This window comes from Mya arenaria, chromosome 9, assembly GCF_026914265.1.
Source record: "Mya arenaria isolate MELC-2E11 chromosome 9, ASM2691426v1".
Lineage (NCBI taxonomy): Eukaryota > Metazoa > Mollusca > Bivalvia > Myida > Myidae > Mya > Mya arenaria.
This window is the reverse complement of record NC_069130.1, coordinates 64,722,109-64,855,393: the sequence shown is the minus strand read 5'-3', so window position 1 is coordinate 64,855,393 and position 133,285 is coordinate 64,722,109. Positions and strand designations below refer to the sequence as shown.

The following is a 133,285-nucleotide window of genomic DNA, read 5'->3' as shown; positions in this document are numbered from 1 at the left end:
AAAGAGAGAGAGAGAGAGAGAGAGAGAGAGAGAGAGAGAGAGAGAGAGAGAGATTTATCGGTTCCTCCTTTTATTCATGTTGATGATGGTTTTCTTTATTGACTTGGATAACTTCAAAGGTAATATATTTCAATGCAATAACAAAATAAAATTTTAAGCTATCGTTAGTTTTGTTGGTTTTAGAATTTAAAATATATCAATAAATATATATAATTAGGATAACAACGGATGTTATTCTTTACTTACATTATGCATTATTGCGAATATTGCCGACGTTAATAGGACTTCATAAAACTTGAAACAATTAAACGTACTAACCTTTTGAAAGTCACACGAATTACTCATCCCCAGACACACAATAGACACTTTTTAGATCACCAATGTCCTAGATTTTGTTCCGACGGCAACATTAAGAAAATACTCATGAAGGCGTATACGTGACCGCCGAGCGTGTTGTTTTTAAATATATCAAAGTTGGAAAATATGCATCTACGATTTAACAGAGCTTCGGCCTTTTAGTTAAATTCCATTTTAAACGAAACTAACATCGACCTTACGTTGGAAATTCCGTAAAAACACATTATCAATCTGTTTCTGGTCCCCACACCAAATGACACGAAATGATAATTCTTCATCTCCTTTTGAATGGTGTGTTTAAATTGAATTTTGTTAAGCTTATTTCGTTTTACTCTAATAAGCAAGATGCTTCCCCTTAAAGATGTAATCTTTGAATCAAAATCAGATCAATCAATTATTGGCCTTATGGATTAAACATTGGAGATTCCGTTCTATTTAAATCGATTACATTACCCTTTGTAGTAAAAAAACATTTAAAGGTACAAAACTGCTCCGCTATTTTATTTGGTTTACCAATTGTTATGTTCCATTAAAAGTGTATACTCTTGTGATTTCTGTGATGTTATATGTTTAATGATTTCAAAGATTGTTTCAACTTCATTATTTCATATGAAATATATCTCAGATATATGATATTACATGTAAATTATTTATGATAGATTTCTTCCAACGACACGCAAGCATGAAATCTGAAAACTGAAATTCCGAAAAATTAAAATTGGTTGCAAATTATGTTTCTTAACATTAGTTACAGTTCAATCATAATAGCGACTAATAGGGAAAGTCGTCAACAATTTCTATATTTCAACAAGAGGTTCAAATATGATAATGATAATGAAGCCAACCGCTAGAGCAATTATGTAGCCTAATATAAAATAAAACACAAACCTTTCATTTTACACTATGGATATATTTGTATCTAACTAATTTAGTAATAGCATTAGGACTATCAGGAACCAAGCAAAAAGTGTTTGTATTGCCATGCTGAAGAGAAGTACTTGCTACCGCTGTCACTTGATTTTTTAATGCATACAGTAGCATTTTGATTGTATCAATATATGTGTATATATATGCGTGAATGTGAGCATGTGTATGTAATCAGTTGTAGTTTAGAATTATAGTTATCAAATACTTAAACTTTGCATGTTTATGTGTTTTATTGTTATTGTGGATTTTCTTCTTTGTGGCAATCTTTGTAAAATGTAATGTTAATTTTGGCCAAAAGCATTTACTTGCTGATATTACCAAATACTGAAACTGAAACTGCTTATGTCAACATCAATAGTATCATTAACTATAGCATCAATTATAAATACAAATGACGAGGAGTTGAAATATTGTATTTATTAAAACTGAAAAGCAAACGGTAAATCTAAGGATGACTTGCAAAGGCAATACACCAGGACTACCCGAGGCCTAGCCGACACGCATCTGGAGCAGATGTATCAGGCAAACATTGACGGTAATGCCAGTGCACGATCCTTCGTCCATCCCGACAGACATCTGGAGCAGATATATCAGGCAAACATTGGCGGTAAAGCCAGTGCACGAGCCTTCGTCCATTCCAACACGCATCTGAAATAGATATATCAGGCAAACATTGACGGTAACGCCAGTGCACGAGCCTTCGTCCATCCCCACAGGCATCTGGTGCAGATATATCAGGCAAACATTGACGGTAATGCCAGTGCACGAGCTTCGTCCATTCCGACACGCATCATTCGCTTGGAGTTGAAAGCTGGAACTGACCAAGAATTCTGTTAACTTAGTACCAAACAATTAAAAAATGAAAACGCACGAAATAGGCGAGAGTTCCTGGAAGAAAACAGAAAGGCAAAATATAATATGACACCAAGAACTGGTGAAAACGCCCAAAATGTTTTGTACGCTGGGATTGGTTGTTTTAAAAAAAATAAGTTTTTCTTATTCCTTGCGATTGTAAAAAAAGAGAAATATTTGGCTTAGGGTAAGAAGTAGAATAAAAATAGAATTAAGGAAGAATTTTTCATTTCAAAATAAATTTTCTAGTCAGCACTTCTAAGGAGAGTTTTCAACGCGCTTTGTGCAGTGCACGTTCTTTATACCGATTGCTATCAAACAGACAAAAAAGAAACAGAAAGGGCAAGCATTACATTGTTTATTCATAAATAAGTGAGAACAGCCATGGATCATAATCAACAATATCATTCTAAAATGAATTATGACTGTTTCAGATAAGATAATAATTTGCAGAACATGCATATTTTGACCCACATGTTTAAGGTTACGTTATATTGCCTTGTTTGTTAACAGTGTATCTTAGCTAAGCACTCAATTATGGGCTGATATATTTGCTATAATTACGTTAAATACATACATGAACAACATGTTACGAAATTTATTGAGTTTGTAATTCAAAAATCACATTATCAGATACAAGTAGAAACTAGTTATTTTAATATTTTAGCAACAAGAACGTTTCTCATTTAACAAAGGGGCTAAAGAGGCATATCTCAAACTATGTACCTAATATGCGTATGTTACATGGTACTGGTTTCTGCTATAATGGAAAACGCAGAGATGATGATGCTTACTGAATTATTTGTAACATTAATATAGTAATTCTCAAGAGCTTAAATGATTGTGGTCGAAATCTTAAAATAGTTCTCGTCTTTGTTCCCGATGTGCTCTTCTTGCTTGTGTAACTCCATTTATAGTAGGATATGCATATTCTTGCGGAATTAACTGGACAAGGTATTTTTATCTAGGTAACTGTAATAATTGGAGTTAACCAGCTATTGCGATTCATGACGTAGTTGTGAACATATGTCGGAGTGAATCTGAATGTGTTGATGGGTTTTGGATGTATATATTGACTAACAGTATATAGTTCCGCCAGAATGTTTCTAGAAAAAGCTTTGGCGGTAACTATTAAACTATTACACTGCTAAACTGCAATTTCAGAAATTCACTACACAAGTACAAAGTTATTCAAGAAATACAATCTTAGGTTACTTGCAATACAAAACATGCATTACCCAGGTAACTAACACTTTAAGAAATGTATGACCCAGTTCAAGTGCCATTAAAAAACCCATTGTCAAGGCAATCTGCAATTAAAATAATTAATTGTCTAGGTAAACTGAAGTTTAAGATATCCATTACCCAGGTCACCTTAGTTTAGAAAAATCATTACCCATGTTACGTGTAATTTGTTCAGATAAACATCAATTTAAGAAACTAAATGTCCAGGTAACCTGCAATTTAAGATATTCATAACCTAGGAAACCTGCAGTTCATGACATCATTCATAACCCAGTTTACTTGCGATTTAAGACATACATTACCCATGTGACGTGCAATTTATGTAAATTATTCCCCAGGCAAAGTGCAATATAATTAATGCATTACCAGGTAACCTGCAAATAAAGAGAGTCATTATCCAGGCACCATGCAATATAATGAATGCAATACCCAGGTAACCTGCAAACAAAGAAATTCCTTATCCAGGTGTCGTGTAATCTAAGACATTCATTATCCAGGCAACATGCAATAAAATAGGTTGATTAACCAAGTAACCTGCAAACAAAGACTTTCATTTTCCAGGTGTCGTGTACTCTAAGAAATTCATTACCCTAATGATAGGTGCTATCTTTATTAGCCTGTTTTAAAAACTAAAGCCAATGTAAGGTGCGTATGCAAACGTCAGGCGCGTTAGTCAATATAAGGTGTGTTTGGCAGTGCTAGGGCTAAATATATAACGTGTTTGCGGCTGACCATTGCTGCAAACACACAGTCTATGTCTGTACTAAGTACCTTACATTCTGCAATGGCTTTGGCTTTCAAAAGGTATTAATATACTTTTATCTTTCAATTGTTTGTTTTTTTGAAATAGTAAAACTTCATTTTTTCATATAATTTGGACAGTTTTCAAATATTATCCAATCCAATATAAATCTATTTGTGTTTTTGTTAACGGATATGGTATAAAAATACACGTGAACATTAGCTTATGTTTGAAGTTTTTCAATATTAAAACGTCCCAATCATGTTTCAACCTCTGTGTAGCGCGCATACGCAAAATAATACTCACCGTATTTATGCATTGTATCATTAATTTACTCTTATTTATATATATATAAATATAAAATAAAATATATTCAATGTGTTTACATAAAATAAGTTCGAAACGCTTATGTCCTCTCACCTTTCATATGTGATTTTTCACTGCTATAAACTTTGTAAGTTTAAAGCCGAAATAAACGTATTGTATTGTATTGTATTGATTAGTGTTTCTCGTTTTAATAACGATATGTAACGACCAATCGATAAATCGAACATACAAAACTGGTATTGTTAAAAAATGTTGTTGTTTTTTCAATTCATTCTAAATTACAGGGACAAACCCCGTAAGTTTCCGAAGATCTTTAAGATATATGATATTGACGGACATATGAGAACGTTAGAATAAGATATTCAAGTCATATCAAAATTTTGTAAGAGTAGCCGTATTTAAAGATTACTTTTTTATCAAGCATTCTGATTTATTGATCGTTTTATATCACGTTTCTTTTAAATCATCAAAAATTTCTCCTATCGATAAATTCTAATTGTATATATTTATTCCAGGGTACAAATACGGCTACGGTTACGGTGGCATGATATCCCGCAGATATATGGGTGAGATCAACGTTTCCAAAGAGATAATTTGATTCTAGCATTTCCATAGGGGTCAGAATCGGTAAGATATAATCGTAAAATACTTATATGCACGAAATGAATATTGCACGTTTCTTTTAAATAATCAAAAGTTTTTATTATGGATAAATTGAAATTGAATATACGCACCTTTCTATTCCAGGGTACAAATATGACTACGGGTACGGTGGCATGATGTCCCGCAAGTATATGGGTTAGTTTAACTTTTTTTAAAAATGCTTTGATATCATTGGATTCTGATATATAGGGGGAGGGGGCAGTGTTACTCAGATAGTGGAAAAGTAAGGCGTCCCGCATGTTAAGTAACTTTATGTAAACACTTTTAGAAGCTTTTTATAAATCTATGTAGATATTTTTAAGAATAAAAGTGGGTTTATAATATAAATTAAGTTCAAATACTTTGGTAGGCATTTGATTTGGAAGTGAATTAACCGGCATATTAAATACATATTGCTTGAAATACTGTGAAATCATTAATGTTCGCGGGGTGATTTTCGTGGGTTGGGTGATCCACGAATTCAAATGCCATGTTATGTACATACTGTAGTTTATTCGTTACAGAATACAGCGTAAACATCCGTTTCACTGTATATCTTAATATTATCGTTTTGTTAATATATTATATTTGCCTTTAAAAAATAATAAACCTAATCATTATACTGTGTTTTATGAACCAAATGACAGAAGCACGAGCTGTTCATGAAAATCTTCCAGGCTAACAAGATGTGAGTGATGATTGTCGGTTCTCGATTTTTTTAATGAAATAATTAATCAATTACATTAGAGGTTCTGAGCACCCAACGTACAAAACAACTAGTTCAGTACACGCATTTAACAAAAAAGTGTGAATAAATATTGAAATTATGATATAAAATGAGATGATATTAAAAGTGATTGAATCTGTTGTGATTGTTTTCTCAAATATACTGTACGGACCTTCTCGGTGTTTTCACAGTTTTCAAAATTCTTAATTGGCATTCAATGGCTTCGCCTATCTGCATTAATGATCCGGGGACTTCTTCTTTTATGACCTAAATTTCCAATTAAATCGATAAATGACATGGGTATATGCACTCATTGGCATGTCGTACCACTTTAGCAAGTGTCATAAACCGTAGAAGACGGAAATCACGGGTCAGCGCGTGGAGATTATGCAGACGATCTAGGTCGATCGCAGTTTCATTTTTTATTTTCAAAAAAAAAAAACCACGAATACTTGATCAAATACCCACGAAATTGTAATTTTTCGGCAAACCACGAAATTTTTAATGCCTACGAATATAAATGATTTCACAGTAATGCATTAAACTTTGTTTTACCATAAATTCTTTGGATGCTAAATTCTTAAACAACCGGTTTATGTTGGTGTATAAAAGTTCTTCAGAGAAAGTATTGGTGTGTGCCTTTTAATTCTGTTTTCCTTAAACATTTGAGGTATATTGACCAAGGAGTGATGACGGTCTTGAAAACATTGACTGTACGCCCGTGTCATCACCAAAAGCATTCAATATCATGTTCTATGTTGTGTTTCAAAGGTCATGATGGACACGGTGGCGGCGGTGTGATGGGTGGCGGCATAATGGGAGGTGGGATATATGGTGGAAATTACGGTGGTGGGGGCATGGTTGGAGGCGGTGGAATGATGGCGGAGGCATGATTGGCGGCGGAGGTATGGGCGGAGGTATGATGGGCGGCGGCCTGCTGGGCAGCGGTGGTATGGGTGGGGACATAAAGGGCGGTGGTGATCTCGGTAGAGGCCTGATGGGCGGCGGTGGTATGGGTAGAGGCCTAATGGGCGGCGGTGATATGAGTGGTGGCATGATGGGCGGCGGTGGTATGGGTGGAGGCATGATGGGCGGTGGTATTTGTGGAGGCATAATGTGCGGCAGTGATATGGGTAAAGGCCTGATGGGCGGCGGTTGTATGGGTAGATGCCTGTTTGGCAGTGGTGGTATGGATAGAGGCATGATGGGCGGCGGTGGTATGGGTTGAGACATGATGGGCTGTGGTATTGATGGAGACATGATGGGCTATGGTATGGGTGGAGGCATGATGGATAGAGACCTGATTGGCGGTGGTGATATGGATGGAGGCATGATGGGCGGCGGTGGTATGGGTTGAGACATGATTGGCTGCGGAGGTATGGGTAGAGGCATGATGGTCGGCGGTGGTATGCATTGAGGAATGATGGGCGGCGGCAGTATGGGAGGAGGCATGATTGGCGGTGGCATGATGGGCTGCGGTATGGATCGAGGCATGATCGGCGATGGCGTGATAAGAGGACGTGTTATATATGGAAGCATGATGTGCGGCGGTGATATGGATGGAGGCATGATGGGAGACGGCGGTACGGATGGAGGTATGATAGGAGTCGGTGGTATGGGTTGAGGCATGATAGGAGGCAGTGATTTGGGTGTTGGCATGATTGGCGGCGGTGGTGTGGGTAGAGGCATGATGCGCGGCGGTGGTATTGGTGGAGGCATGCTGTGCGTCGGTGATATTTGTGGAGGAACGGCGGGCGGCGTTGGTATGGGTGGAGGTATGTTAGGCGGCGGTGGTATGGGTAGAGGCATGTTCGGCGGCGATGGATGAGTGGAGGCATGATGGGCGAAAACGGTATGGGTGGAGGCATGATAGGGGGCGTTGGTATGGGTGGGGGCATGGGCGGCCGTATTATGTGTGGAGGAATTTGGGCGGCGGTGGTATGGGTGGGGGCATGATGGGCCGCGGTGGTATGGTAGGAGGCATGATGGGTGGAGGCATGATGACGACGGTGGTGTAGGTGGATGCATGATGGGTGGATGTATGATGGGCTGCGGTGGTATTGGTGGAGGTTGTATGGGTTGAGGCATGATGGGTGGCGGTGGTATGGGTGGAGACATGATAGGCTGCGATGTTATGAGTGGAGGCATGATCGGTGGCGGTGGTATGGGTGGAGGCATAATGGGCGGCGTTGATATTGGTGGAGACATCATGGACGGCGGCCTGCTGGGTAGCGGTGGTATGGGTTGTTGCATGATAAACGTCGGTGTGATGGGCGGCGGTTGTATGGTAGGAAGCATGTTGGGCATCGGTCGTATTGGGGGAGCCATGATGGACGGCAGTTGTATGGGTAGTGGTAGAATGGTGAAAGGCAAAATGTACAATGTTAACGTCGGACTTTATCAAATTGAAACTGGAATGGCAATCTGATTCATATTTTAATGGTAACAGCTCAAATAGATCAGGTACATGTATATTGTTAAAAAAGAATAATAACTTTAAAATGATAGAACATTAAGAGATCATAAAGAATCGACAACAATGTGTAAATATTCAAATAGAAGAGGGAAATATTATGTTAATAAATATATATGGCCCAAATACAGATGATCGGGAGGTTTGTAATATTTGAATACAATTTATCGCGAAAAATTATGAAAAGACACTAATTGTCGGTAGTAATTTTACTAAAGTATTAAATGAAGAATATTTTAAGCGAAACGGACAGAAAAACTCACATAAAAAAGGAAGGGACAAAAACAATAGTTTTATTCAAAACTAAAATATAGTAGATAAAGGGAGGATTAAACATCCAAATAAAAAGATTTACGTGGCACTCAAACAATTAACCCCCAATTTTCTGCAGACTTGATTACTTTCTGGTTTCGACCTATGTATCGAATTCTATATCGGAGTGTAAAATATCCACTGGCATAAGATCAGATTATTCAACCGTAACTATAAAGAAAGATCTGTCTAAACATCAACGAGGTCCTGGAAATTTCAAACTTGACAATTCTGTTTTATTAGAGGCTGAATGTGGGCAATCATTAAAGGTGCCATTAGAAATGTTACCATTCAATATTGCACATTAAGAAAGAAAGATAGAATCAAGACAGAACAAAAACTAACAGAAGATATTAACAATATAGAAATACAATTCACCAATAATCCTAGCAATAATTTAGAGAATATAATAAAGGACAAAAACAATCACTAGAAGACATAACAAAACATCAAGCTCAAGGCAATCTTATTGGGTCTTAATCAGAATTTATAGAAGGCATGGAACAAAACTCAAAATATTTGCTAATCTTGAGAAAAAGAAAAAAAAAACCAAGACTAATTGTCAACAACGTCGAAATAACTGAGCCCAACAATATACTCAACGAAACTAAACTGTTCTATAATAACCTTTATAAAATAACAACAACTAGACGAATCTAAAGATGACTTCTTTAAGCAAAATACAAATAAACTAAATAATGTACAAAAAGAAAGGGGGTGTGCTGAATGAATAATAACAAAAGCCCAGGTTCTGACGTTTTAACGACAGAGTTCTATAAATTATTTTGGATTGATATTAAGTTGTTTCTTTTAAATTCCTTAAATTATTCATATACAAATGGGAGTCTTACACAATTACAAAGGCAAGAAATAATCAATTTAATACCAAAAAAGATAAAAACTACTCCTGATTAAATAATTGGCGTCCTATATCCTTATTAAATATAGATTATAAAATTGCCACAAAATCTATTGCCAGTAGATTGAAACTGGTTATTCAAAGTGTAATTTATCACTCTCAAAAATGAAAGGCTTCTCTTCCGAAAAGAAATACGGCTAATATTTGATATTTTAGATCATTTAGATAATACTAATAACCCGGGCCTCCTACTGTTTGCAGACTTTGAAAAGCCTTCGATGGTTGAACATTGATTAGTAAAATAATAGTTCCAAAAATCGTGTTTTCAATAACGGTTCTTGAAAACCCACCAGAAGACATTATAAAACACCATTACAGTTTTTTATGGGATGAAAGCCAGAAAAGATAGCACGAAACATTATTAAGTGAGTGTATACCACGTGATAAATTACGTCATTAATTGCTTGTCGGAAGGCAACATCTTGCTTAAAATGTAGACTTAAATCAAAGATAACATTTCGTTTACAAACCATTTTAAATGAAACAAAGGACAGTCTAAAAAGCTTGAAGAGGCCCGAATTTGTTTCATTACCAAAATTTGATAAGGTCAATAGTTTCATCAAACACTTCGTCAAACCAGTTTCCAAAATAATGTTTTGACAGTGCTCCGTCAGACGGCCGAATTATGTCGAAGTGTTTTAAGAAATTAAACTCTCAATCAAACTCTGGCAAAAGAGCGAAGGCAAGGCTCCGTAAGCGACGTTGACTGCGCTATGTTTCATTTAAAATGGTGAAGAAATAGTAAAGTTATCTTTGTTCAAAGTTTTTTTTCCAATCAAAATATTGCCTCCGACGTAGCATTTATGACGCAATTTATCACCTGGTATACACACACTGTATTACAGAGGATTATAAAAATGGTGGATTAAAAATGATCGATTTTAATATGTTCATATCAACAATATAACAAGCTGGATTAAAAGAATACTTGATGATTCCAACAATGGTAGATGGAAAGTACCGTATCTAATGGGAATAAATGAACTTGGTGGTAAAATATTACTTGAGGGAAATTTTTCACCAAAATATATTCTACCTGATATACAGAATAATTTTCTAAAAGATATACTTACAAGTTGGACAAGGTTAAATTTTACTGAGGAAATAGAACATATTTCAACGCAAATAATTTGGTATAATGAATGTATTAACACATAAAAACACCTATTTTTTTGCAAAGAATGCTTTATACATGGCGTCATATACATAAATCATTTATTTAATAACACGACAAAACAATTTTACACATTTGAAGAACTTAATAAAGTATATTATACCAAACATAGATTTTCTAAAATGTCATTCACTTATTTCAAGCATATCAGATAAATGGAAACGTACGTTAAAAAGCAACCATACAAGCATGAGTCCAAAAGTCAGATTGACAAAATACCTCGAATAAAAAACACACAACAAATATGTATATGAAAATTATATGAAACAAACCATTAAAGGAATGATAAATAAACTTGGAAATGGAATAATATATTTGAAGACCTCGACTGGAAATCAATATATTTAAATCCCATTAAATGTACTATTGACACAAAACGTTTCAATATAAGTATATCAAAAGATAAGTGCCAACGAACACATATCTTTTCACTTTAGGATAGTCCAATATACCCTTTGTGATATGTGTAACGTTTGTTTGGTTAAATATAAAAGATCTAATCAGTAAAAACAATTAATTGATTATGCAACAATAACATTTGGTATACAGCCTAAAACAGATTAATACCTAACTTCATTATATTAGCAGCAAAATACTATTTCTACACTGGTATGGGTTGCGGCATGATGGGCGGCGGATACGGAAGCATTGGTATTATCGACTCAATGATGGGATCCGGGTATACTTGCTGGGGATCGCAATGCACGTGCAAGAGGTTCTGCCTACGGCCCAACCGAGACATTTGACGGTGTAGATGGTGCAAGTGATGGAACTGCAGGATGACGTGTTGCAGACACCACAAGCAGAGAATATTACCCCATTGATCTCCACTCTCCTGTTTTATATGTTCATACGCGCGTAAACAACATACTTGATTTATCTCCCCCCCCCTTATGCATTCATGTGCAGGCGCTGATAAAAACATTACGTACGTTGTTCCCGCCCCCCCCCCCCCCCTGGTTCATATCACATTGATAATCTATCTAAGGTTGAACTATATATGATGTTAATCAAATTGAGCCTCATACATTCAAACGCTCTTGTTTATTTAAGTCTCATTTGTTCAACAAGCATGCATCATTTTAATAGGTTTAACAGTACAGACAATTACATTTACTCCAACATACAATGTATTTACATAATACAACAGCATAAAAATGTAATAGCGATATCATTTTTCGGTCACATATAGAGTATAGCTGTCATTTTTATATTCAATTCATTATGACATGAAAATTTGTTTTCCAACGTTTGACATACATAATACATACTACACGCTAGAGATTGTATTAACCCATAAACGCATGAATACGATGTATGTCTATAAAAGTAGAGTGTGAAATTCGTCATCTACAGTGCATTCACAATTTGGATTCGATCGATTCTATGGTGACCCCGTCCTTTCACATAAGCGTATGACAAAGCTTTGAACATCGCAAAAATACAATTATACGACTGTACCCCGGCAGAGCTATTGAAAATGTGTCTTCATACGGTTGTATGCTGACGGTCAACGAGTAATTCTACACTTAGATGATGACCTCCTTTAGCTAAAGCTCCGATGCTAATGGCAGATCTGAAGAGAACAATGTTTGTTATAATAAAAGTCATACTAGAAGGTGTTGTACCTAATTGTATCAAACTGACTTAACACAAACCATCAGTAGTTTATGTAATACATTGTCTACCTGTCAATTGACATGAACATGCCACAGTAACTTTGCTCAACGTTTCCTTTGCTGAGTAAACCTTTATTTTGTTAAGTACTATTCAACACTTTATATTAACCTTAAAACAATTCTTGTCCCTAAGAGTGAACACCAGTTTCAAGGATTCTTTTGAACGCCTCTTGAAATACAATCAAAAGTTATGTTTGTACATAACCACATTATTGTAACTGTTGGTACATTGCAGCACATCAAAGTCTTGATATGATTTATCGATTCTTGCAAATTTATGCAGATTATCCTTTATTGAAGTGCTAGGCACGTTGATGATTTTATTCATCAAACCGAGACTGCTTTACTTTCGATGTCTGTACGGCTTCATTGCGATAGCCATACTTAAACTACAATGAAAAAAGAGCCTAGCAGAGCGAATGCCAAGGCTTATCTGCCTTTTATTCGAAAAACAGCAAAACACAATGTACCCAACAATTCTTAAATTAATACTTTTTGTTTATAGTATAAATGTATGTATTGTCTCCAGCAACATTTGTACCGAGTTACATTTGATTAAATTGACCAGTTTTTGTGCAAAAAAATAACGTTTTTGAACGTTGTGGCCACCACCGACGACAACTTCACAACGACTATAACAATCAGATACCCCTTATGTGACACTATGTATTATAGCCAAGGTATGCTATGGTGATTTATAGTTGTTGTTGCTTTTGTAGCAAGGAAAGTCATTACGAAACAGCATGCAGTAACAGACATTTATAAAACATGCAATATTATAAAATAAATCAATTATCAATCAAGCGCAATTTATGTTGAGCAAATCATGTAAAAACACTTGTTAAACCAACCTGTTGATTTCGGCTACTGTCTTTTTCAGGAGTTGCATCAGGCGTCCTGTCCATCAGTGGAATATCACTATTAAGCTCAACCCCTCCACTGTTTGTTTTTTGTCCTCTTTCTGAATGATTGAATACTTAAGCGTATAGCTTTTAAAGAGTATAGCACAGGCAAACATTATTCGATCTTAAAGATATTTTGGTTTCGCGTATCATAGTGAAAGAAGAATTATAATAAAAGACGGTTTGGAAAAAATATCGATCAAAATGTGGCAAGTACGTTAAACATAATGTGCAGTGATTAAACTAACATCAAGATCTTGGAATAAAAAAACAACATATTCAACTATACCGAGGGCAATACCGAAATAGGGATATACAAATTCAAAACACATTTGTACATAAGTAGGCGTTTGTCATCTACAAAAAGTATCACAAGTCATTATTTTTCTTAAATACTTAAATTTTCTGAAAGATGACCATGACTTTGGTCAATTTTTCTAGTAATAATTGTGTAAGAGTTTTTGTTCAACAATAATGTTAAATGTATGTTTTGTATCCAATGTCACCGCGACAATTACCTTTGAAAACAAGCATGACTGACCTCAAAATAAATAGGAGTCATCTGCCGTCCCTTGGCCATCCTGACAACAAAGGTCAAGGACCGTAGGACCAAGCATACTCTAGTTATCAATAGGAAAATTGTATTATGTCCAAGGTCTTTACGACAATAACCTTTGACCTATTGACCTCAAAATAAATGGGGTCATACTTATGACCAACCTTCCTATCAAAGTCTGAGGATCTGAAGCCTAAGCGTACTCTTCTTATTCGAATCGACATGTGCAAAGCAATATGTTCCCGCTTTCTCAAGGGGGAGGGGGGGTAGGGCACAACACTCAATGAATAACAGCGTATGAATAAATATGACGAAGTTACACTGGTCGCCATATATAGTCCAGTCCTATCGTAACAAATATTTATCATATTGAGCACTTTGGGTTGAAATCATGAAACATTGCCTGATGACAAATATGTATGTTAACGTTAAAAAAAACTCAGGACCCACCTTAATTTTGTCCTATATGGTAGCCACAATCCAATATTGCCGCCATCAACCTTTATTACAAAAGAACTGTCATAAATAGTTCTATATTATTGCAGCTGGAAGTGTCACTTTTAAGTCCATCAAGTGTTTACCATCACTATACGTTCAAACCAGATTTATTAAACACAGATTGGCTACAATTAATCCTGAAGTGCCAGCATTCACCTCAGCTCTGCTCCTTTTAAGTCAACCTTGTGTCCAATAAACCTTTCCTCACTCCGTTGTGTGTCAAACGTACGATCAACATACGATAAAGGGGCAATATAAAGCAAATCAAGTGCCCAATAACATATATTTTACTAAAATTTAGGTCATTAGAAAACTATCCAGATGGGTTGTACCCAAACCAAAATAGCTCCCTGTAAGTCAAATTAATATTGCTGCAATAAATCTTATCTGCTGTCAAAGGTACCACATGAGGGCTTTCCTATTGCCAATCTAGTTCCAATAAAACTTTGTAGCTACAATTAAGCTTATGATGTGACAAACATACACCAGAGCAGCAGAATAATGATTATTCTCAACCATAGGAAGGCATAAAATACAATCATCCTCCTTAAATACAGGTGGTTAATTACCCTTTCTTTTACTTCAGTCCTTTAATGTCATCAAACATTTTGTCTCAAATTAAGGTACATCAACTGGAACAATAATAATAAAACTAATGGTCTTATTGACACTGAGTTTGCTTTATTACAGCTGCAAATGGGTTCGTTTGGGTCTTTATGACACTGAGTAGGTTGAATGAGTGCTGCACAAGGGTTTGATTCGCTCTAAATGGGCTATATGGTTTCCAAATGTGGTCTATTTGACACTTAGTAGGCTTAATCAGAGCTACACATGTTTGGCTCTAAATAAGAATAATTGAAGTCACAATTGACTTGGTAGAGAATTTAACCGACTTAATTATAGACCTTTTGAGTTTTTACCTATTGATATGCTTGACTGTACACTGGCACTGGTATTGTTTTGGCTAATAAAGAACCTACATGGTCTTGAATATAGCAACTTTATGGATCACTTGGCACTCGATTTGCTTCAAACGGTTTATATTAGGCAGATATCAGAATGAAAAAAAAATATTGGACACATAGTGGACTTATGAATAGCCAGAGTGTGATGATGGTCAGGAAGATTGGGTTTGGTTACAACCCAAAAGCGGTTGAATGACCTATGATAGGCTTTCGTAGAGGCCGTCTGGGTTTGTTTGATAATGATTGCGCTTGACTGTAACCACATTAGGGATTATTGAGCTCTTGACGAACCACTCTGTAGAAAGGAAGGTACACAATAGGCTTATTGCACTTATTTAGAGGGCTGTGGGGACCTTTTGTGTCATGTGGATTTTTTTGGCACTTGGAAGGGCACAACATGAGCGATAATTGGGTTTCGGGAATTCAGTGGGCTTATATATAAACATTTTATGTCTTGCTTAGCACATATTATACCTAGGACGAACTGATTTTGGGTTGCTTGGATCTAGAATATCAACACATTAGGTTGGTAAAACAATGGATGAACTTGAAAAGCGAAACTTCAGGCTTGATGTGCTAAGAAGGGAGTCACAAATCATATGTCATGTAGCTTGTTTAAATAGGCTCATGAAAAGACATTTTGTGGTTGACTTGACTTCTAATATGGGAAATATATGAACTATGTTTAAAACTGCTTGGTGATTTTGGTAATGTATAGACATTTTAAAATAAAATTTAACTTAAACCTTAATAAATGAAATGATAACAAAGTCGATATTGAACACATTTGCATTTTTAACATTCAAATGAGTTTGACTTTGATTTTGAAAAGCTTAAAGATGCACTATAAATCCCAGATAAGATTTACCTCAATTAATACATTTGTTTAAATTTACCAGTAAGGATGAATACATGCCGAAAACAATGGTTCTTATGAAGGATTCCGAGTTAAATGTGAAAGAAATTTGAAAACAACACGGCATATCTACCTTATGAGACTACAGTAGATCGCTGTAAATCATTTAGCATTCACCAATCATTTAATATTGTTGGGTGTTCAGCTGTTTAATGCACTTTTAAAATCTTGTGATTAGTTATTAATATTTTCCATAAATGCATTATTAAATTTGTAGTTAAGGATTTATCACTCAAAATTTATGTTTGTTCTACATGTGTTTGCATGGATTTTGAATAAGAGTGTCACTTTAATTTTGTATTTCAATATAAAATGCATTATAAAAAAGTTAGGATCTTTTCATAAGGATAAATGTTTAAAAATGAAACAGATACAATGTACTAATAATGAAGTCTCTTGGATACAACAATTTGTGGGAACCGCCTTGGGCAACATGTACTAGGACGACTACTAGTTGTCTCCATAGCATCTTTAAAACATTTCACTTCAGAGTAACTGAACAGAGATCAAAATAGAGGAAATTATCAATTACTTTTCTGCAAACACAATTAAATTAACAAAATTTAAAACATAAAAAGACAAAAAAAACATTCTCAACTGTTTATATTTCAGTGTAATTGACATTGAACTGACCTTTGCCTTGAAGCAAGCAGATAGGTATGTTAACCTGAAGCACGGTATGAAATTGATACATGCCATGAATTAAGATATACATATTAATTAACTGTAACACCAGCACAATTTGCCATAAGATTCGTTAAGCAATAGCAATCTTGCGATCACCTTTAATTGGCACACTGTAACGGTATGATCCTTGGCGGTTGCGGTTTTGAAAGATTTAAAAAAAAACTATACCCTAAACTGTTGATTTAAATGAGGGAACATATAATTTACAACTTTGTCAACGCTTTTAGACACATACTAAACGCAAATAAAAATTAAGATGGAAAAAAGTATACAGGAAAAATCATTCTTTACGTTATTTTGAAATGGGTTTGAACTTGACATAGGAGAGGTTAGATAGATATGTCAACATAAAGCTTACCATAAAATAAATCCATGCCATGCATTTAGATAGACTTTCAGGGTAACACTAGCCCAGTTTGCTATAAGACTCCTACAGCAATAGCAATCTTGCGACCACCTTTGGCATGTTATTGTAGTATGAAACCTTGGCGTTTTCAAGAAATTTAAAATCAATATCCTAAAATACTGTTTTAAATGAAGGTACATGCAATTCACAATTCTGCCACCACTTTTTGACACACACTGATCCTAAATGAATTAAAAAAGAAGAAAAGTAAAAATCGAATTTTACGGTATTTTTTCTACTTTCACCTTGAAATGACCTTGACCTTCAAGTAGTTAAGGTTATATGTCAATTTGATGAACATTATGAGAAGAGTAATATCCATGTGATATTCTTTCTTATCTATTAAATGAAAAAAACTTAATTCGAACATACTATTTTTACTGAAATGGCAATAAATGGCGGCCGTCTTGTGCGCCATCTTGGATATTCCTTTTCGCAAGAGCCGCCAAGTGGCCAAACTCGCTTTTCAAAATTTACAGACTTTAACCTACAATTTGATATCAAAATATATTGTATAGAAGAGGGATGCAGTAAATATCCTTATTTTTTCACATTTTTCTGCCTTGGAACCCAGATTATGATGAGTGGTTATTGACTTTTTAAGTTTACCCATTTTTTTAAAATCAGATTATTTTGAAAAAGAAAAAAAAAACATGCTCCGAAACGCTTTTCCGGAGCTTTAATGATTCAGGACATTAGGTTCGTGAACCAAGATATATATATAAACGTAGCCTTCGAGTTTGAGGACAAGTTATTAAATACCCATTTAATGAGCCAAAAGGTTTGTTGTAACGGTATAAGACAAACGTTTTTTGGTATCTTGATGTTTCTTTTTTGATGCTTCCACGCGATGTTAATAAATGTTTGCGAAAATATAAGATGGATCCTGAAAGGGTCCTGGGTGTTTATAGTCATGTTCAAATAAATTGCAACAATTACAAGTTATAAAACTTTGACCCGACGTGCATAATTTTCACAATGAGACCTGACTATTACGGAATAAAATATTAGAAAGGCCAAATAAGGAAACAAAACAGTTTTCTCTTTATTTCGTGAAAAAAAAATATTTTAAAAGCGCTTATGTTAAACAAAAACCGGTCATTAACGGCACGTGAATTTATTGAATAATGCACGTTTTCTACCGATAACGCCGGGGGTTTGCGTTTTAACACACCACGATAACGGACCGAAAACATACATTTTATGCAATACTATAAATGAACCCATTTTTATACCGTTTTAAAACTTCGGTGTTTTAGATAATATGAACTAGGGCGCTGCCTCAATAGCCTTAAATTATTACTGCCGGAAACGTTATAGTTAATGATTGCTAATTACATCAAGAGAGGAATACTAGGAGTGAAGGGGAAACGATTGTCTAATTCAACTTGAAGTATTTCACTTTCTTTTAAATAACGAGCAGTTCTGCCGTTGACTATTTATTTAACATGTGCAATAATATTGCATTCATCATTATACGTTATATAAAAATGTGTATATATATATATATGGTGGTTTTATCATCCTCTAAACAGATTATTTTGTATTTTTAAACGCATGAAGAATAATGATTTAATCAGTAAATAGAGATACACAACTTATTTCATTGCAATGTATTAGTATAAAGTTCATATTTAACACTTTAAAATTCATTTATTACTCCTTTCATCATGAATAATAATATGCATTTGATATAAAACACAATTTATATTTCAGACAAGAAGATTTAAAAAAAGTGTTACTTTGTAGTGGCGGTTCCACTTTTGACCGCAGGAATATGATCTTGGTAAAGGTGGCATACCAAATTTTAAGGGTCTTGATCTTGCGGTTTAAAACGAAAAGTGTTTCAAATACTTCGCTATATAAGTGTAGCAAAAAATGCGGTGTCAGGGGCGGGGCAAATAATGACATCACGGACATAATTTGAGCTTTCTTAGTAAAGGTCCACTGCGAGAGGTAACATATCCTTTGCGCTACCATAGCTTACTAATGCAGACCATAAAATCGGATGTCTCCATTACCTTTATCGTACACCGGCGAACTACCGCAGCAGTGTAAACCGTACTCAAATTTTCGGCTTCGGTCAGAATACCGCTAATTGTTATAATTTTAAACATTTTTTGCTAAAAGCAGAGACTTAAATCTCACGATTAAGATGCGTTAACAGTGAGGTAAAACGTTTATCAATTTCAAAACAGAACAACTTTCGAATGAAATTAAAGAAATTAATTACAAACATTATATAGCACATAAAGTTATATAATATAACACCCTTATTATATCAATTTTGCATTTCACGAATTAGCGAAATATACATTTCTTTAATTCGTTAATGTTCTAGTGATCATGTACATTGTTATTTTAACTCAAAACCTTTTATAGACATGTAAATGCAATAAAATTTATTTTATCGGTGTTATTATGTAACGGCATTAAACATATTTACTTATAAATAAATATAACATATCGGCATAACAACGCTCTGGTTGACTTCGGAAAAACACAAAACTCTCAGTAATATACTTCGGATATGATAAATATTGAACAAATTAGCAAAAACCGTAGACGTGTGCTGAAGTCATTGAATTGAATACCATCATCAGTAGGTAAACGCACATGCAATACAGCGCAATAGTAATCCTGTGATATAAAGATTGTGTTTTGATTTTTATAAAACTACTAAAGGCGAGTTTTCTACATAGAAATGAGTTCTTTTTCCAATTTGTTTAATAAATTAAGGGTGATATTATTCAAATATAAACTATGATATATATATAGTTCTAGTACAGACATTTCATTTACATGTATTTCAAAATTGCCGGAGACGATTAATGTTATTATCAATCATGAAAGTATACCACGTGTGCGTACATAGATACGCTATGGCAGTTTTAACTTTTGTAGTAACTCACTATTAGTGACAGTTGTTTTCCTAATAAATACGCTACGGCTTGTATTTAATATTTTGAAAACAACAATTTTGTATAAAAAGAAAAAGTTTTCCAAAATATTTCAAACGTGCTTCAGAAGATGTTTGAAAGGCAACGTTGCGGAACGTTTTTCAATTCAAACAATTTATGAATGAGTGTGCTTGAATCGTAGTAAATTGATGCAACCCACATAAAACTCTCTGGAATGTGTGACTGAACCATGTGTGTATAAATACGCTATGTTAGCAGACATCACATAATTACAGTTTTCCAGGCACATGTCATTTCATGTAAAAGGAAGAAATAAAACAAAATTTGGGTCCTTGACTTGCACCCAAAAACAGGACTTATTTTTGAATGTTCAACTAATGGGCTTGTCCCTGTAGTTTTCATTTTATTATAATTATTTCTGTTTCTTTAATTATTTACAAATGCATAGAACGGTGTCAAAAGAATATGTTTTATATCAAATAAATAAGAAAGGAATTAAGATAAAAAATACACTATACTGATAATTTACACACATGCTCATTCATTTCCCATATAAATGTATACTTATATGAATACAATCCAAATACTGATTCACAATTCATTCATACATCAGGGTATTTATATCAGATATAAAGGGTCTGAGTCTCTTGATTTTAGAGAATAAGATTTTGTAAGTTTTTACTATATATGTATTTAAAAACTAGGACAAATTGGACACGATTTGAACAAACTTGGGAAACGGACATCAGACCTCGCCCAGAACATGTACAATTACCGGCCCGCACGCGCCATATAACTATAAGCAATGAATGACAAGCTGTTCTAGTTCTCATAAGCTGAACCAAAATCAATAATGACCATCATACCGGCAATAAAAAGAAAATATCCTTTAAACGAATAAACAGTAGAGGCACTCTACGTCCAACTCATGCTCGTATAGGGCGAACAAAAGCAACAATTTGTTTGGTGTGGTTAAGAAAGTACTTTTATATTACCTTATACTGCAGTTTTATCAACATTTTCAGTGTTGATGAGGATGAAGTCCAAATGTGTATTCTATCGAAGAAACTAAAGATGCCCTAAAGCATCGTCGGCAACCACTGTACTTGTTTTCATTTGAAGTACTTTTGTACTGTACCAGGAATATTGACTTACAAAATCTTTTCATGAACATAAATGAAGAGAAGTAGAAAACTGTTCTTCCAATGAAGTCGTATCTAACAATTTTATATTATTCTTATTCTTAGCTCGATTAACCTTGACATCATACAGGGGTTTTGTTAATAAATATTAAAAAACACATAACGTATATTTATTGGCTTACATTCCGGAAAAGTCTCCATTTTGCACCTATGCCGCCGCCTCATTAAACATTAATGCTAACGAGATCTTGAGATATTCATATATATATATTCCCTTTAATATTATTTTTCTTACTTTTAATTTCAATGTTGTTTTATCAGCACGCAGAAGAATTTTCTAACTTGTCACAGTTAATATATTATGGCTTTAGTTGCATAACATGATTAATGCTACTTGTGTAGATTTTCATTTTACGTACCTGTTTTGTTCTTCTTTCGAATCCATAAGACCATGCCTGCAATAATAAGTATTTAATAAAAGCAATATGTAAAGTAATTGAAAATTTAAGTGTAAAACTGGTGTTAAATGTATGTGTATCGAGTGGATGTAGACTAAAACCGTTTATGGCAGAACACACGAAAAGAAGATATATATCATTTTATGATTGTGCTTCAAATAAATAATCACAAAACTAAAATTAAAAAAAGTTTTGTAAAACTGACCCCCTTGTGGTTTTTTACCTTTGATTTATTTATTAACAATAAATTACGCAATTTCCAAATCACCCAAATCTACTGCTATGAAAATGTTCTTTGTAAAACAAAAAAATCAGAGCTTTTTTGGATATCATTTAGCACTGTAATAATAATTTAAATAATACTTGAAAAAGTGAACAAAATAAAAAGTATTATATACGATGTTTTGTTCGTTTCTGAAATAAAAATCTGCACCGCAGGGCACTCAGATCTGAGATCTGATAGATAGCAGAAGGCAATAAAGATTAAGACCAATACACCAAAGTTGTGTATTAAACTAGGTAGGGGGTCACTCATAAAAGGATAAACTAGGCCTTTATCTATTCTTGTTTAGTTGACAATCTTTGCATATTGGAACACTCTTTATGCAATACCAGATAGCCGAGCTTTCTCGGTAAATACATAGAGGAAGGCTCAATTACTTCCTATAACTTACTTATTCTATACAAGATAGCAGAAATTTCTCTGTCAGAGCGCAGAGACTTTAGGTTCTAACTTAATATGGCTCACAAGAAAGCTATGCTTTCTGTACAAGAACATTGAAGCAACAACTTAGCTTTGACAAAGCCCTCTCTCGGTTCTCTTTCAACTACAACCATGTCCATTCGTCAGCTATCAAAAAAGCAATGCGTCAAAGCTGGGGGGTTTCAGAGAGGTCGGCTAATATATTAGAGACGCTACTTAAAAAAACAGTTAACTAAATAGCATGTTACTACCGGTATCGAGAGTGACATTATTACCCAAAAACCTGACCATGAATACGCCGTGGAGAAGCACACACACACACACATTGTAGGACGTCTGAAGCCGTTTTTTAAGTTAAAAAGCAAGCAATTTGATTGGTAATGATCTGCAATTTGATTGGTTAAAAATAAGATACATGATTCATAATCAAAGCAGATTCTGGCTTACCAGTTTTGCTATGTATACCAATGGAATGTTACCGAATATGAAATGCATTATAAAATGGCTTAGAAACAAACTATTTAAATAAATCATTAAAATCACAATTAAAGTACTTCTGTCATTCAAATAACCCCCTCTGGTAGTATCATAAAGCGTTTACCTTTCAAAATTAGCAGATGTTTTCTGAAGATACTATAGGCAATGGTAATCAAAACAAAAAAATAAACATCTTTTCAAATGCGTAACAGCAACTGGTAATTGTCCAAAAACAGCCTCCTTTTTGGCTCAACCAACCATAACTTACATAATTTCAATTGCATATCATGCTTTGATTATTATGTAAGCAATGAAATTTAACGCATATTAATAAAAAAAAATCAAATCAAGAGGAAAATATATCTATCTCTGCAATCGTTCTATTTATAATGGCGTATGTGTTCTTACCAACAGCTATAAGGCCAATGAGCAGAAGCAGTATGCTGGAAACGATTCCAAAAACTATGAGAGATATTGAGGGTGCAGGCGTTGTTTCTGGAACTAAAATAAATAGAGTACATGGGGAAAATAGTTTAATCCCGCATGTTTCATGACCTTATAAAGGAATTTAGCGAACGAAGTTTGTTTCAAACATAAATACGAAAGAACCATTTTAAATGTATAATTTCTGTATTAAGTACTCTAAGAACTTGAGAATGTTCGGAAAACTGGCCCATTGTGTTATTTTTAAGAGGCCAATGGAATGTTCTTATTATGGGGCTTAAACAAACGATCTCTTCGGTAAAAGGTAGACACCTTCTGATTTATATACAACATCGCTCTCGACCCAATTGACATAAATAAAAAAATGAATACCTGAGGGATATATTTTCATGGCAAATATGCAGTTTTACTTGGGTAGAATTAAGTGGCCAGCATTGATACCTACCTGTAGTTGTAACTACTTGCAGACCATGGGTTGTCTCACTTTGGGTTTGAACAGTCACGTTCAGTCTTGTAGGCGTTGTTTCTGGAACTGAAATAAGAACATGGGAAAAATTAGTAAAATCCCGCATAATTAATGACCTTATAAAGGAATTTAACGAACGAAGTTTGTTTCAAATACAAAAATACGAAAGAACCGTTAATAATTGTTGTGCGTTGGAAAACAAAGACAAATCTAAAATATAAATTTAATTTGGCCGAAATAATTGGCTGCTGGATTGGAAATGAAATTGACAAAGATATCAAACTTATGTCAAAAGCAGCCATAAATCCTCCATGCGATGATACACCACATCAGAAAGCTTAATAAAGTGAACAACATAATACAATATTCAATATCCTAAAATAATAGCGGGAAGAAAAGGATTAAGCATGTAAGCAAAGATAAAATTGAGAACTTGTCCGACAAAAAGTAATAAAAGAACCGGGCGGGAGGGAGGGAGAAAACACACGTCCGAACCGGATATTAAATAAAGAACAAGTGAGAAAGGCGCCAAAATAAAGAAGGGCGGACAATTAAACATTAGGAGCGGAAAAAGAGTTCCTTCCCTTTATTATTTAATTTTAAATTTTCTCAAATGTTTTTAAATTATTGCGCTCAGGAAAAACAAAGACGAATGTAATATATAAATTCAATTTGGCCGAAATAATGGGCTGCTAGATTGGAAATGAAATAAACATAGATATAAAGCTTATGTCAAAAGCAGCCATATATCTTCCCCAAAAACGGCTAAAACCTGAACTAAAATACCAAAATCTTAGTTAGGAAGCTAAAGCGACAAGCCGTGCCGCGTCAATCATGCTAGAAAATGAAGATAGCGTAAGTAACCGTCGGATGTCCAGTTACCAAACAATCGAATAAGTTCCCCCGTCACACCACATTTAAAATAGAAGGAAGCTCCTCCGAGTCGAAAGGAGTGCATGGTGTATTCGTGAGCGTGAGCAATCGGGAGTTGCGTCATAATACGTCGAAACATACGATCAACGCTGCTCGCGTCAAGTAGGATCACACCGGAAACAGTACGAAACAACGGTTCTGTGGGTGTCAAGGGAACTAACCCACACATGTTTTGAAATGCTTTTACAGACATAAAGATGAGAGTCATTTTTACATAACGGAATAACTACATTGTTGTCCCGAATTGATTAGTTTTAGCATACTTAAGTAAAACATAAAACAAGAATGCCAAAATCTGTTACTGACACATCGTTTATACACAGGCATTCAGACTGATCAAACTTAACACTAAAATCAGTTACTATGCTTGATTTCCTGCGCATCATGTAAAATGTAAACAAAAAAAGCACCATATCGCAGCATGAAATGGAATAGCGAAATCTAGAACAGCATAAATTTGCTTCAAAATATTTGGCGTCATAGGCGGTGCCTGCTTAGGGAAATGCAATAGTAACTTTCCTAGCCCTCTGTAAGTGAGTTGCAAAGAAATATTGGACATATCTGGGAAATCTTCTCCTCGCAAGACATGGTAAATACGAGCCCCGTTAATATAGTTTTTAATACTCTGTAGAGATTTCATGCTACGACTTAACAATTGGGCATATAAACAAAGTGTTTCAATATTTACAGGACAGTCTTGCAATTAATAAAATTCACAAAATTACAAAAATGAGCGCATTTGAGTCTTTAAGTTCTTGTAGGTCCCGTGCGAATAAGCGAACGTTAGGTATGAACTAACTGTTGACGAAGAAGATTAAGCCCCATACTTTTGTTCGATCCTTCATCTGTTAAAAGAAGAAAGGCATCTTAAATGCACGCCTTATATACAAATTTTAACAAACTAAGAGGAACCAAGGACATTTTAACCATTATAAGTCCGCGGAGGTATTAAGAAATGAAGATAAAATAAATATCGAAATGATCAAAAGCTCATGAATTAAACACTATTGCGAACACTTTGTTAAATGTAGAAATACCAATATATGCATTTGAATTATTAAATGGGTTACACACAGGTAAACAAACTTTACTCAAAAACAAAACCCATGTAGAAATATACGTTGATAATAGTATATCGACCAATCAATGAATATCACCAAAGTATTACAATATGTTCACCAATCGTTTTTTGTAAGATAAACATTGAATCATTCACATATATCTCCGTATATCCATTCAGAAGCGCCTTGTGCGCAAATAGTTCTGCGTAAGAACGATGTAGATGCAAACGACTGAGTAAGTCTGCAAGTATGTTGTGGGCCGAGGACAGATGCACTGCTTGAAGCACGAACTCGCGAGAGCACGCCAAGTATGCTACCTCGCGATGGCACTTTTGTAAGATTGGATCCTTGGTTTTCCCCGAATTCAAAATAGACCAAACTGCTTGATTATCACAAAATATGGATATTTTCATCTCCTGCCATTTCACAGACCACAACTTTCAAGCGACTACAATACTGATACACTCAAACTGAGCTATATTTAAGCACGCTTCAAGCACACATTTGGGAAACGTTTTATGAAAGAATTCACCGCACTGATTGGTAGCTCCACATCCTGAAAGACAAGCATCTGATGAGAACACTAGACCATCAACAGTAGACCATTGACTAGTCTTAATCATGGACACACCATTATAGATATAAACAAAACCTATCCACCACTTGATATCTTTCCTAAATTCATTATTTTTCAAACCACGTAGCAACACTAATATACGCGATATGAACACACGGTTTGGTTTCACACATTTGCCAATAAACTGAAGTTTTCCAAGAAGCGACTGTAAATCACGCTTTGAGGCCGATCTCTTCTTCATCCATCTTGGGAGTAGAGAACAAATTTCTTCCAAGCGCTATGAATCCAGAAGGACACCGAGAAAAACATGATGAACGAGGGTTCACAGGCCTTCTTAACGTTTATTCTGCACACCAACGCGGTGAACGTATCCGACAAAGAACGGTAAGGGTGTTGCGCGCGGGAGGGTACGCTCTCGACCCTATTGACATCCAGAACAAATTTGAATACCTGAGGGAGATATTTTCATGGCAAATATGCAGATTTAATTGGGTAGAATTAAGTGGACAACAGTTACACCCACCTGTAGTTTTAACTACTTGCAGACTATGGGTTGTCCCGCTTTGGGTTTGAACAGTCACGTTCTGTCTTGTAGGCGTTGTTTCTGGAACTGAAATAAATAGAGTACATGGGGAAAATAGTTTAATCCCGCATATTTCATGACCTTATAAAGGAATTTAACGAACGAAGTTTGTGCCAAATAAATAAATACGAAAGAACCATTTTCAATCTATAATTACTGTATAAAGTACTCTAAGAACTTGAGAATGTCCGGAAAACTGGCCCATTGTGTTATTTTTGAGAGGCCAGTGGAATGTTCTCATTATGGGGCTTAAACACACGATCTCTTCGGTAAAAGGTGGACACCTTCTGATTTATATACAACATCGCTCTCGGCCCAATTGACATCCATAACAAATTTGAATACCTGAGAAAGACGTTTTCATGGCAAATATGCAGTTTTACTTGGATAGAATTAGTGGCCAGTAGTTATACTTACCTGTAGTTGTAACTATTCGCAGACTATAGCTTGTCCCGCTTTGGGTTTGAACAGTCACGTTCAGTCTTCTTGGAGGCACAAATGGAATATTAACAGAACAATTAATTATGACTACAATATCACGACATTCAATATAAAAGAAATCATCAACTTATCATCCTCATAAAAACAAGTTATTGTTCAGAACATCACATTACATGTATCAAGGTTATGCCAAATCAATTCAGCTTTAAGATAAACTACCATAGTAGTTACACCATCCCAGTTAAAAACATACCTTATAATTCGCAAGCATTGTCTTGAGGTGTTGTCAAGGTAATACCCTTGTGGACAGACCGAAACACAACTGTAGTCTGTGAATATCAATAACATTATTCATAGTTTAATTGATAACTATAACAATCTTTTTTCAAGTGTTAAGGTTATCGTATAAAACAAGTTTTATGGATAAAGCCAGATCTTACATTAACAGTGGTAGAAGATTCTTTGTGTTTTCAGTGCAACAAATTTCCAGTTTTAGGGAATAATAATATACATCATGTGTCCGGTCCGGATACAAAAATGCTACACGAAGGCCCGTGTGTTCCTGCAAACTTGGCAAGCCTTGTTAACTGTTTACGCACGTGTTCTCCGGTCGGTGTTCCTTTCATCCCGACCGGAAACACTTTATTGATATATTTTTCTTGCACACCTCAATTTATATTTTTTTAAGACAATGACATAGAAAAATGCATTTTTGTACATTCCATCAAATGGCGTGTGCGACATTGTTTAAATACGTCATAACGTGTACTAGTTTTAGTTCAATGCTTACGTCTTTTAAAAAGTAACTCCTCTAAAATCAAGATTTTAATGATTTTTTATTTTCATTTTTTTATAAATGTTTTTGAAGAAATACTTAACTGTCAATAAACTACATAGTTATTGGGTGCCAGACGAAAGTTTTCACTGATACTCCATGTCTGGTGTGCAAGAAAGACAGATCGCCTTTACAACAACTACAGTCTGCCACCATTTTATTATTTGAATCATTATAAAGACAGAATAGGGGAACATATTATTAAAAGGCAACTATGATATATTTACCCAACGGAAACACATCTTTAGAGCATCAAAATTAATTGCATTCGATAACAATTGTCGCCACTTTTATTTTAGTAAGTACACTTACTTGATACCAACTTGTGTCCTGATGGACATTCCTTTACACCACACGCTTCATTTGAGTAAAAGCACGAGGGTACATCACCACCAAATGGGGCATAGCCATGTTCATAATCACATCTACAAAATCCATCAGACTCTGTTCTATCCTCCCATGGAATTCCACAACTGAGTTTATGGTTCTCAGGAGTGCATCGATTCCATTTCACAAATTTACAGGTATGGTATGTGTTTGAAGGAGTACTTTCTTCCCTGTTGTAGGACCAACTGTCGTTACACTTGTCACACACTATGATCCCATTGTTTGATGGTAATTCCATGGTGTTTTTGAAAAAACTGATGTACGGCTGCTCTCCTATCAAAGTAACAAATTTGAGCTGTGTAGAATGTCAATGAATTCAAGAGGCATATATCAACAACCATTAAAGCTATATTCATGAGACTTGCTTTAAATGTGTTTAAATCATGAGTACCAAGTATCGTTCAAATAGTTTAAGCATAATGAAGCCGCTGTCAACGAGAACAATGTCTAGACTATGACAATATTTTTTATGAGAAACAACCAGCTATTTTGAAAACAGACAAGCTACACATGACACTGTGACAAATGATCCCGTTGGTACTTGGTATATGTAAACTTGGTATAACCATGACATTGAACTGAAATAAATGAATGACACGAATTCATGTTGTACAAGGTCTCCATGTAGTAAACAAGTTTTCGATATACTATAACATCCCTCTTAAATGTTCTTGGGCGTCTGCATAACAAACATGGGAAAATAGTAGACTGGCGAAAAGGAAATCCATAGCAAAACAAAATGTTTCTCGAGACAATCAATTTACTTTGTTCACAAGGTTTTTTCATACAAGTTTACCCATCTTATAACACTTGATACAAATACCATAGAGACAATTTACCTGCGCATGTTTCATGAAGATTTAATAACTTCGGTTTAGAATATTTTGCAAATTGTATGTTTATCCGTGATGCCGCTTCGATTTGTCCTTCATTCATACAATGAACCAAATCGGTATTGAAATCATTCACCTATTAATTCCTTGACTAACCAAGCGAACAACAGACATTCAAGGGAATTTTAACAATTTGTAAATTATGATTTCTAAATGGAGCAAGGCGGATGTGTGAACTCAGTGGAATGGAACATCACACGACATTTAAACGGTCTTACAAAAATCCATCTCACAAGATGTTTCAAAATTATGGTTTTTATTTATTCCTTATTTCCGCCGCCATATACGCAGGGCAAAACATGTAAAAGTGAAGAAAGAACATGTTGTTGTTTTTCCAGTTCGTCTAACAAACTTCTTTTTTGGGGATGAACTGCAATCAAAATATTTTAATTTTTTTTTTTTTCAAAATGGCGTACAAACCTTTTGAGCAATTTTGTACCACAGCCCAAGTTTGCCTGTACTCGGTGCGGTTATGATAGTTGAGTGCACAGTGGTATTCGGTTCCATCAGGGTAACCAACTCGGGAGGCGAGGCGCTTGTCTGCGCATTGATGGTCACAGAATTTTTGTGGACAGTATCCGTTAAACTCAATATTTCTCTGAGCCACACACATCATAGCACAGTTGTTGTCAACGTTTTTGAACACTCCTTGTGAGTTAACTCCCTGAAATTGAAAGACAAATCAAAATTGAATGGACTTATGATAGCACATACTTCTTTAGAGGAAATAAACTAAACTAGTTGTGAGAAATTTTTACATTTGAAAACATTGCAAACTTTTCCAATATCTGTTTTATAAATCAACAAGACAAAACATATTGGCAAAAAGGTCTCACGTTCATTTTTAAAGACCTCCAGGCAACTAAAAGGCTATACAAATAAATCGCATATCAGTACAGATCTGTAAAATACTCCAGCAAAAAGTTTAAGACCTTTAGCAGCCACTGGTCGTCGGAGGTAATGAGTTGATCGTTAGCTATTAGGTGCAACTAAGGTTTTCAGAAGGTGATCAGAAGCTGAATATAATATCAAACTACTTACAAGGTGAATAAGACTAAAGATGAATAAATATAACATCATTGTTTTCAGTGTAGAAAGTTTGCATCTACTGCTGTCCATACCTGTATGAGAAAAAAAATTAACATAAATCAAGATGCACATGCTCTAGCTAACTTTGGTAATCAAAAAATGATCGTATGTTTTAAAGACCAATATTATTTCAGGACAACTGTTTTTCTTGTATCAGATGTCAGACAATCTATGTTGAAAAACACTATAACTCAATTAAGTAAACTGTCTGTTGTAAGACCTTTCTAAATATCATTTCCGTTAACGCCAATTAATATTACCAAGGCGAAAACAATTTGACCTGAGTGTTACAATAAAAATGGTTCACGTGTCATAGTCAATTTCTCAATGACTACAATCATATGACGTATGAGTCATGGCAAATTGTTTACTTGCTACACTCGACATTTCTTATGAGACAAGGCACGTCGCTTAAGAGCTACAATCTACATGTCTTTTGAGTTATGGTTATTTCCTAAATAGCTACAGTCAATATTCCTCATTATTAAGGGTCAATTCCGCAGTGAGGGCATTCCAAATGGCTAATGAGTCATTGCCAATTCCTCAATGGCTACAGTCAACATGGTTTTTGTGTCATGATCAATTCCTCAATGGCTACAGTCAACATGGCTTGTGAGTCATAATCAATTCCTCAATGGCTACAGTCAACATGTCTTGTGAGTCATGATCAATTTCTCAATGGCAACAGTCAACATGTCTTGTGAGTCATGATCAATTCCTCAATGGCTACAGTCAACATGTCTTGTGAGTCATGATCAATTCCTCAATGGCTACAGTCAACATGTCTTGTGAGTCATGATCAATTCCTCAATGGCAACAGTCAACATGTCTTGTGAGTCATGATCAATTCCTCAATGGCTACAGTCAACATGGCTTGTGAGTCATGATCAATTCCTCAATGGCTACAGTCAACATGTCTTGTGAGTCATGATCAATTCCTCAATGGCTACAGTCAACATGTCTTGTGAGTCATGATCAATTCCTCAATGGCTACAGTCAACATGTCTTGTGAGTCATAATCAATTCCTCAATGGCAACAGTCAACATGTCTTGTGAGTCATGGTCAATTTCTCAATGGCAACAGTCAACATGGCTTGTGAGTCATGGTCAATTTTTCAATGGCAACAGTCAACGTGGCTTGTGAGTCATAATCAATTCCTCAATGGCAACAGTCAACATGGCTTGTGAGTCATAATCAATTCCTCAATGGCAACAGTCAACATGTCTTGTGAGTCATGATCAATTTCTCAATGGCAACAGTCAACATGGCTTGTGAGTCATGATCAATTCCTCAATGGCAACAGTCAACATGTCTTGTGAGTCATAATCAATTCCTCAATGGCTACAGTCAACATGTCTTGTGAGTCATGATCAATTCCTCAATGGCAACAGTCAACATGTCTTGTGAGTCATGATCAATTTCTCAATGGCTACAGTCAACATGGCTTGTGAGTCATAATCAATTTCTCAATGGCAACAGTCAACATGTCTTGTGAGTCATGGTCAATTTCTCAATGGCAACAGTCAACATGGCTAATGAGTCATGGTCAATTTCTCAATGGCAACAGTCAACATGTCTTGTGAGTCATGGTCAATTTTTCAATGGCAACAGTCAACATGGCTTGTGAGTCATGGTCAATTTCTCAATGGCTACAGTCAACATGGCTTGTGAGTCGTAATCAATTTCTCAATGGCAACAGTCAACATGTCTTGTGAGTCATGGTCAATTTTTCAACGGCAACAGTCAACATGTCATGTGAGTCATGGTCAATTTCTCAATGGCAACAGTCAACATGGCTTGTGAGTCATGGTCAATTTTTCAATGGCAACAGTCAACATGGCTTGTGAGTCATGGTCAATTTTTCAATGGCAACAGTCAACATGGCTTGTGAGTCATGGTCAATTTTTCAATGGCAATAGTAAACATTGCTTGTGAGTCATGGTCAATTTATCATTGGCAACAGTAAACATTGCTTGTGAGTCATGGTCAATTTCTCAATGGCAACAGTCAACATGGCTTGTGAGTCATGGTCAATTTCTCAATGGCAACAGTAAACATGGTTCATTAGACATGATCAATTTCTCAATGACTTCAATTAGTATGGCTTATGAATAAAGTCATTTCCTAAAGTCAACTGCTAAAGTCAATATGGCTCAATAAGGTCAATACCTTAATGGTTAAAGTCAACATGGCTTATGTGTCATGATCGATTCCTCGATGGCATGGCTGATGAGTCAGTGTCAATTTATCAATGGATACAGTCATTATAAGTCATGGTCATTTTTCAATGGCTGGATTATATGTGGCTTATAAGTCATATGCTTCAATTACAGAGCCATATGTTTATGTCACGGAGAATGACATGTCCCCTCTTCGTTGGTGGATGATTGATGATGTACTTCATATGGTAGTCCATGGGTCACAAATCTCGATGCAAATTATGCGTATTGGCAGATAAAGTTAAGGAAACAAAACATACAGAAGACTTACCTCACTTTAATGGGTTTGATATGGAAAGCTCTGCTTGTTTGTTTCTAGATGACATAAGGGTTTTGGGAAGGATTTTTTTTAAATCGTATGAAGTTGAACTTATATATTTTTATGTTATTGTAGCACTTGCAGTTTCTGCAGACGCTAAATAGTTCTAGTTGACAGTGAAGACACATCGCAATATTTCAAGAACTCGGAAAAGGGGTTAAAAATATCGGGGCGAGGAGTTAATATTGACTGTATTTGTCAGGAAGGAAATCTTATTTCCTATCGAGTGCTAATGCCAGCTTGACAGTTTCAAGGACTGCCATGATAGTTTGCCAAAGGTTAACAAAATTTCTGAAAGCTCGTTAATTGTAAAAATTTGACTTTGTAGTGTTTGAGGGTAAAATTGGATTAGATAATTGGAGATGCATGATCATTTGCTTCGAACACGTTGTGTTAAAATGTTATTAAACCCCAACATTCCTACTTACATAAACTTATCATATGACTTTGTTCAAGGATTAGTGTTGTTGCCTATGTATTGTATTTGGCTAATATACATATGTTAGCTGTTATACAGCTATTTACATCTCCAGTTTAACGTCCTAGGTGTGGCATTGATTCATTTGTATTACTTGCTCGACAGTACAAATAGTATTTAAATAATACTATTATTAATTGTTGAAGGTATTTGCGTGTGAAAACTGGTTGTTTTCTAGTAAGTTTTTAATTTCTGATGTTAAACTAAAAAATAAAAATCATTTTGTTTTGTTTAAAGATGTATCGCACTATAGTTTTTTAATCCTTTTTTATAATAGGAAGCTATGTTTCGCAAAACTGAGGTTTTCGCTTCACAAAGCTAAAAGAAAACTGTATGGCTTTTTATGGAAACAACACATTACATATGTGACTTAAAGGAGCATTTTTTTCTGTTACATATACTTTAATACATTTTCATAATGTCTAGGATTATTGGCCTTAAAAAGAACTTAAAAGTATCTTTAAACTATATTTCCGAAACTACGTTTACTTCGTTCTATTGTGGTGCAGACATGATGGTTTTATATGTGTAAAACATTTTCAGTTCACAATTTAAACTTACGACCTCTTAGGAGAGTGGTTGCTAAGTCAGCGCTTAGGATGCAAATGAGTTAACGATGTAGTGAGACCTTCGTTTCACCTTCATTCGCCCTTCAGAAACAACCTTAGCAACTAACGAGAGTTTTAAGTTAGTAGGCGCTACTCAAATAGTCACCAGTTACCAGATCACTGGATCAATGATCTGATGGTTCATCAGCTAGGAATATCGAATTTATAACATAAGGTATATAATACGTAACATTATACATGAATAATATGTCTACATATAACTTACCTTAAATAAAGACATTAAAATGAAAGTTTAAATCAAGATATGCTGAAATCAGAAATCAGAACTTTGTCTATCTCGTTTTCAAATTTATAAATAGAGAGCATATATTACAAATGAAAATGGGCGCCGTTGACAACGTTTATTATCAGGATCTGGCCAACTATGTTGGTATCAAATCAGGCCTTAAACTTCACTTATTTATAAGATCTGTCTGGTCAATCGTAATCTGATGGACCGTAAGTATTTCGACAAATTCGAATTTCCCATATATTTACATAATGCCATTATTCTTTAATAATAAATATTTGTATAGCTATTAGTTTTACAAAGATAGTTTTTTTTTAAATAATTTCACACGGAAATAGATCCTATTGCAGCATATACACGCCGGTGAAATGAAAAAGGTATGGCTTCCATAGAATAATGACCGGAGTAGGGTCATTTTTCTACGACCCCCGTTCGTTATTCTATATATTATAACTGGCACTTGCAATGTAAACAAATGGTTCACTACTAGTAGTAGTAGTAGTTTTTTTTTCTAAACTGGGAGTCATTATTCTACAGGGGTCATTATTTTTCATTACACCGGAAATATGGAACAGTACTGGCCCGATGAATCTGATGCCGTTCAGTGTGGACTTGGAGTGTGGCGTGTTCTTGGCAAAAACTACTGTACACTGATCCAGATACAACAATGTGTGTTATTGGATAAAGCACACGGTATGACGTTACTACATTTCTGTCGTTATATCAGTCGTGCGCTATATATTCCTATTACTGCGTTTTGCTGTTGTTTGTAAAAGATATAAAAGATATAAATAAAATATATGAATAAATATTTTCATAACATAACTTACGGCGCAGGAGTGATATAACCCCATGCAATAATTTTCATATATATCTAGTGTAATAACTATGCAAATTAGGTAACCGCTTCACAGAAAAATGTTTTCATACGCGTTGTCCAAAATTTTTTAAAAAAACAACATTAAAAACGATGTTTCAAAAGAAATCGTGTCGGTTTCAGCTCCACGATGAAACGAATGCTGAGGAAGGCTGGGCTTAATCCAAACAAACACCTCTCTGATCACAGCGCCAGAAAATACCTCGTCCAGAAATTGAATGACAACAATGTTCGTGCTAACCAGCTTACGGAAACATCGGTACAAAAGAACATTGCATGTATAAACAACTAAAGCCACACAAATCCAAATCAACACAAGGAAATGTAGTCCAGCATCCTGTACTCCTGTAAAAATACCCCGCCTAATTCCATGCAAAATGCTCATTCTAGGCTGTTGGCCAGCAATGCTCAAGTTCACACACTGTCACTGATTCTACATCAAATTTTACTTTTACTGGTGGATTTTACAACATTTATGGTGCTCCAATTCACGGAGGTAATGTCCTTCAAAATGACAAAAAAATCATGCTGTTATCGACCGGCTACAAAGCCGCAAATCGCACAATTGAAAGCGACTGTGACGTTGACTAATGTTTTTTTTTAAACTTCAACCTCCAAATGACATGTACACACTCGCGTGATTACTAAAGACGTCACACAGTTATGACATGGCTCTTATTATTGATTTGATTGATTTAAATGGATGGTTTATGTATTCTTGTTGTTTTTAAATGAGCCTTTGAATATCGGTTGATAATTCAGACATGATTTATGTTTTTATTATTAATAAAAAATATGTGTTGGGCTTTTTTCTTTCCTGTGAATATAGCCTCCTAATAACACATTAATTTAAATAATTCGCAATTGGACAAGAAAAGTGTATTGAAGAAACTTTGACCTAGATTTCGACCGTAAATGCGTTGTGTAATAAATAGAATCTCTAATGACTGTTTATTTTGTATCAATTTTATTAAACTCGTCATTAAAAAACGCTTTAAAATGAACTCGTTTAATTAATCCAATACAAAATAAAAACTCATTTGAGATCCTCTATATGTAGTTTTGCCTTTCAATATTTATCGGTTCCTACTTTTAACATGTTGTTGATGGTTTTCTTCTCTGACTTGGATAACTTAAAAGGTCATATATTGCAATGCAATAACATAATAAAATCCTAAGCGATCTTTATTTTTGTTGGTTTTAGAACTAAATATATATATATATATTAAGAATAACCAGGGATGTTTTTCATAACTTACATTATGCATTTTTGTAAATATTGCCGACCTAAACAGGACTTCGTAAAACTTGAAACAATTTAACGTACTAACCTTTCTGAAAGCGACACGAAATACTCATCCTCAGACACACAATAGACACTTTTTAGATGACCAACATGTCCTAGTTTTTGTTCCGACACCAACATTATGAAAATTCTTATGAAGGCGTATACATGACCGCCGAACAAATATTTTTTAAATTATCTAAGTTGTAAAATATGCTTTAAGAGTTACCAAAGCTTCGGGATTATCAGTAAAATTCCATTTTAAGTGGAAATAACATCGACCTAACATTGGAAATTCCGTAAAAGCACATTATTATCTGGTTCTGGTCCCCACACCAAACGACACGAAGTGATATACATACACGAGAAATATAATTCTACGTCTCCTTTTGAAAGGCGGGATTTTATCCAATTTTGTTAAGCTTATTTCGTTTTACTGTAATAAACAAGGTGCTTCCTCTTAAAGGTGTAAACTTTAAATCAAAACCAGATAAAGCAATTATCGGCCTTATGGGTTTTAAATTGGAGATTCCGTTCTATTTAAAGCGATTACATCACCCTTTGTAATATAAAACCACTGTATGGTACAAAACTGCTCCTCTATTTGATTTGGTTAATCATTTGTTATGTTCAATTAAAAGTGTATACTCATGTGTTTCTGAGATGTTATATGATTATTTTTTTAAAGGTTGTTTCAACTTCATAATTTCATATGAAATATATCTCTGATATATAATATTACATGTAAATTTATTTATTTATTTATTTATGATAGACTTCTTCCAACGACACGCAAGCATTAAATCTAAAAATTGAATTCCGAAAAAAAAAATTGGTTGCAAATTATGTTTCTTAACATTAGTTACAGTTCAATCAAATTTGCGACTAAAAGGGAGAGTCGTCAACAATTTCTATTTTTCAACAAAAAGTTCAAATATAATAATGATAATGAAGCCATCGGCGAGAGTAATTATGTAGTCTAATATAAAATATAACACAAACATATCATTTTACACTATAGATATATTTGTATCTAACTTATTTAGTAATAGCATTAGGACTATCAGGAACCAAGCGAAAAGTGTATGTATTGCCATGCCGAAGAGAGTACTTGCTACCGCTGTCACTTGATGTTTTAATGCATACAGTAGCATTTTGTTTATATCAATATATGTGCGTATATATGCGTGAATGTGAGCATGTGTATGTAATCAGTTGTAGTTTAAAATTATAGTTATCAAATACTTAAACTTTGCATGTGTGTGTGTGTTTTCTTGTTATTGTGGATTTTCTTCTTTGTGGCAATCTTTGTAAAATTTGATATTAATTTTAGCCAAAACCATTTACTTGCTGATATTACCAAAAACTGAAACTAAAACTGCTAATGTCAACACCAAAAGTATCATTAACTATAGCATCAATTATAAATAAAAATGACGAGGAGTAGAAATATTGTATTTATTAAAGTTGAAAAGCAAACGGTAAATCTAAGGATGGCTTGCAAAGGCAAAACACCAGGACTACCCGAGGCACTAGCCGACAAGCATCTGCAGCAGATGTATCAGGCAAACATTGACGGTAATGCCAGTGAAAGAGCCTTCGTCCATCCCGACAGGCATCTGTAGCAGATATATCAGGCAAACATTGACGGTTATGCCAGTAAACGAGCCTTCGTCCATCCCGACAGGCATCTGGAGCAGATATATCAGGCAAACATTGACAGTAATGCCAGTGCACGAGCCTTCGTCCATCCCGACAGGCATCTGGAGCAAATATATCAGGCAAACATTGACGGTAATGCCAGTGAACGAGCCTTCGTCCATCCCGACAGGCATCTGGAGCAGATATATCAGGCAAACATTGAGGCAAACATTGACGGTAATGCCAGTGAACGAGCCTTCGTCCATCCCGACAGACTTCTAGAGCAGATATATCAGGCAAACATTGACGGTAATGCCAGTGCACGAGCTTTCGTCCATCCCGACAGGCATCTGGAGCAGATATATCAGGCAAACATTGACGGTAATGCCAGTGCACGAGCCTTCGTCCATCCCGACAGGCATCTGGAGCAGATATATCAGGCAAACATTGACAGTCATGCCAGTGCACGATCCTTCGTCCATCCCGACAGGCATCTGGAGCAGATATATCAGGCAAACATTGACGGTAATGCCAGTGAACGAGCCTTCGTCCATCCCGACACGCATCTGGAGCTGATATATCAGGCAAACATTGACGGTAATGCCAGTGAACGAGCCTTCGTCCATCCCGACAGGCATCTGGAGCTGATATATCAGGGAAACATTGACGGTAATGCCAGTGAACGAGCCTTCGTCCATCCCGACAAGCATCTGGAGCTGATATATCAGGCAAACATTGACGGTAATGCCAGTGAACGAGCCTTCGTCCATCTCGACAGGCATCTGGAGCTGATTTATCAGGCAAACATTGACGGTTATGCCAGTGAACGAGCCTTCGTCCATCCCGACAGGCATCTGGAGCAGATATATCAGGCAAACATTGACGGTAATGCCAGTGAACGAGCCTTCGTCCATCCCGACATGCATCTGGAGCAGATATATCAGGCAAACATTGACGGTAATGCCAGTGCACGATCCTTCGTCCATCCCGACAGGCATCTGGAGCAGATACATCAGGCAAACATTGGCGGTAATGCCAGTGAACGAGCCTTCGTCCATCCCGACAGGCATCTGGAGAAGATATATCAGGCAAACATTGACGGTAATGCCAGTGAACGAGCCTTCGTCCATCCCGACAGGCATCTGGAGCTGATATATCAGGCAAACATTGACGGTAATGCCAGTGAACGAGCCTTCGTCCATCCCGACACGCATCTGGAGCAGATATATCAGGCAAACATTGACAGTAATGCCAGTAAACGAGCCTTCGTCCATCCCGACAGGCATCTGGAGCAGATATATCAGGCAAACATTGACAGTAATGCCAGTGCACGATCCTTCGTCCATCCCGACAGGCATCTGGAGCTGATATATCAGGCAAACATTGACGGTAATGCCAGGGAACGAGCCTTCGTCCATCCCGACAGGCATCTGGAGCAGATATATCAGGCAAACATTGACGGTAATGCCAGTGAACGAGCCTTCGTCCATCCCGACAGGCATCTGGAGCAGATATATCAGACAAACATTGACGGTAATGCCAGTGAACGAGCCTTCGTCCATCCCGACAGGCATCTGGAGTTGATAAATCAGGCAAACATTGACGGTAATGCCAGTGCGCGATCCATCATCCATCCCGATAGGCATCTGGAGCAGATATATCAGGCTTACATTGACGTTAATGCCAGTGCACGAGCATTTGTCCATCCCGACAGGCATCTGGAGCAGATATATCAGGCAAACATTGACCGTAATGCCAGTGCACGAGCATTCGTCCATCCCTACAGGCATCTGGAGCAGATATATCAGGCAAACATTGACGGTAATGCCAGTGCACGAGCCTTCGTCCATCCCGACAGGCATCTGGAGCAGATATATCAGGCAAACATTGACGGTTATGCCAGTGCACGAGCCTTCGTCCATCCCGACAGGCATCTGGAGCAGATATATCAGGCAAACATTGACGGTAATGCCAGTGAACGAGCCTTCGTCCATCCCGACAGGCATCTGGAGCAGATATATCGGGCAAACATTGACGGTAAATACAGTGCACGAGCCTTCGTCCATCCCGACAGACATCTGGAGCAGATATATCAGGCAAACATTGACGGTAATGCCAGTGAACGAGCCTTCGTCCATCCCGACAGGCATCTGGAGCAGATATATCAGGCAAACATTGACGGTAATGCCAGTGAACGAGCCTTCGTCCATCCCGACAGGCATCTGGAGCTGATATATAAGGCAAACATTGACGGCAATGCCAGTGCACGAGCCTTCGTCCATCCCGACAGACATCTAGAGCAGATATATCAGGCAAACATTGACGGTAATGCCAGTAAACGATCCTTCGTCCATCCCGACAGGCATCTGGAGCTGATATATCAGGCAAATATTGACCATAATGCCAGTGCACGAGCCTTCGTCCATCCCGACAGGCATCTGGAGCAGATATATCAGGCAAACATTGACGGTAATGCCAGTGCACGAGCCTTCGTCCATTCCGACACGCATCACTCGCTTGGAGATGAAAGCTGGAACTGACCAAGAATTCAGTTAGCTTAGTATTAAACAATTAAAATATGAAAACGCACGAAATAGTCGAGAGTTCCGGGAAGAAAACACAAAGACAAAAGATAATATGACACTAAGAACTGGTGAAAACGCCCAAAAATGCTTTGTACGCTGGGATTGTTTGTTATAAAAAAGCTTTTCTTATTCCTTGCCATTGTAAAAAAAGAGAAATATTTGGCTAAGGGTAAGAAGTAGAATAAAAATAGAATTAAGGAAGAATTTTTCATTTCAGAATAAATTTTCTAGTCAGCATTTCTGAGTAGAGTTCTCAACGCGCTTTGTGCAGTACACGTTCTTTATACCGTTTGCTATCAAACAGACAAAAAAAACAGAAAGGGCAAGCATTACATTGTTTTTATTCATAAATAATTGAGAACAGCCATGGATCGTAATCAACGATATCATTCTAAAATGAATTTTGACTGTTTCAAATAAGATAATAATTTGCAGAACATGCATATTTTGACCCACATGTTTAAGGTTACGTTATATTGCCTTGTTTGTTAGCAGTGTAGCTTAGCTTAGCGCTCAATTATGGGCTGATATATTTGCTGTAATTACGTTAAATACATACATGAACAACATGTTACGAAATTTATCGAGTTTGTAATTCAAAAATCACATTATAAGATACAAGTAGAAACTAGTTATTTTAATAGTTCAGTAACAAGATCACAGTAAATAAACACCAACGTTTCTCATTTAACAAAGGAGCTAAAGAGGCATATCTCAACATATGAATAATGCAGAGCTTATGTACCTAATATGCGTATGTTACATGGTACTGGTTTCTGCTATAATGTAAAACGCAGAGATGACGATGCTAACTGAATAATTTGTTACATTAATATAGTAATTCTCAAGAGCTTAAATGATTGTGGTCGAAATCTTAAAATATTTCTCGCCTCGTTCCCGGTCTGCTCTTCTTGTCTCTGTAACTGCGTTTGAAGTAGGATGTGCATATTCCTGCGGAATTAAGCTGGACAAGGTATTTTTATCTAGGTAACTGTAATGATTGAGTTGACCAGCTATTGCGATTCATGACGTTGTTATGAACATATGTCGGAGTGAATCTGAATGTGTTGATGGGTTTTGGATGTATATATTGATTAACAGTATACAGTTCCGTCAGAATGTTTGTAGAAGAAGCTTTGGCGATAACTGTTAAACTATTACACTGCTAAGCTGCAATTTAAGGAATTCACTACCCAAGTACAATGTTATTCAAGAAACACAATCTCAGGTTACTTGCAATACAAAACATGCATTACCCAGGTAACCAACACTTTAAGAAAAGTATGACCCAGTTCAAGTGCCATTAAAAACCCATTGCCAAGGCAATCTGCAATTAAAATAATTCATTGTCTAGGTAACCTTAAGTTTAAGATATCCATTACCAAGGTCACCTTAGTTTAGAAAAATCGTTACTAATGTTACGTGTAATTTGCTCAGATAAACAGCAATTTAAGAAACTAAATGTCCAGGTAACCTGCATAGATATTCATAACCTAGAAAACCTGCAGTTCATGACATCATTCATAACCCAGTTTTTTGCGATTTAAGACATACATTACCCATGTGACGTGCAATTTATGTAACTTATTCCCCAGGCAAAGTGCAATATAATTAATGCATTACCAGGTAACCTGCAAATAAAGACAGTCATTACCAAGGCAACATGCAATATAATGAATGCATTACCCAGGTAACCGGCAAACAAAGAAATTCATTATCCAGGTGTCGTGTATTCTAATACATTCATTATCCAGGCAACATGCAATAAAATATGGTCATTAACCAGGTAACTTGCGAACAAAGACATTCTTTTTCCAGGTGTTGTGTTCTCTATGAAATTCATTACCCAGGTGCTATCTTTATTAGCCTGACATAAAAACTAAAGCCAATGTAAGGTGCGTATGCGTATGCCAATACCATGCGCGTTAGTCAATATAAGGTGTGTTTGGCAGTGCTCGTATAACGTGTTTGCGGCTGACCATTGCTGCAAACAAACAGTCTATGTCTGTACTTAGTACCTTACATTCTGCAATGGGTTTTGCTTTCAAAAGGTATTCATATACTTTTATCTTTCAATTGTTTTGTTGTTTTTTTGAAAAACTTTATTTCATTATAATTTGGACAGTTTTCAAAAAATATCCAATCCAATATAAATCTATTTGGCGCATCAATGTGTTTTTGTTAACGGATATGCAATGAAAATACACGTGAACATTAGCTTATGTTTGCAGTTTTTCGATATTAAAACGTCCCTTTCGGAATACTGAAAATATACTTTAAAACAAGTTTATCTTACCATTATCATGTTTCACCATCTGTGTAGCAGAAATATACTCAACATATTTATGCATCGTATCATTAATTTAATCTTTTATAGATATATATATATAAAATATAATATAAAATATAACTTTATTTTGTCCTTCCAGGATATATTCACTGTGTTTAGTGTTCCTCGTTTTAATAACGATATGTAGCAATTAATTGGTAAATCGAACATACAAAACTGGTATTGTTCATGAATGTTGTTGTTTTTTCAATTCATTCTAAATTACAGGGACAAACCCCGTAAGTTTCCGAGGATCTTTAAGATATATGATATTGACGGACATATGAGGACGTTAGAATAAGTTATTCAGGTCATATGAAGATTACATAGAAGTAGCCGTACTTAATTATCCAGCATTCTGATTCATTGATCTTTTTGTATCACGTTTCGTTTAAATCATCGGAAATTTATATCGATAAATCCGTATAGTATATCTTTATTCCAAGGTACAAATATGGCTACGGGTATGTTGGCATGATGTCCCGAATATATGGATGAGATCAACGTTTTCAAAAATGATTTGATATCATTCTAATCTGGAAAGGGGGGAGAAGGCAGTGTCACTCACAGATAGTCGAATAATAAGGCGGACCGCATGATTTGTAACTTTATGAACAACACTATCAAAAGCTTTTTATAAATCTATGTAGACTGTATTTAATGAATGTGTATTTATAACACAAATTAAGTTCAAATATTTTGGTAGGCATTTGACTTGACAATGACTTTACCGCCTCATCAAATGCATTTTACTTGAAGGAAAATTTAATTATGTTTTATCATAAATTCTTTGGAAGCTATATGCTTAACAATCGGTTTCAGTCAATGAATATATTGGTGTATAAAAGCTCGTCGGGGAAAGTATTGGTGTGTGCCTTTTAATTCTGTTTTTCTTAAACATTTGTGGTTTATTGGGCAAGGAGTGATGACGATCTTGAAAACATTGACTGTACGCCCGTGTCATTACGAAAAAAGCATTCAATATAATGTTCTATGTTGTGTTTCAAAGGTCATGGTGGATACGGTGGCGGTAGTATGATAAGCGGGTCCATGATAGGAGGTGGGATGTAGGGTGGAAATAACGGTGGTGGAGGCATGATGGACGGCGGTGGTATGGGTGGAGGCATGGTGGGAGGCGGTGGTATTGGTGGAGGTATGATGGATGGGTGTGGTATGGGTGGTATGGATGGTATTGGTGGAGGCATGATGGACGGCGGTGGTATGGGTGGAGGCATAATGGACGGCGGTGGTATAGGTGGAGGCATGAGGGGAGACGGTGGTATGGGTGGAGGCATGAAGGACGGCAGTGGTATGGGTGGAGGCATGATGGGAGGCGGTGGTATGGATGGAGGTATGATGGGAGGCGCTTCTCACATAGGTTACCCGGTTTCGACACACGGCTAGGGCGCATGTGAGTTTTTTTTTGTGGTCACCAAGCCGGACAAGTGGGTTTTCTCCGGGTTCTCCGGTTCCCCCACATTTCTTTCAATCATCATATTTCCTGCTTAAGGTCTAATTGACATTTAAGTTAATACACCTCCTTTCTTTAAACAAGTAGACATTTAAAGTGACATTATGAAACAAGAGCGCTTCGGAGCGAACGCAGCTACTCCTCCGTCAATATAAGGGGCATGACTCACCAATTATTAAAACCAGATTTGTATTCATTGCTACACATGTACGAACATTGTCTTCTGCAAAATAATTATGTTCCATGCTTCATATGAATATCTTGTACGGAATTTGAATATTTTTGCCAGTGTGAAAGATTTTGCAGGACAATGCCCCGACGACGATGACTAAACCGACAGCAAGGCTTAATTGATATAGCTATATTGATGAATGTGTGGCATTTTGTGGTATTTGTTAATTTGTGTCTCTCGTTCAGTGTCTAATGGGCCCTTACCTTGTGCCTTTAACCAGAGCTTATACTTCAGATTCAACACTATTATCCAAATTTTGGTGTATGCCATTTTTTGTTTAAAAAACAAACTTCTGACAATCTCTATGGTAATACACTACCGACCACGCGTTTTTTGCATATTTCGCACATCGCCGCGATTCGAAGTGTTAATTAACGGTAATAAAGGTAATAGAAGTAGCTGTAAATTTTCTAAAGAATTTTTTTTTGGTCCGGTCCTATATACATCATTCTAGTCAGTTTTATCAAACTCATACAAACTCGATCTATTATCTAAAAGTCTTGGTTCGTTCTCAAAACGTAGTTTAATCCCTAAAAATTATGCTTTGCAGCTGTGAAAGTATTAACACGCTACTTTCCCCCTCCACATATTATAAGTATCTTCCATGCAAGATTCATCCCGACCCGAGCGTAGGGTGTTTTGCGGATACATAGTTTCCGAGTTACCACAAAACACCCTGCGAGAGGGATGGGATGAACCTATTACACGAGCGGCTATGGTAGATGCTTTTTATCCCATCTCAGTTAAACAAACTTAAGTTAAAATGTATTTTTTGCTGGAAGTCTTTTGTGCATAGTAAAATAAATGCGTATGTTTATTTGATAATTCGTGGTTGTCATGTATATGCGCGCAGTGATTCAGATTATGTAAAGTAGTCAAATCGGTCTTTAAATAGTTCTGAGGAGAGTGAAACATTTTTATATAAAGCGAATTTACGTCGGACCGTCCGGTTTAGTCTAATTTGACTTTAATTAAGGTCATTTGACTTTGGTGCCATTTTATTATCTTCAATTATTATGAAACAGACTTTACTTACTTATCTTTGTTATCAATGCTAAAGAAAATGTACTAAACTCTTAACATCCATTAATTAGGAACGTACTGTAGCGGATCAATATGAAGAAACAAATTATTGCAGTTCAGCTACTTTTTGCAGTATGGTTTACCGGTGCGTATGCAATGTGTATGCTGTATTATATGTATTTTACATGTTTATTGCAAACTATTATTTTAGGTGAGCTCCTATTTTGCATAGTGTAGTACAGGGTGTAGAACAGAGTACAAAATGGTCCCCAAAGTCCCCAATTTACCGGCTCACTGTTGAGGTACTCCCATAAAAATATGAACCACCAGTCAATTACGAATGGTGCATCTGAAATATTATTTTTATCGGTGCACTCATAAAATATGAATTTACCAATCAAATATTTATTGGCGTACCGTACATATCTTTATTTGTACACCAATAAAATATGAATTTACCTGTCAATGCTGCCGTGTACATTTTTAATGGGCTTCCATTTACAATATGGACGCAAGTACATCTGGGACTATTTGACTCTTTCGTACAAAAATGTGTTCGCTGTGATTGATTAATAGCTCGGTTTTATTGATGAGATCTTTCAGATATTCATTGCTACTTCAAATACAAATCAGTGGATTTCTATGACGTAAATGTTGTAAACATATACGAACTTCTGTGCTGTATACTCTATGGGAATGAAACTTCTATATTTCTTTAAATGCATAAATATGCGTTTTACGCATATAACTTACACATTACATTATTCACTTGAAACATACTATTTCTCATATGTGCAGATGGGGCCACGTTCAGGACGGCGAACTACTACCATTCCCATATGGTACTCCAGAAATCTCCTGCAAAGGCGAATATTTGGGGTTACGGTAATGCCGGCGCTGATGTGTCCGTTACCATCGATGGGAAGACGGTTTCCCATGTCACAATTGGTTCGAACACACAATGGAACGTCCTACTGCCTCCGATGGGTGCTGGAGGGCCACATGTATTGACCTTCACATCTGGTGGTGTCAATGTGACCTTGAATGACGTCATGTTCGGGGATGTCTGGGTCTGCTCCGGACAAAGCAATATGTACTTCCAAGTAAAACAGGTCCGCTTTCGTTGTTTAGCATTTTATTAGTATACTAGTAGTTTGCAATATGAACACCATATTACGTTTATAGATGTTTGTGTGTTTGTACGTGCGTGAGTGCGTGGATGTGCTACCTGCCTCCTAAAGTAATACCATGTGAATTTCGGATGCCTGCTGGTCCCATATAATATTTGATATCAATTGAAAGGGTTTAGGTGCAGAGAGTAAGATGAAATATTACATAACAAACACGATTTTGCAGCCTGATAAGATTGCTAAATATGTCATTTCAGTGTATATAACGAACAAAATTTAAAACTGCAATAAGTGTATCTATAATGCTATTATAGTCCAATATTTGACATATAAGTAATCATCAAGCAGTTACATCCCTTTCTAATGATGCCAAGTTCCATGGATCACCCAGCATCAAAAACATAATTACCAATGGTTTGATACTATAACACTCTTAAACGCAAAATAGTACACCGTAATGTCGCTACGGGCTTATACGAAATGGCGTGTTATTCTAAACAGAGTGTAATTAAATGTCTTTTAATTCCAATTTAAGGCATATAACAAAAAGAAAAACTGTTTGTTTCAGCGTAAGATAGCAATATACCTTGTGAACACCCAAAGTGAAAATTTCACTCGTGAGATATATATATATATATTGGTACTCACTCGGTAAAATTTATGACGATCTTACACTGAAACAAACGATAATCCTCTATTTAATTGATTAATAACATGCCTATTTTGTAGCTCATCAACCATACCGATGTCATGAATCGAGCCCATGCTTACTCGTCCTTGAGGATTTTCAAGCTGGACCGTGTCCAGTCGGCCACACCCTTGACTGAGCCCACCATACTTAACCAGTGGCATCGACCGGGAAACGGTGGGCCTTTAAATCAGTTTGATATCAGTTTATAAAGTTTTGATGTTATGATCATTTTTCAAATATTAATGAAACGCACTTGACCCGAATAAGTTTTATAGTAATATTTGATGTTATCGGGGAGGGGGGGAGGGGGAAATGGCGTCATGGTTTCCGACACTTGTGCCCATAGTGTAACGTATAAGAAGGATCAATGTTGCATCTAAGGTAGTTTACGCTGCTAAATATGAATAAGATATTTGATATGGCCACAAAAAGATAATTAGACAATCATAAATAAGACCCAATTTTGCATGTTGCGGTTCTGAAGATTTCATAAAATCGTTCTAGTGGAACCTTCGTCGGAGGGTTGAAACATCGCCGCCACTTTATTGATTATTGCTATACATGCCATACATTGTTTATCTCTCAAATTTCGTTACTATAAATCACATACATATCGGTATTTTGTCTTCTCTGTACCATGACACTCTTCCCAGACATACGACACCCCAGCTATGGCAAGACGTAGGCGACATTAATACTTTCAACGCGCAATTTAAACTTCGCTTAATCGACTGTATGTATAATAAAGTTGAGTTGAGTTGAGCATATGGTTTAAGGCTACTCAGTGGCAGAAACTAACCTTGTGGCTGTCCTTCTTGTTCTATCTAACAGATGCTACTACCTCTTCGTTTTCGGCTGTATGTCTTCTCTACGCTATGGAGCTCATCCCAGACCTGGGAATACCAATGGGCATGGTTGAGTCATCTTGGGGCGGAACGCCAGTTGAAACATGGTCGTCACCAGATGCTATCAATGTCTGCAATGCTCATCGTGGAAAACGGTACCTAGTAGTTTATAGAATGACAATGGGACATATAGTCATTTCGGTTTAAGCATTAGAGAAAGCATTTTGTCCGAAAAGTCCGAAATAGTTATTATAGAAGAAAATATAACACACATTTCATATTTGAAATGGGCCAAGACTCGCGCATAAGTATGAATAGCGTACCATAGTGTGAATTGTGAAAGTAGGCCATGAATTGTTTTAATCAACATGTTATAAAGTGTAAATTTATTATTTGTTTAATGCGTTGTTGTCCACGCGTTTCAATTTTACGTTAAAATTAATTTTATTTAAAGACTATTTTGAAATGTAGCACTTTAAGGGTCGGCCACAATGCAAAAGTGGGTGGGGAAGGTCAAAAACTAAAACGTTTAAAAAAATCATGTTTTATTTAGTTTTGAGGAAAGAACTTTTTGGGGAGTGAAACATATATTCTTGGTGACATGTTTTCGGGAAGTATGGAGTTAAACAAATTTTACAAAAGAAGATTTTATCAGATTTTGGATAAAAAGCATTCACATTATTTCGGAAAAGTTTGTCGACATTATTACTTTGTTTTTATGTCAAATGCCCCAGACTACCTATTCAATAATATCTTGAGAGTTCTTGGTGATATCTTGTCAAATAAGAAAGTTATTCGGAAAAATAATGAAAAATAGTGGATAAAATTTATTTTCGGGTTACAAAAATGCATATATCTTTTTTTCATAAAGCCCCAATACATTGTTGATTGGGCAGTTCCGATAAATTTGACTCATAAACATATTCTTTTTGTATTAAGACATTTGCGGGAAAACGTAAATGCTTTTTGATTGGAAATCTGATAAAATATGCTTTCGTAAAATTTGCTCAACTCCTAATTATAGCTTTTCATAATGCAATGGATATATTAATCAAGCTTGTTAAAAAATTGAACATAAAACGTAAATAGATTAATCTTTTAAACATTTTAAATTTTGGTCCTTCAATCGACTTTTGCATCGCTGCCGGCCCTTAAGGTGAAAAACCGCTCGGGTGCATGGGTGAGCAGGAATTTCTGTAATGTTTTCTTAAATGAAATTCAGTAATTTATTCCCAATAATGGAAAAAATAATGAACAATTGGTGTAAATACACACTTTATCCAGCCCAACTGCTTTCATATCCTGATACAGACATCAATCACGCAATTCATTTCTTAAATAAATTCGTATTTTAGGACAGACAACGTCAATTAGTTCACTTACATCAACGTCACAGTTTACCGCATTAAATTGCCGTTTGATCTGTCATGTTTGTACTATTAGAGGTATTCCAATATATTACGTTCATCAAAATATGAGTTCATTTGAAAGGATACACGTTCATCTAAGAATGCGCTAATGGAGTGCAAATATTAGAGAGTAAAATGAAGAATTTTAAACATAAATTTATATTACATACTCTTTAACTCGTCATATAAATAATGTCCTTATTACATGAAGAACTACATTTTATTTCCCTTCGTCAGTGGTCCCGGTACTCCGAGTGTACTATGGAATGCCATGATCCACCCGATCCTCCCTATGACCATCGCTGGAGCCATCTGGTACCAAGGTCTGATCATGTGACTTATAAATCCATAGAGGATAATTGTTTGTGTAACGGTCCGCTGTAGGCGGCGGATGTGCGTTCATAATAATATTCCGTATAAAACGGAAGTACGTTCGTAATACGTATGTTAACTTGGTAATATGCAAATTAGCAAAGCCCGGGATCTGTTGGTGTTTGTTTCATTACGCCAGAAAGCTCGGCTATCTGGCGTCGCACGTTACATTTGTTTCAGTGTAAAATTGTAATATATTTCATCGAGTGAACACCGGAAAGCTATATTTCACGAGTGACGTAGCCACTACTTAATACAGTGAAATAACATTTTAATTCCAGAGGTAAATCTCTATAAACCATCGGAAAGTATATTATGAGATAAATTAATTTTCTCGAATAAAAAAAACTCGAATGCTCGTATACCTTTATTTGGTATATTGTCTCAGAACTTCAGAGTGTGCTTTATAAGTTTTGTTTTTGTGCTAATATTGAATATAAAAGGCTATCATGGTACATACGGTCGTGTATATTGTTCTTATATAGAAAATGCTTTGCTCGAATTGGGTAAGCTTCTTTACTTTTATACACGAACAGCAAATAGCAAGTAACATAAACTTATTTGAACGCAATTGTGTAACTTCAGGCTGAAAGAAAATTAAAATTATTTTTTTAAACAGCGTTTCTTAAGTTTTTCAGAAAATAGTGCATTTTGTGACATGTTTTTTTTCAGTAATGTTTATCAACAGTGGTCTAATTTTAATTTTGGGTTTATTCGATGCCTGGCCCTATCAAACGTATATACATGTATCAACATTTGACTTTGATTATAACAGTTACTTCAATTAATACCTTAGATGCTCTTTAAGTATCATTTTCACATCAATAATCTTAAGAAAATTAGTTTTTAGTTTTCGGTATTTTATTTGGACTTGGAAACTATGTACAGTACTGCTGGTGTAGATGTTATTCATTCCCTTTAAATCCAGAATGTTTCCAGGCGAGAACAATGCGGGTCACGCGGCACAGTACAGCTGTCAGTTTTCTTCTATGATCCAAGACTGGCGGGAAAAGTTTCACCAGCAGTCAGGACAACAAACTAGCCAGTTATTTCACTTTGGCTTCGTCCAGGTGCAGTTCTATAGTTATGTATCGGTAAAAAAATATTAGTTTACCCCACCCACACCTTAAAATGTGTCAACAAACTAGCGTGGTCCTCATCATTACCTAGAAATCGACCTGTCTTCAAGCAAAACAAACTGGTCTCTGACAATAAGATGACTCAATATCCATGTATCATGGAACACACTCTAAAACAAAGAAAAATGTTCTATATTCGATGATTATCCGCAATTATTTTGCTTACACATTTGATCTTTCAAATGTTCACTCAATAAATGGCGGCGTAGTAATTTGGTTATGTATTCATGCCCTGCTGAAAATAAAAGTGTTTTCGTTATTGTTGGAACAAAGTTGCACTAATAAAACTTCATTGATTACTGTTCATAAAGCCTTTGCACTAAAAAAAGGAAACACGAGTTCACTGGAGCACGATTCTGTTTGTATGGCGATTACCTCATAATTGTCCAAACTTTTATCGATCATAACATAATTTTAAATATAAGCCTCAAAAAACTTTTTATTAAGTGCTGATAAACGAATTTCTTCTGTTATATGATAATAATAGTGCAATATTTTACATTATGTTCTCAGTTTTAAGCAATTATGGCCTGAAGTTGTTAATGTTAAAACGGCATAAACCCGTTTAACGATTACTCTATGGTATGTGTTTAAGACAGCTAGCACCAAATGCCAACAAAACAATCCACGCTGGCTTTACGGATTTACGATGGGCCCAGACAGCAAGCTACGGCTATGTCCCTAATCCCACCCTTCGCAATGTGTTCATGGCCGTGGCGATGGATCTTCCAGATTTTCACTCGCCTTATGGAACGTAAATTACCCTTCACTACCCACACGCGATATCATAGCATATAAATAATGTACATACATATTAATCAATCGTTTATCAATACATAAAGGGCCTTGAATTATGTATAAAGGTAATTTTTTAACCGGGGCTTTAACCAATTTTTGAACTCTCAACAGCAATCTAATCTTAACTATTAGATTTAAATCAAACGCAAAATCACACATCTAGCCCTTGTCAAAGACAGCGTCAATCTGAAGACAAAAAATAGATACAAACATACAAAAAAACGTTTACATTTCCAACAACTACACGCAGAGAAAACGATAAGCTCTAGGCTCAGCAATAGAACTACGTCCTCTTAGACGATCTTTCACAAAAACATATGAATATATTTCATATGATTAAATTATTTATTCTTGGCCTACCTTTGAGCAGATCATCCGAATCAGGGTAACGCGCTCAGAGCCTGGTCGGCCCCAATTCGACCGGGACTGAACCCTCTGTGTCCTCTTTTGTGAGTTGTGTAACGTTTGTATCATGTAATTCATCGTTGTTGTAACACAGCAACTTTGAAGAGTTTGTGTAAATGACTAAATTAGTCTGGCTATATACCACATTCAATGACGAGGGTAAATTTGGCCCTTTAGGCTTCTGAAATCCTTTAAAAGAGCACAGGGGATACGGTGAGAACAAGCCATTATGCAACCAACAGGCGCGGATAGATCTTTTAACTTAAATTTTTAGAATCCATCCACGCGACAAATATGACGTTGCCGAGAGACTTGCCCTAGCTGCTCGTGTTGTGGCCTACAATGAAAGCAACATTGAATATCAAGGGCCATTTCCCTCCAAGTTTACACTCAGTGGACACACTATGACCATTGAGTATGACCAAGGAAACAACCCGATTGAAGTGAGGTCCGACCGTGGATTCGAGGTGAGGGTCGTGTCTTATGTTATCATGTAATCGTTGTTAAAATAAAGAATCATCATCATCATCATCATCATCATCATCATCATCATCATCATCATCATCATCATCATCATCATCATCATCTTTAATTGTGTGTTTCTTTGACACTAGGTGTGCTGTGGTCACTCGAACAATTTCACGTGCGGTATCTACAACTTCCGTCCCGCTCCAATCACGCAACACGACCAATCAACCGTTACCATTGATACGTCAGTCTGCCATGGTACAAATCATTTTGTCACAGGCGTTCGTTATGCCTGGGAGGTGAGTCCGTGTGATGTCAAGATGTGCGCTATTTATGGCGAGGATGACGATCTACCCGCTCCGGCCTTCATCAAACACGTCCCCTTCTAATGTGTTACATTGGCATTAACCATACCTGATCTGAATGTTTGATATTGTCATGTATTCGATTCACATTAAATATTCATTTCATTGTTTAGTTAAGTTGCATCAATTAGAAGTATATATGAATAATAATAAGTATGCTTTGTTTATGCAATAATAGAATTTAAAACTTCAAGTATTTACTTAAACTTTAATTATTTCTATCCCTTTTTAAGCATACAAAATTCAATGGACATGTAAACGCAATAAAAAGTGTGCCAGTGTACATAAGATCTTAAGTTTCCATGTGTTTTCATTTAAAAGTCATGCACATCTGTAAATTGATCAATGGTATTTACAAACGTATAAGTAGAAATCTAATTTAAATGTCTGCTGTATGGATGCTTGAATTCTTAAGACCCCACAACACACAACCCAAAAAACAACAAAAAAACAAAACGACATTCAATTCACTGTGCTCGAGTGACTTTATTTAGGTTACATATGTACGCAGCCGATAGCTCCGTGCTTAATGATTTAAACGGATGTATCAATGATATAATAGAAAATGCTCACCGATTTCTTATGTGACTTTTTTCGAAATACGTCGCATTATAGACGTGCTTTTTGATATGAAATGGGAGGTGTGATAGAAATTGTCGCCGTCCATCCGCCCGTAAAGATATCTTAGTTTTACGTAAAAATCATTTAGGAACTTTCTTAACCTACTGCGCCATTGTCGTCGTCTGCGTCATTGTCGTCATCTGCTTTGTTGTCGTCATTTGCTTCATTGCCGTCGTCTGCGTCATTGTCGTCGTCTGCGTTGTTGTCGTCATCTGCGTTGTTGTCGACATCTGCGTTAATGTCGTTATCGGCGTCATTGTCGTATGCAGCGTTGTCGTCGTCGGCGTCGTTGACATCATCTGCGATGTTGTCGTCGTCTGCGTGTTAGTCGTCGTCTGCGTCATAGCCGTCGTCTGCATTGCTGTAGCCATCTGCGACGTTGTCGTCTGCGTCGTTGTCGTAGTCTGCGCATTGTCGTCATCTGCGTTGTCGTCATCGTCGTTGTTGTTTTCGTCTGCGTTGGTGTCGTCATCTGCTTCGTTGTCATCGTCTGCGTGGTTGTCGTTGTGTGCGTCGTTGCCGTCATCTGCGTTGTTGTCGTCGTCTGCGTCGCTGTCGTCGTCTGCGTCCATACCGTTGTCTGCACCGTTGTCATCATCTGAGTCGTTGTCGTCGTCGGCTTCGTTGTCGTCATCTGCGTTGTTGTCATCGTCTGCGTCATTGTCGTCGATGTTGTCATCTGCGTCGTGGTCTTCGTCGTTATCGTTGTATTCGTCATTTGCGTAGTTGTCGTCTACGTCGTTGTCGTCGTCTGCGCCGTTTATTGTCATATGCATCGTTTTTGTCATCTGAGTCCTTCTCTTCGTCCTCATTGTCTTCATTTGCTTGGTTGTCGTTGTCTGCGTCGATGTTGTCATCTGCGTTGTTGACGTCGTCTGCGTTCTTGTCGTCGTCTGCGTCATTTTCATCATCTGAGTCGTTGTCGTCTGCGTCATTGTCGTCTATGTCGTTTTCGTCATTGTCGTCTATGTCGTCGTCTGAGTCGTTGATGTCATCTGCGTTATAATCGTCGTTGTCGTCATCTGTGTTGTTGTCGTCATCTGCGTTTTTGTCGTCGTCTGCGTCGTTTTTGTCATATTCGTTGTTGTCGTCATCTGCTTCGTTGTCGTCGTCTGCGACGCTTTCGCCATTTTCGTCGATGTTTTCGTCTGCGTTGTTGTCGTCATCTGCGATGTTGTCGTCATCTGTGTTGTTGTTGTCGTTAGCTGCGTCGTTGTCGTCTTGTGCTTTGCTGTCGTCATCTGCGTTGTTGTCGTCATCTTCGTCGTTGTAGTCGGCTGCGTCGTCGTCATCATCTGCACTGTTGTCGTCGACTGCGTCGTTGTCGTCGTCTGTGTTGTTGTTGTCGTCGTCTGCGTCGTCGTCAGCGTGTTTTTTTTCATCATCAGCGTCGATGCCGTCGTCTGCGTCGATGTCATCATCTGAATCGTTGCCGTCGTCTGAATCGTTGTCATCATCTGGGTCATTGGCTCGGGTCATCTACTAATGTTTTTCGCTCACAGTTTATATTCTATAAAGATTTAGACACAAAATAATGCAAAAGAAATGTGTGTTGTGTTTTTTGTCATTCTAATAAAATAGATACTATTGTCTAACTTACAGCACGTCATACTAAGAAGTTACACGTCCGAATGTTCGTTACCTGCCTTCAACGACGTTTTATTTCAAATTTCACTTACCGTGCACGTACCAAATGCTTTTTATATCGATGGATCGCAAATGGAAACAACCACTATCTATGAGATTACAATGTTCCAAGTCGTCTACTGGGCTTGGCTTGTGAGGTTGTGCACACATAGAGTAAACCCCCAGTAAATTCCCATTTTCTGACCGTTCCAAGGTGGTACCTAAAAATCCTTGATAATCACCCTTAGTTTTATACATTATAAATGTATTGTGCTGTATGTGGAGTTTTAGTGTTGTTGTTCCTGTTTCTGGTTTGTGATTGTTAGTTTTCTGGTCTATGTCATTGGCGTTGACCCTGTGCCGTTGAACGGGGTGTATGTTTAAGCGTTCGACTACTGTTACTGTAGTTTTTCATATTAATATTGTGTTGTCTATTTCAGTTTTGTAAGAATGCCCATTTTAGTCAGTTGTATATTACCAAATGAATGGACCTTCGCCAGTGTAAAGAATGCTTAAACGATTGATTGTATAGCATTCCAATATGAAGATTTAAACGTTGGATCGACACACTTCAATACATGGAATGTACAAGACAATCTCCAATGAATATTTTAGAAGTGATTTTGGCACCTGTTTCATAGATGTCTAATTCAACCTGACCTCCTTGTATGAACAATAAGAATATCCCCGTTAAACAGTAAGGTGGGTTTGTTTTATCCTCTATGAATCTTCATTATGTATTCAACCCAACTTGGCTTGATACGGGGATAGTTTTTAAGACAGTTTATGAAGCACATAAAGTGTACCAATAGAACAAACCATTAAAATATCTTAATAAAAATGACGTTAATTGTGAAATAAAGTGAAAATATTCTAATGGTTTCTGTTAATCACGAAATGGATAATACATTTTCAAGTACAGCCGAGAGTGCAGGTGGGGATGTCTCGGTACATAACGAAATTGGAACAACACAATACAAACTCTCGGACGATCCTAGGGCCCGGCTGATGTACTATATTTATACCGTAAGCCGGATTCTAAACATTGAAGGTCTTGATCCAACATTGGACCGCTTTCGCCGATTCCATGAATTCGAATCAGTCAAAGACAAAACAGTGGAAACCTTACTGGATGTTGCAAATGAATTTCGTCCAAGGTTACTCGTTGGCATTTGTATTTTTGTGAACAATGAAGTCTGTAGAAAGGCTGGTTATTCTACACTGACTCTTCCAAAGCTTCCTGATGTCAGTCATGAGTTTCATATTGATGACAATTATGTACGATTACCGACGTTCGGAAGGATACGAGTTACTAAGGTGCTGGTCGTGAAGAAATCCTGGCTGCGTTACACGTTTGCCGTACCTTTTTCTACTCTGGAAAGGGGGATGAAAAACTTCTATCGTGAAGAGGAGGAAGAGGAAGAAGAAAAAATGCAGATTGCCTTGGAAATCATCCAAGAACAAGAGAAACAGCGTAAAAGTCGATTTTGCAATATTTTATAATATCTGTACATAGTTTCATACACCAATAGCATAACGCTGCCAATGACAAATGATGTGATCTTGACTGTTTACTAAATCATTAACTGCGAAAGTGTTGTGTGTTTATGTGTCTGAAGCAGTTCACATTACTGAGCAAATGTCTGCACTTTAAACGACATGCTTAAATAATAAGACTATAAAATGTTACCTTGTCAAAGACAACAGCCTCGTATGGAATCGTATAAGGGACGGCGTCAAAATATGTTATTGTTAATTCATGCACCAAAACACATTGTTGTTGTTTTTTTCAAAAAACAAAACATGACTGTGCTGACAAAGGTGCGTCTATTGTTATGCCTTAAAATATTTTTGACTCTAAATTGAATTTGATACTCAAACTCGAAAATGTAGGACCCGTATTTGTATCGGGAATTAACCTTAGTTTTCCTAATACGGGATATCATTGGATTTTTTTTAGAGATTTCTTGCCGGACAACGTGTTTCATTTAATTATTTACTTGTAATTTAAGTTAATATTTAATTATCTCTAACATTGTGACACTACAAAATAGTATATAATTGTTTAATACTATCAAACAAACGGGTTTGATTTAGTATTATAAATCCAAGACGCGTTAGCTAAACGCTTTCAAAAGTGCCGAGACAAACAATTACAAATCTTCTTTAAGACTATATTTGTGTATGACATGCAAATGATAACAACGATTATAAAAAACAACAACAGCAACTGGAAACTATTTTTGCAAAATGTTGAATAATATTATATGAACATTTTCTTATCACAAAATCTGTAGAGACACAAGCTTTCCATTGTATCGATGTATGTAGCTCTAAACAAGTATACAAGTGTCTTTGTTTGAATTCAATGTAGATTCAACGATAGGATAATCATTTAATAGATAATTTGAAACACGATGGGTATTCATTGAGTTTCTGAAATATCTATTAGTATGCGGTTAAAACAGTTAAACTTGTCACATGATTCACTGTATGACAATCAGATTTGATTTAAAGACCTCGTATTTATCTTTATTTATTACATTGTTCATGGAATAGGTGATAGTTGTAGTGACCTTTTAAACATGATATAAGATGGTAGTAGGTTTGGGGTTAGATGGTGTGTGCCTTTTTATTTTCTTGTAACATAATATACTATGTATGTTTATATGAAACGCAGTTGGCACTCCGTAAAGAGTATATTTTAATACGTATGATCTCTGTTTGATGTTTTTCTTAGAGAGCTTTCGAATAAATGTTTGAACGTCTTTGTTATCACTTAGTTGTGTAAACCCTAGTTGGGTGAATGCTCGAGCACTTACTGATAAGCTCGGACACACTCCGGAACATCTCGGGAACTCTCCAGAACAGCTCTTGCACTCGCTGGATATGATCGGGCATTCTCCGGAACAACTCAGGCATTCACTGGAACAGAGCAACGGGCAGAACGGGCAATCTTTGGATAAGCTCGGCACTCTTCGGAACAGCTCGGGTACTCTATGATATGTTCGGGCACTCTCTGGAACATCTAGGGCACTCTCCGGAACAGCACGAGCAATCCCCGGAATAACTTGGCACACTCCGGAACAGCTCGGGCAATCCCCGGAACAGCTTTGGCAACCCCGGAACAGCTCGGGTACTCTTCGGAACAGCTCGAGCCTCCTGGAACATCTCGGGCACTCTCCGGAACAGCTCGGGTCATCCCCTGAACAGCTCGGGCAATCCCCGGAACAGCTCGGGCAATCCCCGGAACAGCTCGGGTACTTTCCAGAACAGCTTGGGCACTCTATGATAAGTTCGGGCACTCTCAGGAACACCTCGGGCACTCTATGATAAGTCCGGGCACTCTTGAACACGTCGGGTACAATCTGGAACAGCTCGGACACTCTATGATAAGTCCGGCCACTCTGAAACACGTCGGGCACTCTCCAGAACAGCTTGGCCACTCTCCAGATCAACTCAGCCAATCTTCAGAACAGCTCGGTCAATCCCTGGATAAGCTCGGCATTCTCCGGAACTTCTCGGGCACTCTCCGTATCAACTCGAGCACTAACCGTTCTAAATTGCCCTTGATGTAGTCTCGGCGTGTGTGACCCTTTCAAGGCCTTTTTATTCCCTATGAATGACTTATGGCTAAACAGCCAATTGGCACTGGACTATGGAATAATTCAATGTAAACACGGGGCTGGTTAAGGCGGCCATAGCGGCGCTAACCTGTTTAAAAATGAGATTAACTTAATCCCACACATTATTTTATTTGTTGACAATTATTATTTTATGGCCTCTTTTTGAAGAGTGACACCAGTATCAGTATTATCGTTACCGAAAAGATTATCGCAACCAACTTATTTTTTTGTGAAATCCGGTTTAAATAAGGTATATTATTTAAATTATTAAATGGGTTAAAGCTCGTTATACGTAATATTGTTGGGGGAATAAGCCTGTGTATCTTAACGTTTGACAATTGTCGTATTAAAACATAAGGTTAAGGTTCATGACGTTATAGACACTCAACGAGAGACGCACAACGTTAAGAGAAAACAAACAACATGTACACAATTATAACATAGAGGATATCTATTGATTTCATGACGTTATAGACACTCAACGAGAGACGCACAACGTTAAGAGAAAACAAACAACATGTACACAATTATAACATAGAGGATATCTATTGATTTCAGAGTAAGATCGTACTTTATCACACGAGTGTCAAAGAAAACCGTATTGAAAATGTAGCTTTTCTATGATCAATATTATTTCGATTCAAAAGTAAGGTAACAATTGTTATCATAATGTAGTTACTCCAATTGATTTTTGAAGTATATCTTAAAGTTGATATTTTCACACCGTTGTTTGCAGTGAAAATATCGATGATTATTTCCTGGTTGTTATTTTGCTGATTAAACTCCATGTTTAACCGAAAAGCATGAACAAGCGGAATTCGTGAGTTAAGATTTTCGGAAATATAAAGTACGGCAAAGTACTGCCAGCTTAATATATTTTGAAGGAAACGGCAATTTAAAGTGGTCATGAGTCATAACCCGTTTAATTAATACTGTGACAATTTGGGCTCGTAAAGAATTCCTACAATGTAAATAATCAAACATTAATCAAACAGTTTCTAAAATGTTACCTGCGTTTAAGATTATTTCCCTTTGACATTTTATTGACATTGCTATCGCCAATAATCAGAAGATTAAAACCATTGTTTCTTTCTGACAAGGCAAGTACAGTGTGTGTATACCACGTGACAAATTACGTCATATATGCCACGTCGGAAGACAATATTTTGCTTAAAATAAGGACCTAAAACAAAGATAACTTTTCATTTACTTCATTATTTTATATGAAATAAAGGGCAGTCTATGCCGCTTAAAGAGCCCCGCTTTCGTTTTATTACCGAAGTTTAATAAGGTGATTAGTTTTATCAAACACTTCGACAAACCTATTTCCAAAATAATTTTTTGACAGTGCTCCGTCAGACGGCCGTTTTGTGAAAAGGTTTGTCGAAGTGTTTTAAGAAACTAAAATCTCAATCAAACTCTGGTAAAATACCGAAGGCGTAATCGGCGTAGACTGCGCTATGTTTCATTTAAAATGGTGAAGAAATAGTGAAGTTGTCTTTGTTTAAAGATGCACTCTTACTCCCGGTAAGATTTACCACAATTGATAATATTGTTTAATTATTCCAAAAGGAATGAATAAATGTCGAATACAATGGTTCTTCTGAAGGATACCGAGTTTAATTTGAACGAAATGAACATAAAACACGGTATTTCTACCTTATAAGACTATAGTAGTCTAAGACCACAGTAAATCTTTTAGCATTCACCAATCATTTACTATTTTCACGCTTTCTGCTATTAAATACATGGTAACAATCGTGCTATCAGTAATAAATATTTTCCATCAATGCATTGTTTAGTTAAAAGTTAAAGTTTATCAGTGAAAATTGATGTTTGTATGTATTGATTTTGAATAAAAGTGTCACTTTAAAAACTTCATTCGAAGCAAAATGTTGCCTTCCGACGTAGCATTTAGGACGCAATTTATCACGTGGTATACACACACTGAAGTCATTTTTGTAAATCGAATACGCCCTCTATCTCAATAACGTATTTAAATGATCCATACCGTAAATTGCTAATGATAAACCTTTTTAAATCAGAACAAAGCAATTGAAATAATGGATCACGTAGACGCTTATTATGAAAATAGTTTACTGTTTGTGATAACTATAAATTTCAATAGTTTTATTTTATTTAATCAATTGTAATTGCACATGAAAGAATAATCATATAAAAAATTATTCTCCGCGCTTTGCTGTGCTTAACAAGTCAGATATCAGGTAACATTAAAAATATATGGTTAAAGGCGTTCCCCGTCCACTTCCGGTTAAAGGTATGTGGATGGCTTCGGTTCAGATCCTTGGAAGGCAGTACAGAAGGCGGCGTTTGGCCGTAATTGTTCCACATCAGTCTGGCCTGAACGCCCATCTTATTCATATTCATGAATAACTACAAAAACCTTAAAACACCTAAAAATCTGGCTTTACATATATTTCAGTTGAATCATCTGTTCAATTTGAGGATCAGGAATGATCAGGATTGAGATGAAACAAAGCGTCATATTTCATATTAGCTTATAAAATAAGTCAACGGCCAATGAATAAATCCAATCGGAGCAACTCCTCCAAGGAGTAATACAGTCATACACAGACATCCATCTGCCACAGCTCGGAGCAACTCCTCCTACGTGTATTACGTACATTATCCAACTGCCACAGGTCGGAGCAACTCCTTTGAGGTGTAATTCGTACAGGCATACACAGACATCCATCTGCCACAGCTCTAGGCAACTCATCGAAGGTGTAATACGGTGTAATACAATCATACACAGACATCCATCTGTCACAGCTCTAGGCAACTCATCGAAGGTGTAATACAGGCATACACAGACATCCATCTGCCACAGCTCTAGGCAACTCATCGAAGGTGTAATACAGGCATACACAGACATCCATCTGCCACAGCTCTAGGCAACTCCTCGAAGGTGTAATACGGTCATACACAGACATCCATCTGCCACAGCTCTAGGCAACTCCTCGAATGTGTAATACGGTCATACACAGACATCCATCTGCCACAGCTCTAGGCAACTCCTCGAAAGTGTAATACGGTCATACACAGACATCCATCTGCCACAGCTCTAGGCAACTCCTCGAAAGTGTAATACGGTCATACACAGACATCCATCTGCCACAGCTCTAGGCAACTCCTCGAAAGTGTAATACGGTCATACACAGACATCCATCTGCCACAGCTCTAGGCAACTCCTCGAAAGTGTAATACGGTCATACACAGACATCCATCTGCCACAGCTCTAGGCAACTCCTCGAGTGTGTAATACGGTCATACACAGACAGACATCTGCCACAGCCCTAGGCAACTCCTCGAAAGTGTAATACAGGCATACACAGACAGACATCTGCCACAGCCCTAGGCAACTCCTCGAAAGTGTAATACGGTCATACACAGACATCCATCTGCCACAGCTCTAGGCAACTCCTCGAAAGTGTAATACGGTCATACACAGACATCCATCTGCCACAGCTCTAGGCAACTCCTCGAAAGTGTAATACGGTCATACACAGACATCCATCTGCCACAGCTCTAGGCAACTCCTCGAAAGTGTAATACGGTCATACACAGACATCCATCTGCCACAGCTCTAGGCAACTCCTCGAAAGTGTAATACGGTCATACACAGACATCCATCTGCCACAGCTCTAGGCAACTCCTCGAAAGTGTAATACGGTCATACACAGACATCCATCTGCCACAGCTCTAGGCAACTCCTCGAGTGTGTAATACGGTCATACACAGACAGACATCTGCCACAGCCCTAGGCAACTCCTCGAAAGTGTAATACGGTCATACACAGACAGACATCTGCCACAGCTCTAGGCAACTCCTCGAAAGTGTAATACGGTCATACACAGACATCCATCTGCCACAGCTCTAGGCAACTCATCGAAGGTGTAATACGGTGTAATACAGGCATACACAGATCGACATCAATCTGCCACAGCTCTAGGCAACTCCTCGAAGGTGTAATACAATCATACACAGACATCCATCTGCCACAGCTCTAGGCAACTCCTCGAAAGTGTAATACGGTCATACACAGACAGACATCTGCCACAGCTCTAGGCAACTCCTCGAAAGTGTAATACAGGCATACACAGACAGACATCTGCCACAGCTCTAGGCAACTCCTCGAAAGTGTAATACGGTCATACACAGACATCCATCTGCCACAGCTCTAGGCAACTCCTCGAGTGTTATACGGTCATACACAGACAGACATCTGCCACAGCCCTAGGCAACTCCTCGAAAGTGTAATACGGTCATACACAGACAGACATCTGCCACAGCTCTAGGCAACTCCTCGAAGGTGTAATACGGTCATACACAGACAGACATCTGCCACAGCTCTAGGCAAATCTTCGAAGGTGTAATACGGTCATACACAGACATCCATCTGCCACAGCTCTAGGCAACTCCTCGAAAGTGTAATACGGTCATACACAGACATCCATCTGCCACAGCTCTAGGCAACTCATCGAAGGTGTAATACGGTGTAATACAGGCATACACAGATCGACATCAATCTGCCACAGCTCTAGGCAACTCCTCGAAGGTGTAATACAATCATACACAGACATCCATCTGCCACAGCTCTAGGCAACTCCTCGAGTGTGTAATACGGTCATATACAGACATCCATCTGCAACAGCTCTTAATAAGGCAACTCATCGAAGGTGTAATACGGTGTAATACAGTCATACACTGACAGACATCTGCCACAGCTCTAGGCAACTCCTCGAAGGTGTAATATGGTGTAATACAATCATACACAGACATCCATCTGCCACAGCTCTAAGAAACTCCTCTGAGGTGTAATACAGTCATACACAGACATCCATCTGCCACGTACAGCTAAAATTAAGGTAATTGCTATTGATAAATATATAATAACTGTTTTTCAATTTAAACATCGTGTACAATATGCCAACCTACCTTAATTGTATTTACTAGCATGTCCATTTTTTCTATATATATTTTACAACTATCGAGGACACTTCAGTAATGTGTCCAAAATGTACACGCTTCGACTGGTAAATGTACATGTACATGTATGTATTTTACAGACGGCAACATATTGAGCCTGTAATTTAACCTACCTAGCTATACCAACTATTATACTATCTAGTGTGCTGATTGAAATAAAGACGCATGTACACGTGATAAGATGTAATCTGCTTGTATGGCATTAAGTATCGTTTATAATGAAATGTCCTCAATTATGTTTCCAATACAATACAATTGTATCAACAAATTGTTTTTATGTAAGAAAACGAGCGCTACCATTGTCGAAACACTCTGAGAAAATTTTGACTGCACCTGTTGACTGCCACCTTTATATTTCTATACGTTTTGAAATTATTTTCTATTTATATAAATTACTGCTTGTCATACGTACTAATAGCGTTTCTCCATATAAAATAAAACGTTTGAAGTTTTACAAGCAAGCAAGTTTAGTGTTGATGTTGGGGTTTTGTAAATGTGTGTATTAAATGAAGTGCATCATTCCGGATACAATTATTCGGATAAAATGAATGATCATGATAATTGATAGATCATTTTTTTTAATTATCAAGGTTAGAACATCATGACAGAACAGCTGCTATTTGGTGGAGCATTTTCACTTGAATTGCCTGTTAACCGGAATGATATGAGGTACTGTAGTGAAGTTTAAAAGTATTTTTTTTTCAGATTTATTAAATAAATTTGTTTATTTTCAACCTCATATTTGCAGGCATACAATGACACACCCTAACAATAGGATCAACATTTTGCCTATGTCTTGAAATAAACCTGAATTTTATTATGATCAGAGTTAAGTTTGTTATAATTAACTTGCATTAAAAGATCTGAGAAATAGAATTCTGATCTGTAAAATACACATCTAGATAAAATTGTCTTTCAAAATCATAAATTTGTTAACTTGATTTTAATACCTTAACCTGAACTTTGTATTATTTATTACCAAATGTTAACAGTGTGGTACGGCAGATTCCAGACAACCAAGAGGTGTTTGCCCACCCGCAAACAGACCAGAGTTTGATCATTGAGCTTATGGAGGAGGTAGAAACACAGCAGCCGGATGAACACGCAATCAAGTAGGTGAATTCAGTTTATACAGCCAAACATCTATCTCTTCACTGATATGGGGACATCCATATCTCGGGCGCATAGGAATCAAATTGTAATTGGGGCCATGGAAGGTGTGGACTGGGGAGGGGTGTCCCCTCACTGCAAGATTTTTTTTCAATTTTAAGCATTGAAAAACTCAATTTCCAGTGAGTTTAGATTTTGTTGTTATGTTTTCTTCTACACCTTTTTTGGTTAAAATAGTTGATAGATATAAAACTAATATATGATAAAACAGTAATAAACATGTTACAGACACATTTGTAAGCACACATGTTATACTAGTATTTTCTTTTTCTGTAGCAAATACAAATACAGTTTTAAACAGTCACAATGAATCAAACACATTTAATACATGAATATGCACACTTTGTCGTAGCATCTCTCCAATCAGTGAAGCCGGTGATGATGAACCGCCCTCAACTATCGTGTTGCCAATCTTGCCGCCTTTTGTCACTTTCATACATGTAAAGCAGGACACACAATCTGTAGCCTGCAAGCATAAAATATAACATTATGAGTGACATATTAATTATTGTGTAATCATAAATACACCAGTATGTTTTTACTCTTAAATATTCATATTTGCGCAGTCTCACATTGTATGTTCATTAGCAAATTAGCGCAGTTTACCTCTCTATTGCAAGTTGAATGTTCTGTGTTCAGTGTTTTTAGTGCCAAAAGAAAATTTAAAATTCAGGCTGATTTGGAACGTCCATTTTAAAGTCAAACTTTAATGTGAGTTTGAAATATTACATATTGCTGGCTATTTAATGACAGGTCTGATTTAACAAGTAAATACAATTATCACAATCAACTAGACTTGTTGAAACATCGAAAACGATACAAATAATTATTGTCTTATTGCCTCTTCTTCTTCAACTTACCCTTCTTTCCACTTGCCTTAACTAGCCGTAATATTGGGGCCGCGCCCCCTGCTGTAGACTAGCACTATTCATTTAGACTAAACTTAACACCTTTGTGCACTTCTAAATATCATAGCTGTTTGACTACAATTAAAGTATGTCACAACCTGACAATATATAATTGGCCCTATTAGTTTGTTTCAACAGTACATGTCAGCTTTCTTTTAGTAATATTCCTGATATTATTCTTTGTCAATTATTCTGTGGCAATGTATCAATTCTTTTTCAAACATAGTTACTGTATTAAACTAACATTGTGTAAAAAAAGAATTATAGAATTACTGTAAAATTCTCTTTTTCAGAACTCATTTTGAAGATTTAGCCACAGTGAATGGTTCTGCATCTTCAAACATTATACAGACCGAAGAAATTACACCAAATGAAATCTCCTTACATGAGTAAGCAACAGGTTTCTTGCAAAAAAGTATTAATTGTATTGTAGGATTTTACAAGTACAAAAAAACTGCTAAAAACTGACATTGGCGTAATTTCACTCAGGCTTTAGTTTGTAGGCCCAGGTCTATAATATATTTTTAGAAAATGTAGATAAAACTGGAAAAGAAAATGTTTCTATGGTCATTAAGGAATTCAGACCCCTTGATCACACATAACTGAGGAGGCCTGCACATCAAATTTGGTCTAGGTATGCACTTGAATGTTCTCAGCAATATATTTATTCTATGTAAGAACAATATTATATGGAAACATAATGTATTTTAATACCTAACAATACCGTATTCTGTGGGTCCCATTCTTAACATTTTAACGTTTTGAAACCCTAAAACATTGGGGAAAAAACAAGGTAACATTGCTTATCTGTAATTTTTCATTAAAGCATGTACACTACTGAGCAAAAATGTAAAGCTTTCTGAAAAGTATTTCTGTGAAGGGGGTACTGTCTCCCTAGTATGACATTTAAATAATCTTGTTTCTGTTCAGGGCTGGAAGTTGCTGGTACATACTGGGAGAGCAGAGCATTGCAAAATTCAAGGAGACAGCAAAAAACTTGGTCCAGATTCATATGGGTTTGATCCGAGTCCCAAAGTATTCCACTGATGTGCTTATTACGTTGAATGATCCAATAAATATAAGGTGTGTATCAATCAGTGAATGTTTTTCATTTAGAACACTTTTTAAAAAGTTATTTAACGTTAGATGTTTTTTAAAGAAATGCTAGTTTCACTTTAGATACACAAGAAATGCTAGTTTCACTTTAGATACACAAGAAATGCTAGTTTCACTTTAGATACACAAGAAATGCTAGATTCACCTTAGATACACAAGAAATGCTAGATTCACCTTAGATACACAAAATATGCTAGATTCACCTTAGATACACAAGAAATGCTAGATTCACTTTAGATACACAAGAAATGCTAGATTCACCTTAGATACACAAGAAATGCTAGATTCACTTTAGATACACAAGAAATGCTAGATTCACCTTAGATACACAAGAAATGCTAGATTCACTTTAGATACACAAGAAATGCTAGATTCATCTTAGATACACAAGAAATGCTAGATTCACCTTAGATACACAAGAAATGCTAGATTCACTTTAGATACACAAGAAATGCTAGATTCACTTTAGATACACAAGAAATGCTAGATTCACCTTAGATACACAAGAAATGCTAGATTCACCTTAGATACACAAGAAATGCTAGATTCACCTTAGATACACAAGAAATGCTAGATTCACCTTAGATACACAAACAAGACAAAATAATGACGAACTTTAATGAGCTGCGGAGTATTGCATCATAAGATATTCGTTAAAAGTAATCATGCCTTATTCTTGATATTTTCCAGCACAGAGAGCAGTAGTCACCATGCAGTGCCGACATCTGCAGTACGCTGGAACTCTGGTGATTTCAAAAGAGCGCTACAGTCTATAAAGCTCCTTGATCCAGGCGTGTTTGGTGTGTGACGCTGTGATGATCAGTAGCTAAGCCTGCTACAAATGCAGATACTCTTTAGAAACTAGAGACTTGTATTGGGTCAAACATTTCTGTATAAAGAGATACTTAAATTTTATGTTCGGCCCAGATTTGATTCTACCCAAGACCACAGGTTTCTTATTAGAAGCTTAAAATCCAAGAATGGTATACTTATGAATGCTCATGAAAGTCTGATTCACTTTTAATGTTTGTGTTATTAAGGAATATTTTCTCCTGTACATAGGCATTGCATTAAGACTTGATTGATACAGAGCTATTGTCTATTGATACCATAACAGGTTTATCCAGTTTTGGGTCCATCTCATCAGTTTATGTAACAGTGCTCTAGATAATAAATATACTTGTATTGTAGACGGCTGGAAACAATAAGAACAGTTTATTTTATATTCAAGACTACCAAATAGGTATATTGCAGTAAGCTATCAATGCAATTTCTTGAGTTTTTATCTATTCAGATTTCTTTGTCATACACTTCATTAAAATATTCTTTGATAGCACGGATCTTTATAGGTCCATGATGATATGGAGTTTGTCCCAGTTTATTCACAATCTTATCAAGAGGTCTGATATTGGTTTGGTTTGATATTCTCAAATTCTGTGTAGAACACATGTTTCCATGGTGAGGGAAATCTTTCTTTACAATGTTACAATATGATATAACAGTATAAAGGCATATTCAGCTTGGTTGTGCATTCAAATATACATGTATAGAATCCTTACCATAATTACTTAAAGATACAGTTTAGACAGCTATTAAATATTTATATGTCCAACCAATAAAATATAATTTACTGAAATTATGCCAGAACCTGTACTGTATGGTAGTTATAGTATGGGTATTATATTGGCGGTGTTTACATTGCTTTTCTTGTGTATTATAAAAAAAAAGTTTTTCATTAAAAAATATTTGCTTTAAAAAATATTTGCTTTAAAACTTGGAAAAAGTGATGGTTTCAAAGAAAAGAAAACCCTTCACTCAAGAATGTCCTTCTGCCAAACTGTTTTGTTTATGTACAAGTAATATATGTTTGAAAATATTGACCTTATATATAAATACGATTAACCTTGATTAAGGACGGTCTTCTGTTAGTGCCTCACTACACATTTGTTAAATGAGTTATGAGTAGAGTACATTGTATGAATTGTGAATAGAGTATGAACTAGCTTATGCATTATTGTAAATTATACATGTGAGCTTTGTTAAGATGGAAGAGCTATATTTATAATACATCTTTGTTTAGTTTTAACTGTGAATGAAAGTTATGAAGTATACATCTGAACGTAAAACAGCTGGAATAGACCTTTTCCGTCTATAAGGGGTGGACACAAAAGGCCATGCTTTATACGCACGTTTTTACTCCGTCAAGTACAGAAGTCAACTAATTAATATTGTGTGTTTTATTGAATCACATGGAAATGTTATTTATTGCACTTGTTTGAACGGACATTTTATACAATTTGGTTTCATTTCATTTCAAGTGGTAGCATAACTCAGCAAGTTGGCTAAATAAGGTATTAAAGCTGGTCAACAATGTAGATAGTGAACGGAAATGACACACATTCTGGGCAACTAAAATAAACAACGAAAACTAGCATAGGATGAAAATGATTGTATTTTGCGACACAAATGTGACACTTCAAAGAGAAGATTAGAAAGGAACACCGCGGCGAATTGGGCAACACAATCGTTGTCTACGCCAGCCCCATCCTCCTCCGCGGCATCGGCCCTGGGGGTACTCCCAGCGGCTACAGTAGCGCCTGCATCGGCAGCGACGCCCGGGGAATGGGGGGTAAGGTCCCGGTGGTGGGTAGGGGCCCGGGAACGATAGCTCGTTAAATCCTTGACCTGAAAGTTGAATGACACGTTATTAGACAGTCACTTCCCTTGAATACATTGACAGCTACTTCCCTTGAATTTTTGACAGTAACTTACACAGTGAATTTCCTTGACTACTTAGACAGTTAGTTTTTTAATACTTACACAGTTACTTTCCTTGAATACTTAAACAATTACTTTCCTTTAATAGTTACACAGTTACTTCCCTTGCGTACATTATTTTTCTTTAAATACTTCAGTTACTTCCCATGGTTGAAAAACACACACTGTTTTTTTATATAATTAAATTCAAAAGAAGGTTTCAAGGTAGACCCTTAATTAAGAAAATAAATTAAGATACTAATAAAACTCCGAAAATAAGCATAAAAAAAACCCAGAAAATTTGTTTATTTCATCGTAAGATCGTATTTTATTTCACTCGTGATCATAGAAAAACTGTATTTCTTACACTGAAATAAACAAATATCCTCTAAATATTCAAGGCGTCATCGTTATTTACATCTTTCACACTTAAATATTGAACTTGGAAGTTCAGTATTGCCTTTGGTCATTAACAATGCAAACATAGAAACGTGATTGCCAGGACATGATTGTAAATACTATACATACACAAACATGTATTCTATAAAACATCATATACAGCTAATATAATAAAGTATGAATTCATATTCTTGTAATTATTATTTATCGAAACCAATGATGTTTAAGAAGCAGCTAATTATTTCCTCCGAGTTTAGATGTTTATATAATTTTGAGTGTATTATCCTTATTCTATATTTTTTACGTATGCCATTTTATACTGGATAACATAGACAGTAAAAAGTGGTATTCAGATTCAGATGCAGTTTTTATTTCAAAATTTACATAAACTATTTTCTCTATCAATGTTATAATAGGTACAAGTTTTAATTTAAGACAATTGTTAAGGTTGAGGTCCCAATGTTAAGGAATATAATTGGCAATACAAACCTTAATTCAGGAACGCTTAATCATGAATATGCCAGTTAGTTACGTCTTTAAAATCCGTTCATAATCAAACACAAAATGTACCAAAAGTAAACACGTAAAAAGAACGATTTTCAATGATCAGACCAACTTTGTTTTTCACTTAAGATTGTAATAGATATTAGTACTTATTAAATTATTCATCCTGGTCCCGATATTATGAGGGTTGTAACAAAGCGTTTAACTTTTTGCCAAAAAAAATCCGTCTATTTCGCCAATCCTAAAATACATGTATGTGGCGTTCTCAGTAAGTAATTACTTCAAATGTTTATATTCTCTATAGTATATATGAAAATGCATACATTAGTAAACTTCCGGTACTTTTCTGAATTTTCAGGCACCCAGTACTTTACCCACCAAATATCACTTAAACACTTTTTATATTAATTGTAACAAATAGCAAAGATTGCATGTATTATATCCAATCAGTCAAATATTGTGGTAGAATAAGTCACTGAAAGGTTTGTAATTACATGGTATTGCTGAATAGTTATGGCATTTTGTCAGATGTACGAGTGAAAATCTAACCTATTTCGTAGCCTTTGAAATTATTCAAACATTTATTAACAGAGTTTTAAACAAGACGGGCTTTGTTCATGAGAACACTTTCATGTAAAAACGATATGAAGAACGTTTATTCATCGAAATAATTCAAATTTGACCCTCCGAAAAAACATATAAGTATGCAAATTTAACGTATTAAGTCTTGCGAAGATGTGTATTTGAACTTTTACAAATAAAAAATATATGATGTTGATTTTCTCCATGTTGGAAATGAGCGTTGTTGACTACGACATTCAAGTGCTTTAGTGAAGTTTCCATGGGGGTGCTTATATGTATGTCATTTTTCTTTATTTCTAGCCTTAATAATGCTTCAACATTTGTGCAGCAAAATATCATCGCTTAATAACAACATACTGAATGTTCCTTGTACTATTACATATATTCTAGCATATATAGGTGTCCCTTAAACAATTTCTAGTATTTGCGGTATCATTCGAATGGCATGCATTTTGATAAAATACAAACTGTTCTTACATATAAAGTTAGGGTTAGGTCAGAAACAAAATCCCCACTATGAATTAAAAAAGTGCTAATGTTTTTAAAATAAAGTAAAAGAAATACGTAATATGCCTTGGCAAAACGTTAAACCAAATATGCTTGTAATCGAAAGGACGAAACTTTGACTTTAAGTTACATAAGTTCTAGTTGACATGCAAACTGGATTTAGTTTTCAGTTTAAGACACAGTTAATCATACTTAATACAGTTAAATGCAACTATAAACACTTTGGCTTCGTATGTACAACAACCTAGAATCCACGCTAATACTTATTAAGGTAATCTAAAAATGAAAAAAGAAATCGAGCAAACCTTGGCTGGTCAGGAACAGCGTCCCCACAAGAATGCACGCCAGCAGCAGAATATGTCCTTTGTTTGCCATTTCGAAGTGTTGTCCCAGTTCGAATCTTCAACGTATTTATATCTTTTGAAAACTTGCTTTGAACTTAATTTGACCGGAAGGGGTCAATTAAACTCAGATTACCTTGTACTTATTATATGTTTATCAACCTTTACGACAACTAACAGACAAAAATGGTGCTTGTAATGATGTTGCGGTTATGTTATTTTGACGCCAGCTCCCGAAGTTAAGGGTCATAGTAATGTCATCACGTATATCTGCAATGACGAAGCTGTTTGTCATCAACAAACAAGGAAATAAAAAGGGTTGTTTTAGAACCATGGAACGCTGTTTGTACTGATGGTGAATGCTAAAGGCAATCAAAATGTCAGTATGTCAATGTGGAGTTAATATAGTTTTGCATTAAACGCTTGACACGAACCTGCATTCAAAAAAAAATTAATATATCATTAATATGTTTACGACGGTTGTAAGACTGTTGTAAACAATGTTCTTTGATCAGTATTTTAAATTCTACTTTGGTTGTAACCCTTTTAATGTTTGAACTATGGGAGTAATCAAATCATATATAAAACAGTTTGCGATTAATTTGTTTTAACAGTCAGGTTGCCTTTCCTTCCTGTACCACAACAGATTGCTCACAGACAGTAACATCACTGTCGTAGTGTTGCCTTTTGGTAGGATTCGGAAGAAAAAAAACATTTGATCATACATCTATATTTTCATTGGACGGACGTCAAGTCTGGCCAAACACAGTTAGTCATGCTTTTGCTCTTGGTATGTTTTTATTTTATCATAGCAAGTAAGATTGTATATGTATGTAATTTAAGAGCTTTGCATGGAGTTGGGCAAAACAGTTAGAACAAGACAGGGGATGGAACCAGTACGTGTTGGTAACATTCAGATGTTTGGAGTTAGCTATGGAGGCTGATTTCTGCCATTTTGTTAAAAGACCAAGGTAAGTAGATAAAAAAATGACCATGCTAGAAATTATTATCTTTCCCACGAGCAAAGATAAAACAAATACCCGAATGGAACTCCTTTTTTATTGTCATCACACAATTACCTCCCTTGTTGAAGACCGTCGGCTGTAGCATCATGGTAATCTAGCTTGTCTTGTGGCAATATTAAGCGCGCGCATATCAATGACAACCACGAATTATCACGTATCTATGCGCATTTATTTGCACTACTCACAAAACAGTTCCAGCGAAAAAATACAGTTTTACTTTATTTTGTTTAACTGGGGTGTGATAAAAAGCATCTATCAAAGCCGCTCGTGTAAGATAAGCTCGTCCAAACCCTCGCGCAGAGTGTTTTACGGAAACTCGGGAAACCTCGTTTCCGTAAAACACTCTACGCTTGGGGTTGGATGAACCTTTCTCCCACCTCAGATAAGTAGATCCAATAATTTAACCATGCTAGAAATTCTTTTCTCCCACCTCAGATAAGTAGATCCAATAATTTAACCATGCTAGATATTCTTTTCTTGCCCACGGGCGAAGATAAAATGCCCGTATGGAACTCCTATTTAACGGTTACCACATTGTAATTACCTCCCTTGTTGAAGACTGCAGCATCAAGGAAATCTTGTCTTATGGTAATATTTAGAACGCTAATTAATTATTTCTCGCTTCAAATGTCACCATAAAAAAGTTCTCACGCACCATTCAAGAAATAATGCTTCATTCTCTTTAGAACTATTTAAAAAGACCGATTTGACTATTAACATATTCTGAATCACTGCGCGAATATCCATGACAACCACGTGCTATCGCATATCAATACGCAATTATTTTCACTAAGCACAAAAGAGTTCCAGCAAAAAATACATTTTTACTTAATTTTGTTTAACTGAGGTGGGAGAAAAAGCATCTACCATAGCCGCTCGTGTAAGATAGGTTCATTCCGACCCGAGCGTAGGGTGTTTTGCGGAAACGAGGTTTATCTTACACTCACGGCCATGGAAGATACTTATAATATTGCCCACGGGCGAAGATAAATGCCCGTATGGAACTCGTTTTTAATGGTCACCACATTGTAGTTACCTCCCTTGTTAAAGAAAGTCGTCTGTAGCATCATAGAAACCTTGTCTTGTGGCAGTAATTAGAATGCTAATCAACTATTTCTCCCTTCAAATGTCACAACAAAAAAGTTTTCACGCACCGTTCAAGAAATAATGCTCCACTCTCGTCGGAACTATTAAAAAACCGATTTGACTATTAACATAATCTGAATCACTGCGCGCATATCCATGACAACCACGAATTATCAAATACCCATACGCATTTATGTTCACTACGCAAAAAAGAGTTCCAGCAAAAAATACTTTTTTACCTAATTTTGTTTAACTGAGGTGGGAGAAAAAGCATCTAACATAACCTCTCGTGTAAGGTAGGTTCATCCCGACCGTCGCGCAGGGTGTTTTGCGGAAACTCGGTAAACCTCGTTTCCGCAAAACAACCTACGCTCGGGTCGGAATGATCCTATCTCACACTCTCGGTCATGGAAGATACTTATAATCTTACACTCTTGGCCATGGACGATACGTATCGTCTAAGGTGGGAAAAAAATAGATCCAAATAGTTTGGCCATTCTGGAAAGGTTTATCATGCCCACGGGCAAAGATAAATATGTACCCGTATGAAACTTCTTTTTATTGCCATCATGCCATTATCTCCCTTGCTGAAGACTATCGTCTCTAGCACCATGGAACTTTGTCCTGTGGCAATATTTAGAATCAAAATAAATAATTTCTCGCTTTAAATGGCGCCAAAAAAAGTTTTCACGCCCCATTCAAGAAATAATGCCTCACTTTCCTCAGAACTATTTAAAGAAGGATTTGACTACACTGTATTTACATGATCTGAATCACCGCGCATATCCATTCTGGGCGCCGACTATATTTGATATTACTTTAGAAATGTTCCAATTTAGGGACTAGTTCATAAATTGCAGAACAATGCTTTCAATAGTTTAGTGATAAAATATGAAGTTTTTGTATTTTTTATAAAACTTTACTCTTTAATTGATAATGAAACCTTAAATTATAATAGCCCTGCTTATCATTTTGAAAACTTTGATTTTAAATACCAACTCAATCTTATAGGAATGACGTCACCATTACGTCATATGTACTTCCGTTGTGTGGAAAATTCTCAATAAAAAAAAAATGTTCTTATGATTGATAGACATGTTTTCACATGCTCAATACACTGTAAATCAAAACTATCATTATTCCTAAAACTTGTATACCTTAAGTATCTATTCTTGCTTGATTTATCATTAAGAGTAGAGATTAAAGCATAAACCGCTGCCCTATAGTTGAATGGTCATTTTGGAAGAACTGTCATGGCGGACGGTGCAATTTTTAGAGTTTGTTTTTCAAGTGGAGTGATTTTTCTTAGGAATAACTTGACCCCCCTTTTTTATTGGCTTAAAATGTAATTTAAAGCTTGTACTTTAAGAATATATGTGGTTATCATAGCCTGCATTCGCTCGAAATGCCTTAAAATGTTGTCTAAAAATTATAATTTTACATTGAATTATATAGGGAAAAACAATGGTGGTGTGTAACCATAACAACTCGGCCATCTCCGAGATAGATACAGGCCGAGGTGTTCCGATTGATATCAATAGATGAAGGTTACACGGTACTATTACAATATCCATTATGTTTGTAAACCTCCTAAGCAGTAGTCTCCCTTGGTGACAGCAAAAATGCCGAGTTCTGAAAATATAACCTTGAGCTTAATTGTTTGTTTTGAAAATGTTATTCGAAAGAATGAACTCCAGATATTTCCCTCTTGATGTATATTATTGTTTATCCCCGTTCTATATACTCATATGAGTGAAATGTGTTACAAAAAATATACAAATATAAAGCAAGAAATTAACATAACATGCCGGTACAAATAAAAGTTGAATTTCATGTTATGAAATCTATGTTCTAGACCATATTTCTTCCGAAGAAACGTATGTATATTTTTGTTGTAATTTAGTTTTAACCGGAGGATTAGCTTGGGAAAACCCCCAGAATATCTATAATTCCGGGCTAAAACTATTGTAACAATATTATAATATTAACCATAATGTCCTTCAAGCATATGTACACCCAACATAAAAACAAATATTATCATTGAAATAATAACTATTTTTGGTTATCTGCATGCACGTTTTTCTTCTAATTTCATTGCGCCGACTTGAGGCTATGCATCAACTTTTTTCTTGTTACATATTTATACGCACATTATTTGCACTACGCACAAGAGAGTTCCAGCGTAAAAATACATACACTGCCTTGAGAAGTGATTATTGCTTAGTACATAAGTCTAAATGATTAATAAACACCTGACATATGCCGGGCACTTATCGTTTAGACGTATGCACTTAGCAGTCGATTTAGGGCGACTGAAAGTTGTAAACATAGACAAATGCGGTAGTCATTTACAATTGTATGATATCAATATTTGTCATTGCCAACTTTGGAGCTTATCAGGGTAACGACAGTCTCTATCGATTTCTCCTCTCAGTGCAATAGTAGCGTTAAGATACGCTAGTTTAGCACTTATTTATCTACTGGACGCAGTGTAAGATCAGGACAGATAAGAAACATAGAATTTATGAGGGTCATAAAGTTGACCCGTCCTTTTATTATAAGTTGCGATAGAAAATTTCAGTTTTGGACGATTTTAGATTTAGCCATAATTAGGTAGAGCTGTTCTATAGGGGTAACGTTAGTTGATAAAGTACTGAAATATCAAATCATCTCTGATAAACCTACTTCTTTTACAAATTACATTCCGTGTTCTTTTTGTTGAAATTTATAATTGATCGTTTCTCAAGACATTTAATTGGGGCTGTTATCACACTTTTATTTTACCAGTTTGGTATTTTTTCTAATAGCAGTGTAACACAAAATTGTGTGTAAAATTTCGGCTAGGAACAGCAAAAATGAAATATTAACTGCAGTTGCTATCATTTAGCACCGGTCTTTAACGATACAAGTCAAGTAAAATGTCATTAATTTTGTATTGACAATAAGACAGGTATACCATTTTATTCCATAACAACACGTTGATTAAATGGTATTTTGACACGTTATGAAAACCAAGTGCACTCGTTACTAAAAATATGCTGACAACATTTCATGTAAGACATTTATGGCCTAATCAAAATTATTATATTTACGCTAAATTTATGAACATGTTTGGTTGAGTGCAAAATGGTAGACCAAATATTTACCATTAAGGATTAGAACATGAGCAATACTAATGACCATATTGACTCGATGTAGATATGTAAATTATTATCTTTGAATACCCTTATTTATGTTTCATAGCCCATATGTATTTCCAAAATTGCCAATGAAAATTGAAATATTAATGTTTTATAAGAAAAGTGTTACGTTTTAACTGTCTGTAATAGTGTTGGGAATATTTTTTGCTAAATATATTACTTTCTTTTTTTTACACAAAAACAATATATGACATTTCTTATCTACTAATGTAAATTAATTTCAATTAAATAATGATGATAAAAGGGAAAACAAATCCGAAATAGTTATGGAATAATCTTATTGCTATAAATGACAAACTTCGTTGTACATGTCACACCAAGTGTCATAACCTTGCCGATGGATTATTTCTATCCTGCTGTGAATACGCCGCGGGGTGGGCCATAAAACCATTATAGTACAGTTGAATACACAATTTCTGGGCACCGATTTTCTACCAATTTTACATAAATGTTCAAAAAGGACCAAAAGATATTTAAAAATTCCTTATTTCGAAAAGTGCAATTGAAAGAGAAAAAAATTCTGCATCGTAATCCGCTGGAAGCTAAGCGATCGGATGTCTATAATAACTTTAAATAGCAAAACAATTTTTAGCTCCTTCTTATTTCAATGTAACTTTTAATGACCAACAAAACCCTTAAAAAGGACCAAATGTAAAAATCATACAATTAATACAAAACCATCATCTTCAAGGGCAAGAATTATACTAACATATATGTAGGAAGTAAGTTGATCTGTTGAAAGACCCAAGTAGTGAGAACTGTTTAACCATATTTTCCCTATATAACTCTATAGGCACTTTCGATTCAGCGGATTTCTCCAAAGTTGGCAATGATGATGTTTGTATGATATTGATATAAGTTATTTATTGAAATTTGTTTGATGTTTGTATGATATTGATATTTGTATGATATTAATATGTTTTATGTTCTTTGTATGATATTTGTATGATTTTAACAGATGTATGATAACTGTATAATATTTGGCAACGTGGGTCTATAACTATCTGAATGTTCTATTCTGTTTTCATTAAGTCTCTATCGATGTTCAGACTCAACACTCAAAACTGCATAATAAATTTCCTTTTTTCGATATGGGTCCGATTGTTCAAAAACAGTTAACAACGTGATTAACGATATCATTGTTAACTGTTAAACGTGAACTATAATATTGCATGCTCATGTATTGGAATAAAACACTTACAGCTGTTACAGGTTGGAAATACTGAAGATCACAAATGTATCTATTTTCATTCCAGAGCAATAAATATCTCAAAGTTAACAACGATGACACTATAAACGTTGTTAACCTAAACCATCGGTCTATAGTCCCTTTTGTTGCAGTACTGTATTTATAACGGTAAAGTTGGAAGGTAGTTGGTGGTTGGGGATTCGAATATTTAACTACCTGCTAGTTGCCAGTTGGGGATTCGAAAACTCAAGAATAATAAAATAAATAAAATAAATAAAAAAAACAAGAACTGTTTGATTTTCTTACATATAGACATTATCTGAATCCCCAACTACTGACTGGTTAGTAGTTGAATATTCGCGAATAATCGACTGGAAATGGTCGAATATCCGACTGGCGAATATACGAATAAAAGTGAATTCAAACAGTGTTTGTTACGAAGATACATATGTGTACATGGATAGACAAACGTTTGTCGTTTGAATTTTCCATATGTGGCCTTTAAAACCATGTATATAGACATAATCTGAATCTACAACTACCAACTGGTTGGTAGTTAGATATTCGCGAATAACCGACTGGAAATAGTCGAGTAGCTTAATATCAACATCAACATTTAACTCTGATTTTTCGAATCTCCAACTGGCAACTAGCAGGAAGTTTAATATTCGAATCCCCAACTGGCACTTGGGCAGTAGTTGAATATTCGAATCCCCAACCACCAACTACCTTCCAACTTTACCGTCATACTGGATTTACGAAATCAGAGGCCGTTAAATCAAGAAATAATTTTCATTTTATTCTCCAAAACATCAGCATTAAAATCATACATACAGTGGCATAAATATATATATATATATGTTTAGAAATAAATAAATAAATAGAGTAATATTGTTGTGTTTTTTCATTATGAGATCGTTTTATATTTCACCTTACCACCTAAGCAGTAGTTCATGAGTGGTGTAGCAATGAGTGAAAACACTATGTTCTTTTATGTTTTTCATTGAAATATGAAGTTTTAACATTAAAATAACAACATTTAATGTTTTCTCTGCAATATAAGGAGTGAAATATTCAACTTGAACTACTTTTAAAATCAATGGTACATGTAGTTACTTCCCCTGGTTCAAAAATTAGCTTATCACTTTTTCATATAAGAACCAGTAAATTTTGCCAAAAATAATCATTCAATATTGAAAAAGTAACAAGTGTTTAGATAAAGATACCTTTGCAAATAAACATACTTTACCGTCTATTATTTTAGACTAACCGTTTATAAGAAAAACTATTATCCTGGTTTTCAAACATTTTGTTGTCCTTGAAGATGAATGATTGAATGTTGATGATGATATGCATTCGTACAAATCAAATCAGTTTGTTTACAGGCGAAACCAACTGCTCGTGCATCCATTCAATGTTATCATCAATCAAATATCTTTTTAAACTGTTCGACTTTGTAGTACGAACTTCCGCGAAAATTTACACAACAATTATCTGACATTTGTTTTAACAACAATTTACTGACATGTGTTCTACCTCACCCGCCTTAAAACATTACAACAAACAAACGTGGTATTCAGACTTAATCTAGGTAACGACCCGTCTGCGGGCGAATCAGACTGAGCTCTGGCTGCTAGTGTTGACTGAAAGCCCATGTATCATATCAGAAACTTTAAAACTTGTAAAGCTGTTTTAAACTTATGTTTATTCATATTTGTTTTATTTACACGTTTGACTTTTCCGATTGTTCATTCAGTAAATGGCGATCAGTGTTTAATATTTAGTTATAAGCGGAGTATACGTCTAGTATATAATTGTTTTAAGAAGAATAACACAAATCTGATACACAAACACAAAATTGTAACGAAAACATATTGTATTTGGGAGAGCGAATGCGGGCTTTCATTTATACATGTGTATTGTTACCATAACTAGTTAACCAGTTATTGCATGGAGCCAAAAGTGCATTTATAGCTAATGCACCAGTCAATTGTAACCACGCCACCCCAGGTCCGGGGAATAGCGGGGACTTTGACTTTCGGCCCAGCCAACCCCGGCTAAAATCCCCGCCCTTTGGGATGAACTGATGGTAAAATCCCCGCTAAATGCCCCCGCACCAAAGGGACCTTAGGTCAGGCCCACTTCCTCTATATTTTGCGCGAAGACACCGCATTCACCCGGCACTTCGGGTAAAAACAGGGCCCATTTCTCCGGCTATCCCCGGCATACCCCTGGGCCCGGGGGGCGTGGTTACAATTGACTGGTTCATAAGTGGAATCGTATTACGTTAATCAGTTTGTATGCTACTTATTAAGTGGAATTTGCAAACCATAACTAGTTAACCAGTTGCTGCTTGGGGCCAAAAGTACATTTATAGATAAATGGTAACACGAATCTTATTACGTTAACCAGTTAGTATCTTAATTATTAAGTGGAATTCGCAGACCATAACTAGTTAACCAGGACATGTTTTACAGCCTAAAAGGGTAAAAGGTGGCAGTTATGGGCACTTTTAAACCATGTTTTTACTCTTATGATCTTTATCTTACCAAAAAAGTAACGCGAATATTAACTAGTTAGCTAGATAATTATCGCGAGAATTAACTGGTTAACACGAAACAATTCGCGAATGTTCACAGATTATCTTACGGCAGTTATATGCCACCATAATCTCCAGATATGGATCTCTGCTTCTTGATAAAGTCACCGTAAACATAATTATCTTGGCATCTTTTTATAAATGATTATACGTAATCAATATTCTGTACAACACAGAAGTCGTATTTCCATTGAAGCATTGCTGTCTGGTTTTGCGGCTTCGCCTTTTTCCGTTTCAATATACATAACACAGAGGTATCAAGTTATGAAGTTGTACATTAGATACTTGGACCAGGCCGGATTAAGCGTATTTGTAGTAAGATTGCAATTACATTCTACCATGCATTTAAACGCATATTTTCTCCAACAAATATACTTGAATGTTGTTGTATTATTCTTGTTTTTTTTGTCCTCTTGTTGTTTTTGGTGGTTTTGTTCCTTACTAAAAAATGACTCTCCCATTGTTTAAAAATAGTATTTTGACAAGAATATAACATAACAGTATGCTCTAACGTCTTATAAGTATCAAATCTAAATAGTTATGTTAAAGACTATGAAGGTAAACATTATCACCAATATAATTCATGTTATAACTGATTTGAGCCTCTATATTACATTGTCTTTAAAATGCACCGCAATGTGTTCATGTTGTACATAAATTTGAAAAAATAAAACTATTGATTTGACTTGATAAGATGTTGTTGCTACGTCACACTGACGTGCGTAATTAAAGCAGTCGATGTTGCGGTCTGGCGGTTTATTGAACCCGTAACCAATGACATTGCGTTACGGTTGTTTGACGTAAACGCCTCAATCTATCATGTTTAACCACTTCTTTATTACGTGGTAATGGTAACGTGTGTATGCTTGAAAAAACGCAACACCTTCAAGTTTGATCATTTATCACATCAACAAAAGGAATTAAATACATGGTTATTTACAATGATATATCTACACGTGTAATGCATTTATTATAAGCCGAAAATTGAATTTCGCGAGAAACATTCAGCCAAAACACTCCAGTTAGCGTAGGGGTCAATTCCCGCTCTTGGTCTATAAGAGTTTAGTTGGTGGTCACGAAGTCGGACTATAGCTAGTGCGTTTCCTCCGGGCACTCCCCCTCCCCAACACGCACACACACAGGACACACTCTCGTGCAGCACCTTTTGCACGGAAGTGACTAAGCATGAGTTGATGTAACGTTCTTTAAAATCGTTGTCAGAAAAAAAGTTTAAACTAAACGAATGACAATTTCAGTTGAATAATCTATTATACGAAGGCTGTCCCAGAATGTCGTAGACAACCACTGACACGTGCTTAGTAAAGGTGTAGATACATGGAAAGTTTGGATTTTTTTCACACAATGCATGCATGTAATTGTTATTAGGTTAAAAACGTAATATTAATAGTAAAATTAAAACAGCACCATAACGGGAGACGCGGAAACCGGAGCATCATCGGTATATGAACGGTTTACAATGTCAGAAATATTTACATTTCACTACGCTGCGAGTAGAGCGAGTAGTTACTGTAATTAAGCACTTAAGCCTAAGGACTACTTTTACGAGTCGTAATTATTTATGCATTAATAAATTACTGTATTGTTATTGATGTTGTTGCTGCTGCTGCTGTTTTTGAATTCACGAACGAGTGATGCACGGCTCGTCGTATGGAGGATATGGCCGAGGTGTTCCGATTTGAGACGCATAAGTGCTTAATTACGCATGCGTGAAGCAATACAAACATGTCAAATACACTGTTTGAACAAATTTTATAAAGCGTTCAGTACACACAACCTATTACATAAACATGCACTAGCTGACAAACCATATAACAGTAAGCAATGATAAATATTTATACACTTAAAAAACTCTTTCATTTTATATTTACGTTGTTCGACCAACAATTCCTCTCAGAAAATTGCCACTAAAAGCCTGGAGCTCAGATTTTCTAACGGGATCCATGGTGGGAAGTGTTGGCCAAGGCGTGGTTGTTGGAAAATCTTCAACAAAACCTGCTGGGAACTGCTGTGCACCTGTAGGCATTGAACCTCCCATCGCTACATCTTGACGTGCTTGCATCGTGGCCGTCCCACTTGACGCTATTCCTTGCATATTGCCAGTATTAACTGGTCGTGAATCTACGACATTTGAAACTTGCGGAAAATCAACGTCTGCTAATTGCATGCCATTATTTACCTGTGCAGGCAGGCCTTCATTGTTGAATGACTTAAGGTCAAACTCTTGCATTGTGTTCCATAATTGTACATTTGGCAGTGCTAAAAACCTTCTGAAACTCTCATGAAAGTCTATATTATTTACATCATTGGCCATGTTCATGGGTACTTCTTTTGGTGGCCCATTTGCAGATATTACTCCACCGTCCGGACTGGATGCACCACCGCCCGTGGATCCTATTTCTATTGGAGTAGTTCTGAATGGCGGTGGAATTTCTTCGTTTGGAGTTCCGACTGGAGCGGTATTAAATACGTTTATATCGTTTTGGAGCGCGTCAAAGAGCTGATTCGCGGCTGCTGAGTCAGAGGGATTTGGTCCTTGATTCGATTGACCAGTAGGGGGTTGTAAAAGTTGAATTTGGTTTTCGATATTGCCTTGTTCAAAGACGTTATTGGCCTGAGGTACATCACGTATGTCAGGTACACCAGGGGCAGGCATTTCAACTGCACCTAATTGTATTGGTCCAAGGGGTATATCTTCTGGGCGTGGATTTATTGGTGTGGGTATTGGTTCTAATGACGTTCCAAATCCAAATTCGTTGCCTTGATTGGGAATGTCATTGTTTGGTGAAAATGGGGCGGCGGGAATGCCTACCCCTTGAGATGGCTCTATTGGACGTTCAAATCCAGATCCGGAACCTTGATTGTGAATGTTGTCAATGGGTGGCGTTATTGGTGGCAGTTTTGCAGGGAAACTGTCCACACTGTGTGTCCCACTTATAGCCGTTTCGGGAACTACAGGTAGTCCCGATATTGGACCATTATTTTGAAAAACGACCTGATCATTTCCCAATGATGGCAGAACGGCAACGTTGGGCTGTGATTGGCCTGCCCCTGTCATTGAAAACCCTGCCCCGAGAAGTGGGTGCTTTTTGAGTACATCCAGGATCCCGGCTGGACCATTGTTCGCGAAGTCTAAGGCCTGCACATTCACATTGGAGTCGGCAACATTTCCCACGAAGCTAGGATTAGTGGGAATGTTTTGCCTAAGGTCATTTGTATTTGAATCGATGAGCACGCTTTCTGAGGCGGATGGACCGTTCGTTTGCATGCACCATTTCTGGATGCAAGTATAGTTATTCGTTTGCATGCAGAGGCCACACATCATATCAGCTGCGTCCGCGATTACAGTTCTGTGTCCATCTGCAATACAAAGAACGAGGATAAAGACCGGGCGAATTAAGGTACTCGACCTATAGATATGCTATTTGTCTGACGTTTCCTTAGAAGTTTATTTAATATATTGTTATTTTCTAGAAGTTACAAATCATTTCAAAAGGCTATTCCATGATGATGACTGACTCTATGTAATACAATTGACCAAAAACTGAACTAAATTTATCGATACAATGTATTTCATATTGTTTAATGTGTCTCGTCCAGTGAGATACAATCTATAGACGTGACTCGTCCAGTGAGATACAATCTATAGACGTGACTCGTCCAGTGAGATACAATCTATAGACGTGACTTGTCCAGTGAGATACCATCTATAGACGTGACTTGTCCAGTGAGATACCATCTATAGACGTGACTCGTCCAGTCAGATACCATCTGTAGACGTGATTCGTACATTCAGATACCATCTATAGACGTGACTCGTCCAGTGAGATACAATCTATAGACGTGAATCGTCAAGTGAGATACCATCTATAGACGTAAATTGTCCAGTGAGATACCATCTATAGACGTGTCTCGTCCAGTCAGATACCATCTATAGACGTGAATCATCCAGTCAGATACCATCTATAGACGTGACTCTTCCAGTGAGATACAATCTATAGACGTGAATCGTCCAGTCAGATACCATCTATAGACATGACTCGTCAAGTGAGATACCATCTATAGACGTGAATCGTCCAGTCAGATACCATCTATAGACATGACTCGTCCAGTGAGATACCATCTATAGACGGGAATCGTCAAGTGAGATACCATCTATAGACGTAAATCGTCCAGTGAGCTACCATCTATAGACGTGTCTCGTCCAGTGAGATACCATCTATAGACGTGAATCGTCCAGTGAGATACCATCTATAGACGTGACTCGTCCAGTGAGATACAATCTATAGACGTGACTCGTCCAGTGAGATACAATCTATAGACGTGACTCGTCCAGTGAGATACCATCTATAGACGCGACTCGTCCAGTGAGACACCATCTATAGACGTGTTCCGTTCAGTAAGATACCGCATGTAGACGTGTCTCGTCCAGTGAGATACCATCTATAGTCGTGTCTAGTCCAGATTGATACCATCTTTAGACGTGACTCTTCCAGTCAGATACCATCTATAGAGGTGACTCGTCCAGTTAGATACAATCTATAGACGTGAATCGTCAAGTGAGATACCATCTATAGACGTAAATTGTCCAGTGAGATACCATCTATAGACGTGTCTCGTCCAGTCAGATACCATCTATAGACGTGAATCATCCAGTCAGATACCATCTATAGACGTGACTCTTCCAGTGAGATACAATCTATAGACGTGAATCGTCCAGTCAGATACCATCTATAGACATGACTCGTCCAGTGAGATACCATCTATAGACGTGAATCGTCAAGTGAGATACCATCTATAGACGTGAATCGTCCAGTCAGATACCATCTATAGACATGACTCGTCCAGTGAGATACCATCTATAGACGGGAATCGTCAAGTGAGATACCATCTATAGACGTAAATCGTCCAGTGAGCTACCATCTATAGACGTGTCTCGTCCAGTGAGATACCATCTATAGACGTGAATCGTCCAGTGAGATACCATCTATAGACGTGACTCGTCCAGTGAGATACAATCTATAGACGTGTCCCGTTCAGTAAGATACCGCATGTAGACGTGTCTCGTCCAGTGAGATACCATCTATAGACGCGACTCGTCCAGTGAGATACCATCTATAGACGTGTTCCGTTCAGTAAGATACCGCATGTAGACGTCCAGTAAGCTACCATTCAAAGACGTGACTCGTCCAGTGAGCTACCATCTATAGACGTGTCTCGTCCAGTGAGCTACCAGCTATAGACGTGTCTTGTCCAGTGAGCTACCATCTATAGTCGTCTCTCGTCCAGTGAGCTACCATCTAAAGTCGGGACTCGTCCAGTGAGATATCATCTATGGACGCGACTCGTCCAGTGAGCTACCATTTATGGACACGACTCGTCATGTGAGCTACCATCGATAGACGCGACTCGTCTTGTGACTATCATCTATAGACGCGACTCGTCCAGTGAGCTACCATCTATAGACGTGTCTCGTCCAGTAAGCTACCATTCATAGACGTGACTCGTCCAGTGAGCTACCATCTATAGACGTGTCTTGTCCAGAGAGCTACCAGCTATAGACGTGTCTTGTCCAGTGAGCTACCATCTGTAGACGTCTCTCGTCCAGTGAGCTACCATCTAAAGACGTGACTCGTCCAGTGAGCTAACATCTATAGACGTGACTCGTTCAGTGAAATACCATCTGTAGACGTGGCCCGTTCAGTTAGGTAAAAGCTGTGCTAAGCCTATGACATGTATATTATATAAGATTGATATAGATTTTTAAAAAATCATTAGTTTATATTATTATTATTAACAATGTCTCGTTCAATTTTACTTTTCTACTTTCAATACTGTTAAACGATTTGTTAATGACGTAATAAAGTAAGATTTACATTGTAGCTCTAAATTCGATTTCATATAAACTTCAATTGATAATAATAACATAAACTAATGATATATTTTTTAAATCGACCTTAGAGCTACAATGTAAATATCACTTTTATTGCGTCATTAACAAATCGTTTAACAGTATAGAAAGTAGAAAAGTTAACTTACTCAAGTATTTTGCTTTATTGCTTAATGCTAAAAATTGCTTTTTATGTACTGACAATTAATATTGTTAATATTGTTTGGTATATACGTTCTAATTACCAATATAATATTTGTCCACATTTGTCCATTGCCTTCTGGATGTTAATCAAATAAACTTTGAAACTTTGAAATTACATGTCTATATATTAATTATTGATATAGTAATTGTATTGCACACTAATGTGGAAAAGAATAGTATATATGTTATTACTTAAAAAACAAGACATCGTGGAATTTCCATGTGGTCGACTTACAGATTAAAGCACAAAAGAGACAATGGGAACTTTGTTAAAGTAAACAATGTTGTTAACTGTATTGTTGTTAACTGTCGATTCTTTACTGCCCTGACAGTTTAATGGAAACACTAGTGACCAGCAATATTTCTTACAATATTTGAGACAAGTAATTAGCTGTTTTAGTTTATTTAAATCTATGAGCTAATCATAAACCTTTGTTTTTAAATTAAAAGTAAACAACGAAGTCGTTAATTACGTTGTAAACTTAAACGAGTTATGAGCATTCGGCCCTTTGCGTTAAAATGAACTTATAACATTTCTTAACAATCAAATGTATTTCATTCTTTTTTAAGATTTATACAATGAAGTACGATATGACTATAACATTGGCAACTTCTGAAAATGAATGTAATATAGGTATAATATAAAACTTACAGAAAAGCAGTGGTAAAAGCATTGAGCGTTCACTAGCTTTCAGAGCTATCTTTTGTATCATACCACTATTTAACAAAAAATAATTTTACATAAAATGTGAAAAGTTTACCTGTAATATCTGGTAATTTTCCGACTTGAGGACCACCATTTGTTTCCTGGGAAACCCCGATAATCTTTTTCGTATCGTGTTGACCGGACAATACAGACCAAGTCGGCTGCTGTTGGAACCCTGGCAGGCGTGGCTTATCAGCACCAGTAGATATTCCTGTATGATGTGTTCCTGGTCGCTTGTCCACTGGCACCGCTTGTGGAAATCCAGGAATTATTTGATGAAGGTTGCTCGGTGGATCGGCCAGCCGTGGGGGAGGTGTACTGAAATTTGGCCGCAACGGTTGAACATGTGCGCCTCCCTGTTGTCCTGGTTGGTTAATTAGTTGCATGTTGTTGGCGACGTTGAACAGCGAGGCCAACATAGGGTGACTTCCGGCCGTAGCTTGTCCAAGTGTTGTAGGTAGAGTAAGGATACATGACAACACAACTAGTGATGTCCATTTGTTCACATGCAGTATCATTTCGTCCATGCTTATGGTATACTTAAATTGATCACAATACTTACACTATAATCTAAATGTGTAAAACAAAAGTCCAGAATCAATGCAACGAATGCAATTTCATTCCAAATAAAACACGAACTCTTCAGACCAATACTTCAGTTCGAGTGTCTATTGTGGTGTGTTTATGCATTCAACTGATTTTAATTTCAATTTCCTCGTGTACTTTATACAAAACATTACAGGGGATCGACAGTTAATTAATGATTAGTTAACGTATTCGTCGCGTTGTATTACGTTGGAGATTCGTCGTCTAGAGTTATTCTTTACACACATTACGGTGTTTCCCATTGATGTTGCGTGATTTATCATTTGTTATTCATAGAGGCAAGACACCAGTTACTGGTTCATTAAACGTGCGCTGTACGGACGCAAACCATGCATGTAAGAAAACGTCAAATCGAATGTCGGTAGTAAAGAAAAAACAACATATATTTTAATAACATATATAAATATGTGTTTTGTGCAGCCGTTTATGGTAAAGGTTGCTTTAAAACTTTATTATGATTTGACAAAACACGGCGTAGATATTAAAAGACTAAAACACATACGCATATATTTATTCTATATGAAAAAAGAAATAAAAAATACATCAAAACCACACAGCTTTAAGGAAAAATTCTCAAATGAGACACCATTGTAATAGTATAGCAGTGAAATGTTGTTGTTTTTCAGCATGGCAGGGTAAGCAAACACGTAAACTGAACGTAAATGCACGTACGGACAGTTCCAGGACGGCACAAATAGCGTATAGGGACAGTTCCATGACGGCACGAATAGCGCATAGGGACAGTTCCATGACGGCACGATGGCGCATAGTGACAGTTCAAGGACAGCACGAATAGCGCATAGGGACAGTTCCATGACGGCACGACGGCGCATAGTGACAGTTCAAGGACAGCACGAATAGCGTATAGGGACAGTTCCAAGACGGCACGAATAGCGCATAGGGACAGTTCCATGACGGCACGATGGCGCATAGTGACAGTTCCAAGACGGCACGAATAGCGCATAGGGACAGTTCCATGACGGCACGACGGCGCATAGTGACAGTTCAAGGACAGCACGAATAGCGCATAGGGACAGTTCAAGGACGGCACGACGGCGCATAGGGACAGTTCCATGACGGCACGACGGCGCATAGTGACAGTTCAAGGACAGCACGAATAGCGTATAGGGACAGTTCAAGGACGGCACGACGGCGCATAGGGACAGTTCCATGACGGCACGAATAGCGCATAGGGACAGTTCAAGGACAGCACGAATAGCGTATAGGGACAGTTCCATGACGGCACGAATAGCGCATAGGGACAGTTCCATGACGGCACGAATAGCGCATAGGGACAGTTCCATGACGGCACGAATAGCGCATAGGGACAGTTCCATGACGGCACGAATAGCGCATAGGGACAGTTCCATGACGGCACGAATAGCGCATAGGGACAGTTCAAGGACAGCACGAATAGCGCATATGGACATTTCAAGGACGGCACGAATAGCGCATAGGGACAGTTCCATGACGGCACGAATAGCGCATAGGGACAGTTCAAGGACGGCACGAATAGCGCATAGGGACATTTCAAGGACGGCACAAATAGCGTATAGGGACAGTTCCATGACGGCACGAATAGCGCATAGGGACAGTTCAAGGACAGCACGAATAGCGCATATGGACATTTCAAGGACGGCACGAATAGCGCATAGGGACATTTCAAGGACGGCACGAATAGCGCATAGGGACATTTCAAGGACGGCACGAATAGCGCATAGGGACAGTTCAAGGACAGCACGAATAGCGCATATGGACATTTCAAGGACGGCACGAATAGCGCATAGGGACATTTCAAGGACGGCACGAATAGCGCATAGGGACATTTCAAGGACGGCACGAATAGCGCATATGGACATTTCAAGGACGGCACGAATAGCGCATAGGGACATTTCAAGGACGGCACGAATAGCGCATAGGGACAGTTCAAGGACGGCACGAATAGCGCATAGGGACATTTCAAGGACGGCACGAATCGCGCATAAGGAAAGTTCAAAGACGGCACGAATCGCGCATAGTGACAGTTCCATGACGTCAGAAATAGCGCATAGGGGCAAATCCATGAAGGGGACAGTTCCATAATGACATGAATAACGTATAGGGACAGTTCCATAATGACACGAATAACGCATAGGGACATTTCCATAATGACACGAATAACATTTAGGGACAGTTTCGTAATGACACGAATAACGTATAGGGACAGTTCCATAATGACACGAATAACGTATAGGGACAGTTCCATAATGACACGAATAACGTATAGGGACAGTTCCATAATGACACGAATAACGTATAGGGACAGTTCCATAATGACACGAATAACGTATAGGGACAGTTCCATAATGACACGAATAACGTATAGGGACAGTTCCATAATGACACGAATAACGTATAGGGACAGTTCCATAATGACACGAATAACGTATAGGGACAGTTCCATAATGACACGAATAACGTATAGGGACAGTTCCATGATCGCACGAATAACGTATAGGGACAGTTCCATAATGACACGAATAACGTATAGGGACAGTTCCAAGATGGCACGAATAACGTATAGGGACAGTTCCATAATGGCACGAATAACGTATAGAGACAGTTTCGTAATGACACGGATAACGTATAGGGACATTTCCATGATGGCACGAATAACGCATACGGACAGTTCAATGATTGCATGAACAGCGCCTACGAACAGTTCCGTAATGACACTAATAACGCATAGGAACATTTCCATGACGGCACTAATAGCGCATAGGGACAGTTCAAGGACGGCACGAATCGCGCATAGGGACAGTTCCATGACGGCACGAATAGCGTATAAGGGACAGTTCCATAATGACACGAATAACGTATAGGGACAGTTCCATAATGACACGAATAACGTATAGGGACAGTTTCGTAATGACACGAATAACGTATAGGGACAGTTCCATAATGACACGAATAACGTATAGGGACAGTTCCATAATGACACGAATAAAGTATAGGGACAGTTCCATGATGGCACGAATAACGCATAGGGACAGTTCCAAGATGGCACGAATAACGTATAGGGACAGATCCATAATGAAACGAATAGCGTATAGGGACAGTTCCATAATGACACGAATAACGTATAGGGACAGTTCCATGATGGCACGAATAACGTATAGGGACAGTTCCGTAATGACACGAATAACGTATAGGGACAGTTCCATGATCGCACGAATAACGTATAGGGACAGTTCCGTAATGACACGGATAACGTATAGGGACAGTTCCATGATGGCACGAATAACGCATACGGACAGTTCCATGATTGCACGAACAGCGCCTACGAACAGTTCCGTAATGACACTAATAACGCATAGGGACATTTCCATGACGGCATTAATAGCGCATAGGGACAGTTCAAGGACGGCACGAATCGCGCATAGGGACAGTTCCATGACGGCACGAATAGCGTATAAGGGACAGTTCCATAATGACACGAATAACGTATAGGGACAGTTCCATAATGACACGAATAACGTATAGGGACAGTTTCGTAATGACACGAATAATGTATAGGGACAGTTCCGTAATGACACGAATAACGTATAGGGACAGTTCCATAATGACACGAATAAAGTATAGGGACAGTTCCATGATGGCACGAATAACGCATAGGGACAGTTCCAAGATGGCACGAATAACGTATAGGGACAGATCCATAATGAAACGAATAGCGTATAGGGACAGTTCCATAATGACACGAATAACGTATAGGGACAGTTCCATGATGGCACGAATAACGTATAGGGACAGTTCCGTAATGACACGAATAACGTATAGGGACAGTTCCATGATCGCACGAATAACGTATAGGGACAGTTCCGTAATGACACGGATAACGTATAGGGACAGTTCCATGATGGCACGAATAACGCATACGGACAGTTCCATGATTGCACGAACAGCGCCTACGAACAGTTCCGTAATGACACTAATAACGCATAGGGACATTTCCATGACGGCATTAATAGCGCATAGGGACAGTTCAAGGACGGCACGAATCGCGCATAGGGACAGTTCCATGACGGCACGAATAGCGTATAAGGGACAGTTCCATAATGACACGAATAACGTATAGGGACAGTTCCATAATGACACGAATAACGTATAGGGACAGTTTCGTAATGACACGAATAATGTATAGGGACAGTTCCGTAATGACACGAATAACGTATAGGGACAGTTCCATAATGACACGAATAACGTATAGGGACAGTTCCATGATGGCACGAATAACGCATAGGGACAGTTCCATGATGGCACGAATAACGTATAGGGACAGATCCATAATGACACGAATAGCGTATAGGCACAGTTCCATAATGACACGAATAACGTATAGGGACAGTTCCATAATGACACGAATAACGTATAGGGACAGTTTCGTAATGACACGAATAACGTTTAGGGACAGTTCCATAATGACACGAATAACGCATATGGACAGATCCATGATGGCACGAATAACGTATAGGGACAGTTCCATAATGGCACGAATAACGTATAGGCACAGTTCCATAATGACACGAATAACGCATAGGGACAGTTCCATGATGGCACGAATAACGTATAGGGACAGATCCATGATGGCACGAATAGCGTATAGGGACAGTTCCATATAGTCTGAACAACTGATACGGACAGTTCGACGATGACACGAAACAAGTATAAACCCAGTATAGGGGCATAACGTAAGGGTAAAAAATAGACCCAGGTCATTCCCGGCCAATGTGTTTGGTATCATCACTATTATATCACCCTATCCATCATTCACAGCTTATGTACGCAATGCACATGGATTGTAACACTTCAAAAATCGTGGTATTAAAATACATATAATGTGAAGTAATATGTGTGAGCGTTTTCATTGTATTTCATTCTTGACAATGGCATGTAATCATACGAAACAAAACATAGATATAATGGTCAACACATTCTTTATCATCATATTTCCCCAGACTACATAATGGATGCTTTGGTCAAGGTGTATATATTTCGGAACTAGCATTAACTAAAGGTTTTTTTCCTTACAATTTAAAAGATAAGCAGCGCTTTTACAATCATAATCCTATGCATCTCTTACTGCTAACTAGTGGAATACAAACAGCTCATTGGCTTATCAGTGTTCCAGAAAAAAGAAACAATCAATAAGGAATTGTAATGCTTTTATGAAGAGATTTTTTAACAAACTTGAACCATAAAGATGGGGCAAATGATGTGATAGACGAGGTTGCAAGTGCAGCTGTCAGATATAAATATTGAAATGTGATAGATATAAACCATGGCTGTTTTGAGTTTTACGAACTTTGAAAACTGTTAGCCCTTGGTGTCCTGCCCTGTGCCATTCTTGAAAAGAAAAATAATCTTTAATTTATCTTTATTCAAAAGTTAAACTTTGAAAGAATTGGCATAAACATGTCTTTCCGATGCATGTAAACAATCTAGCAGGACATTTGATATGTAGCATAATAGCATTTCATTATTTATCACCCTATGGGAATATGAGAAAAGCGATTCGTTAATACTTGAGACATATAGTACATGATGCACTCGATACAGTATTGTTATATGTTGAATATAGTTTGGATTGATCAGAAATATACCACATAAACTATACTAATTGTAAGAACATGATATTAGAACTAAAGTTTTTACTTCTAAGTAGAAGAAATTGTTATTAGATTATGATAAAGAAAATTGCAATTCTATTTAAGAAAGCACGCCATTTTGGTAATAATATCAAAAAGCAACTTCTAGCACCTTTTATTCAGCAGTTTTTAATGTTAAATTGATGTAGTTTGGTTGGGAATTATACAATAACAAATTTATTTATGCCCTTTTATAGTACATACTCTTTTTCAAATTTGGTCATTACTCTTTCCTTAATCTATATATCCATACCAGTAAAAATGTAGCACCCATTATTACAGTGTACACTCTGTATGTATGAAAAATAAAGATCAACAGAACGTATGTTCAGAGAAAACAAATAACAGGACAAATTGTTAAATCTAACTAAAACATGACTTATCATGTCACTCATAAACATCAACTTCAACACACATATATATATATATATATATATATATATATATATATATATACATGTATAGACATCAATCTGCAAGAGGCACTCCTTACATTGAATGAGATACTCCTGACACCCCCCCCCCATGAGATGATCCTAACATCCCCATGAGATACTCCTAACACTGCATGAGATACTCCTAACCCTGCATGAGATGATCCTAACACTGCATGAGATACTCCTAACCCTGCATGAGATGTTCCTAACACTGCATAAGATGCTCCTAACACTGCATGAGATACTCCTAACACTGCATGAGATGCTCCTAACACTACATAAGATACTCTTAACCCTGCATGAGATGTTCCTAACACTGCATAAGATGCTCCTAACACTGCATGAGATACTCCTAACACTGCATGAGATGCTCCTAACACTACATAAGATACTCCTAACCCTGCATGAGATGTTGCTAACACTGCATAAGATGCTCCTAACACTGCATGAGATACTCCTAACACTGCATGAGATGCTCCTAACACTGCATAAGATGCTCCTTACACTGCATGAGATGCTCCTAACACTGCATGAGATGCTCCTAACACTGCATGAGATGATCCTTACACTCCATGATATGATCCTAACACTGCATGAGATACTCCTAACACTCCATGAGCTGATGCTGACACTGCATAAGATGCTCCTAACACTGCATGAGATACTCCTATCACTCCATGAGCTGATGCTGACACTGCATAAGATGCCCCTAACACTGCATGAGATACTCCTATCACTCCATGAGCTGATGCTAACACTGCATAAGATTCTCCTAACACTGCATGAGATACTCCTATCACCCCATGAGATTATCCTAACACCCCATGAGTTGCTCCTAACACTGCATGAGCTGATGCTAACACTGCATAAGATGCTCCTAACACTGCATGAGATTATCCTAACATCCCATGAGATGCTCCTAACACTGCATGAGATGATCAAAACACTGCATAAGATGCTCCCAACACTGCACAAGATACTCCTATCACCCCATGAGATGATCCTAACACTACATAAAATGCTCTTAACAACAATACTGCCTTAGTTCATTAATGCATAGGGAAACAATAAAGCTATAACATTGAATAGCAAGCCCTGTAACTGGCTTCTGGAAATGCCCTTGGGTCAGATTTTTCGATGGATCAGAAACACATTAAAGATATAATCAATGAAACACATGGCATATTAACCATTTATACATATAACAGAAAAAAAACTGTTAAGCAAGCTAACAGAGACAAAAAATAAAAGAATATTGATTTCTCCTTAAAATATAAAGAAATAACACCAGTATGGTTTAGTTACAGAACAATTACTAGTATATTCAATTTAGTTATATGCTCAGCAAAAACATACTTAATATTTTTGTCTGCTTGACAAAACATGAGAATAACATTGAAAAACAACAACAATCTTTAAACTAACTTTTTGTTCAGTTATATTAAACATATATGATCTGAAAACATGATTTAAAATTGCAAAACATACTGGTAAATCATATACAGATATTCCGTACTATGAACTATACAAAATAGTTTGGCCAAAAAAGACAGTCAAACAATGAAATAATCATACTGACATATATGAATGTACAAAAAGTATCTTAATCAACACGTTATACCCGGTACATGTTATATATTATGTACAGTTTTGATCTCTAAGTGATTTATTTGGAATGTATCTTGAATAGTTGATATACCATCCAACATTAAAATCAAACCACAGCATCATACTATCTATGTATTATGCTTAAGTTTATTCATATTCATTTTTCAGATACAAGGTCAAAATTATATCAAATGGCATTTAACCTCTTTGAATTTGTCTGAGCATTCAGGCATTTCTTAAACATTTCCTTTAAATAAGTATACTCTTAACAATACAAAAGCTTCAAGGCATTTTTGTTTGAGAATCTAACTAGCGTCCTTGACCTTAGCATTACAATGATGATCCCTGACCTCTAGGTATATGGCAAGCTCATGAGCTTTACAAGAAACAACAAACCTTATACATGATTATTTAAACTCTTCAAGGGTTTTATCTCAAAAGTTATAAAATGCCCTTGAACATAACTAGTTGATTATCTTTGACCTATGTGTCTAATAATATTTCAATATTTACCTTACAACAAATTTATCTTAAGGGACTGAAAGCAGTCTGATCTATGTTAATATCTAAACATTTTTAACAGTTTTAATTTCTCTACAAATGTGTTCTTAAACCTGCAGAAGTTGTCAAGAGTTATCTAAAAATCAGAAGAAATCAAGTATCAAAGTTGTATTTATTTAAAATGTTGTCAAAACCTGTCTAGCACTGTGTGGAAATTGGACAGTTATGTGAATCTATTTAGACCTCACGATATACACTAGCTGAGAGCAGGGTGTTATGGGATACTTTGCTTTGGTCCTTTGGATGAACTCATTTTTGCTATAGATAATGAGTCATTATGGATACATATTACTATTAGACATAACACATTTAAAGTATTGTTGATGTATGCATACCTGAAACTTACAACTTGTATATGTTTTAATATGATATTGTAACTCTTTTTAGGTCCTTTCAATCTCAAATAAACAAAATGTTAAACAAGAAAAATAAAAGATAAACAAACAGAAAATTTATATCATGAATAAATTTCCATGTCAATATGTTGATCTTTCCCCTCTATGTCTGTTGAAGAAGTCCTTGACCTTCATCTATTGATCTTTGACCTCTATGAGTGTTGAAGAAGTCCTTGAACACAATCTGCTGCCCTCTGACCTCTAGGTCTGTGGCAGAACTTTAGGTCACTTATTGTTGAGCAACAAACTAGAGCCAATTTCATACGGAATAATTTAGTTCAACATTAGCTTTAAGGTGAAAGAAATGTCCTTGACCTTGACATCAGGTTGCTGACCCCTGACCTCTGTGTCTATGGCAGAACTCGGAACCATTAGTGCAGCCTGACCTACAGGGAGTGCCTGTCTTTGTGATCCCCTGGCAATAGGAGCGATTTGTGGATGTAGATCCCCTGTAAAACAAACAAGAAATTCTTATTTTCAATCCTACTCAAAAGTGTGTGTGTGTGGGGGGGGATTTATCAATGCCTCTTTTATCACTAATTCACTTGCTATAAATCCAAGTTTCTGTTTAGTTTAACATTGTTTAGACTATGACCAGAAACAACATTAATATTTAATCAAGATATGCAGCAAACTTCTTCCAACCGCCTAGACACAGAAACAGTAAACTTTTTCAATATGAATAATCATAATCACATATGCTTTCTTTGAGTGTCTGTTCATATGCATGTAATAAAACTGTTTTAAAAGCAGACTTCAAATTAATACCAAGGCACTCAAATGCAATATCTAGCCTCCAATGAATCACTGGAGCAAATTTATACTCAAGTCATATTTTGCAACAATATATTTAAGGGATGAATTGCGGGGTTGATGTCACTATCGGGGTATGAACGCAATTGGGTTGGTCAATGTGTGTGGAGTCCAAAGGACTCCACGCGTACTTTGACCAACCCAATTGCGTTCATATCCCCGATAATGACATCAACCCCACAATTCATTCCTTATATTTACACCAATAGTTCATTATTTCATTCAAGAATTGTTAAAAAAATACTTTATTTCATTTGAGAAAACCTTTCAGTAATCCATTCTTACCCATTCTGTAAATAGAACGACCCGACTATAACCACAAACATTTTTTTCAAATGACGACACAATAACGCGGGAAAAGATCAACCACTTGAAATCACTTTAAAACGTAAAATTGAAACACTTCTGGTACCAATATATTTAAAATATAATAAGCTAACACTTTTACAAATGTTGATCTATATTTTACGGGACCTGCAGACACAATACAACCAATAACAAGATCAATAGCTTTCATGTATATAGGATCTGACACGAGTTGTCATTTAATACAAGATTTTATTAAACGAGTTCATGAAATTTGTTAGTAAGCGAGCCTCTGGCGAGCTTACTAACAACTTTCATGGACGAGTTTAATAAAAATCTTGTATAAAATGACAACGAGTGTCAGATTTTTTTTATCACATGCTTAAAACGGTGTTTTTATTACCAATTTAGTTCCACGTTCCACTTTCTAAACCCATTGTTTGACAGCCAAAGTACACTGAGTGGAATGTCAAAGATGCGCCATATAAATAGTTCCAAATGAAAATGACAAAAACAGCTAGCAGTTATCAAGTTTTTATTCTGATAAAGCGCTGAACAAGTCACAAGTATAAACATGTGTAGTAAAATATCGAACAACATGAATAACGAACAATTTTAACTATTAAAACACAATAAGTACACAACTTGATGACATCACACTGAGAGTACATGCTTTTACGCGGTTTATGTGACCTACATCGTCTGTCAAGTTTTACTGTGTGCACGGATTTAAAAGTTATTCGCTGTCGCTTTTTACGATGACTTTAAAGCGTTTTCTTAGTGGACATGGATTTTCACAACATGCAGATGATTACGACGAAGCCTTACTCACTGCATGGATGTTGATGTTGAAAAAGTTCCATCAAGAATGTTTCCAGAGAACAAGCTGTTCTTACCGTCTTGGGACGTACGTGTGATGAGAAACCTGTGCTGCGGAATTCGTATTTGTGTTTTGGTAACCGACAGCTGATTAAACTGGCAAGCAAATTTTATGGCATTGGTCGCATATTGCCTGTTAAGATGGAGATGTTTGAAATGTTCTCGTGTTGTTTGTCACTAATGTGGCTGTATTTGTTGACTGACTGGATATTTCTGTGACTAGTAATCTGCATTATCTGGTTGGCGGAACATTGTTATCTGAAAGTTTTCGAACAAGATGCTTTCTGGCACTATGATTCGTAAGCCATTTGTCTCCCGGAAGTCCTTCCGCTTCATTATTGAGGTTAGTATTTGTTGGCGCTTAAACCATTTTGTTTACAAACAATGCGGAGGGATATCTAGGTCGCGTGTGATTAGTCTAGCCAATAGAAATGTCTGATATGTTATCTTACACATGGGTAAGATAAAAATATTCCTAATGGGTATATTACACGGAAAACAAGGGTAAGCATGTGATAAATATTGTTATGCAATGAATTACAATCCGAACATATTGCGAAGATGTTGCGTTCATCGATTGATGAACGCAATTGCCGAAAGGCAGTTCATTTAAGGAATGGAAGTTGAGGTGTAAATATTGGCCATTATCTTGTTAATTGGCTGTTGTTAATTCCCCATAAAGTTTATTTCAGCATAGAGGTCACTTTAACTAGTGTTATAACCCCAGTTCTATCCATTTAACATGTATAATAACCATTGTATTTAAGTTCATCATGTTGCTTTTTCAGAATTCAGCCCCAGAGTTGAGAAAAAACACTCATAATATACTAGTACCTTGATGCAGGTCTGTGGGGTGTCGAATGGCGGAACCTTGCGCCACTGTTGTTTCTTGTTTCTGACATATCAAATTCACTGACAGACGTGTTCTCATCAAGATTCTCCAAATATCTTTTCACCTTCGCTATATCATCTCTCTGCTGTAATGATAAAACACAAAACAAATAAATACAATAGTAGAGAGCTTTACAGGCAAGGACAACTATATTAGCATAAATTCTTTGAGAGACTGGATTGCATGTACTTTACAAGATATAAATATCGTATCACATAGATTCACAGTTTACAATCTTTGTCTAAAAACACCCACAATATCATAAAATGGTCATTGTGTCTAATAATTTTTGACAAGCAACCGGCTCTTAAAGGTACATGTAGTCTCTTGGGTTCAGTATTATGTATCGTTGTATCATGACTTTAATATGACTCTATCACTGTAAAACCCTTCTGCCATCCAAAATGGGCGGTAAAAGGCATTTAGGTTTGTTCAAATTTGCCTTGGTTTACCTTAGTTGTTGTTGTCAATATCATTCATCAATGTGTCTTTGCAAAAATGTCATGTCAGTTTAAATCATATACTGCAGAACTTGTATCCAATGTATTATGTGATAAGTAAGAGTATATTGTTTATAATATTCCAATATGAAACAAGAGGGGTGCCCATTAGGGGAGGTTTCAACCGTAATTGAGAGCTCTGTTTTATTAGTCTAATACCAATTCATACATATCAATAATAGGGATGCAAACGAATGACAAAATTGATATTCGAATATTCGGTAATTCTTCCGATCGAATATTCGATTACCAAAATGAATATTTAAGAAATGTAGTAAACTACTATTATCGCTACAGTTATAGCCAGTACACGCGACAGACGCTAAATTTTCCCAAAATTAGCCTCTGAAACTCCCCAATTCAAAGAAAATAAATCCTACAAAAAGCAAAATATTCTGAACAAACAAAAATCCAAATCATTTTCAAATCAACAGCATTCATAATTATTTGTAAACAATTCCATGATCGTAAATTCCCGGTTGAATGTGGTGATGCACCAACGGATGATCGTTGTGTAGGAGGAGCAGCTTCTTCTGGGATAGATCTCTACTAATTATTACTATAAAAACCAAATCTAATCGGGAATTAGTTATAAATAAAACGTAAATAACCCTGAATTTTGACACATCTATAATACAACAATGTACAAAAACGATATTCTATACAGTTAAATTTTAAAGCATGAACATTATATTGAAAGATGGTAAACAGTTAAGGGCACATAACTAGCACATGTCATTAATATCATGACAGTGATTTAAGCTATATTGCACAGCTTATTGGCAGCCATGACACCACTTTGGTGGCTGATTCCGTATATTCTTTATTGGCATGGTCATTAAAATTTACCGAATATAGTTGAAACTTGTTTGATGTCACTTGTCTAGATTTCTTCAAATTACGGTGCTGTTTATAGTCCCCAACAATATGTCCCTTATTAACATGTGATGCGTGTATCGTGTCATCACGTTCACGCCTCTGGCATTAGGGATCAATCGTTGTAAAAACAAGACTAGCGAATATATACAACAACACAGTTGTAGGCAAAAGGTTTATTTTTTATCAAACAAAAAACAATGAATATTCAAATACCGATTTTGACATTTTAATATCAAATGTTCGATTGAATATTAGAATATTCGTTTACATCCCTAATCAATAATAATCCCTAGTTAAGAATTTAAAATTTCGGTATTCTTTAATTATATAGCAATTCAAAATAAGCAATATCTACTGCATGTTCTGGAGAAATGGAGAACTACACCCAGATTCACAAAAGATAAGTGTGTTGCAGATGACCATATATGTGAAACACTGGAAAACAAACAGTACTGGGTGAGAGCAAAAAGTTGTTTTACCAAAGTGGATATATAATGTACTTGATTCACCAGAAGTGAGAAAAAAGGCTAAGCCTGCATGATTTACAAACAGTAATTATAAGCACCAACCATTGTAACTGTAGATGAGTCTGGTCTAGCCTGCTCCGGACGTCTGTATGGTGTGAACGCACTGGTGGATGGACGGTCAAGCTGGCTGGAGTGGTCAGCTGTTTTACTTGACCGGTCACCTCTTGGCCCTGGTGAGGTTTCTGATGCAACACTCTCATTTACTGCAACAAAATGAAGGCTTATTGTAAGAGTGATGAATGCCTTCAATTTTCATTTCAGTTTACAACCATTTTGCACCAAGCATTTGATGAGTTTTTTAGATATCTGAATGAAAAAAAAAACCTGATATCTAACAAGATTCCTGTAGACAGATGCCGATCCATGTACACTTTTTCCCAGTCAATTAAATGTCAACTCAGCAAATCTAAGTCAGCATTCAAAAGTTGTATTGTCACTAGTATTTTAAATTGGTCTATTGTTTCGTGTGACTATTGATTTTTCCACCATTGGACACACAACCACTTTTCCGGTATGCAAGAATAACCATTCCTCTCATGATGTAACTTCACCTGTGGAAATAACTTCAAAACTGTACAGGTGTTATTTGTCATGAGACCAGTGCTGTAAAAATCACTTTTTCAACCATATTGTACCATAGATGAGTCTCGCACATTGATGCACCAATTTAAATTAAAGAATGTAAAGGAAACAGGAAAACTATACAATAAGTTTTATCATGCTTGAAACAAAAGGTCACATAAGTCTGTGTGTTGCTCATCTCATAAGGAACTCTTGTCATGGCATTTCTATTGTGTTCTTTAGATATGTCTTTGATTTGAGCTTTGTTTTCACTTGACATAACTTTTATTCAATCTTGACCTAGTTTTGATGAAGATGATCGACTCTCATGCTACAAAGATATTAAACCTTTTAGTGTAAGTTCACAGGATTTTTCTATGAATTGATCTTATATGACCCATATTCAAACCTAGATTTCCCGAAGACAATCATTTTAAAAAAGTTGTATTCGGCCTCTATTGCATACAAATGGTTAATCTAAGATTTGACCTAATGACCTATTTTTTTCTTGTTTGAAACTTCATCAAATCAATCATTCTGATCAACTTTCACAAATATCAGATAGAAAACAGTCTCGGTTGCATTAATAAGGTTTTCTTAAATTTGACCAAGAGACCTTGTTTTTGACCCAAGCTGACCAATAGTTGAACTTGATTGAAACTTCATTAAGAAAATCATTCTGAAAAAAAAAACAGGAAATCTTTTATTTTTACTGTGATTTAAAAAGTTACGTGACATGACATTAATAAATAACGCACAAGCATTTTGGTGAAGAGTACGAAAACCAACTTTTTAATGTCAAATCTAAGTAAATTTGAAAGTAAAGGGTATTCAAGTAAAACCACCACCTTTCGCACATGCCCTTGAGTCAGGCATTCACATCCACACCAAAAAAACATGAAGATACTTAAAAAAAAAATTACCTCCTAAGGAATTAACAAGCCCACAAAATACTTACAAGAGTGATACAGTCTACCAAGGTTGGTTGTCAGCTGCTTTATTTCCACTGGTGATAGAGGTATATCATGAGGGGAACCAGCGGTGGTGGTGTCAGGTGACTGGTTAGTCTCTTCTGCATCCTGAGAACCAGTCTGGCCTGGAGCAGGCAGGGAGCCGGACAGGAAATATGGCGGATCTGAGGCTGAATTCTGTCTGTGTTTTCTCTTCCACCAGATGTATACATAATTTACTGTAAGAGAATGCAATAAACCAATTATAATAGTTATCCAATGTACAAGTATGTGTAGTTTGGATTCTTACTGACCCCATTATCATTTTGGTGTGATTTGAAACTATACTGAAAAAAATATTACAAACAAGATTTTTTGGCTTTGAAAGATTGCAAAATATGCCAATTCACAATGATTAATTAGAAGTTGAACTAAGCACAAAAAAACAAGCTCAAACAACTTAATTTATAATTCATGTTTTAGCCATTTACTTGCATTACTCAGCAAGAATGATACCAAAATAGTATGCAGTCACCAGGCAGCAACATTTAACATTATTTAGCCATTATTATAGCTCAATCAAATGACAGGCTTATACATGTAAACCTGATACCTTTAACCACATTCACATTCATCAGAGGTTTGATAATGATAAATCTAACGCATACACATAGCACCGTCACTCTGGTGAACGAGAATGCTTCAACCACTACATCGGTCTCAACGTATTAAATCTCAATTAAAGGGTTGTTTGGCCTACATTGATTTGACATGACAATAATAATAACTGTTCTTATATAAGCCACCAGCCCTCTTGAAACGTAATTATATACAATCTAATATATTTATACCATAAACCAGCTTATTGCCCCAGCAAGCAGATGAAAACAGACGGTGATGGGGCACAGCTCAGATTATTAACTATTAGATTTAGAAAGTGTCCCTTAGTGTTGTTTCCATCGAAAACTGAGGTCTCCCCTTACTTAAGGGAGATAACCGCCAGCTACTGGGAAATAAAAGCCCCAGAGTTATAATTCTTGCACTGTGTATAAATTCACATTTCCATCTATCAAAGTGTGCATAAGTCAACTTTACCATTATTCTAAATTCCAAGTTTTAATCAATTCCTTGGAGCACTTTCAGAGTTATGCTCAAGACAAAACTTGGATCTAGAATAATTAGAAGAGTAAGAAAAAGAATATGAAGAAAACTAGTGCATACCTCCACAAACAAAGAACAAGAACAGTGTTATAGAAGCGAAGTCTAGACTGTGTCCGCACTGAATCTCCATGGTTGCGTTCAATGAAACTAGTGTAAACAATGCCACCCTCGTTGCTGGTGGAGCCTGAAGGAACGAGGCCGCTAGGGCGGCAAACAGGAAGTAGCTTATGTGGAGAGCTCCACAGGTCAAAATGGAGAGTTTGTCATCTGGAATGAAAATGTTAGCTTTATAAATACTGCAAAAAGGAGATATTATTGATATATCACTATCCCTAAGGCTAAGGTCTATTTTCTAGGAATATATGTGTCCTAGTATATATATGTATGTCAAATAATTTATGATTATAGAGTTCTTTAACCAGCACAACCTTTTACTTGAGCTTGCAAAGGAGTAGTGACTATCTGTAGGGTTTAAGCTAGAGTTACTGAAGGGTGCTGCACTCTGTCCTTTTTTGTTAGCACCCTACTATTCTCAGTTAGACCAGAGTGGGCACCCTACTTTCCTACAATTGAAATGCTGAGGAGTGTCAAAATATTGCTTTTCTTTTCATTAAAACTTATAAGACATACATAAAAAGTTTAAAATTAGGCAGTTGAAACCTAATATTAATTCAATTTAACACAATTCCTAACATTCTCTGTCCAATTCAATTTAAGTTCTTGCAGCCTGATATAATGTGCCCTTTTTACCCTCAGCCACATGTCCTTTAAATCCGGGCTAAAACCCTACCTTGCATGCCGGCACATGATATGATTTATTGATTTTCCATTCAAAAAGTGCGCAGCTATCCACCAACATCACGTCAAAAGTAACAACAACAATGTGACACCCTTACTAGCATGGCTACAAACTTGCCTGCGTTACTGGTGTCCAGCGCAGAACAAGACCACACTCTAGCTTTACATCGTGCCACTGAGAGTGATATATAATATATATATATATATATATATATATATATATATATATATATATATATATATATATATATACAGTTGTAATAACTTCATTTCAAAGTCTTTTGTAAAAAATTTTTTTATAATAAACCTAAACCTGCCTGCCATATGTAGAAGAGTAGAGAACCAGTTGATTCTCTCATCCAGGTGCCTCTGCATCATGTTTACCGTGGCCAGCAGGTTGACGACTGTGGAGTTGATGCGAACCATGTTGGTGTACATGCGCTCATAGTGTCCTACCATCTCTTCATGGTTTTGTAAGAGGTGCTCGGAACTCTGATCTGTGAATAGATGACTCCATTTAATACAACTAATTGGCAGTTTATATGAAACCCTTTGTTTCCAACAACTGTTTGTTGTGGCCAGTGAGTTTTCTCTTTAGGTCCTACAGCAGGCTCTTAAACATTATCTCACAAAATCATTTTTCATTAAAGCTTCTATATAATATTCTTTTAAAACCCATTTAATATATTACCAATCCATATGTCTAAAGTAATTTCATAAGTCATAAGGAAGTCCATAACAATTTTTCTGTTCAATTACCTTCAAACTATAGTGTACATCCAGGGGCTATACGCCAAATTAATCCAAACTTATATCTTATTTAGCCTGTTCAATGCACCATTTGACTATTGTTGTGTATGTGAGAGGTCAGCTTAAATGTTCTCGTGACTGAACAACCTACTTCCTGCTGTGCCAAACCTGCATGCCAGACCCAACCTACCCCCATCACACTAACCACTAAATCCTACCTAGTTTGTTCAAAGCATCATGTGACTTCTGCTGTATATGTGTGAGGTCGGCCACTATTTTCTCATGACTCTCAAACTGGGTTGCCTCTTGTTTCTGCAAGTGTTCTGTGGCTTTATCTGAAATTCAATTTTCATTACCCCCCGGTAAATAAGGGCAATGTTTGTCAGAGTCGTGTGTGATGACCCAAACTGAAGTATAAGACTAGGTTATATATCATGTATAATAAGTTAAGCAAATTCATTTCAAGGTAGAGGGCCCTTTTTACCCTTCTTTGCCATAAATGGTTTCCAGCTTTCTCCACAAGCAACAGACACTGGGTTTTTTCCCGAAATAGCAAAAATCAAACAATTTCAATTTTACTGAACAATGCAAAATATATTAATCCGCAAATATTGTAAATCTCCGGTTGAATTACCTTTAGGATCATTAATCTCTGTAGGACAATCATCAATACTCGCAAAGAGGGGTATTTGATTTACAATATTCTGTATTATCTCACAGCCTCACTCTCAAGAATCATTAAAATGATGTTTCAAAATCCTTGGTTTAATGCTTTGTTGATATTTTACACCATATGTTCTCAAATGTTTGAAAAGGCAAAAACTGAAAAAACATGCTCTTTCCCTACAAAACTGGCTAAGGTATCTTCCCCAAAACTGTAAACAAGGTCTGAGGTATCAACAGACTCCATAGGAATAAGTTTTTTATTATTTAACGATAACTGACTTATAGTTTAATGTAGAAATTCAGGTAAGTGGATTAGTCATTAGTTTGATGTAACAGCCTAATATATAATTTAATGCTGTCACATTTACCGTAGTAAAGGGAATACAATTCTTGGCTCTGATCGGTCTATTTGAAACAATGAACTAGTAATTCTGTGAAGCAATTTGACAATACATTCAGGAAACTACTGGTATATTTACAGTAACACCAGCTGGGGCTGTATTACCAAAGAATCTCTGTAAAATTTTAAAATGCTATATTTCTTGATCAAAATAATGCTTTGAAAAGGAGTTTTCAATTTTTAAAATCTTAGTTATTAGATTAACATGGGATGGAATGGAGAGAATACAACTGCCCTATCACTCACTGTCTACTTATGGATTTAAACATTAAAGGAAATCATTTAATTTAAGGAAAAAGATACAATTTTAATTTATAAATATAATAAAACTGATACTTTTTTATGCTTGGAGAAAACCCTTATCCAGCTTATGTCAATTTATGGTCATACATGATTAACTGGATTGACCGTTTTGTGTTTATACCAGGCACTTGGTTTAGCTACATACCGGTAGCTATTAAAGACTGTATGAACCACCTCTGATATTTATTTTAGTATGGGCTGATCAAGTAACAGATCAATACTGAAAAAGTTGCTATTTTTAAACTTCACTGGAAAACCATACTACAATGTATTTATACATATACACAAAAAAATATTATGGTTTGCTATTTATATAACTTGGATAAAAAGACACTGAGAAATTCTTCTAATGTTTTATTACATAAAAAAGACTCTGGAGAATGGTTCCATATGTATAACATATTATTCTTGTAAAAAAAAATAAAAAAAATTAATATGACAATGTAAAATGAATCCTCGTGTTGTGATACTTTTACTATCTATGAAAACATAATGAGAATGTATGATATGTACATGTTTCTATGTAAATGTACAAGATAGCACTTTGTTTATATAGACTAGTCCAGCATATATAAGCAGACATAGATCACCCTATATATAAGTGGTCCGGATAAAGCTGATTATCAATCATATAATACCCCAGCTCTAGCCATTAGACTACCATGCTGATTTTTTATGAATAAACTAAAACTAATTGTTAATTTGTATACAGATCTCTTTGCAGATATTATTCATGCATAAGTCTGTTTCCTAGCCAGAAACTAGTAAAATGGTTGAAATCATTTTCTAACCAATGGGATGACAGTATTTTTCAAATTATTCAAGGTTTAATATCCAAATTATTTGACCTTTTATTTGCTGTACTGAAAGGTTAAATTGTCGACACATAGGTCAATAACATTAGGGTATCATATAACAAGCTGCTTTAAATGAAATTTGCACAGGAAAAGTGAAAGATAAAAACGACAACTGTTAAATAAGACAGGGCTTTGTCGGAAACTAAATGATTTCAAGCATTCATCCTCAAAATATCGGTAAACAATTACCAATACATATATCATTCAGACTTTTGAGGGCTATTCAATATTCTAAAATTTCGGTCTTATCAAACTTCATTTCGTTACAAAAATTCATCTCTCACAGTAAGTGGGGCTTTCTCCTATTCTTTTCAACCATATTCCTTTTCCTTCAATATATTTCAGTCCAACAAGAGGTATAACTTGACAAAAATTCAAATCCGAGTTATAAGCCTTACTATGCATGTACATGTATGTATTGTCTCTGGTAACATGTGTTCCAACTTAGTATCATATTATTACCTTATTTGAGGTACATGGCCATGGTTTTTGGGCTATGAAGACACCCACGCCAATACCAAGGCTATGACAGAACATCGTTTTTGTTCGAAATACAAGCAAGCTAAAAATACTTATTACTGTTACTTACCCAACTTCTCCCTGATATTTTCAGACAAGTCTGCCAGCTCTTTATTTCCGGCAGCTATCATGGCCTTCTCATGCTTCAACTCCAGCATATTTCCATGTATCTGTTCCAGTACACCATCCTGTGCCGACCTCAGAGTCTGCTGTGTTCCAAGGAGGTCCTTCTGGGACTCGTACAGTTCTCTTACAGTCTGCGATGTCATCTGTTGTAGGTGATCTTGACCATCCTGAAAAAAGGGAATTCCAGTGTAATTATCATGAAGCTGAAACAGCATAATATAAATATTCGTAACTGTTGAACCAATGGAGAGATCTACTAGTCACATGATAACCCTGGACACACAAATGCATGTAGACTTGGATTCAATATTTTGTTAAACAAAGAAGGTAAATGTCATGGGCAGTGGTTATCCCATTTATGCATCATATCAATTTTATGGGTGGTGCAAAAATCAAGAGTGAGCATTGTTTGCCTGGATAGTTAAGGGTTACACAAACTGATATATAGGTTCTTGGCCCCCTCTTTATAGCACAAATACAGTCAAAATGATTAAACCTTCAGCAAGCCCAATAGTAGAAAATTCTTAAATAATTAACACAATTAAAAATATAATTATACAATCAATTATACAATAAACACAATGGTACATAGACAAGACATTTTAGCAGCTTTAAATACCTGTAGTTCTTTCAGAAACTGCAGTTGTCCATGTGCTGAAGACATGAGCTCATTGACAGTCACCTCAGCCAGTCTGCGGAACTGCTGCTGCTGGGTGGCGTAACACAGCGCCCTCGCTCGGTTGTTCACTATCTGGTACGAGTTCCATGTCGTGGAGTCCATGTCTTTTGTACATTCTGCCAGCTCCTGCAAATTAATAATGTAATCCATACACAAGTTAATACATTAAGGAGATTTAGACAGACTGCAAACTTCGTTTAATACAGTAAGGAGATCTAGACAGACTGCAAACTTCGTTTTCTAAGTATATGTTACAATGTACCACCTCTAGGACAGGGAAATTTGTCTAAATCCCTGGGGTCAGTGATGTTTTCGGCAGTCTGTTTGTTGGCTGGCAGTCTCACGAGTCCTGTCAAAACCCTTCCTGTCTGGAATCAACCACTTTTTTTAAGTCCAAATCCCCAATATGCCAAACAAATCCTCCCCAGGGGGGAAAAATATTAATAGTTGCATAATTCTAGTAACTTTTTCAACCATACAATACCTACCATTTCATCTGTGCACGGGTATATTGGTCTCTGTTCCACGGATGACTGACAGTTTAGGAGCTGCACGGCCAGTTTGCCTAGGTCTTCTTCTGACAGATCGCCACATCGCTTCTTTAATTTGTACACTACCTGGTACGAGAAGAAAGAAAGTTAAAAGTTTAAAAAGTATTAAAATTATTTTATTAGGTCCTTTTATTTTGTCCTTAAAATTATAGTGCTTTGTTTAGAATTTTGCTGAATATAATAACAAAAACTGGAGAATTTTGAGGTTAAAACAATACTTTTTTCATAAATAAATGGGATTTCAGCTAGCATTATGCTTTGTAGAATTGTTCTATAAAAGTCGAGCAAACAATTGGCTCAATAGTTCAATGGTTGAGCATTTGCACCACATGTTGAATGACTCAAGTTCAATCCCAAGTCTAAAACAAGTTATTGATCGGAAACCGTTTTTCATGTTAAGGTCACACTGACCTTGACCTTTGACCCACTGACCTCAAAATCAATAGGGTTCATCTGCTGGTCATGACCAATACACCTACCAAGTATGAGGTTCCTGGGTCAAAGCGTTCTCAAGTTATTGATCGGAAACCGTTTTTCATGTAAAGGTCACACTGACCTTGACCTTTGACCCACTGACCTCAAAATCAATAGGGTTCATCTGCTGGTGATGACCAATACACATACCAAGTATGAGGTCCCTCGGTCAAAGCGTTCTCAAGTTATTGATCGGAAACCATTTGGGGTTCTCAAGTTATTGATCGGAAACCGTTTTTCATGTTAAGGTCACACTGACCTTGACCTTTGACCCACTGACCTCAAAATCAATAGGGTTCATCTGCTGGCCATGACCAATACACCTACCAAGTATGAGGTCCCTGGGTCAAAGCGTTCTCAAGTTATTGATCGGAAACCGTTTTTCATGTAAAGGTCACACTGACCTTGACCTTTGACCCACTGACCTCAAAATCAATAGGGTTCATCTGCTGGTCATGACCAATACACCTACCAAGTATGAGGTCCCTAGGTCAAAGCGCTCTCAAGTTATTGATCGGAAACCATTTGGTATTCCGACCGACCGACAGACAGACAGACAGACAGACCGACCGACATGTGCAAAACAATATACCCCACTTTTTTCAAAAGGGGGCATAATAACTGTAGGTAGACTAAAAAATTTTATCTGTTTTTTAAATGGGGAATCCTTCCCATACAAATTGTTTTTTTTACAATTTCTCGACCAGTTGTTGCCGATCGGGAAAACCGGTATGCCTATAATTTACCGTAACTTATAAAGTGTTCAAATATATTTGTTAAAAGCTATGAAACACTTATGAAAATTGATACTTTTAATGTTATTTTACATTGATAGACTTGGACAAGGTTAACAAGCTGAATTGACCATAAATGTGACATATATTTCAAATAAGTTTTATGCACAAAAAATAAATATTCAACAAACAAATATATATGAGTTTAAGGTGTTTTTTTCAATCCTTAATGTCAAAATATGACGGTAAATACACCAAACAAATAGTTTTGTATGCAATCTACACATGCAAAACTGTCCATTTGAAGCTTTGTTTACCGAATCATCATCATCATCATATCATCATCTCTGACCCTTGGCATTAGAGCAGAGGTCAAAATTAACCAAATGGTTCACTTAGGCAGTGGTTCACTTGGGTAATGGTTCACTTCAAAATTAACACAAGCCCCCAAGCCACAAGCCCAAAACTGATAAAATGCCAGTCAGACAAATCCAAATAGCCAGCAAAACCAATCTGTGCAAGCAGACGTTGAGATCAAAATAACAAATATGTCCTTACAATGTGGTTACATGAATCCAACTCTGATAAGTTTTCGATGACATCCTTCAACTGCAGAAATTTATCATCGGCGGTTTGCACTTCAAATTTCAGTCCGGAACTTCTCATCACCAAATTTCCGTCTGATGATCTTTCGGATTTAGCGCCAAAGATCCAATCAAATAATGCTTGCGATGATGAAAACAAAACAAAAACTGTGAAAATGAAAAAGAATTGGTTTCGGATCACGCAGTTTTTCATCATGTTTTCAAATAACTACTTGACATCTTGTTTTGAAAACAAACAGGCAGCAGACAACACGTTTTGTTTGGCGATACTAATTTTCCGGTCCCTGTCTCATCCGGTACCGGTCTCATCCGGTCTCTGTTTTCAAAATTATATAGTAGCTATCAGCCGTAATTGAGAAGGTGTGAATGACCGGTGTATACTAGGATTACAATTGATTAAAGTTGTTAAGAAAACAAAACAACATATGTTATATCAATAAAACAAATAATTTTGTAAGGTTTTATATGAAAAAGTTTTGTGTGTGTGTGTGTGTGTTTTTAAGGTGTGTGTGTGGGGGGGGGGGAATAAAACATAAGGAATAACTTAATTACAAAGCAATAACAAAGATAAAAAAATATGTAAATGATACAACATCATATATATTTTTCACTGAGTGTTTAAAGGAAAATCCCTAGAACTTAATTAATGGTTTTCTTCAATAAATCATTTAATGCACAATCAGTGCTCATATTTGCTGTTCTATTGTCTATAATGATTGTCCATCCATTGTTTTAAAGATAGTTGGTGCATTAATGAAACGTATATATAACTGCATACGCAAATCATGGTCGGTTGAACTCCTGAAAACTATTATTAGTGGTTGCTTACGGGATCGATAAAATGTCTTTGAATTTTCATCTGTCAATATTTGACGGAAACTAAACAATCGAATTTGGAAAAAAATTAAAATGTTTTAATTATGAGTAACTCATTTTCTTCGGGTTTTGGAATTAAACCAGCCGTGTATGTGGTATTGAGTATACTCATTTGTGTCGTACCCCTTTGTGTAGGTTAGTCTAAAATAATAGACGTGTTATATACGGGATTCTTCCAATCCCTGGTTTGCCATATCAAAAATCGTAAAAAAATCCGTCAACGCACAATTATTTGGACTAGGTGCTAGGTCAGAAAGGGCACTTACCAGTATGATGCACATTGAATGAGCCGTAAGGCCGGGGCACTTACAAGGGCCAATGTTGAATTCCTATTGTGGATACTAATAGTTTGTTATGAATACCTTTAATAGCTGTTATTTTAACTTTGATGTCAAAAGTATGTATATTTATTATTTTTATACGTGTTTCTGAAAACTGACTGTGTCAAACAAAAGGGCACAGCAGGGTGTAGTAAAAGGCAGTTTGGTGCTTGAAAATGCCTAGCTGGAACACTGCTGCACAATTCTAGGTTCAGTGTGAGTCCTTTATATGCACTGTTAAATCGGTGACCTCAGGATGAATTAAACAATAAATATATGGTCACATTCCTCTCAGAAATATGAAAATTCATGTCAACTTAAATGTATTTTGGTAAACCTTTTTGATCAAGTATTATCATTATTGTATATATATTTATCGGTAGTAATCACTATAAGTATTAAACAGAAAAGATTCAATCAGTTCAAAATTCAATCAGTTCAAAATGTAAACTGCAAAATTAAAATATTTTTAAGTTAAAATAAAAAATACATATTACATTTATAAAATCTTAACATTGTTGAAGTAGAAATTTTGTGTATTTCTTCCCTAAATGACCCCTAAAAGACCTCATTATTACGTACAATGTAACTGAAAAAAATGATCACAAAAGTTGTTTACATTTCTTTGAGGGAATTATCTTGACCATTTAATCAGGTCTGTGTTACATATGGCTTCGGCTTTACATATAATAATTCTGTTATAAATATATAAAGTAAGTAATTTCACTTTTAAAGCAGTGAATTCATGATAAACTTAACTTTCTTTACAACGATTGTAAAGAAAGTTATGATAACTGATACTAAATCACTCTCGGTGGCACGATGTTGCGCTAGAGTGTCAGGTCTTGTGTTATGGGGGCATCTGGAAAAACCCCACTTGTCAGACTTGGTGACCACAAACCAAACTCGCATACGCCCAGACCCGGAATCGAGCCTGTGTGTCTGGTGAGAAGCGAGTGCGGTAACCACTGGGCTAATCTGACAACCGAATTAATAGTATAATGATCATTATTTCCTCAGACTTTCTGGACGGCACTCCATTGGGCAGCTGACAGAGACAATGATGAGCTCGTGTACATTCTCCTGGATGCAGGGATAAACCCAACTATCAGGGATATGGTGAGGCTGGTTCTCATTTACTTATGTTTTTGACACACGGCACGCAGTATGTTGTGAAAACTATGAACTATTCCATTTGAAATAAGAATTGATAAATATGTGTGAAATACCAAAAAGGGACCGTAATGTAAGACTGATAATTAAAAAAAGAAGGATTAAAATTAGGACAGAAAAATGAATTCGAAACAGTGATAATTTTCGATAAACAGTGTTTGGAAGAGCAGTGTTTAAATGAATGTGAAAACTTGACATGTATCCTTTATTTGAACACCGACTTAAAGCCATTCACACATGTGAAGCAAAATTAGATGTACAGTTCCTGCCATATTTTATTTATAACAATGTGTCTTGTAATATATATTTTCTGTTCTGATAATGTTACCATATTATTCTGTGTATAGGACACTAGCATGCATAGGACGCAAGCCAACTATTTATTGAAAAAAAAGCAGGTAAAAACCCTTAATACCAAAGACAGAACGCAGTGGAAATTTGCCAAAATCAGTGCTGAAAAATCGGCAACAAGCATAGTCTTTGGATGATTTATTTTTGTTATTGGTCACAGTCTTTACCACAGTCCTTACAGTGCTAAGTAAGACACATAATATTTTCTGTTTCAGAGAGGTGAGACAACCCTGGACAAGGCCAGGTCTGACCAGACGAAGGATATACTCAAGACAGTCTTCGACATACACAAAGAGATAAAGGTGGTCAACACAACCCCTATACTACAGACACTCAAAGCTGTGTCCAAACCAGCGTCAACCTACAAACCTGCCTGTGATGCCAACTTTAGTGTATTGATTTCAATAGACACATACTTTGTGCCCTTCATTGGATAATTATGAGATCAATTAATTTTGAATCAATGATTCCTCTAAGGTTCATCTAAACATCAAAATTGTCTGATAGTCAGTATTTCAAATTTTAAACAAATTGTCCGAGTGATAACTCGACAGTGCCTGCACCCATTCGATTCGATTATCGATAGCAAATGGAGTCCGATTTTCAACCACTACTAGAAACACACGTGTATATAGGGTAAGAGACATACTAGAAACACACGTGTATATAGGGTAAGAGACATACTAGAAACACACGTGTATATAGGGTCAGAGACATACTAGAAACACACGTGTATATAGGGTAAGAGACATACTAGAAACACACGTGTATATAGGGTCAGAGACATACTAGAAACACACGTGTATATAGGGTCTGTGACATACTAGAAACACACGTGTATATAGAGTCAGAGACATACTAGAAACACACGTGTATATAGGGTCAGAGACATACTAGAAACACACGTGTATATAGGGTCTGTGACATACTAGAAACACACGTGTATATAGGGTAAGAGACATACTAGAAACACACGTGTATATAGGGTCTGTGACATACTAGAAACACACGTGTATATAGGGTAAGAGACATACTAGAAACACACGTGTATAGGGTCAGAGACATACTAGAAACACACGTGTATATAAGGGACAGAGACATACTAGTACTAGAAACACACGTGTATATAGGGTCTGTGACATACTAGAAACACACGTGTATATAGGGTCATTGACATACTAGACACACACGTGTATATAGGGTCAGTGACATACTAGAAACAGACGTGTATATAGGGTCAGTGACATACTAGAAACAGACGTGTATAGGGTCAGAGACATACTAGAAACAGACGTGTATATAGGGTCTAGGACATATTAGACACACACGTGTATATAGGGTCAGTGACATTCTGGAAACACACATGTATATAGGGTCTGTGACGAAGTAGGAACACACATGTTGTTTTTGCCCTTTAAAAATGATCATTACACTGGCTGCTTATTTTGGCCTTTATCTATTTTACAATAATGTAGGCCTACAGTTGTACGGAATTCAAATATTTTAGTTCACATTAAATAATTAGGTTCTTTATTATAATACAATGTAATTTCAATAATTTAATTTCAAAGGGACACACAGATTGTTGGCCTTTTTTATCTGTGCATTTGATTTATTATACATACATACATACTTTTTATCAATCTCTTGCAGATATTCACGTGTAAAGAAATGTGTAACTTATGCTATACAGCAAGAAGAGGCATCTTCTGTAATACTTTACTTAAAGTATTCAATTTTATAGTTTACAAAAATAGCTCTTATTTAAATTTTGATGATATTTCATCATTGTTACAAGCATTATATTTGCCTTTGATTTAACCTATGAAATGTGACCGAACAGATTCTGTTTGATTTTTTTACGCTACTTTTTCTGATTTTTACAATGTGCCTTTTGAACTTTCATCACATCACTTTTGCCAGCGGCGGCGGTGGCGGTCGCGTCACGTTTTCACTTGTCCAGGGCATATCTCGTAAACAATTAGTGGTATCGACTTGAAATTTCATATGTAGATAGATCAAGAAACATTTCTCTTGCGACCATATTTTCAGAATTATTGCCCTTTGTTAACTTTCATGCTTACAGTTTTGTCCGGGGCATTTCTTGAAGAATATAAGAGGTTCCAACTTGAAACTTCAAAGCTAGATAGATGTCATTGAGGTTCAAGTGCAGTGCACAAGAACCGTAATTCTTGCATCCATATTTTCAGAGTTATTGCCCTTTGTTAATTTTCATGCTTAAAGTTTTGTCAGGGGCATATCTTGTAGAATATAATAGTTATCAACTTGAAACTTCATATGTAGATAGATCTCATGAAGGGCAAGTGCAGTGCACAAGAAATGTAACTCTTGCTTCGATATTTTTAGAGTTATTGCCCTTTGTTATTTTATTATTAGAATATATTAGTTATCAATTTGAAACTTCATATGTAGATAGATCTCATGGAGTTCAAGTACAGTTCAAGTACAGTGCACAGTAACAGTAACTCTTGCTTTTTTAGTTTTAGAGTAATTGCCCTTTGTTCATTGCTTAAAGTTTTGTCCAGGGCATATCTGAAAGAATATAAGAGGTATCAATTTGGAACTTCATAGCTAGATAGATCTCATTGAGGGCAAGTACAGTGCACAAGAACCGTAACTCTTGCATATATGTTTAGAGTTGTTTCCCTTTGTTCATTCTCAAGCTTAAATTTTGTAAGGGGCATATATCGTAAACTATAAGAGGTAACAACCTGAAACTTAATAGGTAGATAGATCTCATTGAGGGCAATGGCAGTGCACAAGAACCGTAACTCTTGCTTCCACATTTTTAGAGTTATTGCCTTTGTTAATTTTCGTTATTTTTTGCCCGGCTTAACGTTGTTACCTTCAGTTCAAATGCCACCTACACTTGAAAGTTAAATGGCAACATCATTGTCTATAAATGAATAAAATGCCAATCTATAAGCTATAATGCCGACAGTAAATAATTCGTCAGGCGACTCACGGAGTTCTAGTTGTAGTTATTTCATTTTCAAATTTGTCATAGCTGTCATAGCTGTGAAAATACATCAAAATCATGCTATATAGAATATGGTAATAGCAAGTTCTTAAACCCCTATTTTCCATACCTTTTCAGCTGGATTTGTTTATGTAGTAATTCATATAAATATTTTTACCAACTATATAAGTGGTCAAACACTTACTGTATGGCTTCTTATACTCTTATTATATTCTTCTCGCGCATGTTCAATTCTTTCTAGGAAGGTTACTTTTGTCTCTTTGTAAATATTTACTTTTGATACTTTGCCATAAAGTCACAAAGTGTTATAATGATTGGTACATTAGCGGCATCCAAAAGGGTAAATGTATAATCTCGATGTCGATTGCATTTCTACTGGCGTTATTTTTTCGTGATATCTCATTTACCCTATACGCTCAAACTTTTATAATACTCCAAAATGCGTTTCCCAAGTGAAATCGGTTTAAGTTGTTTATAACATATCTGCTGAATTAATCAGACACAAGCAATGAGAATTTATAATGCAATAGGAACAAGGATATCTTTTGTTTCAAACTTTTTTGCCAAAGTTTTTGAAAATATTTTGTTCAAGTGTGAAGTTTCTGAAAACACGAGAAGAAATCAAAACTTGCTTTCCTCGTTAAAGTGAAGTGATCACTCCGATTTGAAAACAACAACAACAACAACAACCAAAGTGTTCATGATGTTTAAATTTTGTTCCACTCGATCGTAGGATAACAATTGACTATATCTCATGTACATGTACAGTTTCAGATTTATTTAAAAGAAGGCAACAGATGACAAGTATGCATGAACAATAGAAACATAACAACATAAATTTGTATAAGAAATTTAATTCATGAAACATAAATAAAAGCAAGAAATTACAAGAGCTAAAAATGACATAATTTTAAAGTTAATAAATATGAGAATAGTTTTCATTTTTGATAAAGTGTGGGGATTTTTTGCCATGAAATGTGGTCACTCCCTGTATTTTCAACCAGACTTGTGACTGGCTTAGGTCAGGTTACCCACTTGACAAAGGAGGAGGAAATGGTTACTATGTTCGCAGAACCTATTTCCCAAAGTGTTACACCACTACTCTGCCAGCACCCGTAAGAGCCCTCCCAGGCGGGTTATCTACTGTAGAAGTCCTAGCGAGGAGAAGTACTGGGCCTCTCGGAACATTTCTACGGGGCCACACTGGCATTCCATGGGCATAACGCCAAACTAATGATCAAAATACATGAAGGGATATACTAATGCAAGTATCGGGTGCATTAGCCGCATAGTCCGATCAGTTACAAAGGGATGTCTGCAATCAACTTTATGTACCTAAACCACCAGTCAGGCTTGAAAACTCTGTAGACTTATTTCGCATTTAATCTATGGAAAGCTACTGAGTTCACCTTCAAACATGCACCATATTATGAGTAATGAAGCAATTGTTTGACCACAGACTCACTTTGTCCAGTCAAAAGCAGGTAGGAAATGGTAACTAGTATCGCCGATACCTATTTCCGTTTTATAATTTTGTACCGCACCCAGATACAGGGGAGCGATGGTTTGGTACCGCACCCAGAAGCAGGGGAGCGATAGATTGGTACCGCACCCAGAAGCAGGGGGGCGATGATTTGGTACCGCACCCAGAAGCAGGGGAGCGATGGTTTGGTACCGCACCCAGAAGCAGGGGAGCGATGATTTGGTACCGCACCGAGAAGCAGGGGAGCGATGGATTGGTACCGCACACAGAAGCAGAGGAGCGATGGTTTGGTACCGCACCTACAAGCAGCGGAGCGATGGTTTGGTTCCGCACCCAGAAGCAGAAGTGCGATGGTTTGGTAGCGCACCCAGAAGCAGGGGAGCGATGGTTTGGTACCGCACCCAGAAGCAGGGAAGCGATGGTTTTGTACCGCACCCAGAAGCAGGGGAGCGATGGTTTTGTACCGCACCCAAAAGCAGGGGAGCGATGATTTGGTACCGCACCCAGAAGCGGGGGAGCGATGGTTTTGTACCGCGCCTAGATGCAGGGGAGCGATGATTTGGTTCCGCACCCAGAAGCAGGGGAGCGATGATTTGGTACCGCACCCAGAAGCAGGGTAGCGATGGTTTTGTACCGCACCCAGAAGCAGGGGAGCGATGATTTGGTACCGCACCCAGAAGCAAGGGAGCAATTTTTTTTTACCGCACTCAGAAGCAGGGGAGCGATGGTTTTGTACCGCACCCAGAAGCAGAGGAGCGATGGTTTGGTACCGCACCCAGAAGCAGGGGAGCGATGGTTTTGTACCGCACCCAGAAGCAGGGAAGCGATGATTTGGTACCGCACCCAGAAGCAAGGGAGCGATGTTTTTGTACCGCACACAGAAGCAGGGGAGCGATGGTTTTGTACCGCACCCAAAAGCAGGGGAGCATTCATTATGTACCACACCCAGAAGCAGGGAAGCGATGGTTTGGTACCGCACCCAGAAGCAGGGGAGCGATTATTCGGTACCGCACCCAGAAGCACGGGAGCGATGGTTTTGTACCGCACCCAGAAGCAGGGGAGCGATAGAATGGTACCGCACCCAGAAGCAGGGGGGCGATGATTTGGTCACGCACCCAGAAGCAGGGGAGCGATGGTTTGGTACCGCACCCAGAAGCAGGGGAGCGATGGATTGGTACCGCATCCAGAAGCAGGGGAGCGATGGTTTGGTACCGCACCTAGAAGCAGGGGAGCGATGGTTTAGTTCCGCACCCAGAAGCAGAAGTGCGATGGTTTGGTACCGCACCCAGAAGCAGGGAAGCGATGGTTTTGTACCGCACCCAGAAGCAGAGGAGCGATGGTTTGGTACCGCACCCAGAAGCAGGGGAGCGATGATTTGGTACCGCACCCAGAAGCAGGGGAAGCGATGATTTGGTACCGCACCGAGAAGCAGGGGAGCGATTATTTGGTACCGCACCCAGAAGCGGGGGAGCGATGGTTTTGTACCGCACCCAGAAGCAGGGGAGCGATGGTTTGGTACCGCACCCAGAAGCAGGGGAGCGATGGATTGGTACCGCACCCAAAAGCAGGGGAGCGATGGTTTGGTACCGCACCTAGAAGCATGGGAGCGATGGCTTGGGTCCGCTGCCAGAAGCAGAAGTGCGATGGTTTGGTACCGCACCCAGAAGCAGGGGAGCGATGGTTTGGTACCGCACCCAGAAGCAGGGAAGCGATGGTTTTGTACCGCACCCAGAAGCAGGGGAGCGATGGTTTGGTACAGCTGGGGAGCGATGGTTTGGTACCGCACCAAGAAGCAGGGGAGCGATGGTTTGTACCGCACCCAGACGCAGGGGAGCGATGGTTTGGTACCGCAACCAGAAGCAGGGGAGTGATGGTTTGGTACCGCACCAAGAAGCAGGGGAGCGATGGTTTGTTACCGCACCAAGAAGCAGGGGAGCAATGGTTTGGTACTGTACCCAGAAGCAGGGGAGCGATGGTTTGTTATCGCACCCAGAAGCAGGGGAGTGATGGTTTTGAACCGCACCCAGAAACAGGGGAGCGATGGTTTGGTAATGTCAATGAAGACATGTCGCCATCTTCGTTCATGGTTTATATGTGTTGATTGCAATGTTCATGAAACAAACAATAAAATAGTGAAACAAAAGGCTCAACTATTGTTTATATCAGACTGTTATTCTTCAACACATGACTTAAATTATTCAACAAACTTTGAACTATTCTTTACATTATATTGAATCCACAAAATGCACAACACATAAATGAGTATATTGCATGCAATAATTACAACATGGGGGTCTGTGTTTATAAATTGAAAAACAGGGTTATGTCATTATGTGTTGTTGGTAAACATGTGGGGCTTTAGGCTAGGACAAGGTTATTTGGTTTACATAGGAGACTATGTTCATATATAAAACGACAAATTTAAATGTTGTTGGAAGACATTGGGAGCTAAATTTTTATATATCAAAGGACAGCATAAGGGGTTGTTGGTCGACCTACGGGCTAGTATTCATATATTAAATGTATGTATTATTGAAAGATATACTGTGATTACATATCATAGTTGAGAGTTGTTTGCAGACATTAAAGCTTGTATTTATACATTAAAGGACAATGTTATGTGATTTTGGGAAACGCTTGGGCCTTTGTTTGTATTAAAGGACAGCGTTACATGTTGTTGGTTTACATTGGGGACTGAGTTTATATATCAACGAACATGGTTATATGTTTTTGATAAACATGGGGGACTGCATTTATGCATTATAAGACAGAGTAGCATGTTGTTGATATACATTGGGTCCTTTGCTTTAATCTTTAAGGACAATGTTTTGAATTGTGGTATACATGGGGGCAGACATTCGGCCTATGTATGTGTACTAAAGGGCAGAGTTGCGTGGTGTTGTCAGGTACATGGCCTTTGTATATACATTAAAGAACAGTGAACCATGTTGTTGTTTTAGATGGGGTATGTTTGTATAATTTAAAGAACAGGGTAAGCAGTTACTGGCCGACACTTTATTGGCCTAAATTTGGGCCTATGTTTATTTATCAAAGAACAGATTTACGTGTTCTTGGTTTGCATTCGGGCCTGTGTTGTTATATAACAGGGCATGGTTACCTTGGTTTTGTTGGTTCACACATGGGCCAATGTTTATATTTTAAGGAAAGGGTTACGTGTTGTTGGTTTACATGGGGCCTGTGTGTGTATATTAAAGGGCAAGGTTACATGTCGATGGTTTACCGGGGGGGGGGGCTATATTTATAAATTAAAAGACAGTGTTACGTGTTGTTTATTTACATGGGGGCCCTTCACGTTTATATTTTAAAGGAAAGGGTAATGTGCTGTCGGTTTATATGGGGGCCATTAATGTTTATATATAATGGGACAGTGTACTATGATTTTGTTAAAATAGGGGGGGGGGGGGCTGTGTTTTAATCTTAAAAGGCAGGGTTATGTGTTGTTAGCAGATACTTTGGCATATGTTTATATAAAAGGACAGGGTTTTGTGTTGTTGGTTTTGGAATGGGAGTTTTTATGTTAACATATTAAAGGACAATGTTACGTGCTGTTGGAAGAAATGGGAGCCTTTAGTGTTTATACATTACAGGACTGAGTTACGTGTTTGTTGGTTTACATTGGGGCCTTTGTTTATATATTAAAGGACATGTTTTTAAAGGCAAGCAGCATTTTATGTTTATAACTTACATTAAGAATTGTGTTATGTTGTTGGAAGGCATGGGGACCTTTGATGTTTATATATTAATGGACCTGAATTATGTGTTGTTGGTTCAATTGGGGCCTTTGTTTATAGTTGTTTAAAGGCATTGGGCCTTTAATATTTATATAAAAAAGGATAGTATTGTTGGATGGCACGGGGGCCTTAAAGATTTTAATATTAAAGGGCAGCAATACGTTGTGTTGGAGGGCATGGAATCTATGTTTATATATTAAAGGTCAGGGTAACGTGTTGTTGGCTTATTTGGGTGCCTTCAATGTTTAATATTAATGGACAGGGTTACATGTTGTTGGTTAAAATTTGTTGAAGTATTTTTATATCAAAGCTTAAGTGTTGTCTGTGTACATGGGGTCCTTTGTTTTTATATCAAAGAACTGGGTTAAATATTGTTGAATTACATGAAGGCCTGTGTATTTGTATTAAGGAACAGGGTTACAAGTTGTTAACCGACACTGGAGCCTATGTGTATATATATTGAGAACAGAGCATCGTGTTGTTGGTTTACAATGGGGCCTATGTTTTTATATTAAAGCACAGAGTTCTGTGTTATAGGTTTACATTGGGGCCAATGTTTATATATTAAAAGACAGGGTAACAGGCTGTTATTTTATATTGTTTTAATATGAGAGGGCAGGGTAACGCATGTTAGTTTATATTGGGGCCTGTGTTTTTATATTAAAGGACAGGTCAACATGCTGTTGGTTTACATGGGGAACTACGTTATATATTAGGACATGTTGATGTGTTGTTGGTAAGAATTGGGCTTGATTTTTTAATATTAAAGGTCAGGGTTTTTACGTAGTTTTGTTTACATGGGGCCTATGTTTACACAGGGTTACGTTTTTGTTTATTTACATTTTGGCCTTAAATGTGTAAATATTAAATACAGGGTTAGGTGTTCTTGGTTCACATAAAAAAGGTTTCACATGGTAATGGTTAACATAGGGGCCTTAAATGTTTACATATTAAAGGACATGGTTAGATGTTGTTGATTTGCATTGGGACCTTTAAGGTTTATATATTAAAGGACAATATATTAAAACATGTTGTTTATTTACATGGGGCCTGTCTCTATATGTTAAAGAACATGTCCATATGTTGTTTGCTTTCATTTTAATGCTTATATATATAAAAGACACAACAGAGTTACATGTTATTGAAAGGCATTGGAGTTTTAATGTGCATATATTAAAGTAGGGGGTAATGTGTTGATGGTTTACATGGGGTTTCATCACAGTTTGTATATCAAAAGACATTGTTACGTGTTACTTAAAGGCAAATGGTCGTGTGTTTATTTATTAAAGGTCAGGGTTACATGTTGTTGGTATTCATAGAGGCCTATTATTAAATAGTATAGGATGGGGTTACATGTTGTTGGTTGACATTGGGGCCTTTGATGTTTATGTAATAAAGGTTAGTATAACATATTTTGGAAGGCAAGGGGGCCTGTGTTTTAATACTAATCGGCAGGGTTACATGTTGTTGGTTTACATAAGGGCTTTCTTTCTATAATATTGCATTAAAGGATAGTGGTATGTGTTGTTGGTTTACATTGCGGCCTTTTATGTTCATATAAAGATCAGAGTTGCATGGTGTTGGCAGACACTTGGGCCTATAGAACAGGCTTACGTGTTGTTGGTTTACACGAGTGCCTGTGTTTTCATATTAAATATCAGTATTACATGATGTTGGCAGACACTGGGGTCTATGTTTATATATTAATAGAAAAGGGTGATGTGTTGTAAGTTTACTTTGGGGCCTGTGTGTTTATATTAAAGAGCAGCGTTACCTGTTGTTGGGTTATATGGAGGCCTATGTTTATATATTAAAGTACCGGATTACATGTTGTTGGTTTACACTAGGGCTTGTGTTTATATATTTAAGACGAATTAATGTTTATAATTCGAGGGACAGAGATAGTGTTGTTGGTTAGATTTTTGCCTTTATTGTTTATATATTTATGGACAGGAGTACGTGCTGGTGGTTTAGATTCGGGCCTTTAATGTTTATAATTCGAGGGACAGGGATAGTGTTGTTGGTTTAGATTTGGGCCTTTATTGTATATATTTATGGACAGGAGTACGTGTTGGTGGTTTAGATTCGGGCCTTTAATGTTTATAATTCGAGGGACAGGGATAGTGTTGTTGGTTTAGATTTGGGCCTTTATTGTATATATTTATGGACAGGAGTACGTGTAGGTGGTTTAGATTCGGGCCTTTAATGTTTATAATTCGAGGGACAGGGATAGTGTTGTTGGTTTAGATTTGGGCCTTTATTGTTTATATATTTATGGACAGGAGTACGTGTTGGTGGTTTAGATTCGGGCCTTTAATGTTTATAATTCGAGGGTCAGGGATAGTGTTGTTGGTTTAGATTTGGGCCTTTATTGTTTATATATTTATGGACAGGAGTACGTATTGGTGGTTTAGATTCGGGCCTTTAATGTTTATAATTCGAGGGTCAGGGATAGTGTTGTTGGTTTAGATTTGGGCCTTTATTGTTTATATATTTAAGGACAGGAGTACGTGTCGGCGGTTTAGATTTGGGCCTTCTATGTTTATATTTCAAGGGACAGACTTACTTTAATGCTCATATTTTTACAGACAGTGTTATTGTTGGTGGCCTAGATTAGGGCTTTTAACATTTATCATTCAAAGGACAGGATTACGTGTTGACGGTTTAGATTGGGGCCTTTATTGTTTGTATATTTAAGGGATATGGTAACGGGATAGTGGTTCAGATTGGGGCCTTTAATGCTTATAATTCAAGGGACAGGATAAAGTGTTGTTGATGTACAAGGGCGGCCTTTAATCTTTGTATATTTAAGGACATGGTAACGTTTTGGTGGTTTAGATTAGGGCTATTAATGTTTGTATATTTAAGGGACAGGGTAACATGTTGATGGTTTTGATTTGGGCGTTTAATGTTTATAATTCAAGGGAAGGGGCAACGTGTTGTTGGTTTAGAATGTGTCCTTTAATGTTTATTATTCAAGGACATGGTAACGGGTTGGTTGTTTAGATAGGGATCTTAAATGTTTATATCTTAAAAGACAGGGTAACGTGTTGTTGGTTTAGATGGGGACCTTCAATGTTTATAATTTTAGGGATAGGGTAACGTGTTGTTGGTTTAGATGGGGGGGCTTTAATGTTTATTATTCAAGGGACACGGCAAGGTGAAGTTGGTTAGATGGGGACATTATATGTTTATATATGAAAGGATAGGATAACGTGTTGTTCGTTTAGATGGGTGCCTTTTATGTTTATATATTAAATGACAGGGTTACGTGATGTAAGTATAGGTTGGGACTTTTAATGTTTACAATTGAAGGGACAGGGTACCGTTGTGTTAGATTGAATTGGTAGCCTTCAATGTTTATAATTCAAGGGACAGTAATACGTGTTGTAGGTTTAGAAACCAGCCTTTAATGTTTCTATATAAAAGGACATGGTTACATGTTGGTGGTTTAGATTGGGGGTTTAATGTGTATTATTCAAGGAAGAGTGCTACGTGTTGTGATTTACATTTGGGCCTTTTATGTTTATAATTCAAGGGAGAGGGTAACGTGTTGTTGGTTTAGATCGGGGCCTCTAATGTTCATTATTCAAGGGACATGATAACGTGTCGTTGGTTTAGATGGGAGCTTTAAATGTTTATAATTAAAGAACATGGTAACGTGTTGATGATTTACGTGGCGGCCTTGAATGTTTATATCTATAAGGACAGGGTATCGATTTGTTGGTTTCGATAGGGGCCTAAATGTCAACATATTAAAGGACAGGGTTCCGTGCAGTGGGTTAAGATTCGGGCTTCTAATCTTTACAAATCAAGGAACAGGGTAACGTGTTGGTGGTTTAGATTTAATGTGTATAATTCAAGGACAGCGTTACGTGTTGGTAGTTTAAATGAAAGCCTATAATGTTTATATATTTAAGGACAGGGTTACGTGTTGGTGGTTAATATTGGGGCTTTTAATGTTCATTATTCAAGGTACAGGGTAACGTATTGTTGGTTAAATGGGGGCCTTTATTGTTTATATATTTAACGACAGGGTTAGGTGATTGTGATTTAGAATAGGGCCTTCAATGGTAATAATTAAAGGGAAAAGCTTACATGTTGTTGGTTTACAGTGGGGCTTTTAATGTATATGTATTGTAGGAAAGGGTTACGTGTTGGTGGTTTAGATGGGTGCATTTAATGTTTATAATACAAGGGACAGGGTAACGTGTTGTTGGTATAGACGGGGGCCATTAATGTTAATAAGTCAAAGGACAGGGCAACGCGTTGTTAGTTTAAATGACATGGTAAGGTGTTGTTGGTATAGATTTGGGTCTTTAATGTTTATATTTTAAAGGACAGCGTTAAGTGTTTGTGGTTCAAATGTAGGCCTTTAATGTTTAGAAACGAAGAAAAAGGGTAACATGTTGCTAGATTTTATTTTATTGTATATAATTCAAGCGACAGGGTGACATGTTGTTGGATGTGATTGGGCCCATGGATGTTTATAATTCAAGGAACAGGGTAACGTGTTCTTAGTTTAGATAGGGGCCTTTGATGTTTTATACTAAAGTCCTGGGTACGTGTTGTTCGTTTGATTTGGGCCTTCCATGTTTATAAATGAAAGTACAAGGAAACGTGTTTGTGGTTTAGATTGCGGTCTTCAATGTTTATATATTAAAGGACAGAGTGACGTGTTGTTGGATAACATGGGGCCTTGTATGTTTATTTATGAAAGGTCAAGGTAACGTGTTGGTAATTTACATTGGGGCCTTGAATGTTTATATATTAAAGAACTGGGTAACGTGTTGTGGGATAAAATGGGGGTTTTTATACATTCAAGGACAGGGTAATGTGTTGTTGGTTCAGATTGGTACTTTTAATGTATTTATATTTAAGGATAGGATAACGTGTTGATGGCTTAGATTGGGACCTTTCATGTTTATATATTCAATTTTTATTTATAAAACTACAGGGAAACGTTTTGATGGTTTAAATTTGGGCCTTGAAAGTTTAAATATTTAAGTACAGGGTAACGTGTTGGTCGTTTTGATTGGGACTTTTGATGTTTATATATTTAAGGACAGGGTTACGTGTTGTCGGTTTAGATAAGGACCTTTGATGTTTATATATTTAAAGACAGGGAAACGTGATGTTGGTTTAGATTTGGAACCTTGAATGTTTATATTATTAAGGACAGGGTGTTGTGTTGTTGGTTTAGGTTTGGGACCATTTAATGTTTTTCTTATATTTATGGACATGGTAACGTGTTGATAGTTTAGATATGGACCTTTGATGTTTATATATTTAAGGAAAGGTGAATGTTGTTGGTTTGCATTAAGACCTTTCATGTTTAAAAATTTAAGGACAGGGAAATATGTTGGTGGTTAAGATTTTGAACATTTAATGTTTTTATATTTAAGGACCGCGTTACCTTTTGGTGGTTAAGTTTGCGATCTATGATGTTGATATATTGAAGGACAGATTTGGGGCCTTTTATGTTTAAATATTTAAGGACAGGGTAACGTGTTGCTGGTCTACATTCGGAACCTTTAAGGTTCATATATTTAAGAACATGGTGACATGTTGTTTGTTTAAATTTGGAACCATTAGTGTCTATATATTTAAGGACAGGGAAAGGTGTTGTTGGTTACTATTTTTTATATTTAAGAACAGGGACACGTGTTGGTGGTTAAGATCGGAACCTTCAATGTTTTTATATTTAAGGACCGGGTAATGAGTTGGTGGTTTAGATTGTGACCTTTGATGTTCAAATATTTAAGGACAGGGAAACTTGTTGGTGGTAATATTCGGAACCTTTAATGTTTTTTTTCATGACCAGGTAACGTGTTGGTGATTTCGATTGGGACCTTTGATAATCATATATTTAAGGAGAGGGTAAGGTGTTGTTGGTTTAGATTTGAAACCTTTAATACTTTCATATTTAAAAACAGGATTTCGTGTTTGTGGTTTAGATTGGGACTTTTGATGTTGATATAATATATATAAAGGACAGGGTAATATGTTGTTGGTTTAGATTTGGAACCTTTTATGTTAATATATTTAAGGACAGGGAAACATGTTGGTGGTTTAAATCTGGAACCGTTAATGTTTTTATATTTAAGGACAGGGTAACGTGTTGGTGGTAAAGGTTTTGGAACCTTAATTTTTAAATATTTCAGGACAGGGTTACGTGTGATTGGTTTAGATTCGGGATCCTTGATGTTTATATATTTAAGGACAAGGAAACATATTGATTGTTTAGATTGGGCTCTTTAATGTTTATATATTTAAGGACAGGGTAACGGTTTGTTGATTTCGATTTGGAACCTTTTATATATTCAAGGATAGGGACACGTGTTGCTGGTGTTAATTTGGGATCTTTGATTTTTTATATTTAAGGACGTGGTAATGTGTTGGTGACTTCGATAGGGACCTTTGATGTTCATATATTAAACGACAGAGTAGCGTTTTGGAGCTTTATATTGAGTCTTTTGATTTTTAAATATATATATGAGGACATGGTAACAATTTGCTGGTTTAGATTTGGAACCTTTAAAGTTTATGTATTTAAGGACAGGAAAATGTGTTGATAGTTTAAATTTGTGACCGTTAATGTTTTTATATTTAAGGACAGGGTAACGTGTCGGTGGTGAAGATTTGGGACATTTAACGTTTATATATTTAAGGACAGGGTAACGTGTTGATGGTTAAGATATGGAATCTTTAATATTGATATATTTAAGGACAGGGTTACGTGTTGTTGGTTTAGATTTAGACATTTGATGGTTACATATTTAAGGACAGGGTTACAAGTTGATTGGTTAGATTGGGACCTTTGATGTTTATGTATTTAAGGACAGGGAAACGTGATGATGGTTTAAATTTGAGACCTTTAAATCTTTTTATATTTAAGAACAGGGTAATATGTTTGTGGTCAAGATTTGGAACCTTGAATGTATATATATTTAAGGACAGGGTAACATTTTGTTGGTTTAGATTGGGAACCATTAAGGTTCACATACTAAAGGACAGGGAAACGTGTTGCTGGTTTAAATTTTGGACCTTTTTTGTTTTTATATCAAAGAACCGGGTAATATGTTGGTGATTTAGATTGGGACCTTTGATGTACATATATTTATGAACAGGGTAACGTGTTGTTGGCGGTTTAGATTTGGTCTTTTGAAGTACATGTATTTAAGGACAGGGAAACGTGTTGATGGTTTAAATTTGGGGCCATAAATGTTTAAATATTTCAGGACAGGGAAATGAGTTGTTGGTTTATATTTGGAACCTTTAATATTTTTTTTCTATTTAAGAACAGGGTAACGTGTTGGTGGTTTAGATTGGAACCTTTATTGTTTTTATATTTAAGGACCGTGTAATGTGTTGGGGGTTTAGATTTTGACCATTGATGTTTATATATTTAAGGACAGAGAAACATGTTGGTTATTATATTCAGAAATTTTAATGATTTTATATTTCATGACCAGGTAACGCGTTGGTGATTTTGATTGGGACCTTTGATATTCATATATTTAAGGAGAGGGTAACTTGTTGTTGGTTTAGATTTGGAACATTTATCTTTTTCATATTGAAGGACAGGGTATCGTATAGGAGGTTTAGATTGGGTTTTTGATGTTGATATATTTAAGGACATGGTAACGTGTTGTTGGTTTAGATTTGGAACCTGAAATGTTTATGTATTTAAGGACAAGGAAACGGGTTGATGGCTTAACTTTTGGACCGTTAATGTTTTTATATTTAAGGACAGGGTAACGTGTTGGTGGTAAAGATTTGCAACCTTAAAATTGATATATTTAAGGACAGGGTTATGTGTTGTTGGTTAAGATTTCGGACATTTAATATTTATATATATTTAAGGAGAGGGAAACGTGATGGTGGTTTAAAATTGTAAGCTTTAATGTTTTTTATATTTAAAGACAGGTAAGGTGTTGGTGGTTAAGATTGCGACCTTTGATGTATATATATTTAAGAACAAGGTAACGTGTTGTTGGTTTAGGTTTGGAACTTTTAATGTTCATATATTTAAGGATAGGGTAACGTGATCTTGGTTTAGATTTGAGACCTTTAATTTTTTTCATATTTAAGGACAGGGTTACGTGTTGTTTGGTTAGATTGGGATCTTGGATGTTTATATATTTAAGGACAAGGAAATGTGTTGTTAGTTTAGATATGGAACATTGAATGTTTATATATTTAAGGGCAGGGTAATGTGTTGTTGGTTTAAATTTGGGACTTTTAATGTTTATATATTTGAGGATAGGATAACGTGTTGATGGTTTAGATTTGGACCTTTGATGTTTATATATTAAAGGACAGGGTTACGTGCTGGTGGTTAAGGTTTGGAACCCTTTTTGTTTATATATGTAAGGACAGGGAAACGTTCTGATAGTTTAAATTTGGGACCGTTAATGTTTTTATATTTACAGACAGGGTTAAGTGTTGTGGGTTTAAATTGGGACCTTTGATATTTATATATTTATGGACAGGGTAACGTGTTGGTGGTTAAAATATGGAACCTTTAATGTTTATGTATTTAACGACAAAGAAACGTGCTGATAGTTTATATTTGGGACCATTAATGTTTTGTATACTTACAGAAAGGGTTACGTGTTGTGGGTTAAATATTGGGACCTTTGATATTTATATATTTATAGACAGGGTAATGTGTTCTTGGTTTAGATTTGGAACCATTAATGGTTATGTATTCAAGGACAGGAAAACGTGTTGATGGTTTAAATTTGACCCCGTGAATGTTTTTATATTTAAGGACAGGGTAATGTGTTGGTAGTAAAGATCTGGAACCTTCGATGTTTAAATATTTAAGAACAGGGTAACGTGTTGTTGGTTAAGGTTTGGAACTTTTGATATTCATATACTTAAGGATAGGGTAACGTGATCTTGATTTAGATTAGAGACCTTTGATTTTTTCATATCTAAGGACCGGGTAACGTGCTGTTGGTTTAGATTTGGGACCTTTAGTGTTTTCGTATTTAAGGACAGGGTCAAGTGTTGTTGGTATAGATTGAAACCATTTATTTTTTTAAATTGGAGGAACTGTCAATGTGTTGGTGGTTAACATTGGGTCCCTGATGTTTATATACTAAAGGACCGGGTAACGTGTTGGTGGTTAAGATTGCGACTTTTGATGTCTATATATTTTAAGACAGGGTAACATGATGTTGGTTAAAATTGGAACCGGTAATTTCATATATTTAAGTACAGGGAAACGTTTTACTGGTTTAAACTTGGGACCTTTGATGTTTTGTTTTTTTTAATTTAAGGACCAGGTAATGTGTTGGTGATTTCGATCGGGACCTTTGATGTTCATATATTTAAGGACACCGTAACCTGTTGTT

At 36.6% G+C, this 133,285-nt stretch overlaps 10 protein-coding genes across 16 annotated transcripts; 5 read left to right on the top strand and 5 right to left on the bottom strand.

The window, feature by feature from the left end:
* The first annotated feature begins 6,708 nt into the window (after positions 1–6,708).
* LOC128246285 (acanthoscurrin-1-like) lies at positions 6,709–7,047 on the top strand. Its single transcript, XM_052964478.1, has one exon. It carries the CDS (start codon positions 6,709–6,711, stop codon positions 7,045–7,047), a length of 339 nt encoding a protein of 112 aa, XP_052820438.1.
* A 38-nt stretch (positions 7,048–7,085) lies between these two features.
* Positions 7,086–8,147, bottom strand: LOC128246284 (uncharacterized). Its single transcript, XM_052964476.1, has one exon. It carries the CDS (start codon positions 8,145–8,147, stop codon positions 7,086–7,088), a length of 1,062 nt encoding a protein of 353 aa, XP_052820436.1.
* A 3,512-nt stretch (positions 8,148–11,659) lies between these two features.
* LOC128246471 (uncharacterized) lies at positions 11,660–37,209 on the bottom strand. 6 transcript variants are annotated; one of them, XM_052964690.1, is made up of 12 exons: positions 37,116–37,209; positions 30,669–30,748; positions 30,048–30,291; positions 28,660–29,007; positions 27,766–27,841; positions 27,489–27,556; positions 27,012–27,098; positions 23,897–23,983; positions 23,416–23,508; positions 21,789–21,824; positions 13,228–13,337; positions 11,660–12,273 (listed from the first exon to the last, which is right to left on the bottom strand). In XM_052964690.1, the coding sequence occupies exons 2-12, from the start codon at positions 30,744–30,746 to the stop codon at positions 12,262–12,264; spliced, it is 1,239 nt and encodes a 412-aa protein (XP_052820650.1). In that variant the 5' UTR covers positions 30,747–30,748; positions 37,116–37,209; the 3' UTR covers positions 11,660–12,261. The 6 variants fall into 6 exon arrangements, with proteins under 6 accessions (XP_052820650.1, XP_052820648.1, XP_052820649.1 ...); XM_052964688.1 differs by lacking the exon at positions 37,116–37,209 and adding an exon at positions 36,800–37,108; XM_052964689.1 differs by lacking the exon at positions 37,116–37,209 and adding an exon at positions 36,800–37,108 and having other exon boundaries at positions 27,489–27,553.
* A 7,197-nt stretch (positions 37,210–44,406) lies between these two features.
* Positions 44,407–44,712, top strand: LOC128246283 (acanthoscurrin-2-like). Its single transcript, XM_052964475.1, has one exon. It carries the CDS (start codon positions 44,407–44,409, stop codon positions 44,710–44,712), a length of 306 nt encoding a protein of 101 aa, XP_052820435.1.
* Positions 44,713–46,860: 2,148 nt separating this feature from the next.
* On the top strand, positions 46,861–53,705 carry LOC128203790 (sialate O-acetylesterase-like). Its single transcript, XM_052905334.1, has 8 exons — positions 46,861–47,146; positions 47,894–48,029; positions 48,687–48,855; positions 50,347–50,432; positions 51,421–51,551; positions 52,220–52,374; positions 53,098–53,290; positions 53,438–53,705. The coding sequence occupies exons 1-8, from the start codon at positions 46,874–46,876 to the stop codon at positions 53,678–53,680; spliced, it is 1,386 nt and encodes a 461-aa protein (XP_052761294.1). The 5' UTR covers positions 46,861–46,873; the 3' UTR covers positions 53,681–53,705.
* Positions 53,706–54,991: 1,286 nt separating this feature from the next.
* Positions 54,992–55,756, bottom strand: LOC128246282 (surface protein-like). Its single transcript, XM_052964474.1, has one exon. The coding sequence runs from the start codon at positions 55,754–55,756 to the stop codon at positions 54,992–54,994; it is 765 nt and encodes a 254-aa protein (XP_052820434.1).
* A 908-nt stretch (positions 55,757–56,664) lies between these two features.
* Positions 56,665–58,665, top strand: LOC128203477 (uncharacterized). Its single transcript, XM_052904905.1, has one exon. It carries the CDS (start codon positions 56,780–56,782, stop codon positions 57,404–57,406), a length of 627 nt encoding a protein of 208 aa, XP_052760865.1. The 5' UTR covers positions 56,665–56,779; the 3' UTR covers positions 57,407–58,665.
* A 6,215-nt stretch (positions 58,666–64,880) lies between these two features.
* LOC128202993 (ran guanine nucleotide release factor-like) lies at positions 64,881–69,800 on the top strand. Of its 2 annotated transcripts, none has more exons than XM_052904209.1 (6): positions 64,881–65,000; positions 65,130–65,208; positions 65,532–65,651; positions 66,911–67,006; positions 67,548–67,700; positions 68,424–69,800. In XM_052904209.1, exons 2-6 carry the CDS (start codon positions 65,141–65,143, stop codon positions 68,539–68,541), a joined length of 555 nt encoding a protein of 184 aa, XP_052760169.1. In that variant the 5' UTR covers positions 64,881–65,000; positions 65,130–65,140; the 3' UTR covers positions 68,542–69,800. The 2 variants fall into 2 exon arrangements, with proteins under 2 accessions (XP_052760169.1, XP_052760170.1); XM_052904210.1 differs by having other exon boundaries at positions 64,960–65,004.
* Positions 69,801–82,806: 13,006 nt separating this feature from the next.
* On the bottom strand, positions 82,807–89,574 carry LOC128245385 (R3H domain-containing protein 1-like). The gene is made up of 2 exons (XM_052963528.1): positions 88,796–89,574; positions 82,807–85,300 (listed from the first exon to the last, which is right to left on the bottom strand). Exons 1-2 carry the CDS (start codon positions 89,265–89,267, stop codon positions 83,808–83,810), a joined length of 1,965 nt encoding a protein of 654 aa, XP_052819488.1. The 5' UTR covers positions 89,268–89,574; the 3' UTR covers positions 82,807–83,807.
* A 4,666-nt stretch (positions 89,575–94,240) lies between these two features.
* Positions 94,241–113,199, bottom strand: LOC128203549 (protein brambleberry-like). Its single transcript, XM_052905006.1, has 11 exons — positions 112,918–113,199; positions 111,089–111,217; positions 110,541–110,726; positions 109,866–110,088; positions 107,269–107,385; positions 106,618–106,797; positions 105,563–105,769; positions 104,350–104,580; positions 102,873–103,033; positions 100,867–101,009; positions 94,241–98,483 (listed from the first exon to the last, which is right to left on the bottom strand). Exons 1-11 carry the CDS (start codon positions 113,158–113,160, stop codon positions 98,357–98,359), a joined length of 1,947 nt encoding a protein of 648 aa, XP_052760966.1. The 5' UTR covers positions 113,161–113,199; the 3' UTR covers positions 94,241–98,356.
* Positions 113,200–133,285: the final 20,086 nt, after the last annotated feature.

Coding starts and splice junctions, on each gene's coding strand:
- LOC128246285 (XM_052964478.1), top strand. CDS start 6,709: ATGATTGGCGGCGGAGGTATGGGCGGAGGTATGATGGGCGGCGGCCTG.
- LOC128246284 (XM_052964476.1), bottom strand. CDS start 8,147: ATGGCTCCCCCAATACGACCGATGCCCAACATGCTTCCTACCATACAA.
- LOC128246471 (XM_052964688.1), bottom strand. CDS start 36,827: ATGAGTATTTCGTGTCGCTTTCAGAAAG. Junction 30,292..30,668: donor TCTTTAGTCTTATTCACCTT/GTAAGTAGTTTG, acceptor TTTCAATTTCAG/GGAGTTAACTCACAAGGAGT. Junction 27,099..27,488: donor GCGAATAGTTACAACTACAG/GTAAGTATAACT, acceptor TATTTATTTCAG/TTCCAGAAACAACGCCTACA.
- LOC128246283 (XM_052964475.1), top strand. CDS start 44,407: ATGGACGGCGGTGGTATGGGTGGAGGCATGGTGGGAGGCGGTGGTATT.
- LOC128203790 (XM_052905334.1), top strand. CDS start 46,874: ATGGTACTCCAGAAATCTCCTGCAAAGGCGAATATTTGGGGTTACGGT. Junction 51,552..52,219: donor TTCACTTTGGCTTCGTCCAG/GTGCAGTTCTAT, acceptor TGTTTAAGACAG/CTAGCACCAAATGCCAACAA. Junction 52,375..53,097: donor TTTCACTCGCCTTATGGAAC/GTAAATTACCCT, acceptor TTAAATTTTTAG/AATCCATCCACGCGACAAAT.
- LOC128246282 (XM_052964474.1), bottom strand. CDS start 55,756: ATGACCCGAGCCAATGACCCAGATGATGACAACGATTCAGACGACGGC.
- LOC128203477 (XM_052904905.1), top strand. CDS start 56,780: ATGGTTTCTGTTAATCACGAAATGGATAATACATTTTCAAGTACAGCC.
- LOC128202993 (XM_052904209.1), top strand. CDS start 65,141: ATGACAGAACAGCTGCTATTTGGTGGAGCATTTTCACTTGAATTGCCT. Junction 65,209..65,531: donor GTTAACCGGAATGATATGAG/GTACTGTAGTGA, acceptor AAATGTTAACAG/TGTGGTACGGCAGATTCCAG. Junction 67,007..67,547: donor AATGAAATCTCCTTACATGA/GTAAGCAACAGG, acceptor GTTTCTGTTCAG/GGCTGGAAGTTGCTGGTACA.
- LOC128245385 (XM_052963528.1), bottom strand. CDS start 89,267: ATGGACGAAATGATACTGCATGTGAACAAATGGACATCACTAGTTGTG. Junction 85,301..88,795: donor AAAATTACCAGATATTACAG/GTAAACTTTTCA, acceptor TTTGTATTGCAG/ATGGACACAGAACTGTAATC.
- LOC128203549 (XM_052905006.1), bottom strand. CDS start 113,160: ATGATGAAAAACTGCGTGATCCGAAACCAATTCTTTTTCATTTTCACA. Junction 110,089..110,540: donor AGTTTCTGAAAGAACTACAG/GTATTTAAAGCT, acceptor CCCTTTTTTCAG/GATGGTCAAGATCACCTACA. Junction 105,770..106,617: donor TACTCTTCTACATATGGCAG/GCAGGTTTAGGT, acceptor TTTTCATTCCAG/ATGACAAACTCTCCATTTTG.